This window comes from Salminus brasiliensis, chromosome 14 (genome assembly GCF_030463535.1).
Source record: "Salminus brasiliensis chromosome 14, fSalBra1.hap2, whole genome shotgun sequence".
Taxonomy (NCBI): Eukaryota; Metazoa; Chordata; class Actinopteri; order Characiformes; family Bryconidae; genus Salminus; species Salminus brasiliensis.
The window spans coordinates 23,868,303-24,012,481 of record NC_132891.1 but is presented as its reverse complement, the minus strand read 5'-3'; positions in this window follow the sequence as shown (position 1 = coordinate 24,012,481).

Genomic DNA, 144,179 nt, shown 5'->3' with positions numbered 1-144,179 from the left:
TGTTTGTCTTACAGGTTTTTCGGACAGCATGACTGCCTCCCTCCCTTCCTGATGGAGTATCTTGCCTGCAAGGGTCTGTGCATTTGCAACTGTGTGTGGCTCACTATTAATCTGTCTACAAGTGTGTAACAGGTCTATCATCATTCAGTTTCTATACATGTATTGACTTTGTTTGTTTGTCTTCCAGGTTTTTCGGACAGCATGACCGCCTCCCTCCCTTCCTGATGGAGGATCTATCCTTCAAGGGTCTGTGTATCTTCAACTGTGTGTGGCTTGCTATTAATCTGTCTGCAAGTGTGTAACAGGTAGGTCATCATTCAGTTTCTATACATGTATTGGCTTTCTTTGTTTGTCTTACAGGTTTTTCGGACAGCATGACCGCCTCCCTCCCTTCCTGATGGAGGATCTGTCCTTCAAGGGTCTGTGCATCTGAAACTGTGTGTGGCTTGCTATTAATCTGTCTGCAAGTGTGTAACAGGTTGGTGATCATTCAGTTTCTATACATGTATTGACTTTCTTTTTTGGGTTACAGGTTCTCAAGAAGTCCATCAACCTCTTCTTCTCCCTGAAGGTGTGTCCTCCTTACAAATATTTTCATCTGTAACTGTGTGTGGTTCGCTGTCCATCATTCTGCAACTCTGTAACAGGTAAGTGATCATTCAGTGTCTATACATGTATTGCCTTTTTGTTGTCTTACAGGCTTTCAGGACCAATGGCTCCCCCCTTTCCTGATGGTGCATACAGCCAACAAGTGTCTGTCCATTGCAACTGTGTGTGGCTCGCTTTCAATCTGTCTGCAAGTGTGTAACAGGTAGGTCATCATTCAGTTTCTATACATGTATTGACTTTCTTTGTTTGTCTTACAGGTTTTTCGGACAGCATGACTGCCTCCCTCCCTTCCTGATGGAGTATCTTGCCTGCAAGGGTCTGTGCATTTGCAACTGTGTGTGGCTCACTATTAATCTGTCTACAAGTGTGTAACAGGTCTATCATCATTCAGTTTCTATACATGTATTGACTTTGTTTGTTTGTCTTCCAGGTTTTTCAGACAGCATGACCGCCTCCATCCCTTCCTGATGGTTGATCTGTCCTTCAAGGGTCTGTACATCTGCAACTGTGTGTGAGTCATTACTATCTGTCTGCAAGTGTTTAACAGGTTGGTGATCATTCAATTTCTATGCATGTATTGACTTTCTTTTTTGTGTTACAGGTTTTCAAGAAGTCCATCAACCCCTTCTTCTCCCTGAAGGTGTATCCTTCTAACAAATACATTTTCATCTGCAACTGTGTGTGGTTTGATGTTCATCATTCTGCAACTCTGTAACAGGTAAGTGATCATTCAGTGTCTATGAATGTATTGCCTTTTTGTTGTCTTACAGGCTTTCAGGACCAATGGCTCCCCCCTTCCTGATGGTCCATACAGTCAACAAGGGTCTGTCCATTGCAACTGTTTGTAGCTCGCTATTAATCTGTCTGCAAGTGTGTAACAGGTAGGTCATCATTCAGTTTCTATACATGTATTGACTTTCTTTGTTTGTCTTCCAGGTTTTTCTGACAGCATGACTGCCTCCCTCCCTTCCTGATGGAGTATCTTTCCTGCAAGGGTCTGTGCATTTGCAACTGTGTGTGGCTCACTATTAATCTGTCTACAAGTGTGTAACAGGTCTATCATCATTCAGTTTCTATACATGTATTGACTTTGTTTGTTTCTCTTCCAGGTTTTTCGGACAGCATGACCGCCTCCCTCCCTTCCTGATGGAGGATCTGTCCTTCAAGGGTCTGTGTATCTGCAACTGTGTGTGGCTTGCTATTAATCTGTCTGCAAGTGTGTAACAGGTAGGTCATCATTCAGTTTCTATACATGTATTGGCTTTCTTTGTTTGTCTTACAGGTTTTTCGGACAGAATGACCGCCTCCCTCCCTTCCTGATGGAGGATCTGTCCTTCAAGGGTCTGTGCATCTGAAACTGTGTGTGGCTTGCTATTAATCTGTCTGCAAGTGTGTAACAGGTTGGTGATCATTCAGTTTCTATACATGTATTGACTTTCTTTTTTGGGTTACAGGTTCTCAAGAAGTCCATCAACCTCTTCTTCTCCCTGAAGGTGTATCCTTCTAACAAATATTTTCATCTGTAACTGTGTGGTTCGCTGTCCATCATTCTGCAACTCTGTAACAGGTAAGTGATCATTCAGTGTCTATACATGTATTGCCTTTTTGTTGTCTTACAGGCTTTCAGGACCAATGGCTCCCCCCTTTCCTGATGGTGCATACAGCCAACAACGGTCTGTCCATTGCAACTGTGTTTGAGTCGCTATTAATCTGTCTGCAAGTGTGTAACAGGTTGGTGATCATTCAATTTCTATACATGTATTGACTTTCTTTGTTTTTCTTACAGGTTTTTCGGACAGCATGACCGCCTCCATCCCTTCCTGATGGTTGATCTGTCCTTCAAGGGTCTGTGCATCTGAAACTGTGTGTGAGTCACTACTATCTGTCTGCAAGTGTGTAACAGGTTGGTGATCATTCAGTTTCTATACATGTATTGACTTTCTTTTTTGGGTTACAGGTTCTCAAGAAGTCCATCAACCTCTTCTTCTCCCTGAAGGTGTATCCTTCTGACAAATATTTTCATCTGTAACTGTGTGTGGTTCGCTGTCCATCATTCTGCAACTCGGTAACAGGTAAGTGATCATTCAGTGTCTATACATGTATTGCCTTTTTGTTGTCTTACAGGCTTTCAGGACCAATGGCTCCCCACTTCCTGATGGTGCATACAGCAAACAACGGTCTGTCCATCGCAAATATGTGTGAGTCGCTACTATCTGTCTGCAAGTGTGTAACAGGTTGGTGATCATTCAGTTTCTATACATGTATTGACTTTCTTTTTTGTGTTACAGTTTCTCAAGAAGTCCATCAACCTCTTCTTCTCCCTGAAGGTGTATCCTTCTAACAAATACATTTTCATCTGCAACTGTGTGTAGTTCGCTGTCCATCATTCTGCAACTCTGTTAAGGTAAGTGATCATTCAGTGTCTATACATGTATTGCCTTTTTGTTGTCTTACAGGTTTTCAGGTCCAAGGGCTTCCCCCTTCCTCATGGTCCATACAGTCAACAAGGATCTGTCCATAACAACTGTGTGTGGCTCGCTATTAATCTGTCTGCAAGTGTGTAACAGGTAGGTCATCATTCAGTTTCTATACATGTATTTACTTTCTTTGTTTGTCTTACAGGTTTTTCAGACAGCATGACCGCCTCCCTCCCTTCCTGATGGTGGATCTGTCCTTCATGGGTCTTTGCATCTGCAACTGTGTGTGGATTGCTATTAATCTGTCTGCAAGTCTGTAACAGGTTGGTGATCATTCAGTTTTTGTACGTGTATTGACTTTCTTTTTTGTGTTACAGATTCTCAAGAAGTTCATCAACCTCTTCTTCTCCCTGAAGGTGTATCCTTCTAACAAATATTTTCATCTGTAACTGTGTGTGGTTTGATGTTCATCATTTTGCAACTCTGTAACAGGTAAGTGATCATTCAGTGTCTATACATGTATTGCCTTTTTGTTGTCTTACAGGCTTTCAGGACCAATGGCTCCCCCCTTCCTGATGGTCCATACAGTAAACAAGAGTCTGTCCATCGCAACTGTGTGTGGCTCGCTATTAATCTGTCTGCAAGTGTGTAACAGGTAGGTCATCATTCAGTTTCTATACATGTATTGGCTTTCTTTGTTTGTCTTACAGGTTTTTCGGACAGCATGACCGCCTCCCTCCCTTCCTGATGGAGGATCTGTCCTTCAAGGGTCTGTGCATCTGAAACTGTGTGTGGCTTGCTATTAATCTGTCTGCAAGTGTGGAACAGGTTGGTGATTATTCAGTTTCTATACATGTATTGACTTTCTTTTTTGTGTTACGTATTATCAAGAAGTTCATCAACCTCTTGTTCTCCCTGAAGTTGTGTCCTTCTTACAAATATTTTCATCTGTAACTGTGTGGTTCGCTGTCCATCATTCTGCAACTCTGTAACAGGTAAATGATCATTCAGTGTCTATACATGTATTGCCTTTTTGTTGTCTTACAGGCTTTCAGGACCAATGGCTCCCCCCTTCCTGATGGTGCATACAGCCAACAACGGTCTGTCCATCGCAAATATGTGTGAGTCGCTACTATCTGTCTGCAAGTGTGTAACAGGTTGGTGATCATTCAGTTTCTATACATGTATTGACTTTCTTTTTTGTGTTACAGTTTCTCAAGAAGTCCATCAACCTCTTCTTCTCCCTGAAGGTGTATCCTTCTAACAAATACATTTTCATCTGCAACTGTGTGTAGTTCGCTGTCCATCATTCTGCAACTCTGTTAAGGTAAGTGATCATTCAGTGTCTATACATGTATTGCCTTTTTGTTGTCTTACAGGCTTTCAGGTCCAATGGCTTCCCCCTTCCTCATGGTCCATACAGTCAACAAGGATCTGTCCATAACAACTGTGTGTGGCTCGCTATTAATCTGTCTGCAAGTGTGTAACAGGTAGGTCATCATTCAGTTTCTATACATGTATTGACTTTCTTTCTTTGTCTAAAAGTTTTTCGGACAGCATGATCCCCTCCCTCCCTTCCTGATGGTGGATCTGTCCTTCATGGGTCTTTTCATCTGCAACTGTGTGTGGATTGCTATTAATCTGTCTGCAAGTCTGTAACAGGTTGGTGATCATTCAGTTTTTATACGTGTATTGACTTTCTTTTTTGTGTTACACATTCTCAAGAAGTTCATCAACCTCTTCTTCTCCCTGAAGGTGTATCCTTCTAACAAATATTTTAATCTGTAACTGGTTTGATGTTCATCATTCTGCAACTCTGTAACAGGTAAGTGATCATTCAGTGTCTATACATGTATTGCCTTTTTGTTGTCTTACAGGCTTTCAGGACCAATGGCTCCCCCCTTCCTGATGGTCCATACAGTCAACAAGGGTCTGTCCATTGCAACTGTTTGTGGCTCGCTATTAATCTGTCTGCAAGTGTGTAACAGGTAGGTCATCATTCAGTTTCTATACATGTATTGACTTTCTTTGTTTGTCTTCCAGGTTTTTCTGACAGCATGACTGCCTCCCTCCCTTCCTGATGGAGTATCTTTCCTGCAAGGGTCTGTGCATTTGCAACTGTGTGTGGCTCACTATTAATCTGTCTACAAGTGTGTAACAGGTCTATCATCATTCAGTTTCTATACATGTATTGACTTTGTTTGTTTCTCTTCCAGGTTTTTCGGACAGCATGACCGCCTCCCTCCCTTCCTGATGGAGGATCTGTACTTCAAGGGTCTGTGTATCTGCAACTGTGTGTGGCTTGCTATTAATCTGTCTGCAAGTGTGTAACAGGTAGGTCATCATTCAGTTTCTATACATGTATTGGCTTTCTTTGTTTGTCTTACAGGTTTTTCGGACAGAATGACCGCCTCCCTCCCTTCCTGATGGAGGATCTGTCCTTCAAGGGTCTGTGCATCTGAAACTGTGTGTGGCTTGCTATTAATCTGTCTGCAAGTGTGTAACAGGTTGGTGATCATTCAGTTTCTATACATGTATTGACTTTCTTTTTTGGGTTACAGGTTCTCAAGAAGTCCATCAACCTCTTCTTCTCCCTGAAGGTGTATCCTTCTAACAAATATTTTCATCTGTAACTGTGTGTGGTTCGCTGTCCATCATTCTGCAACTCTGTAACAGGTAAGTGATCATTCAGTGTCTATACATGTATTGCCTTTTTGTTGTCTTACAGGCTTTCAGGACCAATGGCTCCCCCCTTCCTGATGGTGCATACAGTCAACAAGTGTCTGTCCATTGCAATTGTGTGTGGCTCGCTTTCAATCTGTCTGCAAGTGTGTAACAGGTAGGTGATCATTCAGTGTCTATACATGTATTGCCTTTTTGTTGTCTTAAAGACTTTCAGGACCAGTGGCACTCCCCTTCCTGATGGTCCATACAGTCAACAAGTGTCTGTCCATTGCAACTGTGTGTGGCTCGCTTTCAATCTGTCTGCAAGTGTGTAACAGGTAGGTCATCATTCAGTTTCTATACATGTATTGACTTTCTTTGTTTGTCTTACAGGTTTTTCGGACAGCATGACTGCCTCCCTCCCTTCCTGATGGAGTATCTTGCCTGCAAGGGTCTGTGCATTTGCAACTGTGTGTGGCTCACTATTAATCTGTCTACAAGTGTGTAACAGGTCTATCATCATTCAGTTTCTATACATGTATTGACTTTGTTTGTTTGTCTTCCAGGTTTTTCAGACAGCATGACCGCCTCCCTCCCTTCCTGATGGTTGATCTGTCCTTCAAGGGTCTGTACATCTGCAACTGTGTGTGAGTCACTACTATCTGTCTGCAAGTGTTTAACAGGTTGGTGATCATTCAATTTCTATGCATGTATTGACTTTCTTTTTTGTGTTACAGGTTTTCAAGAAGTCCATCAACCCCTTCTTCTCCCTGAAGGTGTATCCTTCTAACAAATACATTTTCATCTGCAACTGTGTGTAGTTCGCTGTCCATCATTCTGCAACTCTGTAACAGGTAAGTGATCATTCAGTGTCTATACATGTATTGCCTTTTTGTTGTCTTACAGGCTTTCAGGTCCAATGGCTTCCCCCTTCCTCATGGTCCATACAGTCAACAAGGATCTGTCCATAACAACTGTGTGTGGCTCGCTATTAATCTGTCTGCAAGTGTGTAACAGGTAGGTCATCATTCAGTTTCTATACATGTATTGACTTTCTTTTTGTGTTACAGATTCTCAAGAAGTTCATCAATCTCTTCTTCTCCCTGAAGGTGTATCTTTCTAACAAATATTTTAATCTGTAACTGTGTGTGGTTTGATGTTCATCATTCTGCAACTCTGTAACAGGTAAGTGATCATTCAGTGTCTATGAATGTATTGCCTTTTTGTTGTCTTACAGGCTTTCAGGACCAATGGCTCCCCCCTTCCTGATGGTCCATACAGTCAACAAGGGTCTGTCCATTGCAACTGTTTGTAGCTCGCTATTAATCTGTCTGCAAGTGTGTAACAGGTAGGTCATCATTCAGTTTCTATACATGTATTGACTTTCTTTGTTTGTCTTCCAGGTTTTTCTGACAGCATGACTGCCTCCCTCCCTTCCTGATGGAGTATCTTGCCTGCAAGGGTCTGTGCATTTGCAACTGTGTGTGGCTCACTATTAATCTGTCTACAAGTGTGTAACAGGTCGATCATCATTCAGTTTCTATACGTGTATTGACTTTCTTATTTGTGTTACAGGTTCTCAAGAGGTCCATCAACCTCTTCTTCTGCCTGAAGGTGTATCCTTCTAACAAATACATTTTCATCTGCAACTGTGTGTGCTTCGCTGTCCATCATTCTGCAACTCTGCAACAGGTAAGTGATCATTCAGTGTCTATGAATGTTATTGCCTTTTTGTTGTCTTACAGGCTTTCAGGACCAATGGCTCCCCCCTTCCTGATGGTCCATACAGTCAACAAGGGTCTGTCCATTGCAACTGTTTGTAGCTCGCTATTAATCTGTCTGCAAGTGTGTAACAGGTAGGTCATCATTCAGTTTCTATACATGTATTGACTTTCTTTGTTTGTCTTCCAGGTTTTTCTGACAGCATGACTGCCTCCCTCCCTTCCTGATGGAGTATCTTGCCTGCAAGGGTCTGTGCATTTGCAACTGTGTGTGGCTCACTATTAATCTGTCTACAAGTGTGTAACAGGTCGATCATCATTCAGTTTCTATACGTGTATTGACTTTCTTATTTGTGTTACAGGTTCTCAAGAGGTCCATCAACCTCTTCTTCTGCCTGAAGGTGTATCCTTCTAACAAATACATTTTCATCTGCAACTGTGTGTGCTTCGCTGTCCATCATTCTGCAACTCTGCAACAGATAAGTGATCATTCAGTGTCTATACATGACTTTCTTTTTTGTGTTACAGATTCTTAAGTAGTTCATCAACTTCTTCTCCCTGAAGGGGTGTATCCTTTGTTTGTTTCTCTATTTGCAGTCCTTACAACTAACTTGCTCTTCTTATGGACATTGGGATAAACTTTACACACAGAAGACAAATGTATCCTGAATTGACTCTCAGCAACTCAAACCAGGGATTCTCATGGTTCAGACTTTCCTTTCACAAGCAAACACCCAGGATTATAAACTGTTATCAGAAAGAAGGATGTCTGAAATACAAACCACTTTGTGAGAGCTTGGCACAGCATTCACCTTACAATTTATTCATTTATTTATAAGTATTTATAGGAGACAGTCACACATGCCAGATTTAGTTCTTTTCAAAGGATACAAAAGTCTTCATATGAGATATAACTATTAACAGAATGTTTTTTTTAGTTGAAAATGCAATAATTTTGATGATTGCTTATGTGTATTGATTTATAACTATCATTATCATTGGGGCTGTTGTGCTGGTTCTTTAGGTCTCATTGGGCCTGTTGTGGTTGGAACTTTAAGCCACTTGCCTATTGTCTATTTTCTATATTGGCATAAAAAAAAAATCCTAAAACTTAGGCCTACTTGAAGCCATAGCTGACACTCGTGTGGCTCTAGTGTTGTGACTGTTTTTTTTCATGGTAATTCCTACTCCATCCACTATGTGGCAGTATATTGGAAGTAGGCCAGGTTACAAGCCAAAAGGGAGGGAACTATGAAGCAGCAAGGTGGTTTAGATGTGGCTCACTTCAGGCCTCACTGTAATGAAGATCCTTACTGGTGGAACTACAGGTTCTAACACTCACTGTAAGTTTGCTATCATTTAATTCTTTCTATATTCAGTCAAGCTTTGTGTATGTTTTTATTCATGAGGTTTTGTGCTGTTCTGCTTTTGCAGAAAGCTTCACTTTTGTCTTGTTTTCTGTTTGTTTGTTTCTCTATTTGCAGTCCTTACAACTCACTTGCTCTTCTTATGGACATTGGGATAAACTTTACACACAGAAGACAAATGTATCACTCCTGAATTGACTCTCAGCAACTCAAACCAGGGATTTCCATGGTTCAGACTTTCCTTTCACAAGGAAACATCCAGGATTATAAACTGTTATCAGAAAGAAAGATGTCTGAAATACAAACCACTTTGTGAGAGCTTTCCAACTCCTATGTTTTGGATTGGTTCTATGGACTTCAAGTAAGTACAGTTAATAAGAGGGTGAGTACAGACAAAATTTTACCCACCTTCAAGTACTAGTGAGCAGTCCACAAGAAATCTGCAGGCTCTCTTAAGTACTTTTTTTGTAAATTGTGATCTGGCTATTCTAAGGGTAGTAGTATATTTCAGATGTGTCTCTACACTACAGCTGATTTTGGATTTATATGCTTTATGGATGTTTAACTGGAACAATATTACATTAAAATGGTTAAAATAGGCATATTGTACGACAGTGTCACAGTAGTGATTTGTTCATTATGAAAATGCGCTACATTCATGTTTAGAACCTCTAAAGTGCACCAGTTAAAGTGATGAAATTGGGTATAATGTCCAGTCCTCTATCACAGAGAAAGGCTTCACCTCTGCTGCCTGGAATCTGTTGTGCTTTCCTGAAACATCGGGAAGGTGCTACACCAAGACCTTACCCAGTCACACCAGTCAGGTAAGTGATGATTTACTTTATTTAAATCTTTATTCAATCAAACAATTTTTAGTTGCTGGACCAGGAATAATGGAAAAATCAGCTGATCTCACATTAAGTCTAAATAAAAATAGTTTATTTCTACTGTCTTTTGGACCTAAAAGGAGAACTTCTGTTTTGTTACTGTTAAGAAGAAAGAAGTTATGTGACATCCAGAGTTTTATATCCTTTACACAGTCCATTACACACTCCATTTTCTTTAATCTAAATTTATCAACATGTTGGGCTGATATATAGAGCTGTGTGTCATCTGCAATGGCAATGTAAATTATTGCCATGTCTGCTTATAACTGTCCAGTGGTAACATGTATAATGTAAATAATAATCTTACTTTTGTGTAAATCGAAGATAAATCTTTTATCTTTATAAACTGATAGTGTTCAGTTAGATATGATTTGAATCACGGTAGGGCTGTTCCTGTGATTCCAACCATTTTCTCTAATCTTTCTAGTAGAATAGTGTGAACTATTGATTCAAAGGCTGCACTGCGGTCTGGTAGGGCTTTCTAATTATGCAATGTCTAATTTGTAAATATTTCCAGAAATCACCTTTTTCGTGTAGCATTTACTGTTGAACAAGTTTACAAAATTACATATATGTCCCCTCTTTATAGAGATCATTCATAGTGTGTATACCCTTGTCTACACCCTTTCCAAAACACTTTCTGCTTCCCAATCTTCACCTCTGGGTTGAATCAGAATGATGCATAATGTTGTTTGTAGTGGGAAATCCTGTGCAATTTATGAACTTTTGCCCAGACCTCTTGAGAGTGCATAGTGACTGGGTTTACTCCTTTGATGGCAGGGTTCGCTCTTATGGCCACCGCTAGGGGTTCCAGCGCAATTGTAAATAAGAGCAGTGGCATACAGCAACCCTAAAACATCAGTTTTGACAAATATTATTTTTATCCATTTAGCAAAACCAGAACATAAACCAAACCTCAACAGGTCAGAGTGTAAGGAGTCCCACTCGACCCTATCGAAGGCCTTCTGAGCATTAAGCGATACAGTGGCCACTGGCATTTCGCATTGACTAGGAGGCATTTAACCACGTTAGGTGCATGAGCCTTCTCAAATTATCAGTGGAAGACCTACCCTTTATAAAGCCTACTTGGTCTGAATGTATAATGTGTGGTAAGATTGTTTCCAATCTGAAGGTCAGTACCTTAGCCAGTATCTTACTATATACAATGATGAGGCTGATTGTTCTAAAGTTCAGATCCATATGATCTCTTCCTTTCTTAAGTATCAGAGTGAGGAGTGTTTTTAAAGAGATGTTGGAAGTGAAAAACCTCTTTAAAAAAGCCTCCTGAAACACATTTGTCAGTATTAGAGTAATTATATCTATATATTCTTAATAGTACTCCACCGGAAACCCATTCGTTCCTGATGATTTCCCTGTTTTCATGCCAGTTTTAACCTCTTCTTGGGTTATTGGTGCATCAAGAATAGATGCTTGATCTAAACAGTTTCTCATAGAATTCTTTAAAGACATCATTATTACCTTTAGAAATGATGTGGACAGAGCATTGTTCTTTTAACTGTCTGGCCAAAAGTCTACCAGTTTTTTTTCTCCTGACTCATAAAATTGAGTCTGAACATTTTTTATTATTATTATTATTAAAAATGTCCTGAATTCGAAACTTACATTTACAAATGTTTTTAAATAAGCTTTCAGAGTAATGTCTGGCCAAGTCTTTTCCCATGCTATTTAGTTCTGCTGCCAATGTTTTAATTTCTTTAATTGAGCTATTTTTCATATAACGTTCTAGGTGCATAATTCTAAATAGAATATAGCCAAAGAGGCCAACAAAAATCTTTTCTCCACAGCAGAGGAGAGAACATGAACAGAAAAATGTCTCCAGTAGCCAGCTGAGGATTCTCTTCTTGTTAAATTCATGTCCACAAAACTAACAACAAAGAGAAAAAAGGAAGAAAAAAAAAGAAGAGAACTTAACTTAGGTCAGTGGAATGTCTGAGACGTCTACTAGGTTATAGCCTAAACAGCTACACAAAGCTATCCAGACCGATCATACCTCTCAGTCTCCTTGTGCTAGTGGGTGTTTTATAGTTTATTCTCAATCAGTAACTTGCTTCTCGATGAACTTGACCGCCTCTGTTGTGACATCAAACTTTGTTTCTCCTCTTCCACGTAAACTGGAGCGCTGCAGGAAAGACTAAAGGAAACCTCACTTTCTTGTCACGCAGCAGCTGTTTCACCAATCAGAAAGTTTTCCTCCTCTCAAACAGCTTCTTCGACATGTATGGAAACAAGGAAATGTTGCTTCCACTCCACACTACAGCTCCTTTCTCCCTCACAGCTTTTAAGACATTATCTCTCGCGGTTGAACGCAGAGAGGATCAATCTCTGAGGCTGGTCATCATGCGGACGAGATCAGAGAGAGCAGTGTGCTCTTTCAATTTCGAATTTGTTGTTAATGTGCATGTGCAGGCCCTCTGACAGTATCTTTTCAATGCATACAATCAAGTTCCCCTTTTTTAATTCTTATTTATATAGTGTAAATTATTTATCTAAATTTTTGTAACTGAGTGTCCTGCTATCCCTTTCTGCTGCTACACTGTGAATTTCCCCACTGCGGGACTAATAAAGGACTATCTTATCTTATCTTATCTTATCTTCAATGCCCTCTTTTAAGCCCAACAATCTGACATTATTGTGGCGGCTCCTATTTTCCAGATCTTCCACACGGCTCTCTCAGAGTATCTATGTGCTTGCCATGCAGCTCATGGCCATTCACTTGTTGTTCAGTGGCGTCTTCCAAGTTGGAGATTGCCCTTCCTCCTCTGCTAGTCGCCCCTGTATGCCATTTTTCAGTTCTTCTGTAGTCTCCTTAATCATTGACACATCATAAGCAACTGTTTGTAGCGTCAAGCTCATTCTACTCACTTCGGCAAGGATGTGTTCCAAATTAGCATTCTGTCCCGTTTCGGGCTAGCATCACCTGGTTCGGTAGCAGCTGCCCCTTTCCTCATGAAGCTTTAAAATATTTTGAAGATGAAGACATGTTCTTATGGATGAACGGTTTCGAACAGTAGAAAGTTTGATAATGAAATACATAACAGACAAATAGCTGAAAAGGAGAAATATGCAGATTAGTTAGGATTTAGGTTAATGGGGCTTAGGACAACGTCTAACAAGCAGCCATACTGCTTGTCGATCTCACGTGACTCCCTCCTAGTCATTTCTTTTATATTCTTTAATATTAGCTTTGGCTTGTTTATCATAGTTTTAATCCTTGTGCTGTCTGCTATGTGTCTTACTTTACATTAATTTGCTTTACTAACTAACTTCTGTGTTTACTTTCGAGGAATATGGTGGCCATGGAGAGGTACTGGGAGCATCAGCGTGACCAGGGCCAGCCCAAGACATTATGGGGCCCTAAGCAGATTTTCATTTGGGGCCCCCATACCACTACCTTAGCACCAGATGCTTAATCATTCCGTATGCTGCACTGTGTGTGTATCGTACCCATTAGCATTATTTTTGTAATTAGCTTACATCGTACACAAAAATGTTCTAATTAATTTTCACTTTTAAATAGAGAGTGATGTATACATGTTCAGTATCATTAGCAGACAAGACTGCATTTACAGTAAACAAGTTAATGAGATTTTTCTTAATTTTTTCTTTAACAGATTTAGAAAAGTGTGAGAAAGGCACCTATTATTGACAGGTCCCCTAACTCTGACCACCTCTGCATATTGCGCAAATCCCCTTTCTCCCTCGGCCAGAAAAAAGAAAAACAAAAAAAGTGGAAGGCCTAAGGTGGGAGCTGATGTTTATTTATTTTTTTTCTTTGAGTGATTTGCTGAGAGAGATATTGTTCAATGCTGAAGCAACTGGGTCTTTATCAACTTTGTCTATGGCTCTGCATGCTCCAGCAGAGAGGGCAACTACTCCAAACGGTGTTCTCATTGTTGGAGATTTTATTGTAAGACCCTATTAAATATCAGGCCCATAGAGTAATGCTGCGGTACCTGTGGCCTGGAAGACCTCTATAACACTAAATTCCAGACACCGTTTAGAAGAAAACAGACGCCAGGATCGAGGAAGCAAGCCATTCAGCTGACTCTTTGTGCTCCACTGCTGACTGCAGGTTTGACGTTCTGTCCTCTACCACCGAGAAAGGCTACACCTGTGCTACCTGAGATCTGTCAGGTAAGTGATGATTTACTATATTCAAACCATATGTTCTTCCCTTTCTCTGCTTGTATTAAAAAAGTAATATTAGTATCACTTGCTCACATTTCAAACAAACCCTGCAGTATCGAGCATATATTGAGAACAGAAAACTGGTTTTAACAATCTTAAATTTAAATTTAGACTGTTAAATATACAACCTATTTGTGGAAGTTACTGGTACTGGTAAGAATTGATACGTAGGTTTCCTTTTTTTCCCCCTAAGTCAGGTATGCCGGGCAGATTCTCAACCCCAGATCCCTACTACCTTAACCAGTAATATTTTTATAATAAGATTTTAATAATAAAATAGAGAACATTTGACAACAAATCCAACACTCATTATTAAAGCAAACATGGTTGTCACCTGGTGTAGCTGATTTAGAACAGGAGTTAAAATATTAGTTGTAGAACAAAGGCTGGAAGTCTTTTACTCACTTCCACAGCCAGAACTAACAAAAAACTATTTCCTCAGTAAATTTTACAACCTGTACACTTGACCCGATTCCCTTCAAAAGACTGACAGAATTACTCCCAATTATAATCAGACCTCTTTTAACAATAGTAAATTCATCCCTTACCTAAGGCCATGTACCCAAATCCCTTTAATTTGCAGTTATACAACCTTTAATTAAGAAACTAAATCTTGGTCCTGGTGTACTGTCAATTACAGATCCATCTCAAGCCTGACATTTCTGTCCAAGATATTAGAAAATGCTGTGGCTCAACAACTCTGCTTATACCGGAGTAAAAATGAAATGTATGAGAAATTCCAATCTGGATTCAGACAGCCCAAGTGAAGATTACAAACGATCTCTTTCTTGCCTCTGATCAAGGCTACGTAGCCCTACTCGCCCTCAGTTTAGCCTTTGACAATATAGATAACACTATTCTCTTTGAAAGATTAGAGAACATAGTTGGAATCACAGAAACAGCCCTATTGTGGTTCAAATCATATCTAAACAAACCCTATCAGTCCGTATTTCTAAATTACACAGAAGTCCGATATGGAGCTCTATTTAAGGGCATCTATTATTTACATTATAGATGTTACCACAGGGCAGTTATAAGCAGACAGGATGTTAACTTACAGATGCAGATGACACTGCATTACTATATCACTGCACTATATATCAGCCAAACCTGATAGTAACTCTAGATTAAAGAAAATTGAGGACTGTGTGAAGGATGTACTCTGGATGCCACATGACTTCATTCTCCTTAACAGTAACAAAACAGAGGTTCTCTTTTTAGGTCCAAAAGACACTAGAAGTAAACTCAGACTAAATGTTAGACTTGGCTGTTTTTTTGCATTATTTCTGGTCCAGCAGCTACAAATCTTGGTGTCTTATTTGATTCAGATCTATCATTTGAGCAACATGTAGCTAAATAACTAGGACAGCCTACATTGCCAAACTAAGAAATTCCTTTTCTACAGGATGAAGAAAAGCTAATACACACTTAATCTCACGGTTAGATTATTGCAACACACTTTTATCAGGCTGTTCCAACAGGTACCTCAATAAACGTGGTCATGGTTCTTCTACTTCTTCGGAGCAGGACTTCTTTTGAAAGGAGACTCGTGACCACCGTCTTTCAGTTGTAACAATGAAACATTTTATTTATACAGGTAAGTGATCATTCAGTTTCTATACATGTATTGCCTTTTTGTTGTCTTACAGGCTTTCAGGACCAATGGCCCCCCCCCTTCCTGATGGTCCATACAGTCAACAAGGGTCTGTCCATTGCAACTGTGTGTGGCTCGCTATTAATCTGTCTGCAAGTGTGTAACAGGTAGGTCATCATTCAGTTTCTATACATGTATTGACTTTCTTTGTTTGTCTTACAGGTTTTTTGGACAGCATGACCGCCTCCCTCCCTTCCTGATGGTGGATCTGTCCTTCAAGGGTCTGTGCATCTGCAACTGTGTGTGAGTCGCTATCAATCTGTCTGCAAGTGTGTAACAGGTAAGTGATCATTCAGTGTCTATACATGTATTGCCTTTTTGTTATCTTTCAGGCTGTCAGGACTAATGGCTCACTCCTTCCTGATGGTGCATACAGCCAACAAGGGTCTGTCCATTGCAACTGTGTGTGTGGTTCGCTTCTATCTGTCAGCAAGTGTGTAACCGGTAGGTCATCATTCAGTTTATATACATGTATTGACTTTCTTTGTTTGTCTTACAGGTTTTTCGGACAGCATGACCGCCTCCCTCCCTTCCTGATGGTGGATCTGTCCTTCAAGGGTCTGTGCATCTGCAACTGTGTGTGAGTCGCTACTATCTGTCTGCAAGTGTGTAACAGGTTGGTGATCATTCAGTTTCTATACATGTATTGACTTTCTTTTTTGGGTTACAGGTTCTCAAGAAGTCCATCAACCTCTTCTTCTCCCTGAAGGTGTATCCTTCTAACAAATATTTTCATCTGTAACTGTGTGTGGTTCGCTGTCCATCATTCTGCAACTCTGTAACAGGTAAGTGATCATTCAGTGTCTATACATGTATTGCCTTTTTGTTGTCTTACAGGCTTTCAGAACCAATGGCTTCCCCCTTCCTCATGGTCCATACAGTCAACAAGGATCTGTCCATAACAACTGTGTGTGGCTCGCTATTAATCTGTCTGCAAGTGTGTAACAGGTAGGTCATCATTCAGTTTCTATACATGTATTGACTTTCTTTGTTTGTCTTCCAGGTTTTTCGGACAGCATGATCGCCTCCCTCCCTTCCTGATGGTGGATCTGTCCTTCATGGGTCTTTTCATCTGCAACTGTGTGTGGATTGCTATTAATCTGTCTGCAAGTCTGTAACAGGTTGGTGATCATTCAGTTTTTATACGTGTATTGACTTTCTTTGTTTGTCTTCCAGGTTTTTCGGACAGCATGACCGCCTCCCTCCCTTCCTGATGGAGGATCTATCCTTCAAGGGTCTGTGTATCTGCAACTGTGTGTGGCTTGCTATTAATCTGTCTGCAAGTGTGTAACAGGCTGGTGATCATTCAGTTTCTATACGTGTATTGACTTTCTTATTTGTGTTACAGGTTCTCAAGAGGTCCATCAACCTCTTCTTCTCCCTGAAGGTGTATCCTTCTAACAAATACATTTTCATCTGCAACTGTGTGTGGTTCGCTGTCCATCATTCTGCAACTCTGTAACAGATAAGTGATCATTCAGTGTCTATACATGTATTGCCTTTTTGTTGTCTTACAGGCTTTCAGGACCAATGGCTCCCCCCTTCCTGATGTTGCACACAGACAACAACGGTCTGTCCATTGCAACTTTGTGTGACTCGCTACTATCTGTCTGCAAGTGTGTAACAGGTTAGTGATCATTCAGTTTCTATACATGTATTGACTTTCTTTTTTGTGTTACAGTTTCTCAAGAAGTCCATCAACCTCCTCTTCTCCCTGAAGGTGTATCCTTCTAACAAATACATTTTCATCTGCAACTGTGTGTGGTTCGCTGTCCATCATTCTGCAACTCTGTTAAGGTAAGTGATCATTCAGTGTCTATACATGTATTGCCTTTTTGTTGTCTTACAGGCTTTCAGGTCCAATGGCTTCCCCCTTCCTCATGGTCCATACAGTCAACAAGGATCTGTCCATAACAACTGTGTGTGGCTCGCTATTAATCTGTCTGCAAGTGTGTAACAGGTAGGTCATCATTCTGTTTCTATACATGTATTGACTTTCTTTGTTTGTCTTCCAGGTTTTTCGGACAGCATGATCGCCTCCCTCCCTTCCTGATGGTGGATCTGTCCTTCATGGGTCTTTTCATCTGCAACTGTGTGTGGATTGCTATTAATCTGTCTGCAAGTCTGTAACAGGTTGGTGATCATTCAGTTTTTATACGTGTATTGACTTTCTTTGTTTGTCTTCCAGGTTTTTCGGACAGCATGACCGCCTCCCTCCCTTCCTGATGGAGGATCTATCCTTCAAGGGTCTGTGTATCTGCAACTGTGTGTGGCTTGCTATTAATCTGTCTGCAAGTGTGTAACAGGTTGGTGATCATTCAGTTTCTATACGTGTATTGACTTTCTTATTTGTGTTACAGGTTCTCAAGAGGTCCATCAACCTCTTCTTCTCCCTGAAGGTGTATCCTTCTAACAAATACATTTTCATCTGCAACTGTGTGTGGTTCGCTGTCCATCATTCTGCAACTCTGTAACAGATAAGTGATCATTCAGTGTCTATACATGTATTGCCTTTTTGTTGTCTTACAGGCTTTCAGGACCAATGGCTCCCCCCTTCCTGATGGTCCATACAGTAAACAAGGGTCTGTCCATAGCAACTGTGTGTGGCTCGCTATTAATCTGTCTGCAAGTGTGTAACAGGTTGGTGATCATTCAGTTTCTATACATGTATTGACTTTCTTTTTTGGGTTACAGGTTCTCAAGAAGTCCATCAACCTCTTCTTCTCCCTGAAGGTGTATCCTTCTAACAAATATTTTCATCTGTAACTGTGTGTGGTTCGCTGTCCATCATTCTGCAACTCTGTAACAGGTAAGTGATCATTCAGTGTCTATACATGTATTGCTTTTTTGTTGTCTTACAGGCTTTCAGAACCAATGGCTCCCACCTTCCTGATGTTGCACACAGACAACAATGGTCTGTCCATTGCAACTTTGTGTGACTCGCTACTATCTGTCTGCAAGTGTGTAACAGGTTAGTGATCATTCAGTTTCTATACATGTATTGACTTTCTTTTTTGTGTTACAGTTTCTCAAGAAGTCCATCAACCTCTTCTTCTCCCTGAAGGTGTATCCTTCTAACAAATGCATTTTCATCTGCAACTGTGTGTAGTTCGCTGTCCATCATTCTGCAACTCTGTAACAGGTAAGTGACTATTCAGTGTCTATACATGTATTGCCTTTTTGTTGTCTTACAGACTTTCAGGACCAGTGGCACTCCCCTTCCTGATGGTCCATACAGTCAACAAGGGTCTTTCCATTGCAACTGTGTGTGGCTCGCTATTAATCTGTCTGCAAGTGTGTAACCGGTAGGTCATCATTCAGTTTCTATACATGTATTGACTTTCTTTGTTTGTCTTACAGGTTTTTCGGACAGCATGACCGCCTCCCTCCCTTCCTGATGGTGGATCTGTCCTTCAAGGGTCTGTGCATCTGCAACTGTGTGTGAGTCGCTACTATCTGTCTGCAAGTGTGTAACAGGTTGGTGATCATTCAGTTTCTATACATGTATTGACTTTCTTTTTTGGGTTACAGGTTCTCAAGAAGTCCATCAACCTCTTCTTCTCCCTGAAGGTGTATCCTTCTAACAAATATTTTCATCTGTAACTGTGTGTGGTTCGCTGTCCATCATTCTGCAACTCTGTAACAGGTAAGTGATCATTCAGTGTCTATACATGTATTGCCTTTTTGTTGTCTTACAGGCTTTCAGAACCAATGGCTCCCACCTTCCTGATGTTGCACACAGACAACAATGGTCTGTCCATTGCAACTTTGTGTGACTCGCTACTATCTGTCTGCAAGTGTGTAACAGGTTAGTGATCATTCAGTTTCTATACATGTATTGACTTTCTTTTTTGTGTTACAGTTTCTCAAGAAGTCCATCAACCTCTTCTTCTCCCTGAAGGTGTATCCTTCTAACAAATACATTTTCATCTGCAACTGTGTGTGGTTCGCTGTCCATCATTCTGCAACTCTGTTAAGGTAAGTGATCATTCAGTGTCTATACATGTATTGCCTTTTTGTTGTCTTACAGGCTTTCAGGTCCAATGGCTTCCCCCTTCCTCATGGTCCATACAGTCAACAAGGATCTGTCCATAACAACTGTGTGTGGCTCGCTATTAATCTGTCTGCAAGTGTGTAACAGGTAGGTCATCATTCAGTTTCTAAACATGTATTGACTTTCTTTTTTGTGTCACAGGTTTTCAAGAAGTCCATCAACCCCTTCTTCTCCCTGAAGGTGTATCCTTCTAACAAATACATTTTCATCTGCAACTGTGTGTAGTTCGCTGTCCATCATTCTGCAACTCTGTAACAGGTAAGTGATCATTCAGTGTCTATACATGGATTGCCTTTTTGTTGTCTTACAGGCTTTCAGAACCAATGGCTCCCACCTTCCTGATGTTGCACACAGACAACAACGGTCTGTCCATTGCAACTTTGTGTGACTTGCCACGATCTGTCTGCAAGTGTGTAACAGGTTAGTGATCATTCAGTTTCTATACATGTATTGACTTTCTTTTTTGTGTTACAGTTTCTCAAGAAGTCCATCAACCTCTTCTTCTCCCTGAAGGTGTATCCTTCTAACAAATACATTTTCATCTGCAACTGTGTGTTGTTCGCTGTCCATCATTCTGCAACTCTGTAACAGGTAAGTGATCATTCAGTGTCTATACATGTATTGCCTTTTTGTTGTCTTACAGGCTTTCAGAACCAATGGCTCCCACCTTCCTGATGTTGCACACAGACAACAACGGTCTGTCCATTGCAACTTTGTGTGAGTCGCCACGATCTGTCTGCAAGTGTGTAACAGGTTAGTGATCATTCAGTTTCTATACATGTATTGACTTTCTTTTTTGTGTTACAGTTTCTCAAGAAGTCCATCAACCTCTTCTTTTCCCTGAAGGTGTATCCTTCTAACAAATACATTTTCATCTGCAACTGTGTGTGGTTCGCTGTCCATCATTCTGCAACTCTGTTAAGGTAAGTGATCATTCAGTGTCTATACATGTATTGCCTTTTTGTTGTCTTACAGGCTTTCAGGTCCAATGGCTTCCCCCTTCCTCATGGTCCATACAATCAACAAGGATCTGTCCATAACAACTGTGTGTGGCTCGCTATTAATCTGTCTGCAAGTGTGTAACAGGTAGGTCATCATTCAGTTTCTATACATGTATTGACTTTGTTTGTTTGTCTTCCAGGTTTTTCGGACAGCATGACCGCCTCCCTCCCTTCCTGATGGAGGATCTATCCTTCAAGGGTCTGTGTATCTGCAACTGTGTGTGGCTTGCTATTAATCTGTCTGCAAGTGTGTAACAGGTTGATGATCATTCAGTTTCTATACGTGTATTGACTTTCTTATTTGTGTTACAGGTTCTCAAGAGGTCCATCAACCTCTTCTTCTCCCTGAAGGTGTATCCTTCTAACAAATATTTTCATCTGTAACTTTGTGTGGCTCGCTCTCCATCATTCTGCAACTCTGTAACAGGTAAGTGATCATTCAGTGTCTATACATGTATTGCCTTTTTGTTGTCTTACAGGCTTTCAGGACCAATGGCTCCCCCCTTCCTGATGGTGCATACAGTCAACAAGTGTCTGTCCATTGCAACTGTGTGTGGCTCACTTTCAATCTGTCTGCAAGTGTGTAACAGGTAGGTGATCATTCAGTGTCTATACATGTATTGCCTTTTAGTTGTCTTACAGACTTTCAGAACCAGTGGCCCTCCCTTTCCTGATGGTCCATACAGTCAACAAGGGTCTGTCCATTGCAACTGTGTGTGGCTCGCTATTAATCTGTCTGCAAGTGTGTAACCGGTAGGTCATCATTCAGTTTCTATACATGTATTGACTTTCTTTGTTTGTCTTACAGGTTTTTTGGACAGCATGACCGCCTCCCTCCCTTCCTGATGGTGGATCTGTCCTTCAAGGGTCTGTGCATCTGCAACTGTGTGTGTCGCTACTATCTGTCTGCAAGTGTGTAACAGGTTGGTGATCATTCAATTTCTATACATGTATTGACTTTCTTTTTTGTGTTACAGGTTTTCAAGAAGTCCATCAACCTCTTCTTCTCCCTGAAGGTGTATCCTTCTAACAAATACATTTTCATCTGCAACTGTGTGTGGTTTGCTGTCCATCATTCTGCAACTCTGTAACAGGTAAGTGATCATTCAGTGTCTATACATGTATTGCCTTTTTGTTGTCTTACAGACTTTCAGGACCAGTGGCACTCCCCTTCCTGATGGTCCATACAGTCAACAAGGGTCTTTCCATTGCAACTGTGTGTGGCTCGCTATTAATCTGTCTGCAAGTGTGTAACCGGTAGGTCATCATTCAGTTTCTATACATGTATTGACTTTCTTTGTTTGTCTTACAGGTTTTTCGGACAGCATGACCGCCTCCCTCCCTTCCTGATGGTGGATCTGTCCTTCAAGGGTCTGTGCATCTGCAACTGTGTGTGAGTCGCTACTATCTGTCTGCAAGTGTGTAACAGGTTGGTGATCATTCAGTTTCTATACATGTATTGACTTTCTTTTTTGGGTTACAGGTTCTCAAGAAGTCCATCAACCTCTTCTTCTCCCTGAAGGTGTATCCTTCTAACAAATATTTTCATCTGTAACTGTGTGTGGTTCGCTGTCCATCATTCTGCAACTCTGTAACAGGTAAGTGATCATTCAGTGTCTATACATGTATTGCTTTTTTGTTGTCTTACAGGCTTTCAGGACCAATGGCTCCCCACTTCCTGATGTTGCATACAGCCAACAAGGTTCTGTCCATTGCAACTGTTTGTGGCTCGCTATTAGTCTGTCTGCAAGTGTGTAACTGGTAGGCTTTCATTCAGTTTCTATACATGTATTGACTTTCTTTGTTTGTCTTACAGGTTTTACGGACAGCATGACCGCCTCCCTCCCTTTCTGATGGAGGATCTGGCCTTCAAGGGTCTGTTCATCTGCACCTGTGTGTGGCTCGCTATTAATCTGTCTGCAAGTGTGTAACAGGTAGGTCATCATTCAGTGTCTATACATGTATTGACTTTCTTTGTTTGTATTACAGGTTTTACAGACAGCATGACCGCCTCCCTCCCTTCCTGATGAAGGATCTATCCTTCAAGAGTCTGTGCATCTGCAACTGTGTGTGGCTCGCTATTAATCTGTCTGCAAGTGTGTAACAGGTTGGTGATCATTCAGTTTCTATACATGTATTGACTTTCTTTTTTGTGTTACAGATTCTCAAAAAGTTCATCAACCTCTTCTTCTCCCTGAAGGTGTATCCTTCTAACAAATATTTTAATCTGTAACTGTGTGTGGTTTGATGTTCATCATTCTGCAACTCTGTCACAGGTAAGTGATCATTCAGTGTCTATACATGTATTGCCTTTTTGTTGTCTTACAGGCTTTCAGGACCAATGGCTCCCCCCTTCGTGATGGTCCATACATTCAACAAGGGCTCGCTATTAATCTGTCTGCAAGTGTGTAACAGGTAGGTGATCATTCAGTTTCTATACATGTATTGTCTTTCTTTGTTTGTCTTACAGGTTTTTCTGACAGCATGACCTCCTCCCTCCCTTCCTGATGGTGGATCTCTCCTTCAAGGGTCTGTGCATCTGCAACTGTGTGTGAGTCGCTACTATCTGTCTGCAAGTGTGTTTCAGGTTGGTGATCACTCAGTTTCTATACATGTTTTGCCTTTTTGTTGTCTTACAGGCTTTCAGGACCAGTGGCTCCCCCTTCCAGATGGTGCAAACAGCCAACAGGGGTCTGTCCATTGCAACTGTGTGTGGCTTGCTATTAATCTGTCTGCAAGTGTGTAACAGGTAGGTGATCATTCAGTTTCTGTACATGTATTGACTTTTTTTTTGTTACAGGTTCTCAAGAAGTCCATCAACCTCTTCTTTTCCCTGAAGGTTTATCCTTCTAACAAATATATTTTCATATGCAACTGTGTGTGGTTCGCTGTCCATCTTTCTGCAACTCTGAAACAGGCAAGTGATCATTCAGTTTCTATACATGTATTGACTTTTTGTTGTCTTACAGGCTTTTAGGACCAATGGCTCCCCCCTTCCTGATGCTGCATACCGCCAATAAGGGTCTGTGCATCTGCAACTGTATGTGTGGCTCGTTATCTATCTGTCTGCAAGTGTGTAACAGGTTGGTGATCATTCAGTTTCTCTACATGTATTGACTTTCTTTTTTTTGTCTTACAGGTTTTTCGGACCGCATGAACCAAGGGTCTGTGCATCTGCAACTGTGTGTGACTCGCTACTATCTGTCTGAAAGTGTGTAAAAGGTTGGTGATCATTCAGTTTCTATACATGTATTGACTTTTTGTTATCTTAAAGGCTTTCAGGACCAATGGCTCCCCCCTTCCTGATGGTGCATACAGCCAACAAGGGTCTGTCCATTGCAACTGTGTGTGTGGCTCGCTATCTATCTGTCTGCAAGTGTGTAACAGGTTGGTGATAATTCAGTTTCTTTACATGTATTGACTTTTTGTTGTCTTGCAGGCTTTCAGGACCAATGGCTCCCCCCTTCCTGATGGTCCATACAGCCAACAAGTGTCTGTCCATTGCAACTGTGTGACTCGCTACTCTCTGTCTGCAGGTGTGTAACAGGTTGGTGATCATTCAGTTTCTATACATGTTTTAACTTTCTTTTTTGTGTTACAGGTTCTGAAAAAGTCCATCAACATCTTTTTCTCCCTGAAGGTGTATCCTTCTAACAAATATATTTGCAAGTCTGTGTGATTCGTGATGTCCATCATTCTTCAACTCTGTAACAGGTAAGTGATCATTCAGTTCCCCTTCCTGATGGTGCATACAGCCAACAAGGGTCTGTCTATTGCAATTGTGTGTGTGGCTCGCTAATATCTGTCTGCAAGTGTGTAACAGGTAAGTGATCATTCAGTTTCTATACATGTATTGCCTTTTTGTTGTCTTATAGGCTTTCAGGACCAATGGCTCCCTCTCTTCTTAACTTCAAGTCAACTGTGTGTGGCTCGCTATCTATCTGTCTGCAAGTGTGTAAGAGGTAGGTGGTCATTCAGTTTCTATACATGTATTTTCTTTTTTTTGTTTTACATGTTCATGACCCCATGAGCCCCTCCCTCCCTGACCATGCATCCAGCCACCACAGTCTGTCCATCTGCAGTTGTCTTGCTCGCTGTCTATTGTTCTGCAACTGCGTTAGAGTTAAGTGATCTTTCAGTTTCAAAACCCGTATTGACTTTATTTGTTGTCTTACAGGTTCTGAGGATGTCATTATCCTCTCCCTCCCTGATGGTGCATCTGTCCATCAAGGGTCCATCCATCTTCACCTGTGTATGGCTCACTGTCTATCTGTGTGCAACTGTCTAACAGGTAGGTGATCCCCATCCTGATGGTAGATGTGGCCAACAAGGGTCTGTCCTTCTGCAACTGTTTGTTTTTTGCTTTATATCGGTCTGCTTCTGTGTAACACATAGGTGATCATAACGTTTCTATATATGTATTTTCATTTTTTTTGTGTTACAGGTTCATACCCAACCCCCCCCCCCCACGTAATGGTGGATCCCGGCAACAAGGTTCTGTCCATCTGAATCTTCTTTTTGTGCTTCTTGATTCAGACTGTTGTCAGTCCACCCACTGCTCCTGACTCAGTCCCAGTGATGAGCTCCACTGGTAGAGAGACCTCACTTCTGGTTCTGTGGTGGACCCTCTGCTCAGAACTCCATTAGGACATCTCCATCCCTACAGCCTGCAGCTAGGCCGAGAAATTAAGCAACGCCTGTGCGAGGAGTGCCGCTGTCCCGCTCGGAGTATGGAGGTCCAGATTGCAGAGGTCTTCAGCTCACCAACTGGGACAAGCTTCACCCCTCACTTTGAACTGGACACAAGCAGAGAGCCACTGCCTAAGCAGCCCAAGAGGAAAAGGAGGAGGCGAAGACACTGAGATCAGGAAAAGCAGCAAACATCACTTTTTTTAACTCCTTTTTTGTTGTGTACTTTTTTTCTCTCATAACTGATGTACTGTCATGAACTTTGGCACAGAAATGTGCAATTGTGAAATATAAGCTTAATAATAGAACTGTAAATTTTACATTAGGGTTCACACCTTAATCTATAAACCTAGCTCTTTATTACTGTTTTAACTTAATTTAATTATTTATTCTATTTATTGTTTCGTGTGTTTTTCTCTTTTAGTATAATACTTGTTAACGGTCTGTTTTTTTTTTTTGTTACATGTCATACTTGTGTTGCTCTCACCAAGTAAAATTGTAACATAGTTGGCGGAATAAAGACATTCTGAGATTTGGGGTTTACTGTGTAAAGTGGTCTGTTTTCATCTATTTCCAGAGGTAAAAAGTAACATTCCAACTTCTTTCATTACAGTAGTTTTAATAATGTATGAGGACATCACATATTTGGGTCTAGGTCATCTTCATTCATCTTTAATCAATTTCAAATGCATTAATAAAAGTCGATTAATCATCAGCTGCCAACAATGCCTCCCAAAACCTGTTAAATCTCTACTTTTCCAAACTGAGGATTAAATCTAATTAAATCTAAACTGGTTTATGCTGGTCTGGTTTGCTAGTGTATGCTATTTTTTTCTAGAAGGGCAGTTTCTCAAAGGTTTATAGTCTTTGTGATGCTCTTATACTGTAACACCTGCTGGTGCGAGGTGCGTTCCACTGATGTGTCTGTGTGCATTTTCACCACTTAAATAGTAAATAAGCCTGTTAAAGAATTGATTGTCCATAAAATACTCTTATGAATTATTCACACAGGATTATGAATTCTTTCTAGAAAACAAATACCAATACAAATACCAAATACAATAATAATTAATAAATACAATAAATGAAAGTCTAAATTAACTAAAATAATGACAGTCACTTGTTAGTGTTACCTTTATGGTAATAGAAGGGAAGTGGTATTTTGAGGAAACAATATTTTGTAGACAACAGTAAACAATTATTTAATATTTAAATGTATTTTTGGTATTATATTATAAATGGATTATTCTATTATATATTTTCATTATGTAATATAACATTATGATATTGTTTTTATAAGCACAGTCTATACTTACCTGAAATATCGAGAGTCTCTACACCCAACTGAATGACATGTGGAAGAAGCGCCATGTAGCGATTATTATACGTCAGTAACAACTTCCTCGTATAAAGACTTAGCGCTTCTAGGTGGAAGTAGGTCAGACGGGCCGGTGCCGCGACACCTCTATCCCCCCCCGACTGTCCCATTGGTTAAAATATTGCACATGATAAATTGCCCATCTTCACACAGCTGTCATACTTATATGCCAGATTAAAATTTATGGAAAGATATTAATTGATCTTTACTGAGATGTTTTTATCTGAATAAAGTTTTGCTTTTATCATTTATAAATTATATGGTCTATATGAAGCTGTTCAAAATTGTAATTTATAAATGATTCATCATTTTTATACAGATAACAGCTCTCACTGGAACACAGAACAGAACTCAACACACTTTTAATCAACAATTATAAGACTTCAGTGGTTTCAGTGGTTAAAAATGTTTGAATGTTTTACTGGTCTTTCAGGCAGGAATCATCTTTAATATTTAATTACTAAAGCAGAAGAAATCCTTACATTAATTAATAATAAGAAAATGTAATTGTAATTGTTTTGAACTCCAAAGCGTCTGAACAAAAGACATCTACAATACGAGAGGGTCTCTGGTAATTCTTGTTCCTCCAGCAGCAGCAGAGTCACTGGGTCAAACGAAACGAGCCTCTCATTTCTTTTATGATTGATACAGTCAGTTACAGATTCTGGCCGCTAGACGGCGACAAACCGCCAATTACACGGGTGTTACTCCAGTAAGGGCAGACATATGTTTGTCGTAGCGTCTCTGTTTCTGGTAAACGTGTTATTTATAACTGTATATTCAGTGCCAGCATTTAATCATTTATCTGTCGCCCTGGTGGTGTCCAGCACTTTTCTGATACAATCAACGAAAAAATCACCAATTTAATTTAATTTAATTTAAAAACATCTGTTAAAAGCCAGCACTGTTAATACATTTAAATTCATGTAAAATCATTGATTGAATAATTCAATATCAGTATAATTTAAAAATGTTAAAAATGATAAACACTGTGAGGGGAAAATACAGCGCTGATGTAATGTGGTTAAGTGACCAGCAGATGGCAAATATACCGTTTAATATCAGACTTAAACCTGTGTTAAAAGACCAGCAGCTGGAAAGCTCCAGTAGAAATCCTGATTTAATGATCATATAAATGATCAGGACAGACGAAGAGGCTCGTTAAGCAGGGTGACCAGACGCCCTCTTTTTACCGGACATGTTCTCTATTTGGGATGTGAAAAATGTGCGCGCATTTATTTCACATCTGTGTCTCTTTCTGCAGTCACTACTCAGTCTGTGTGCGGATTTATACACTGGAGTTTAATATTAGAGAACAACACACAATTTCCTAAATGTCGAGGTCACAATGTAGTCCTATGTGAATTTATCCTAACAGGAGTGAGCAGTATTTTAAACATATTTCATGAGTTGCATATATTCTAATGCACAGTATAAAAACATAAATGAGGTATTTGAAAAAAAACACTGATCAAAATTAGAGAACACTCTCAGACACCTGCAAATTGTTGGTGTTAATCTGGCATGTGGTGCTAATTTCCTTAATTATCTGACAAACCCTATTTAACTGGCAGCATAACTTTCCTGTTTTCACTGACTTTGCAAGATAGAAAGCCGTTCCAAAGTGACTGAAACCCTCCGTCAGCAGGTTGTCAAGATGAAGGCCAAAAGGGTGACCCTATCAGCCATAGCAAGAGAAGTTGGTCGTTCCAAGTGTGTGATTTCTAGAATACTGCATCTTTACAACAACACAAACTAATTCAAGCCCCCCAAGAAGGCTGGTCGTCCACGAAAGACAAATGCAAGAGAGGACAGGATAATGCGGAGAATCTCCATGGGCAATCGGTTCAGCACTGCAGCTGTAATTGCTCACCAGTTCAACGTTTACAAGCATTTGGACTGAAATCCCACTCTGCAGTAACCAAACCTCTCATTAGCAGAAAGAATCAAAAGGCTAGATTAACCTTTGCTGAGGAGCATGTTGTGTGGACAGAGGAAAAGTGTTCCAGAGTTCACTTTAGTGATGAAAGCAAGTTTATTTGGGTCTGATAGGAAACATTATGTTCGTTGACAAGCTGGGGAAAGACTGAACCCAAAGTGTGTAAAGAAGTCAGTGAAAGGTGGAGGAGGAAATGTCATGGGTTGGGGGATGTTTTCAGCAGCAGGAGTTGGGCCTCTCATACAGCTACATGGCAGAGAGAATGCAAGTGTGTATCAGAACCTTCTTCAACAACACGTGGTTCCTTCCTTGCATTTGTCACTCAATCAGCCAGCAATTTTCATCTACATCTACATGTACATGTACAGGGGTCTACAGCAACCATTGGTCAAACTGCTTCTCACCACAGTAGATGACACAAATGTAAATAAACACAAATGAGCTTGTCTGTATCTGAGTTTTTTATTTTATTTAGGAATTTGTTTATATATTTTACATTGACATGAATCTGAAAAACTTAAGTAAACGGTGGTAAAAGTAAAACTTTGTTTTTAATTATTTTACTTGACACTCAAGTTGGACTGAAAGGAGATGATTTGGCCCTGTAAGCAGAGTAAGGCTATTTATTAATTTGTTAAATGAGTAAATGTACGTGCTTTAATGTTCATAAACAAACTTGCTTAAGATATTAAACATTACATATTAATGTCCTTCTCTTACTAAAATGACAAGTTACATGTTTTTATAAAGCACATTTAAACACTGCTTAAGCGAATTACACAGATAATAAAAGTAACACAGACACACACACACACTTACACACTCTATCACTGTCATTGTCCAGTTAAGCAAAAAAAACAGCATATGCCGTGTTATACCGGTTCACATAGTGTGAGTGCACCGTTATGTTTCCTCACTTCAAAACAGAACTAACTGGGGTTATTGTAGTGACTGTGCTCCCACATTGGTGAGGATTTAAGCTGAACTTCTTTTCTGTGTCATTCATGTTTAATTTTTTGGAATATATTTACTTCTTGATGTTAAATTTATTTTAAAGATTACGTCTCTGCTCTAGCTCACTTTGTTCATCTCCCTCTTATTTATTAATTTTTTCCAGAGTAGACAAAGCGCCGCAGGTATTATAAGCGGATATGACCTAATATGACAAGGCGAGTAACACATACATCGCGCGACACAATGAATCCATAATGAAATTCGTTGCCAACACTTTTAATAATCGATTATTATCAATTTTATAGATTCGATGTAGCAGCTCTAATGCAGACATTTCCTCCAAGTCAGCCATTTTGTAGGTACTAGTGTCCTTCTGAAGCCGTACTGGCCTGCAGAGGAATGATTTCTTGAATTCTAAAACTAAAATACAAATGTTTAATTATTATTATTAATTATTTTGCACAGTTTAAATATTACTATTTTTTACATATAAATTTACCATTTCTGTACAAGATGTTAAGGTTGTATAGAGACCAAACCTTAATCCACTGCATTCAACCGATACTCACTTCGTAATCAATGCTAAACGAGTCTGCTTTCACTAAAGCTTTCTCTTCTTTTAAGCATATCATGAGTTTTAAATCTTCAAACAGTTTAGAACTAGAGCTCAAGCTGTACGCACCTCTCCTCAGCCGTGCCGCAGAAGACCAGTGTTCTGCCGATTTGTGCTACCCATCCAAATGTGATCTGCGCAAGCGCGGACCCACAACCCACCAACAAATGCTTTCATGTGTTTTTTATGATAAATCTGTTTTTCTCACGTGCAAAATACAATCTCAGCAGACATGTAGAAAGTACTAGAGACCCAGACTTGAGTAAAAGTACAAGTGCTCTTTTAAAAAAGTGACTTGAGTAGAAGCAGAAGTGTCTTTAAGCTCCAGACTTAAGTAACTACATGCAATACTTATGTACTTCCACTTAAGTACTGAAAGTAAAAGTACAGTTTTGTGTTCTGTAGTTCTTACAGAAAGCAGTCAAAAGTCTGAGTATCACTGTTTTTATTATTTCAAATGCTCAGACGTAAGGACTGTCACAGTTCCTCTGGCTGTAGTAGAAGGACAGAACTGTAGAAGACGGAGTTCATGAACACGAGTCTTCAGTTAACTCTCTAAACAAACTCGCCCAAAAGAGAGAAAGCTGAACAGAACTGACTGAACCTGCCACATACAAGAGTTTCATCTGTAAAAGCAGTGAGGAGAGCAGCTTAAAACCCTGAGCTTCACTCTCTGTAAACTAGACTACAGCTAAAAGATCTCTGGCCATTCGGCCACATACGAGTATTTGAAGGTGGGGAAGGTGGTGTTTCTTCTAGTGGTTCTTCCATCTCGGAATAAACTACAGAGCTCTAGCGTTAGTGTCCTCACTGCAGCTGCAGCACATAAACATCTAACAGAGTAAAAGTATTAAACTCATCCAAAATATGTAGTGAAGTAAAAGTGGAAGTAGGAGATAAAATAATCCTCCAGTAGATACAGATACAGTATTTTAGTACTTAAGTACAGTACTGAAGTAGTTCTACTTCATTACTATATATCTCTGAATCTGAGGATTTACTTGGGTGTTAATATATATAAATATATAAAATGATTTCTTATTACCTCTATTAGCTCATATTTACACTGACATGGTGATTTACACTCTCCTGCTGGGAGCGTTCTCTCATATAATGATTTTAGTCTATCATCATTTCCTACTTACTGGTGTATTTAGGCAGCTTTACCTGTAAATATACACTATGGTAACATTGACAGGAAACGTGATCCACGCACAAACCTGGTTAGTGCGAGAAACATGAGTGATGACATCAACTAATGCAGAGGCTTCCTCCAAGTACTTCAGCCGTCTAGTAGGTACTAGTTTCCTCCTGAGGCCGTACTGACCTGCAGAGGAACGATTCCTCAAATCCTGAAACTAAAATATGTATATTTAATAATAATGTACAGTTAAAAATATTAGACAAATTTATTAAAAATACACCTCAGAGGATAAATGTACCATCTCTATAGGAAATAAATCTTGCTGTTGTTAAAACAACCCTTGAGGAGCAGATCTGTGATACTCATCACACAGGTTCCTACAACAGCTTGCACTGCTAATGACAGAAAGAACAGAAAAACCAGAGGAAGCTGAAAGTGTGGAAGGCGATGCCAAGGTGTGACTACTTTTTTCAGATCCCCTGAGGTGGTGTACTGAAGCTAAATACCACACATTCAGTCACTGTCCAAATACTTATGACCCTGATTGTATTTAAATCAGCCCAACATTCTAAGCTCTAATGTTTATCTAATGTTGGTCTTGTCCATGGTTAGGTTTGGAGTCTGACTGTTTGAGGCTGTGGACAGGCTTCTTTTATACAGATAACAAGGTCAAACAGGTGGCATTAATACAGGTAACGAGTGGAGGACAGAAGAGCTTCCTAAAGAAGAAGTTACAGGCCTGTCAGAGGCAGAAATCTTGCTTGTTTGTGACCAAATACTTATTTTCCACCATAATTTACAAATAAATTCTTTCAAAATTCTACCATCTGATTTCCTGGATTTTTTTTTCCTCATTTTGTCTCACATAGTTGTAGTGTACCTATGATGAAAGATACACACCTCTCTTATCTTTCTAAGTAGGAGAACTTGCACAATCAGTGGCTGACTAAATACTTTTTGTCTCACTGTAAATGTTTATTAAATACAACAAATGAAAATCAAAATAAATGAACTAAAATAAAGAATGATGTTCACCTGTTAATGTTATTGTCATGGCGTGTACGGCCAGACCTGAAGGGATGAACACTCACAGAGATGGAAATCGAAGCAAGATACTTTATTAACCAAATACAAAACAACGGGATCCGAAAAGCAAAGTGCAGCAACATGGGCAAAACCATGAACAGAACCAAAACGCAAATCAGATGGCAAACAAAACAAACCTGGGACTGGGAGGAGCAGGGAGCTAAACGAGAGTGAAACGAGGGGGAGAACTAAAGGGGTATAAACACAAAGCCACAAGCCTCGCTTTGGCAGAGGGGGGAGATACAAAACTAAGGACAGAGCCGAGCTCTGTGTACAAACAAAGGTAGCGGGGGAACCAGCTGCCAGACCAGAAAGCAAGGCCAACCTAATCTGAACCTACTGCCTAGAACTTGGGTCACCATGGAACCTGAGCAGGAAGCGAACGTACCTGGCTTGCCTCTGAGTCGGACAGAGAATCTCTCCTAAACATGGGCCGCAAAACTAGAGCTGACCTGAACACGGCGGTAACGTGTGAGGAATCCCAGAGCATCACAGGGATTCCAGTAGAGTCAATTCACGGCAGTGAACAAAGGGAACTACGCTCCTTTAGTACTCCCAGTCCCAGGTGAAACACATGAACAATGAATCAACACAAATGAACAGAAACAAACAGGAAGTCCTTATTATTATTATTATTATTACTATTATTATTTAATATCTTTTAATTATAATAATATTATTTTTGAACGTCCAGTGAACAGTTTAAACTCACCCGGCATATCGAGAGTCTCTACACCCAACTGAATGACGTGTGGAAGAATCGCCATCTAGCGATCATTATATGTCAGTAACAGCTTCCTTGTATAAAGACTCGCTTCCCGGCGCTTCTAGTGACATTCAAGGTGAGATGGTAAATATTTGTTGTCATTCCTTGTGTAACATTTCCTATATTTAATTTAACATAAAATACGTCTCATAAAAGGGGTTAGGTTGGGTGGTGTGAGGAGTTTAATTGAACCCTACGCCACTGTTTCCTTAAACTAGAAGCTGAGTGAATATTTACTGCTGGAAGGTCTAATTTACACTGAAGAGTGATATCATTTCCCTTTATGCTTTAAAAATGAAATTCTTTAGAAATATTTATTCAGTCTTTATTACACACTGTGCTGTAATGGCTCCCGTGATCTTAAGACTCTCCACAGGGGGGCGCCATTAGCGCACAACTAGCTCTGTTTGAGTCGATTCTGCGCATGCGTGGACCAATCATTTTTACAGTTTTCATGTGTTTCATGTGTTTCATGATAATTCTGTTTTTCTCGTTGAAAAATTGAGAAAATAATGTAAATAGATACAGACACGTTTTTTTGGATAAAATAAACTTTATTAAGTCCAGAAGTTTATATATATATATATATATATATATATATATATATATATATATATTTTTTTTTTTTTTTTTTTTTAGATTATCTTACATATTTAAGCATTACGTTACACCTACCAGTCAATAAGGTGATTAGTTAGATTTACGGCTGACCTTGACCTAGATCTTCCTTTCTGGTCAAGCAGCCGCCATGAGCAGTGGTGTTCCCTGGAGGAGAAAGTGTAAAAAAGTTAGAAAGGTTGGATTTATGTGATAAAAGTCATTGTAATATCTAACTAAGCCTTCAGTTACTTAAAGCGCTGGGTCGTCAGACCTGAAGAGCACTCCGCTGGAGAAAGAGGAGCGTCATATGATATCATATATGATATCAGTTGGACATTAAAACGTTTATTTTTTTTCTTATTTGAGATTTTTTCAGCGTGTGTAGCCACAGGCAGGGTCGTGTGAGGCTGAAAAGTTAACCCCTTAAATGCCAGACAATGCATTAAGCTTCATATATTGTAAATAAGTTCATTTAATTGTTAAAGAAACTGTAAATACTGTGTATAAGTGCTGTTAAATTGTATATTTCTGTGGTTAAGTTGATGTTCATAGTCAGTTAAAACTTGAAATTAACTGAGATTTATGACCTATTATAGGTCAGGTTTTTTGCTAGTGTTCAGATTGGACCTTTCTACGCTGGATGGCGAGCCTCTCTGAACTGGGACCGGCTGTAAAGCAGTTCACACACCCTGAGGAAATCACTGACCTGAGAAGCATTATTTTCTTATGTTGGACTGAGTTTTCATCTGCAGCGCGGTAGGAGGAAATACTTAGCGTAGGTATCCCTTAATATCGGCCACTTGTGCACTTGCATCGGACATTTCAGCGAACATTAAATAAATGGATGCACTTTACTCACCTAAGTAAACGTTTTTGAGGAGAGCTATGTGTCTAGATTACTGTACAAAAGTCGCTTGATTTCGAAATAAAATATATTTACAACCAGAATCAGATTTTTTTAAGGCAAAACTTTATTAAAACAGTAAAACATAATTATGACATTAAATTCTAAACTTATTTATATATATATATATATATATATATATATATATATATATATATATATATATATATATATAGTATATCAACTAACACCACATACAAATCTTAGTGGAGAGTGCGAGTGAGTCAGACACACAGCAGTGCTGCTGGAGTTTTTAAACAGCTCAGTGTCACTGAGAATAGTCCACCAATCACAGATATCCAGCCAACAGCCTCCTGTGACCAACTATCACTCTTGGCTTACATTACAAATCGGACTTGCTCATGCTAGTTTCTTCACTACAACATCTGGAAATGATAGTCTTGTGGAGGTCCTGAATACTAAAGAAAAAGGTAAAGGTGTGCTGGCAAAGTACACAGGGAAAAAGATGGATTACAGTATGTAACTGTACAACAAGACCTATATGGTCAGTGGAACTGATCAAATGGAAAACGTGCAGAAACAATGGGGTTCTTTTATTGAACTGTCATGCTGGCTAAGCTAGACATGGACGGGTGAACACTCGCAGGGACGGTGCGATGCATGATAACGTTTTATTCAAATTAACAAGGGGAAAACACAAGAGTGCAACAATAACAGAGGGATAAACAAGACAAACGTGACAAACTAATGCGGGCAAAACCTGAAGGCCACCTGAGGCTGGTAGGCAGCCAGGGAGCAAAGCGAGGCTGGGCCACCCTAACGGAGGGAGGAAGCCAAATACAGGAACCCAAACCGCGCTCGTCAGGCGCTGATAAACTTACGTGACTAGAGTGCAAAGGAACCGGACGCCGAATCTCACTGGCGACCAACCAGTGAACCAGACAGCGAACTCCCTCTGAACGTGAAACAGCTCCGATAGAGCATACACTACCGAAACCCGTAGACTCTCCTAGAAGTCTCATGAACGTGAGGCCAACATAATGCTTGGCGTCGCAAGAGTAATTCTCGGCCCAGACCTTAGCGTTTGCTCCCCTTTTGTACCCCAGCTCTCAGGTGACCCAAATCAGAACATGATAACAGGAATCGGGTGTCAACGTAAAAGTCCTTGAACATGAAGCCTGTGGTCTGCGGCTCGGGACCGCCCTCGGGATGGGTACGGCGACGCGGACCTGACATGAACATGCTCACTAGAGTATAAACACAGTATAAAGATTATGTAAGGGTTTAAGTGTACGATGTGGAAGGGGCACTTTGCTCCATGTAAAAATGTATTTGAACTGTATTTGAATTACCTAAATTACCTACAACTTAATGTTATTGTCACAGATTTCACATTTAAAAATTAATTCCACAAGTTCGTGATGTCTGGGAGGCAACCTGAACATGGCTACTTACCAGTTACTCAATATAGATCCCCCCTTTTCTGTTGCATGCCCAAGAATAGGCCTTCAATCACATGTTGCAACCCCACTGGATCATCTGATCTGGGGTCATGTGGAGCTGTAAAGAATATTTGTCAGGTTAAGGTGGTTGACATTAAAAGTAAATCTAAATGGAAATAATGCCATGAAATAAATACCACTGAAATGCTTCACTCGGTAGGGGTCATATCAGTGTCTGTAAAAAACATACAAAGCATGACATCCTGCCCTTCTATTACACAGAAATGAGGACAAATTTAGTTCAAGTGAGAGCTGTCTTATGTTCAAACTGGGGCCAGGTTCTGTGCAGTAACTGCATCCATACGTTTGCATCCATGAATTGAAAGTCCTTCATAGTGCTCATGTCGGTCATTTTTATACAAATAACACGTATGTGACAGAAGAGATTCAAAATAATCTTATTAGTTTAAATTAAAACCTATGTCTAGCTTAGACAAGCCACTGACCATTGTAATAAATCGAATAAAATAGGACTATAATAAATGTAAAACAGAAGAGGCGAGCTAGATGATGGGGGCTGTTAATGTTTTAATAGAACTAATTACACTCATTTATCCAGACATTACATGCTGCAAAATGCATTTTACATGAGATACCCACACATTGCTGGACTCCCTGACAGATATCTCCATTATGCGCACATGCACTCAGTCTCTAATGTTGTTAGAAACAACTGTGTGGCTGTCTGCTTGGCCATGTGTGTGCAATTCAGTGGCTGTCTGTCTATCGATTGCAACTCTGGCAGTCTTTCTGACTATACATCTGCAACCATGTTTGACTGTGTGTATGTCCCTCTGCAACGCTGTCCATCAACAACACACTCTGGATGTCTGTCCATCTACACCTCTCTATGGCTGTCTATAAATCTGCAATTAATTCTGTTTGGACTCTGGTCCAACTGTTAAACATGTTAAACTCACTATCCGTCTGCAACTGTATGGCTGTATCCATCTGCAACTGTGCTTTGCTGGCTGCAATGATTGATGTCTTTCTGACTATGCGTCTGCATCTCTGTGGCTGCAATGCTGTCTGTCTGTTTTGTCTGCAACTCTGACTGTCTGCAACTTAGTCTTTAAATCTGCAGCTCTGTGGTTGTTTTTCTGTCCATCTGCAACTCGTTTTTTTTTTTTTTTTTTTTTTTTTTATCCACCTAAAAGTCTGTAGCTTGCTGTCTGTCCACTTGCAGCTCTGGCTGGTTGTGATGTGGTAATGTGGCTTCAAACAGATGCGAAGGACGCTTCACCACAAGGACATAGCTGAATACTTCCAGGTAAGTTCCAGTGATATTGAATTTATCAAACAAGTCAAAAGAAAGTGTATATACAAAGCTGTCCATCTGCTGCTGTGTCACTGACACGCAATTACAGTATTTTTAATGTCAAAGTATTTTTAAAATTAAAATAATATTTAAAGGATATGTATTATATTTGTAAGGTTTTATGACCTCAAGATTGGATTAATGTAATGCTGCTCTGGTAGGAAGTTATATACAAATCATTAAATAAGCTCAGGGTCATTAAATAAGTTCAGAATGCAGCGGCTTGGCTACTCACTAGAGCTTGAAATTGTGACCACATCTGTCTATTTTCTCACCCCTGCACTGGATTCCAGTTAAATTCCATGTTGATCATAAAATACTCCTTCTGACTTGAGTCTCTCGATTGTTTGTCCCCACAGCATCTTGGAGAAGTTCTTATACCCTACAACCGGTAACGTACATATCAGTTTCCCACTTCAGATGAAGCAACTCTGGGGGAGGAGCCTCCAACTCTGGAATAAACGTCCTGTTGCTGTTCTGGACACACTTTTAGTATTCTAATCATGCTGCTGTAGCCTGTTTTCATACTAACACTGTTCTGTACTGCTCTGATTACAGGTTCTGATTATTATTGTCTTTCTAATCTACGTTTACAGGTTGTACATTAGTCTACTCGTACTCCTAAATCCCTTTCTTAATTTTCTTTTTTCTTCGCTCTCCCCATGTGCTGAGCTGTTTGGTGCTGATGTTAGTCCATTCTGGGTCAGCCTTTTCACACTGTAAACCCCCCCTATTTGGCTGCGCTCCTCCTAATCCCCCTCTCTCCCTCTCTCTATCCACTGATATGCTGTCCTGCTCTGCATTTTCATATTGAGTTATTCTCGCCTCACTGCATAGCTGTGCACATGACTGTTTACCTACACACACTTTCACATTGCTCTCACATTTTCATCATTTATGGCTTGATGTCATGCAATGGCTTGGTTCCTCTCAGGGTTTTTCTCTTCAACTTGTGTACATATGAGATTTTACATTATTATTTATATATATATATTTTTAATTACCACAAATGTCTAAAACCCTGCTTTCACTTTGTCATTGTGTAGAGTTGTGTAGAACTTAGTCTATTGTAGAATAAGTCTGTAAGAATCAATAATCAGTGTATTCTGTACAGTTCTCTTACTTCAAATGACCTGAGTGGCACTGCCATTGTTAGGATTATAAGGTGCATGTGATCAGATGATATGACCATCTGAAGAGTCAATGGCAACGGCTGGTAAACAGTCATCCTGACTCCATCCTACGTTGACAACACAGCCTAAGGTGTGAGCCTAGCGCCGCGATGACGCTGACACACCACACTTTGAAACTTTGAGCTCTGAAGGGCAAAGACTGTGACAGGAGAATTCCTGACTCAGCACCCTGTGAACAACCGCATTGGACTGATTGTACTGCTCGCTTCCCGCCACCTACAAGATCTGACCCAGGACACTTTGTTTCAGTTGTGGTGGAACAGAAATGGACTTGTAGGTTGGGAATGCACCCAGAACAGGATTGAACTCTGGACTATTTAGAACACTTTCTGAGTAAAATGGCTCAGAACATTGTGCACCCTTGACCTCCTTTCAGGCCCCCCTGGAATCTGGAATCTGGTTCCACACAAGGACAATGCACCACCTAATGTTTAGTTAGTCAATCATACCGATGTCTCTTGTGAGTTTATGTGTTCAAAACAAAGTGTTTCAAGTGTTTCAGTTCAACTGGCTGAGCTGTTCTCATGTTCAAGACTCTTACCAACACTACTTTAGGAAATGAATGGATGTGGTTGTCCTATGTAGCTTTTACAGCCACAGTGCTTCAGGACTGAAATAAGGGGTGAGGACACCAGTCTTACAGGATGATAGAAATCCATGTTTGGTAAATGGAAAATGTTTATGGACTCTGTGTTGATCATATGGATTGCAGTGCTTGTGTTTGGTGGCTGCTGTATTATCCTGTGCATTCGAGGCCTTATTCTCTGAGTGGTAGATATGTCTGTTTCTTTAAAAATGTGTTTTGGCCACAATTCTGTCTCTACTGTAATGACCTTGATGAATTCTACCCGTGTCATTTGTACAGTAAGTCCTGTAGAAAAAGAGGCCTGAGCTTAGGGAAGGACATTTTTATTGTATCCAATCCTTTGAGTATGTTTATGTAGTCAGGAATTTCCCTGTACACCAAGACCTTGTTTTATCTAAGATGTTTTAAATTGGCTTGAAACCTTTTTGTTGTTGTTGTTGTTGTTGTTGTTCCAGCTTTCCATGATCTGACTCCCACCTTGCGTATTGGATCTCCTAACACCTTGCCCCCCCCCTTTCTGTTTTCTCTCTCTCTCTCTCTCTCTTTCTCTACCATATATTGAGATGCCCAGTTCCAGCCGTTCCATCCTTGTACCACCAGACCTGGCTCTCTACTACCCTACTGTCCACTGTCCTGATCTGGAGCCTCGTGTTGATTCATCCTCACCTCACTGCATGACCATGCATACCTGTCTGAACTTCAACATTTCCCTCACGTTTTCATCTTTTATGGCTTAACGGCGCATTTCCATATTCTCTTAATTCAGTATTGATTTATTGTTTTTATTCCTGGGTTTTATTCTAGGTATTTAAACCAGATCTCTGTAAAGCTGCTTTGTGACTACACTCGTTGTGAAAAGTGTTTTATAAATAAACTTGAAATACTTTTTAAAGGCTTTTTTTCCTTTTATCAATTTAGTTTTTGCCTGTTTCAAGATTACTCTCTTTTCCTATTATTTATTACTTGTTTACACTGAGTGATTACGCCAACTGCTTGTACTTTCCTGCTTTAGAGAAGCTGGGGCTGTCAAAGCTTGTTTATCATATATACTCTTCTATATTCTGAAAGCAGTGTGTGCAGTCTTTAACCCCTTATTTTCCACTTATAATATTAATGATAATACATTTAACATTTGATGTTACTTTACTTTAAATAATTCTTTGTGTGTTATTATAGTAGTCTAGTGGTTATAGATTTAGTCTCTTTGTATGTCAGGCTATGTAGAAGTCATAAAAAATATTCAACCCTAACCGTTCACTTATGCTTATAGAGGTGTCTGACAGAATACTCACAACAGGAAGATCTTACTCGGTCTAAGCGGCCAGAGCTTTTTTCACAGCATATTGATGAATGAATCTTGATTATGAATTACTTCAGTTGACCATATATTAGTTAATTAATTCAGAGTGGGAGTGAAAGGGGAACACACATTTACTTACACTGCTATGGTAAATTTATCTTCACCCCTTATCTCGTGTTTGTTATATCCTCTCTAATCTTCTCATCCTGAACTGAATTTAGAGCATCTATTAACCGATTTTGGAAAACCTTAAAGTAAGCTATGAAATACTTGTAAATTGACTCCAAGGTCGAAGGTGGAATGAGAAGAACCAGATCTCAAAACAAAAAATATGTGAAAAAACTGGATGTAGTTCAGTTCATGACAGTCATGAAAAGGGAGAATGTCTGTAAACAGAAGAATTGATAAATCTGTAGACTCCTCACTTGAAGTGTATGTGTAAATGCACTGGAACTAAATAAACAAACTGTAGCTGGTCTCTGTGGCCTAGACCTTGCAAAGGCTCATGGGAGGGTGCAGGCAGATTGTCTCTCCAAGTCAAGTGAGGTGAGGGTTCCGGACACCAGGAGATAAGAACTAATACTGCATTTTAAAACTGCCGTTATATTTAATATATGCCGGAGTTGATCGTTTAGACACTACAGTCTATAAGACGTCTAAATTAAACAGCCCATAATGTTGCATATTAATGGTCTTCAAATGCTGCGATGGAGTTTCAGTTCATAGTTTCTAAAATAGTTTCTTTTTTTTGTCATTTATCATATTTCAGATCAAATTCTATATCTTTGTCTTTTTCCACATGTTGTCCACATCTGTCTTTTTCTGGTATTTTCCTTCATGTTAATGAAGTTTTAATAATGTTTTAGGAAGTCAGTGTGTTTTATCTCCTTATCCTTTGATCTGGATCTGGATTCTCGTTGGGAAATGAGGACTGTTTACACTCATTATGGAACTTGTAAAGGTGAAGGTCACTTTAGGTCAGTCTGAAACCACGTTTTTTCCAGGCCTCCTCATACTGTGGTTATTAGCACAACAAAACGGAGACAGTTCAGGGTAAAGAGACATAAGTAGACAATTCAGTCCAGTTTTACAGAGATTACACAGATTCAGGATGAAGAGCGACACAGCAGCGCCACCTACAGGTCAGATATCATATCTGCAGCAGCAGCTCCAGTCATAGACTGAGAAGAAGAAGCCAACGATCATTTCCTCACTTATTAACGAGGCTAATTGTCTCATCTTAAGGCATTTTACCACATTTAAATATGTAAATATTACAATTGTTATTATTATTAATAAATATTGACAACTACAATAATCATTTCCGTTATGTATTACAGATGTGATTTATTTTTATGATATAGTTGTTTTCAAAAATAATATAACAATAATAATAATAAATAATTGATTAGTTCCTGTCATGCCTGGTCAGACATGGCAGTGAACACAAGGAAACACTTGCAGGGATGGACGATGTAAGACTTTAATGTAAACAAAGCAAAGCACAACCGGGGGTACAGCAATCAGTCGGGGGCCTGACAGTTACAATTATTACACTGTATTTATATCATTTATTTTACTATTAATAATAACGGTTATGTTTACAGTTTTACATATTTGAATATATTTATATTGCCATTATTGTTAATTAAGAATGAACAACAGTAATAATAATGATGTCCTTTATTCATTACTTGAAAGTCCTTGAACTGGTCCTTGGGGAATAACAAAATTCTGATGGAGCTGGTTAACTACGGTAACTAAGGGGCGGGGCAGGTCAACTGTGACATCACTAGGTTCCAGTACTGTTTTCAGTGTGGAGAGCGAGAGAAACAGACGTCACCTCATTAGTTAGACTGGAAATGGAGGAGAAGAAGGTGAAAGATGTGAGTGGAGCTCAGAGCTCATAAACACAACACTACTGATCAACATGTGTAATTAAGATCATCGTTAAGCTAATTATAATATACAGTGTTTACCATCAGTACATTTATTCATCATTAACTAGATAGTGATTGTGGCTCAGTAATGTTGCTGTACTATGTGTTTGTTGCTAAGGTGTTGCTATGTCATATAGTTGGTACATTAGCCCATTCAAGACTAATAGGTCTGTATCCACAAACTTTTGTCCAATTGATGCTTGGTCCAGAAGCTCCTCCATGCACAGACAGGACTGGAGAGCAGTGGAGATAAAGGGCACTTTAGATAATTAGGGCACTAATTAGTAAATGAGAGGAGCAGCAGTTTCTAGTTTCTAGGTCTTGTTCTGAACAGTGATGATGGTTAGATGTAGATCTGGACCGGCTTGTTTGCTACTTAACACACAACCCATGTGTTGGTAGAGTAACGCTGTAGATGCTGTGTATTAAATGGACTGTGTGAACTGTTCCCACAGCTCGTTCAGAAAACACCAGGGTCGACCTGTCCGACCCTTACACTGTAAGGTAACGTCAAAAATGATAAACTTAAAAAATCAAGTGCACCAAACGTATTTAAGTGTGTTGAGGAAAATATGATTTTTAAATTCTCAGTAATCAAGTAATAGTTTACTTAGTTTCAAATTTATAATCGTTTCCAGTAATCTACAGTGTCAAGAAAAACTATCTGAACTGAATTTGATGGTGTTCTGCATTAATTTCAAGTGAAGTCAAACGTATTGACAAATATAATGTGCCTAAAATAATAACATAAAAAACATGATCTTGCAGGTCTTTATTGAACACACTCATTCAACATTTAAAGTGGTAGTGGGAAAGTAAGTAAACCCTTGGAATTAATAGCTAGTTGAAATAGCTGTTGTGGAGTGTCAGAGAGCTCTTTCACAAACTTCAGCCATGCAGCAATGTTCTTTTTAGTAAGCAGTGGCTTCCTTCGTGGTGTCCTGCCATAGACACCCTGCTTGTTCGAGGTTTTACAGACTGTGGACTCATGAACACAGATGTTAGTCTGTACCAATAATGCCTTCAAATCTTGGGTTCTCACTCAGGGTTGTTTCTTTACCTCATTGATGAGTCTCCGTTGTGCTCTTGGGGTCATTTTGACTGGGCGCCCACTTCTTGGCAGAGTAGCCACAGTTCCAAATTGTCTCCATTTGTAGATTGTTTGCCTCACTGTAGACTGGAGGATTTCTAAAGTCTTTGAAATCACTTTGTAACCCTTTCCAGCTTTATGTAAATCAACAATTCCTCTGAAAAGCTCTTTTTGGCGAGGCATACACAGTCTCACATACATATTCTTCTTGTGCAGAGCAAACTCAAAATGTATGAGTGGGTTTTATCAGTCAGAGCAGAAAACCATAACATTTCAAAGAATTCACATACTTTTCTAGCTACTGTAATTTCACACAGATTTCAGAATTCAAGTTCACTGAACTCATTTAATTGTGTTACAGAAAACATTTTACTGTACTATAATATCTGTTGATTGAAGTTGACTTTACTTATTATTTTAATAATATAAACTCAGGCCAGTTAAACATTTTAATTCTTATGCTGCAGCAAATCATGTTTTTAATCCTAAATATTTAAAACTGACGATACACACACACACACACACACACATACACAACCAAATGCTATATAAAATAATCCAATGAATTAACCTTTGCACTATTGATAAGTATATTGTGGCAGATCCTCAAACATGTGGATATGACTTTACAAAATGAAAAAAGTACATGAAGCCACACTGAACACTACATTAAGATTGTGATACTGCTTCCTGCATTGTGATACTGCATTCCTGCATTTTATTTAGAACAGGCAGGCATGACTACCTGCACATCAAGTAAATGAGGTAGAATAACTAAAATTATAATCTGTGAATGGTCTACCAGCAGTGGTAAAAATCCCAGTCCCAGGAAATTCTCTGACAGGGACCGCCAGCATTTATCACAACTTGTGACTGAAAATCACTTCGCTTCCAGGCAAGAATTGCTTCTTAAAGTCAACGCAGCCCCTTTAAAACCCACTTCTGGAAGAACACTCTGAAGGGACCTTTGCTCACTTGTGCTCAGCAATGGTGAGAATTTCCTGTTGACTGGGATTTAACCACTGCTGGTAGACTCATACGACCATCCGCTTTCATACACCTGCAAATTTTACTTTATCTACTGCACAATAACAGATGTAAGAACTCATGCCTCATTACATCCCTCATTACACCCAAGGTAATTCGTAGAGGAATAGCGTGTAAAACTAGTGCCACAGCACCATTTAAGCTGAAGTAGAAAACAGAACAGTGTTTTAAAAGACAAAGAAGCAGCTGGACATTCATCAGTAGCTGTGATAAAGAACATGAATGACTGCATAATTAAAATAAGTCAAATATTGAAATTTATCAAGCAGGTCCTCAGGAGAGTATTTGCATGCACCTCTCTTAAGAATATGCATGACGGCAGCCTCACTCGCTATCAAAGCCCAAAGAACTACTTGTTTACAGCAAGCAGGTACAGCATATTGTCTGCAAATGCTTGCCTTCTCACCCTGTACAGTTTAAGCAGTTTTGGTGCCTACATGTCCAATAGACAATAAATCTGCCTCTTCAGCTTGACTGCTGCTATCCTTTCAAACTCAGTGCATATCTAAAGAGAGACACAAAAAAGGAGAACAGAAAGAGAGACACATTAAATCCTGTTAGTAAGAATGACCAACTCCCGTATCACTCACCTCAACTCACACCAAGTAACAATACGATTTGAAATAACACCCCAGAATAAAGTGGCAACTGTGATAAAAGCAAAGCCAGGCCACTACTAGCTTATGTTATTTAGCTGGCTACTTTGCCCCTTGTGGCCACTACAGTAAAAATAATTAATATTAAATTAACAAAACACCACGTCACATTCACATCAAATAATTTATGACATTTCGATACTTACTTCTGTCTTGAGCTAAACAATCCAAACGACATCTCCGGTTCAAATTCAAACCAGGGCAAACAAAACCGTCCTTCACTTGTTCTAATAAAACTTTGTATATTACTAGAATGCAAAATAAACAGCAATACATTAAAAAAAAAAACACTATATAAGTATAAGTATAAAGTAAGTATAAATAACAATTATTTTTTTGCAAACACAAATAAAGTAAAAGAAACTGTGTATAATATTAGAATGCAAAACTTTTAGAATAACAGCAAATCAAGTAAAAACATTGGATGTTATTAGAATGCAAAACAAACACAAATACAGTAAAAACAGTGTAAAATATATGAATGCAAAATAAACACAAATACAGTAAAAAGCCACTCTATTAGAATAACTGTAAAGACAAATACAGTAAAAACACTATATTATTAAAATGCATTAAAATGAGTGTACTATTAAACTGCAAAATAACAAAACATTGAAAAAATGCTGTATTAGAACAATTAAAACCACTCTTTTTTGCTGAATGTATAACGCAGGCAGGAAACTGTAGAGGACTATTATAAACGGCTCCTAAGAGTGAGGCCTTGTAAAATTCTGTAAAATTAATTTACCTTCTCAATTAAAAAGTAACTGATAAGTTCTGCTAGTGACTAAACCTTATTTTACTGAACAAGCTAGTATGTTTTAACCAACTGACCCCACTAATAACTTCTGAAAAAACTGATAACTTTAGTAACTTTAACAGAAATTCTAACAGGAAAGAAAAATGAGATCTAGCTCAAACTGAGCCAACGTTCACTAAGTGCTTGTTCACTTGATGAACACTTCAATTGTGCAAACTCAAAAAGTCTGCTGTAATTTAAAGATTAGCCATTCTTTATTCAGCTATTACATTCTGGGTGGCCGTTAAAACAAAATACAATCAACTAATCAATCAACCAATCAACCTTTATTTCCACTCAGAAAATACAGTTTTTACAATAGATGAGGATTGAAAGAGAAAAATCTATTTTACATTTACATTTACATTTACATTTACGGCATTTAGCAGACGCTCTTATCCAGAGCGACTTACAAAAAGCTTTGCTATTTACCCAAGAAAACCTTAGCTAGTTAGAATAGGCTAATAATTCAAAAGATACCTCCAAGCTTAGACATTACTAAACAATACAATAAGGTGACCATAGAACTATTTGTCCAAGTACTCTCTGAAGAGGTGGGTCTTCAGTCCGCGTTTGAAGACAGCGAGCGACTCGGCCGTTCGGACACCCAGGGGCAGCTCGTTCCACCACTTTGGTGCCAGGACAGAAAAAAGCCTGGACGCTTGTCTTCCGCGGATTTTGAGGGATGGCGGGTCAAGCCGAGCCGTACTTGAAGCTCGAAGGGCTCTTGGTGCGGATCGGCTTTTGACCATTGCCATCAGATACGGAGGGGCTGGTCCGTTCTTGGCTTTGTAGGCCAGAGTCAGTGTTTTAAATCTGATGCGGGCAGCTACAGGAAGCCAGTGGAGAGAACACAGAGTTCGGAATTCCGGGTTCCGAGTTCAGAATTTCGGGTTCCAAGTTCTGAATTCCAAATTCCGAATTCCGAGTTCCAAATTTCAAATTCTAAGTTCCGGGTTCCAAATTCCGAGTTCCAAGTTGCAAATTCCGAGTTGCAAATTCCGAGTTGCAAATTCCGAGTTCTAAATTCCGAGTTCTAAATCCTGTATCATAAACAGCTCTTTGTCGTCAGGTCAGGTACCATCGGCCTTCAAGTCTGCCAGAGTCGTGCCCATCTTAAAGAAACCAACTCTAGACAGCTTGGACATCGGCAACTACAGACCTATCTCTCTTCTCTCTTTTCTCTCAAAGATTCTCGAACGTTCCGTCTACAACCAACAGTCTCTCTTTCTCACTCTGAACAATCTTCAGGACCCTAACCAGTCTGGCTTCAAAGCTGCACACTCTACTGAAACTGCTCTCATTGCAGTTACAGAGAAGCTCCATGCAGCTAAAGCTACCAGACTGTCCTCGGTTCTGATCCTTCTTGACCTCTCCGCAGCTTTTGACACAGTGGACCACAAGATCCTCCTGTCTATCCTTGCTGGTCTTGGAATTACCGGCTCTGCATGGCAATGGTTTGCATCATACCTGCAGGGACGCTCATACCAGGTAACATGGCAGGGCGACACGTCCGCTCCTTGTAAATAAAAAAACAAAGACACAAAATATCAGTCCCAACGATAAAAAGAGAATTACTCAAATCTCTCCACCAATATTACACCAACTACACTTCTGTGATCAACCATAATAAAATCGTTCTTAAACAAACTTACATAACTGTTCTCCTCAACATCCCTCAGGAAAGAGCTCTTCACCATTAAAGCTTTGGTAACTTGGACATACTCTGCATTGGTGGGATAGCTGCACATCAAGAGCAACAAAATGAATCAAATGTATCCAGTAATTCTGTTCATCTAATGGGGGGCATTTCACAAAGCAGGATTCCTCTGATTAGCGAGAAAATTTAAGCCCAGAGTCAAGCCTATCCAATACGTAAAGAGCTGAGGCACATTTTGTAAGCAGGTTCAGTTCCTAATCAACATCTGGCTCTAGGAAGTGGCCACTGCATCATCTGAAAATGCCATCCACTGCCACGTACCATATTACGAATGGCACCTGCCAATGAAAGACAGATGCGCTACGTTAAAAAAGGCACTTTAGCAGAGTTGCTTACTTTTTTTTTAGTTTTTACTTTTGGGGTTCTATTGAGCTGTTCTCCAGAAAGAAGCTGGAGTCTTGCCTCAGCACTGTGAATGACACTTTGGGTCTGTTTACTCCTGCCATAAAGAGCTGTAAATCCCAGAAACATCAAACAAGTTACAGCAGCTTCAAGAAAAATGACATTCACTGGCCTGATGGTGGCGTTACAGGAAAGCATTAAGCGTTTTTATTCAATAGCATCTGGTCTGTAGCATCTGTGTCCTACACACAAAATTCTTTTTTTTTGGTAATTTCTTGATCCTTCCTACTTCAAGAATTTTTTTTTACCAATCCTCACATATCTGGTAGCAAAATACCTGCAATATTTATAATTAATAATAATTAGAATGAATAATGTCAACTTGTACCTTTTGAACACTTAAGCCCATTTTAACAAAATCTTTTCAGCACATTATTTTGAGGGGGTATGTCAAGTTTGGTGGACATTTGTCACAAGAAAGCGAGGTCAATAGTACATAACTCTTAGAAACCATTCATCCAGTCAACCTACAATTTTACATGCTGCATCTTTAGCCTATTCTATAATAGTCTGACCAGAGGACTTGATATGTCAATTATTGTGGTTGGTATTAGCCAATCACATTCAAGCATACATTTGACATGCTAAACATTCACCAATCAGGGTGCAACTTATGGGGATTTATCAATGTAGGCATATTCTGTAAACCAGTGAAGTTGCCAGAAATGCCTTACAATAATGCTGTCATATGCTGTTTCCTATATGTTACATTTACAGACACACCAACCTTTTTCAGTTCCGATACCAATACATAAATGTATTGATCGATACACAGTACCGATCCGATACCATTGTTAAATAAATAAACCGTATACCTCACCATGTGGGAGAGATTTAAAGCATCAGGATTGATGTAAACATTATCTCACTAACTTAATAACTAAAATAGTTATAAATGTATTAAATTGCTATTTATTTGTCACTAAAATAAGAAACAATTGTGCAGGACCTAGGCACAGCATTCACCTTACAATGTGTTCATTTATTTATAAGTATTTATAGGAGACAGTCACACATGTCAGATTTAGTTCTTTTCAAAGGATACAAAAGTCTTCATATGAGATATGACTATTAACAGAATGTTTTTTTTAGTTAATAATTGCAATAATTTTGATGATTGGTTATGTGTATTGATTTGTAACTATCATTATCATTGGGCCTGTTGTGCTGGTTCTTTAGGTCTCATTGGGCCTGTCGTGGTTGGAACTTTAAGCCACTTGCCTATTGTCTATTTTCTATATTGGCATAAAGAAAATCCTAAAACTTAGGCCTACTTGAAGCCATAGCTGACACTCCTGTGACTCCAGTGTTGTGACTGTTTTTTTTCATGGTAATTCCTACTCCATCCACTATGTGGCAGTATATTGGAAGTAGACCAGGTTACAAGCCAAAAGGGAGGGAACTATGAAGCAGCAAGGTGGTTTAGATGTGGCTCACTTCAGGCCTCACTGTAATGAAGATCCTCCTGGTGGAACTACAGGTTCTAACACTCACTGTAAGTTTGCTATCATTTAATCCTTTCTATATTCAGTCAAGCTTTTTGTATGTTTTATTCATGAGGTTTTGTGCTGTTCTGCTTTTGCAGAAAGCTTCACTTTTGTCTTGTTTTCTATTTGTTTGTTTCTCTATTTGCAGTTCTTAAAACTAACTTGCTCTTCTTATGGACATTGGGATAAACTTTACACACAGAAGACAAATGTATCACTCCTGAATTGACTCTCAGCAACTCAAACCAGGGATTTCCATGGTTCAGATTTTCTTTTCACAAGGAAACATCCAGGATTATAAACTGTTATCAGAGAGAAAGATGTCTGAAATGCAAACCAATTTGGGAGAGCCTGGCACAGCATTCACCTTACAATTTATTCATTTATTTATAAGTATTTATAGGAGACAGTCACACATGCCAGATTTAGTTCTTTTCAAATTATACAAAAGTCTTCATATGAGATATGACTGTCAACAGAATGTTTTTTTTTTTAGTTGAAAATGTAATAATTTTGATGATTGGTTATGTGTATTGATTTGTAACTATCATTATCATTGGGCCTGTTGTGCTGGTTCTTTAGGTCTCATTGGGCCTGTTGTGGTTGGAACTTTAAGCCACTTGCCTATTGTCTATTTTCTATATTTGCATAAAAAATCCTAAAACTTAGGCCTACTTGAAGCCATAGCTGACACTCGTGTGACTCCAGTGTTGTGACTGTTTTTTTTCATGGTAATTCCTACTCCATCCACTATGTGGCAGTATATTGGAAGTAGGCCAGGTTACAAGCCAAAAGGGAGGGAACTGAAGCAGCAAGGTGGTTTAGATGTGGCTCCCTTCAGGTCTCACTGTAATGAAGATCCTTACTGGTGGAACTATAGGTTCTAACACTCACTGCAAGTTTGCTATCATTTAATTCTTTCTATATTCAGTCAAGCTTTGTGTATGTTTTTATTCATGAGGTTTTGTGCTGTTCTGCTTTTGCAGAAAGCTTCACTTTTGTCTTCTTTTCTGTTTGTTTGTTTCTCTATTTGCAGTCCTTACAACTAACTTGCTCTTCTTATGGACATTGGGATAAACTTTACACACAGAAGACAAATGTATCACTCCTGAATTGACTCTCAGCAACTCAAACCAGGGATTTCCATGGTTCAGACATTCCTTTCACAAGGAAACATCCAGGATTATAAACTGTTATCAGAAAGAAGGATGTCTGAAATACAAACCACTTTGTGAGAGCTTTCCAACTCCTATGTTTTGGATTGGTTCTATGGACTTCAAGTAAGTACCGTTAATAAGAGGGTGAGTACAGACAAAATTTCACCCACCTTCAAGCACTAGTGAGCAGTCCACAAGAAATCTGCAGGCTCTCTTAAGTACTTTTTTTGTAAATTGTGATCTGGCTATTCTAAGGGTAGTAGTATATTTCAGATGTGTCTCTACACTACAGCTGATTTTGGATTTATATGCTTTATGGATGTTTAACTGGAACAATATTACATTAAAAATGGTTAAAATAGGCATATTGTACGACAGTGTCACAGTAGTGATTTATTCATTATGAAAATGCACTACATGCATGTTTAGAACCTCTAAAGTGTTAAAGTGATTTTCATTTCTTCTCTGTTCTTTAGTAGGTTTGTTTGTCTTTATAAGTAATACCAGCAGCTCTTTATCTCTGAGAGTTTTTGGTTTCTGCACATTTATTTTTGTCTTTTACCATCAACAGCACCTGTTGCAGGAATTCTGGCTATTCTGATTAAATATCCTTGTCAAAATGGAAAGACTGGAAATGTTGAGGAAATCTAGTGAGTGTAGTTTCTCTGTTCTCCATCGTGGTTTTTTGTTGTTTTTTTTTAAGTCATGTTTGAGGTTTTAGGACATTGTCTGTGAGTGAGAGGAGGGGCAAAGTGAATATCTAATGATCCAATATCAAACTAAGTTGACTGAGCTTTCCAAACTCAAGGTTCTCAAACTCAAATGTGCTTGGATGTACAAACAAGTGACTGTGTGTTTTTTTTAGTTCATTAGTAAGACAGCCCGATTCATTTCTGTGAAGTTTAATTTACTAGTGTTTGCAAATGTAGCTTCTCTTAGTCTGAGAAATATGTGGAAATAGTACCACCAGTTAAAGTGATGAAATTGGGTATGACGTCCGGTCCTCTATCACAGAGAAAGGCTTCACCTCTGCTGCCTGGAATCTGTTGTGCTCTCCGGAAACATCAAGAAGGTGCTACACCAAGACCTTACCCAGTCACACCAGTCAGGTAAGTGATGATTTACTTTATTCAAATCTTTATACAGTCAAACAATTTTTAGTTGCTGGACCAGGAATAATGGAAAAATCAGCTGATCTAACATTAAGTCTAAATAAAAATAGTTTATTTCTAGTGTCTTTTGGACCTAAAAGGAGAACTTCTGTTTTGTTACTGTTAAGAAGAAAGAAGTTATGTGACATCCAGAGTTTTATATCCTTTACACAGTCCTCCATTTTCTTTAATCTAAAGTTATCAACATGTTGAGCTGATATATAGAGCTGTGTGTCATCTGCAATGGCAATGGAAATTATAACTGCCCAGTGGTAACATGTATAATGTAAATAATAGCAGTCCTAAAATAGAGTATTGTGGAACTCCATATCTTACTTGTGTAATTTGATGATAAATCTTTTATCTTTATAAACTGATAGTGTTCAGTTAGATATGATTTGAACCACGGTGGGGCTGTTCCTGTGATTCCAACCATTTTCTCTAATCTTTCTAGTAGAATAGTGTGAACTATTGTATCAAAGGCTGCACTGCGGTCTAGTAGGGCTTTCTAATTATGCAATGTCTAATTTTTAAATATTTCCAGAAATCACCTTTTTCGTCTAGCATTTACTGTTGAACAAGTTTACAAAATTACATAAATGTCCCCTCTTTATAGAGATCATTCACAGTGTGTATACCCTTGTCTACACCCTTTCCAAAAAACTTTCTGCTTCCCAATCTTCACCTCTGGGTTGAACCAGAATGATGCATAATGTTGTTTGTAGTGGGAAATCCTGTGCAATTTATGAACCTTTGCCCAGACCTCTTGAGAGTGCGTAGTGACTGGGTTTACTCCTTTGATGGCAGGATTCGCTCTTATGGCCACCGCTAGGGGTTCCAGCGCAATTATAAATAAGAGCAGTGGCATACAGCAACCCTAAAGCATCAGTTTTGACATATTATTTTTTTCCCTTTAGCAAAACCAGAACCAAAACCAAACCTCAACAGGTCCGAGTGTAAGGAGTCCCACTCGACCCTGTCGAAGGCCTTCTGAGCATCAAGCGATACAGTGGCCACTGGCATTTCGCATTGACTAGGAGGCATTTAACCACATTAGGTGCATGAGCCTTCTCAAATTATCAGTGGAAGACCTACCCTTTATAAAGCCTACTTGGTCTGAATGTATAATGTGTGGTAAGATTGTTTCCAATCTGAAGGTCAGTACCTTACTATATACAATGATGAGGCTGATTGGTCTAAAGTTAGCCGGATCCATATGATCTGTTCCTTTATTAAGTATCAGAGTGTTTTTTAAGAGATGTTGGAAGTGAAAATATTCTTTATAGTACTCCACCGGAAACCCATTCGTTCCTGATGATTTCCCTGTTTTCATGCCAGTTTTAACCTCTTCTTGGGTTTTTGGTGCATCAAGAATAGATGCTTGATCTAAACAGGTTCTCATAGAATTCTTTAAAGACATCATTATTACCTTTAGAAATGATGTGGACAGAGCATTGTTCTTTTAACTGTCTGGCCAAAAGTCTACCAGTTTTTTCTCCTGACTCATAAAATTTTGTCTGAATGTTTTTTTTGTTTTTTTTATTGAAAATGTCCTAAATTCAAAACTTACATTTACAAATGTTTTTAAATAAGCTTTCAGAGTAATGTCTGGCCAACTCTTTTTCCATGCTATTTAGTTCTGCTGTCAATGTTTTAATTCTCTAATTGAGCTATTTTTCCCTTTTCTGTGCAATCCTTTTACCCAAATGTACGCTTCAGATGCCTCCAAAACCATTGCTACGCTGTCTGTGCTACCCAAATTAAAACAATGATGGGTCCTCTGTAAGCTCTTTCGAAAATAACTCATCCTGTAGTAGAGATGTGTTCATTCTCCATCTACCTCTTCTAAGCCTGTCTGAATGTATATTCACACAAAGCTCAACAGGTGCATTCTAGGTGCATAATTCTAAATAGAACCAACATAGCCAAACAGGCCAACAAGTATCTTTTCTCCACAGCAGAGGAGAGAACATGAACAGAAAAATGTCTCCAGTAGCCAGCTGAGGATTCTCTTCTTGTTAAATTCATGTCTACAAAACTAACAACAAAGAGAAAAAAGGAAGAAAAAAAAAAAAGAGAACTTCACTTAGGTCAGTGGAATGTCTGAGACGTCTACTAGGTTATAGCCTAAACAGCTCCACAAAGCTATCCAGATCAATCATACTTCTCAGTCTCCTTGTGCTAGTGGATGTTTTATAGTTTATTCTCCATCAGTAACTTGCTTCTCGATGAACTTGACAGCTTCTGTTGTGACGTCAAACTTTGTTTCTCCTCTTCCACGCAAACTGGAGCGCTGCAGGAAAGACTAAAGGAAACCTCACTTTTTTTATGTCACGCAGCAGCTGTTTCACCAATCAGAAAGTTTTCCTCCTCTCAAACAGCTTCTTTGACATGTAAGGAAACAAGGAAATGTTGCTTCCACTCCACACTACACCTCCTTTCTCTCTCGCAGCTTTTAAGACATTATCTCTCGCGGTTGAACGCAGAGAGGATCAATCTCTGAGGCTGTCTTCATGTGGACGAGATCAGGGAGAGCAGTGTGCTCTTTTAATTTTCGAATTTGTTGTTAATGTGCATGTGCAGGCCCTCTGACAGTATCTTTTCAATGCATACAATCAAGTTCTCCCCTTCAATGCCCTCTTTTAAGCCCAACGATCTGACATTATTGTGGCGGCTCCTATTTTCCAGATCTTCCACACGGCTCTCCAGAGTATCTATGCGCTTGCCATGCAGCTCATGGCCATTCACCATTTGTTGAGTGGCGTCTTCCAAGCTGGAGATTGCCCTTCCTCCTCTGCTAGTCGCCCCTGCATGCCGTTTTTCAGTTCTTCTGTAGTCTCCTTAATCATTGACACATCATAAGCAACTGTTTGCAGCGTCAAGCTCATTCCACTCACTTCGGCAAGGATGTGTTCCAAATTAGCATTCTGTCCCGTTTCGGGCTAGCATCACCTGGTTTGGTAGCAGCTGCCCCTTCCCTCATGAAGGCTTAAAATATTTTGAAGATGAAGACATGTTCTTATGGATGAACGGTTTCGAACGGTAGAAAGTTTGATAATGAAATACGTAACAGACAAATAGCTGAAAAGGAGAAATATGCAGATTAGTTGGGATTTAAGTTAATGGGGCTTAGGACAATGTCTAACTCCCTCCTAGTCATTTCTTTTATATTCTTTAATATTAGCTTTGGCTTGTTTATCATAGTTTTAATCCTTGTGCTGTCTGCTATGTGTCTTACTTTACATTAATTTGCTTTAGTAACTAACTTCTGTGTTTACTTTTGAGGAATATGGTGGCCATGAAGAGGCACTGGGAGCATCAGCGTGACCAGGGCCAGCCCAAGACTTTATGGGGCCCTAAGCAGATTTTCATTTGGAGCCCCCATACCACTACCTTAGCACCAGATGCTTCATCATTCCGTATGCTGCACTGTGTGTGTATCGTACCCATTAGCATTATTTGTAATTAGCTTACATCGTACACAAAAATGTTCTAAATAATTTTCACTTTAAATACAGAGTGATGTATACATGTTCAGTAACATTAGCAGACAAGTCACTGCATTTACAGTAAACAAGTTAATGAGATTTTTCTTAATTTTTTCTTCAACAGATGTAGAAAAGTGTGAGAAAGGCACCTATTATTGACAGGTCCCCTAACTCTGACCATCTCTGCATATTGCGCAATTCCCTTTCTCCCTGGGCCAGAAAAAAGAAAAACAAAAAGAAAGTTGAAGGCCTAAGGTGGGAGCTGATGTTTATTTATTTTTTTCTTTGAGCGATTTGCTGAGAGAGATATTGTTCAATGCTGAAGCAACTGGGTCTTTATCAACTTTGTCTATGGCTCTGCATGCTCCAGCAGAGAGGGCAACTACTCCAGACGGTGTTTCTCATTGTTGGAGATTTTATTGTAAGACCCTATTAAATATCGGGCTCAAAGAGTAATGCTGTGGTACCTGTGGCCTGGAAGACCTCTAGTACACTAAATTCCAGACACCGTTTGGAAGAAAACAGACGCCAGGATCGAGGAAGCAAGTCATTCAGCTGACTCTTCGCGCTCCACTGCTGACTGCAGGTTTGACGTTCTGTCCTCTACCACCGAGAAAGGCTACACCTGTGCTGCCTGAGATCTGTCAGGTAAGTGATGATTTACTATATTCAAACCATTTGTTCTTCCCTTTCTCTGCTTGTATTAAAAAAGTAATATTAGTATCACTTGCTTACATTTCAAACAAACCTTGCAGTATCGAGCATATACTGAGAACAGAAAATTGGTTTTAACAATCTTAGGGAAAAAAAAGGAAACCTACGTATCAATTCTTACCAGTACTAGTAACTTCCACAAATAAATTTAAATTTAGACTGTTAAATATACAACCTAAGTCAGGTATGCCGGGCAGATTCTCAACCCCAGATCCCTACTACCTTAACCAGTAATATTTTTATAATAAAATTTTAATAATAAAATAAAAAAAACATTTGACAACAAATCCAACACTCCTTATTAAAGCAAACAATGCTGTCACCTGGTGTAGCTGATTTAGAACATGAGTTAAAATATTAGTTGTAGAACAAAGGCTGGAAGTCTTCTACTCACTTCCACAGCCAGAACTAACAAAAAACTATTTCCTCAGTAAATGTTACAACCTGTACACTCGACCCGATTCCCTTTCAAATACTGACAGAATTACTCCCAATTGTAATCAGACCTCTTTTAACAATAGTAAATTCATCCCTTACCTAAGGCCATGTACCCAAATGTACCTTTATTTTGCAGTTGTAAAACCTTTAATTAAGAAACTAAATGAATCATCATTAGCCCCCACCATTACTTACATGGTCTACGTGCTGCAGACACAGCTGGACCCCTTAACATCTCTTTTACGTTATGTTTGTTCAGTTCATGTACAGTTTCTCACATTCCTCACATTCCCACTCTCCTTTCCAAGTCTACCCCATGGGCCTCACTATATTCAGTTTCTATACATGTATTGACTTTCTTTTTTGTGTTACAGGATCTCAGGAACCCCATCAACCCAACAATTGTATTTTCATCGGCAACTGTGTGGCTCAATGTCTGAACTGTGTGTTCTGCAACTCTGTAACATGTAAGTGATCCTTCAGTTTCCATAGATGTATTGACTTTCTTTGTCTTACAGGCTTTCTGGAGCCCATGACCCCACCCCCCTCCTCCATCCTAATGGTGGATCCAGCCAAGAAGGGTCTATGTATCTGCAACTGTGTGTGACTCGCTATCTGTCTGCAACTCTGTAACAGGTAAGTGATCATTTAGTTTCTATACATGTATTGACTTTTTGTTGTCTTACAGACTTTCAGGACCAATGGCTCCCCCCTTCATGATGGTGCATACAGCCAACAAGGGTCTGTCCATTGCAACTGTGTGTGTGGCTTGCTATCTGTCTGTCTGCAAGTGTGTAACAGGTTGGTGATCATTCAGTTTCTTTACATGTATTGACTTTCTTTTTTTTTTTTGTCTTACAGGTTTTTCGGACCGCATGAACCAAGGGTCTTTCCATTGCAACTATGTGTGTGGCCAGCTATCTTTCTGTCTGCAAGTGTGTAACAGGTTGGTCATCATTCAGTTTCTATACATGTATTGACTTTCTTTTTTGTGTTACAGATTCTCAAGAAGTCCATCAACCTCTTCTTCTCCCTGAAGGTGTATCCTTTTAACAAATATATTTGCAACTGTGTGTGGTTCGCTGTCCATCATTCTGCAACTCTGTAACAGGTAAGTGATCATTCAGTTTCAATGCATGTATTGACTTTTTGTTGTCTTACAGGCTTTCAGGACTAATGGCTCCCCCCTTCCTGATGGTGCATGCCGCCAACATGGGTCTGTGCATCTGCAACTGTGTGTGACTCGCTACTATCTGTCTGGGAGTGTGTAACAGGTAGGTGATCATTCAGTTTCTCTACATGTACTGACTTTCTTTTTTGTGTTGCAGGTTCTGAAGAAGTCCATTAACCTCTTCTTTTCCCTGAAGATGTATCCTTCTAACAAATATATTTGCAACTGTGTGTGGTTCGCTGTCCATCATTCTGCAACTCTGTAACAGGTAAGTCATCATTCAGTTTCTATACATGTATTGACTTTCTTTTTTTTGTCTTACAGGTTTTTCAAGCCGCATGAACCAAGGGTCTGTGCATCTGCAACTGTGTGTGACTCGCTACTATCTGTCTGCTAATGTGTAAAAGGTTGGTGATCTTTCACTTTCTATACATGTATTGCCTTTTTGTTGTCTTACAGGCTTTCAGGACCAATGGCTCCCCCCTTCCTGATAGTTGCAGATGCACAGACCCATGTTGGCGGTATGCACCGTGTGTGACTCGCTATCTATCTGTCTGCAAGTGTGTAACAGGTAAGTGTTCATTCAGTTTCTCTACATGTATTGACTTTCTTTTTTTTTTGTCTTACAGGTTTTTCGGACCGCATGAACCAAGGGTCTGTGCATCTGCAACTGTGTGTGACTCGCTACTATCTGTCTGCGAGTGTGTAACGGGTAGGTGATCATTCAGTTTCTATACATGTATTGACTTTCTTTTTTGTTTTACAGGTTCTCAAGAAGTCCATCATCCTCTTCTTCTCCCTGAAGGTGTATCCTTCTAACAAATATATTTGCAACTGTGTGGTTCGCTGTCCATCATTCTGCAACTCTGTAACAGGTAAGTCATCATTCAGTTTCTATACATGTATTGCCTTTTTGTTGTCTTACAGGCTTTCAGGACTAATGGCTCCCCCCCTCCCTGATGGTGCATACAGCCATCAAGGGTCTGCCCATTGCAACTGTGTGTTTGGCTCGCTATCTATATGTCTGCAAGTGTGTAACAGGTTGGTGATCATTCAGTTTCTATACATGTATTGACTTTCTTTTTTGTGTTACAGGTTCTGAAGAAGTCCATCAACCTCTTCTTCTCCCTGAACGTGTATCCTTCTAACAAATGTTTTCATCTGTAACTGTGTGTGGTTCGCTGTCCATCATTCTGCAACTCTGTAACAGGTAAGTGATCATTCAGTGTCTATACATGTATTGCCTTTTTGTTGTCTTACAGGCTTTCAAGACCAATGGCTCCCCCCTTCCTGATGGTCCATTGCAACTGTGTGTGACTCGCTATCAGTCTGTCTGCAAGTGTGTAACAGGTAGGGGATCATTCAGTTTCTAAACATGTATTGCCTTTTTGTTGTCTTACAGGCATTCAGGACCAATGGCTCCCCCCTTCCTGATGGTGCATACAGCCAACAAGGGTCTGTGCATCTGCAACTGTGTGTGACTCGCTAGCAATCTGTCTGCAAGTGTGTAACAGGTTGGTGATCATTCAGTTTCTATACATGTATTGACTATCTTTTTTGTGTTACAGGTCCTCAAGAAGTCCATCAACCTCTTCTTCTCCCTGAAGGTGTATCCTTCTAACAAATATTTTCATCTGTATCTGTGTGTGGTTCGCTGTCCATCATTCTGCAACTCTGTAACAGGTAAGTGATCATTCAGTGTCTATACATGTTTTGCCTTTTTGTTGTCTTACAGGCTTTCAGGACCAATGGCTTCCACCTTCCGGATGGTGCATACAGTCAACAAGTGTCTGTCCATTGCAACTGTGTGTGGCTCGCTATCACTGTCTGCAAGTGTTTAACAGGTAGGTGTTCATTCAGTTTCTATAAATGTATTGACTTTTTTTTTGTGTTACAGGTTCTGAAGAAGTCCATCAACCTCTTCTTCTCCCTGAAGGTGTATCCTTCTAACAAAAACATTTTCATATGCAACTGTGTGTGGTTCGCTGTCCATCATTCTGCAACTCTGTAACAGGTAAGTGATCATTCAGTGTCTATACATGTATTGCCTTTTTGTTGTCTTACAGACTTTCAGGACCAGTGGCCCTCCCCTTCCTGATGGTCCATTCAGTCAACAAGGGTCTGTCCATTGCAACTGTTTGTGGCTTGCTATTAATCTGTCTGCAAGTGTGTAACAGGTAGGTCATCATTCAGTTTCTATACATGTATTGACTTTCTTTGTTTGTCTTACAGGTTTTACGGACAGCATGACCGCCTCCCTCCCTTCCTGATCGAGGATCTGTCCTTCAAGGGTCTGTGCATCTGCAACTGTGTGTGGCTCGCTATTAATCTGTCTGCAAGTGTGTAACAGGTTGGTGATCATTCAGTTTCTATACATGTATTGACTTTCTTTTTTGTGTTACAGATTCTCAAGAAGTTCATCAACCTCTTCTTCTCCCTGAAGGTGTATCCTCCAAATATTTTAATCTGTAACTGTGTGAGGTTTGATGTTCATCATTCTGCAACTCTGTAACAGGTAAGTGATCGTTCAGTGTCTATACATGTATTGCCTTTTTGTTGTCTTACAGGCTTTCAGAACCAACTGCTCCCACCTTCCTGATGTTGCACACAGACAACAACGGTCTGTCCATTGCAACTGTTTGTGGCTTGCTATTAATCTGTCTGAGAGTGTGTAACAGGTAGGTCATCATTCAGTTTCTATTCATGTATTGACTTTCTTTGTTTGTCTTACAGGGTTTTCGGACAGCATGACCGCCTCCCTCCCTTCCTGATGGAGGATCTGTCCTTCGAGGGTCTGTGCATATGCAACTGTTTGTGGTTCGCTATTAATCTGTCTGCAAGTGTGTAACAGGTAGGTCATTATTCAGTTTCTATACATGTATTGACTTTCTTTGTTTGTCTTACAGGTTTTACGGACAGCATGACCGCCTCCCTCCCTTCCTGATGGAGGATCTGTCCTTCAAGGGTCTGTGCATCTGCAACTGTGTGTGGCTCGCTATTAATCTGTCTGCAAGTGTGTAACAGGTAGGTCATCATTCAGTTTCTATACATGTATTGACTTTCTTTTTTGTATTACACATTCTCAAGAAGTTCATCAACCTCTTGTTCTCCCTGAAGTTGTGTCCTTCTTACAGATATTTTCATCTGTAACTGTGTGTGGTTCGCTGTCCATCATTCTGCAATTCTGTAACAGGTAAGTGATCATTCAGTGTCTATACATGTATTGCCTTTTTGTTGTCTTACAGGCTTTCAGGACCAATGGCTCCCCACTTCCTGATGTTGCATACAGCCAACAAGGGACTGTCCATTGCAACTGTATGTGACTCGCTACTATCTGTCTGCAAGTGTGTAACAGAAGTCATCAATCAGTTTCTGTACATGTATTGACATTCTTTGTTTGTCTTACAGGTTTTTCAGACAGCATGACTGCCTCCCTCTGTTGCTGATGTTGGATCTGTCCTTCAAGGGTCTGTGCATCTTCAACTATGTGTGAGTCGCTACTATCTGTCTGCAAGTGTGTAACAGGTTGGTGAGCATTCAGTTCCTTTACATGTATTGACTTTCTTTTTTGTGTTACAGGTTCTCAAGAAGTCCATTAACCTCTTCTTCTCCCTGAAGGTGTATCCTTCTAACAAATATTTTCATCTGCAACTGTGTGTGGTTCGCTGTCCATCATTCTACAACTCTGTAACAGGTAAGTGATCATTCAGTGTCTATACATATATTGCCTTTTTGATGTCTTACAGGCTTTCAGGAAAAATGGCTCCCCACTTCCTGATGGTCCATACAGTCAACGAGGTTCTGTCCATTGCAACTGTGTGTGGCCCGCTATTATTCTGTCTGCAAGTGTGTAACAGGTAGGTCATCATTCAGTTTCTATACATGTATTGACTTTCTTTTTTTGTCTTACAGGTTTTTCGGACAACATGACCGCCTCCCTCCGTTCCTGATTTTGGATCTGTCCTTCAAGGGTCTGTGCATCTTCAACTATGTGTGAGTCGCTACTATCTGTCTGCAAGTGTGTAACAGGTTGGTGAGCATTCAGTTTCTATACATGTATTGACTTTCTTTTTTCTGTTACAGGTTCTCAAGAAGTCCATCAACCTCTTCTTCTCCCTGAAGGTGTATCCTTCTAACAAATATTCTTATCTGTAACTGTCTGTGGTTCGCTAACCATCAATCTGCAACTCTGTAACAGGTAAGTGATCATTCAGTGTCTATACATGTATTGCCTTTTTGTTGTCTTACAGGCTTTCAGAACCAACGGCTCCCACCTTCCTGATGTTGCACACAGACAACAACGGTCTGTTCATTGCAACTGTTTGTGGCTTGCTATTAATCTGTCTGCAAGTGTGTAACAGGTAGGTCATCATTCAGTTTCTATACATGTATTGACTTTCTTTGTTTGTCTTACAGGTTTTTCGGACAGCATGACCGCCTCCCTCCCTTCCTGATGGAGGATCTGTCCTTCGAGGGTCTGTGCATCTGCAACTGTTTGTGGTTCGCTATTAATCTGTCTGCAAGTGTGTAACAGATAGGTCATTATTCAGTTTCTATACATGTATTGACTTTATTTGTTTGTCTTACAGGTTTTACGGACAGCATGACCGCCTCCCTCCCTTCCTGATGGAGGATCTGTCCTTCAAGGGTCTGTGCATCTGCAACTGTGTGTGGTTCGCTATTAATCTGTCTGCAAGTGTGTAACAGGTAGGTCATCATTCAGTTTCTATACATGTATTGACTTTCTTTTTTGTGATACACATTCTCAAGAAGTTCATCAACCTCTTGTTCTCCCTGAAGTTGTATCCTTCTAACAAATATTTTCATCTGTAACTGTGTGTGGTTCGCTGTCCATCATTCTGCAACTCTGTAACAGGTAAGTGATCATTCAGTGTCTATACATGTATTGCCTTTTTGTTGTCTTACAGGCTTTCAGGACCAATGGCTCCCCACTACCTGATGTTGCATACAGCCAACAAGGGACTGTCCATTGCAACTGTGTGTGACTCGCTACTATCTGTCTGCAAGTGTGTAACAGATAAGTCATCATTCAGTTTCTATACATGTATTGACTTTCTTTGTTTGTCTTACAGATTTTACAGACAGCATGATCGCCTCCCTCCCTTCCTGATGGAGGATCTGTCCTTCAAGGGTCTGTGCATCTGCAACTGTGTGTGGCTCGCTATTAATCTGTCTGCAAGTGTGTAACAGGTTGGTGATCATTCAGTTTCTATACATGTATTGACTTTCTTTTTTGTGTTACAAATTCTCAAGAAGTTCATTAACCTCTTCTTCTCCGTGAAGGTGTATCCTACAAATATTTTAATCTGTAACTGTGTGAGGTTTGATGTTCATCATTCTGCAACTCTGTAACAGGTAAGTGATCATTCAGTTTCTATACATGTATTGACTTTTTTTGTGTTACAGGTTCTCAAGAAGTTCATCAACCTTTTGTTCTCCCTGAAGGTGTATCCTTCTAACAAATATTGTCACCTGTAACTATGTGTGATTCGCTGTCCATCATTCTGCAACTCTTTAACAAGTAAGTGATAATTCAGTGTCTATACACATATTGCCTTTTTGTTGTCTTACAGGCTTTCAGGACCAATGGCTCCCCACTTCCTGATGTTGCATACAGCCAACAAGGGACTGTCCATTGCAACTGTGTGTGACTCGCTACTATCTGTCTGCAAGTGTGTAACAGATAATTCATCATTCAGTTTCTGTACATGTATTGACATTCTTTGTTTGTCTTACAGGTTTTTCAGACAGCATGACTGCCTCCCTTTTTTCCTGATGTTGGATCTGTCCTTCAAGGGTCTGTGCATCTTCAACTATGTGTGAGTCGCTACTATCTGTCTGCAAGTGTGTAACAGGTTGGTGATCATTCAGTTTCTATACATGTATTGACTTTCTTTTTTGTGTTACAGAGTCTCAAGAAGTTCATTAACCTCTTCTTCTCCGTGAAGGTGTATCCTACAAATATTTTAATCTGTAACTGTGTGAGGTTTGATGTTCATCATTCTGCAACTCTGTAACAGGTAAGTGATTGTTCAGTGTCTATACATGTATTGCCTTTTTGTTGTCTTACAGGCTTTCAGGACCAGTGGCCCTCCCCTTCCTGATGGTCCATACAGTCAACAAGGGTCTGTCCATTGCAACTGTGTGTGGCTCGCTATTAATCTGTCTGCAAGTGTGTAACAGGTAGGTCATCATTCAGTTTCTATACATGTATTGACTTTCTTTGTTTGTCTTACAGGTTTTTCAGACAGCCTGTCCACCTCCCTCCCTTCCTGATGGTGGATCTGTCCTTCTAGGGTCTGTGCATCTGCAACTGTGTGTGAGTTGCTACTATCTGTCTGCAAGTATGTAACAGGTTGGTGATCATTCAGTTTCTATACATGTATTGGCTTTCTTTTTTCTGTTACAGGTTCTCAAGAAGTCAATCAACCTCTTCTTCTCCCTGAAGGTGTATCCTTCTAACAAATATTCTCATCTGTAACTGTCTGTGGTTCGCTAACCATCATTCTGCAACTCTGTAACAGGTAAGTGATCATTTAGTGTCTATACACATATTGCCTTTTTGATGTCTTACAGGCTTTCAGAACCAACGGCTCCCACCTTCCTCATGTTGCACACAGAAGACAACAGTCTGTCCATTGCAACTGTTTGTGGCTTGCTATTAATCTGTCTGCAAGTGTGTAACAGGTAGGTCATCATTCAGTTTCTATACATGTATTGACTTTCTTTGTTTGTCTTACAGGTTTTACGGACAGCATGACCGCCTCCCTCCCTTCCTGATGGAGGATTTGTCCTTCAAGGGTCTGTGCATCTGCAACTGTGTGTTGCTCGCTATTAATCTGTCTGCAAGTGTGTAACAGGTAGGTCATCATTCAGTTTCTATACATGTATTGACTTTCTTTGTCTGTCTTACAGGTTTTACGGACAGCATGACCGCCTCCCTCCCTTCCTGATGGAGGATCTGTCCTTCAAGGGTCTGTGCATCTGCAACTGTGTGTGGCTCGCTATTAATCTTTCTGCAAGTGTGTAACAGGTAGGTCATCATTCAGTTTCTATACATGTATTGACTTTTTTTTTTGTTACACGTTCTCAAGAAGTTCATCAACCTCTTGTTCTCCCTGAAGTTGTATCCTTCTAACAAATATTTTCATCTGTAACTGTGTGTGGTTCGCTGTCCATCATTCTGCAACTCTGTAACAGGTAAGTGATCATTCAGTGTCTATACATGTATTGCCTTTTTGTTGATTTACAGGCTTTCAGGACCAATGGCTCCCCACTTCCTGATGTTGCATACAGCCAACAAGGGACTGTCCATTGCAACTGTGTGTGACTCGCTACTATCTGTCTGCAAGTGTGTAACAGATAATTCATCATTCAGTTTCTGTACATGTATTGACATTCTTTGTTTGTCTTACAGGTTTTTCAGACAGCATGACTGCCTCCCTCTGTTCCTGATGTTGGATCTGTCCTTCAAGGGTCTGTGCATCTTCAACTATGTGTGAGTCGCTACTATCTGTCTGCAAAAGTGTAACAGGTTGGTGAGCATTCAGTTTCTATACATGTATTGACTTTCTTTTTTGTGTTACAGATTCTCAAGAAGTTCATTAACCTCTTCTTCTCCCTGAAGGTGTATCCTCCAAATATTTTAATCTGTAACTGTGTGAGGTTTGATGTTCATCATTCTGCAACTCTGTAACAGGTAAGTGATTGTTCAGTGTCTATACATGTATTGCCTTTTTGTTGTCTTACAGACTTTCAGGACCAGTGGCCCTCCCCTTCTTGATGGTCCATACAGTCAACAAGGGTCTGCCCATTGCAACTGTGTTTGGCTCGCTATTAATCTGTCTGCAAGTATGTAACAGGTAGGTCATCATTCAGTTTCTATACATGTATTGACTTTCTTTGTTTGTCTTACAGGTTTTACGGACAGCATGACCGCCTCCCTCCCTTCCTAATGGAGGATCTGTCCTTCAAGGGTCTGTGCATCTGCAACTGTGTGTGGCTCGCTATTAATCTGTCTGCAAATGTGTAACAGGTAGGTCATCATTCAGTTTCTATACATGTATTGACTTTCTTTTTTGTATTACACATTCTCAAGAAGTTCATCAACCTCTTGTTCTCCCTGAAGTTGTGTTCATCTTACAGATATTTTCATCTGTAACTGTGTGTGGTTCGCTGTCCATCATTCTGCAATTCTGTAACAGGTAAGTGATCATTCAGTGTCTATACATGTATTGCCTTTTTGTTGTCTTACAGGCTTTCAGGACCAATGGCTCCCCACTTCCTGATGTTGCATACAGCCAACAAGGGACTGTCCATTGCAACTGTATGTGACTCGCTACTATCTGTCTGCAAGTGTGTAACAGAAGTCATCAATCAGTTTCTGTACATGTATTGACATTCTTTGTTTGTCTTACAGGTTTTTCAGACAGCATGACTGCCTCCCTCTGTTCCTGATGTTGGATCTGTCCTTCAAGGGTCTGTGCATCTTCAACTATGTGTGAGTCGCTACTATCTGTCTGCAAGTGTGTAACAGGTTGGTGAGCATTCAGTTTCTATACATGTATTGACTTTCTTTTTTGTGTTACAGGTTCTCAAGAAGTCTATTAACCTCTTCTTCTCCCTGAAGGTGTATCCTTTTAACAAATATTTTCATCTGCAACTGTGTGTGGTTCGCTGTCCATCATTCTACAACTCTGTAACAGGTAAGTGATCATTCAGTGTCTATACATATATTGCCTTTTTGATGTCTTACAAGCTTTTAGGAAAAATGGCTCCCCCCTTCCTGATGGTCCATACAGTCAACAAGGTTCTGTCCATTGCAACTGTGTGTGGCCCGCTATTAATCTGTCTGCAAGTGTGTAACAGGTAGGTCATCATTCAGTTTCTATACATGTATTGACTTTCTTTTTTTGTCTTACAGGTTTTTCGGACAGCATGACCGCCTCCCTCCGTTCCTGATGTTGGATCTGTCCTTCAAAGGTCTGTGCATCTTCAACTATGTGTGAGTCGCTACTATCTGTCTTCAAGTGTGTAACAGGTTGGTGAGCATTCAGTTTCTATACATGTATTGACTTTCTTTTTTCTGTTACAGGTTCTCAAGAAGTCCATCAACCTCTTCTTCTCCCTGAAGGTGTATCCTTCTAACAAATATTCTTATCTGTAACTGTCTGTGGTTCGCTAACCATCAATCTGCAACTCTGTAACAGGTAAGTGATCATTCAGTGTCTATACATGTATTGCCTTTTTGTTGTCTTACAGGCTTTCAGAACCAACGGCTCCCACCTTCCTGATGTTGCACACAGACAACAACGGTCTGTCCATTGCAACTGTTTGTGGCTTGCTATTAATCTGTCTGCAAGTGTGTAACAGGTAGGTCATCATTCAGTTTCTATACATGTATTGACTTTCTTTGTTTGTCTTACAGGTTTTACAGACAGCATGATCGCCTCCCTCCCTTCCTGATGGAGGATCTGTCCTTCAAGGGTCTGTGCATCTGCAACTGTGTGTGGCTCGCTATTAATCTGTCTGCAAGTGTGTAACAGGTTGGTGATCATTCAGTTTCTATACATGTATTGACTTTCTTTTTTGTGTTACAGATTCTCAAGAAGTTCATCAACCTCTTCTTCTCCGTGAAGGTGTATCCTACAAATCATTTAATCTGTAACTGTGTGAGGTTTGATGTTCATCATTCTGCAACTCTGTAACAGGTAAGTGATTGTTCAGTGTCTATACATGTATTGCCTTTTTGTTGTCTTACAGACTTTCAGGACCAGTGGCCCTCCCCTTCCTGATGGTCCATACAGTCAACAAGGGTCTGTCCATTGCAACTGTGTGTGGCTCACTATTAATCTGTCTGCAAGTGTGTAACAGGTAGGTCATCATTCAGTTTCTATATATGTATTGACTTTCTTTGTTTGTCTTACAGGTTTTTCAGACAGCCTGACCACCTCCCTCCCTTCCTGATGGTGGATCTGTCCTTCTAGGGTCTGTGCATCTGCAACTGTGTGTGAGTTGCTACTATCTGTCTGCAAGTGTGTAACAGGTTGGTGATCATTCAGTTTCTATACATGTATTGAATTTCTTTTTTCTGTTACAGGTTCTCAAGATGTCCATCAACCTCTTCTTCTCCCTGAAGGTGTATCCTTCTAACAAATATTCTCATCTGTAACTGTCTGTGGTTCGCTAACCATTATTCTGCAACTCTGTAACAGGTAAGTGATCATTCAGTGTCTATACACATATTGCCTTTTTGATGTCTTACAGGCTTTCAGGACCAATGGCTCCTCCCTTCCTGATGGTCCATACAGTCAACAAGGTTCTGTCCATTGCAACTGTGTGTGGCTCGCTATTAATCTGTCTGCAAGTGTGTAACAGGTAGGTCATCATTCAGTTTCTATACATGTATTGACTTTCTTTGTTTGTCTTACAGGTTTTACGGACAGCATGACCGCCTCCCTCCCTTCCTGATCGAGGATCTGTCCTTCAAGGGTCTGTGCATCTGCAACTGTGTGTGGCTCGCTATTAATCTGTCTGCAAGTGTGTAACAGGTTGGTGATCATTCAGTTTCTATACATGTATTGACTTTCTTTTTTGTGTTACAGATTCTCAAGAAGTTCATTAACCTCTTCTTCTCCGTGAAGGTGTATCCTACAAATATTTTAATCTGTAACTGTGTGAGGTTTGATGTTCATCATTCTGCAACTCTGTAACAGGTAAGTGATTGTTCAGTGTCTATACATGTATTGCCTTTTTGTTGTCTTACAGACTTTCAGGACCAGTGGCCCTCCACTTCCTGATGGTCCATACAGTCAACAAGGGTCTGTCCATTGCAACTGTGTGTGGCTCGCTATTAATCTGTCTGCAAGTGTGTAACAGGTAGGTCATCATTCAGTTTCTATACATGTATTGACTTTCTTTGTTTGTCTTACAGGTTTTTCAGACAGCCTGACCACCTCCCTCCCTTCCTGATGGTGGATCTGTCCTTCTAGGGTCTGTGCATCTGCAACTGTGTGTGAGTTGCTACTATCTGTCTGCAAGTGTGTAACAGGTTGGTGATCATTCAGTTTCTATACATGTATTGAATTTCTTTTTTCTGTTACAGGTTCTCAAGAAGTCCATCAACCTCTTCTTCTCCTTGAAGGTGTATCCTTCTAACAAATATTCTCATCTGTAACTGTCTGTGGTTCGCTAACCATTATTCTGCAACTCTGTAACAGGTAAGTGATCATTCAGTGTCTATACACATATTGCCTTTTTGATGTCTTACAGGCTTTCAGGACCAATGGCTCCCCCCTTCCTGATGGTCCATACAGTCAACAAGGTTCTGTCCATTGCAACTGTGTGTGGCTCGCTATTAATCTGTCTGCAAGTGTGTAACAGGTAGGTCATCATTCAGTTTCTATACATGTATTGACTTTCTTTGTTTGTCTTACAGGTTTTACGGACAGCATGACCGCCTCCCTCCCTTCCTGATGGAGGATCTGTCCTTCGAGGGTCTATGCATCTGCAACTGTTTGTGGTTCGTTATTAATCTGTCTGCAAGTGTGTAACAGGTTGGTGATCATTCAGTTTCTATACATGTATTGACTTTCTTTTTTGTGTTACAGATTCTCAAGAAGTTCATCAACCTCTTCTTCTCCGTGAAGGTGTATCCTCCAAATATTTTAAACTGTAACTGTGTGAGGTTTGATGTTCATCATTCTGCAACTCTGTAACAGGTAAGTGATCGTTCAGTATCTATACATGTATTGCCTTTTTGTTGTCTTACAGGCTTTCAGAACCAACGGCTCCCACCTTCCTGATGTTGCACACAGACAACAACGGTCTGTCCATTGCAACTGTTTGTGGCTTGCTATTAATCTGTCTGCAAGTGTGTAACAGGTAGGTCATCATTCAGTTTCTATTCATGTATTGACTTTCTTTGTTTCTCTTACGGGTTTTTCGGACAGCATGACCGCCTCCCTCCCTTCCTGATGGAGGATCTGTCCTTCGAGGGTCTGTGCATATGCAACTGTTTGTGGTTCGATATTAATCTGTCTGCAAGTGTGTAACAGGTAGGTCATCATTCAGTTTCTATACATGTATTGACTTTCTTTGTTTGTCTTACAGGTTTTACGGACAGCATGACCGCCTCCCTCCCTTCCTGATGGAGGATCTGTCCTTCAAGGGTCTGTGCATCTGCAACTGTGTGTGGCTCGCTATTAATCTGTCTGCAAGTGTGTAACAGGTAGGTCATCATTCAGTTTCTATACATGTATTGACTTTCTTTGTTTGTCTTACAGGTTTTACGGACAGCATGATCGCCTCCCTCCCTTCCTGATGGAGGATCTGTCCTTCAAGGGTCTTTGCATCTGCAACTGTGTGTGGCTCGCTATTAATCTGTCTGCAAGTGTGTAACAGGTTGGTGATCATTCAGTTTCTATACATGTATTGACTTTCTTTTTTGTGTTACAGATTCTCAAGAAGTTCATCAACCTCTTCTTCTCCGTGAAGGTGTATCCTCCAAATATTTTAAACTGTAACTGTGTGAGGTTTGATGTTCATCATTCTGCAACTCTGTAACAGGTAAGTGATCGTTCAGTATCTATACATGTATTGCCTTTTTGTTGTCTTACAGGCTTTCAGAACCAACGGCTCCCACCTTCCTGATGTTGCACACAGACAACAATGGTCTGTCCATTGCAACTGTTTGTGGCTTGCTATTAATCTGTCTGCAAGTGTGTAATAGGTAGGTCATCATTCAGTTTCTATTCATGTATTGACTTTCTTTGTTTCTCTTACGGGTTTTTCGGACAGCATGACCGCCTCCCTCCCTTCCTGATGGAGGATCTGTCCTTCGAGGGTCTGTGCATATGCAACTGTTTGTGGTTCGATATTAATCTGTCTGCAAGTGTGTAACAGGTAGGTCATCATTCAGTTTCTATACATGTATTGACTTTCTTTGTTTGTCTTACAGGTTTTACGGACAGCATGACCGCCTCCCTCCCTTCCTGATGGAGGATCTGTCCTTCAAGGGTCTGTGCATCTGCAACTGTGTGTGGCTCGCTATTAATCTGTCTGCAAGTGTGTAACAGGTAGGTCATCATTCAGTTTCTATACATGTATTGACTTTCTTTGTTTGTCTTACAGGTTTTACGGACAGCATGATCGCCTCCCTCCCTTCCTGATGGAGGATCTGTCCTTCAAGGGTCTGTGCATCTGCAACTGTGTGTGGCTCGCTATTAATCTGTCTGCAAGTGTGTAACAGGTTGGTGATCATTCAGTTTCTATACATGTATTGACTTTCTTTTTTGTGTTACAGATTCTCAAGAAGTTCATTAACCTCTTCTTCTCCGTGAAGGTGTATCCTACAAATATTTTAATCTGTAACTGTGTGAGGTTTGATGTTCATCATTCTGCAACTCTGTAACAGGTAAGTGATTGTTCAGTGTCTATACATGTATTGCCTTTTTGTTGTCTTACAGACTTTCAGGACCAGTGGCCCTCCCCTTCCTGATGGTCCATACAGTCAACAAGGGTCTGTCCATTGCAACTGTGTGTGGCTCGCTATTAATCTGTCTGCAAGTGTGTAACAGGTAGGTCATCATTCAGTTTCTATACATGTATTGACTTTCTTTGTTTGTCTTACAGGTTTTTCAGACAGCCTGACCACCTCCCTCCCTTCCTGATGGTGGATCTGTCCTTCTAGGGTCTGTGCATCTGCAACTGTGTGTGAGTTGCTACTATCTGTCTGCAAGTGTGTAACAGGTTGGTGATCATTTAGTTTCTATACATGTATTGAATTTCTTTTTTCTGTTACAGGTTCTCAAGAAGTCCATCAACCTCTTCTTCTCCCTGAAGGTGTATCCTTCTAACAAATATTCTCATCTGTAACTGTCTGTGGTTCGCTAACCATTATTCTGCAACTCTGTAACAGGTAAGTGATCATTCAGTGTCTATACACATATTGCCTTTTTGATGTCTTACAGGCTTTCAGGACCAATGGCTCCCCCCTTCCTGATGGTCCATACAGTCAACAAGGTTCTGTCCATTGCAACTGTGTGTGGCTCGCTATTAATCTGTCTGCAAGTGTGTAACAGGTAGGTCATCATTCAGTTTCTATACATGTATTGACTTTCTTTGTTTGTCTTACAGGTTTTACGGACAGCATGACCGCCTCCCTCCCTTCCTGATGGAGGATCTGTCCTTCGAGGGTCTATGCATCTGCAACTGTTTGTGGTTCGTTATTAATCTGTCTGCAAATGTGTAACAGGTAGGTCATCATTCAGTTTCTATACATGTATTGACTTTCTTTGTTTGTCTTACAGGTTTTACGGACAGCATGACCGCCTCCCTCGCTTCCTGATCGAGGATCTGTCCTTCAAGGGTCTGTGCATCTGCAACTGTGTGTGGCTCGCTATTAATCTGTCTGCAAGTGTGTAACAGGTTGGTGATCATTCAGTTTCTATACATGTATTGACTTTCTTTTTTGTGTTACAGATTCTCAAGAAGTTCATTAACCTCTTCTTCTCCGTGAAGGTGTATCCTACAAATATTTTAATCTGTAACTGTGTGAGGTTTGATGTTCATCATTCTGCAACTCTGTAACAGGTAAGTGATCATTCAGTTTCTCTACATGTATTGACTTTTTGTTATCTTACAGGCTTTCAGGACCAATGGCTCCCTACTTCCTGATGGTGCATACAGTCAACAAGGGTCTGTCCATTGCAACTGTGTGTTTGGCTCGCTATCTACCTTTCTGCAAGTGTGTAGCAGGTTGGTGATCATTCAGTTTCTCTGCATGTATTGACTTTCTTTTTTTTGTCTTACTGGTTTTTCGGACCGCACGAACCAAGGGTCTGTGCATCTGCAACTGTGTGTGACTCGCTACTATCTGTCTGCGAGTGTGTAACAGGTAGGTGATCATTCATTTTCTATACATGTATTGACTTTTTTTTTGTGTTACAGGTTGTCAAGAAGTCCATCAACCTCTTCTTCTCCCTGAAGGTGTATCCTTCTAACAAATATATTTGCAACTGTGTGTGGTTCGCTGTCCATCATTCTGCAACTCTGTAACAGGTAGGTGATCATTCAGTTTCTATACATGTATTGACTTTCTTTGTTTGTCTTACAGGTTTTACGAACAGCATGACCGCCTCCCTCCCTTCCTGATGGAGGATTTGTCCTTCAAGGGTCTGTGCATCTGCAACTGTGTGTTGCTCGCTATTAATCTGTCTGCAAGTGTGTAACAGGTAGGTCATCATTCAGTTTCTATACATGTATTGACTTTCTTTGTTTGTCTTACAGGTTTTACGGACAGCATGACCGCCTCCCTCGCTTCCTGATCGAGGATCTGTCCTTCAAGGGTCTGTGCATCTGCAACTGTGTGTGGCTCGCTATTAATCTGTCTGCAAGTGTGTAACAGGTTGGTGATCATTCAGTTTCTATACATGTATTGACTTTCTTTTTTGTGTTACAGATTCTCAAGAAGTTCATTAACCTCTTCTTCTCCGTGAAGGTGTATCCTACAAATATTTTAATCTGTAACTGTGTGAGGTTTGATGTTCATCATTCTGCAACTCTGTAACAGGTAAGTGATCATTCAGTTTCTCTACATGTATTGACTTTTTGTTATCTTACAGGCTTTCAGGACCAATGGCTCCCTACTTCCTGATGGTGCATACAGTCAACAAGGGTCTGTCCATTGCAACTGTGTGTTTGGCTCGCTATCTACCTTTCTGCAAGTGTGTAACAGGTTGGTGATCATTCAGTTTCTCTGCATGTATTGACTTTCTTTTTTTTGTCTTACTGGTTTTTCGGACCGCACGAACCAAGGGTCTGTGCATCTGCAACTGTGTGTGACTCGCTACTATCTGTCTGCGAGTGTGTAACAGGTAGGTGATCATTCATTTTCTATACATGTATTGACTTTTTTTTTGTGTTACAGGTTGTCAAGAAGTCCATCAACCTCTTCTTCTCCCTGAAGGTGTATCCTTCTAACAAATATATTTGCAACTGTGTGTGGTTCGCTGTCCATCATTCTGCAACTCTGTAACAGGTAGGTGATCATTCAGTTTCTATACATGTATTGACTTTCTTTGTTTGTCTTACAGGTTTTACGAACAGCATGACCGCCTCCCTCCCTTCCTGATGGAGGATTTGTCCTTCAAGGGTCTGTGCATCTGCAACTGTGTGTTGCTCGCTATTAATCTGTCTGCAAGTGTGTAACAGGTAGGTCATCATTCAGTTTCTATACATGTATTGACTTTCTTTGTTTGTCTTACAGGTTTTACGGACAGCATGACCGCCTCCCTCCCTTCCTGATGGAGGATCTGTCCTTCAAGGGTCTGTGCATCTGCAACTGTGTGTGGCTCGCTATTAATCTGTCTGCAAGTGTGTAACAGGTAGGTCATCATTCAGTTTCTATACATGTATTGACTTTCTTTTTTGTCATACACATTCTCAAGAAGTTCATCAACCTCTTGTTCTCCCTGAAGTTGTGTCCTTCTTACAGATATTTTCATCTGTAACTGTGTGTGGTTCGCTGTCCATCATTCTGCAACTCTGTAACAGGTAAGTGATCATTCAGTGTCTATACATGTATTGCCTTTTTGTTGTCTTACAGGCTTTCAGGACCAATGGCTCCCCACTTCCTGATGTTGCGTACAGCCAACAAGAGACTGTCCATTTCAACTGTGTGTGACTCGCTACTATCTGTCTGCAAGTGTGTAACAGATAAGTCATCATTCAGTTTCTGCACATGTATTGACATTCTTTGTTTGTCTTACAGGTTTTTCAGACAGCATGACTGCCTCCCTCCGTTCCTGATGTTGGATCTGTCCTTCAAGGGTCTGTGCATCTTCAACTATGTGTGAGTCGCTACTATCTGTCTGCAAGTGTGTAACAGGTTGGTGAGCATTCAGTTTCTATACATGTATTGACTTTCTTTTTTGTGTTACAGGTTCTCAAGAAGTCCATTAACCTCTTCTTCTCCCTGAAGGTGTATCCTTCTAACAAATATTTTCATCTGCAACTGTGTGTGGTTCGCTGTCCATCATTCTGCAACTCTGTAACAGGTAAGTGATCATTCAGTGTCTATACATGTATTGCCTTTTTGTTGTCTTACAGGCTTTCAGGACCAATGGCTCCCCACTTCCTGATGTTGCATACAGCCAACAAGGGACTGTCCATTGCAACTGTGTGTGACTCGCTACTATCTGTCTGCAAGTGTGTAACAGATAAGTCATCATTCAGTTTCTGTACATGTATTGACATTCTTTGTTTGTCTTACAGGTTTTTCAGACAGCATGACTGCCTCCCTCCGTTCCTGATGTTGGATCTGTCCTTCAAGGGTCTGTGCATCTTCAACTATGTGTGAGTCGCTACTATCTGTCTGCAAGTGTGTAACAGGTTGCTGAGCATTCAGTTTCTATACATGTATTGACTTTCTTTTTTGTGTTAAAGGCTCTCAAGAAGTCCATTAACCTCTTCTTCTCCCTGAAGGTGTATCCTTCTAACAAATATTTTCATCTGCAACTGTGTGTGGTTCGCTGTCCATCATTCTGCAACTCTTTAACACGTAAGTGATTGTTCAGTGTCTATACATGTATTGCCTTTTTGTTGTCTTACAGGTTTTACGGACAGCATGATCGCCTCCCTCCCTTCCTGATGGAGGATCTGTCCTTCAAGGGTCTGTGCATCTGCAACTGTGTGTGGCTCGCTATTAATCTGTCTGCAAGTGTGTAACAGGTAGGTCATCATTCAGTTTCTATACATGTATTGACTTTCTTTTTTGTCATACACATTCTCAAGAAGTTCATCAACCTCTTGTTCTCCCTGAAGTTGTGTCCTTCTTACAGATATTTTCATCTGTAACTGTGTGTGGTTCGCTGTCCATCATTCTGCAACTCTGTAACAGGTAAGTGATCATTCAGTGTCTATACATGTATTGCCTTTTTGTTGTCTTACAGGCTTTCAGGACCAATGGCTCCCCACTTCCTGATGTTGCATACAGCCAACAAGACACTGTCCATTTCAACTGTGTGTGACTCGCTACTATCTGTCTGCAAGTGTGTAACAGATAAGTCATCATTCAGTTTCTGCACATGTATTGACATTCTTTGTTTGTCTTACAGGTTTTTCAGACAGCATGACTGCCTCCCTCCGTTCCTGATGTTGGATCTGTCCTTCAAGGGTCTGTGCATCTTCAACTATGTGTGAGTCGCTACTATCTGTCTGCAAGTGTGTAACAGGTTGGTGAGCATTCAGTTTCTATACATGTATTGACTTTCTTTTTTGTGTTACAGGTTCTCAAGAAGTCCATTAACCTCTTCTTCTCCCTGAAGGTGTATCCTTCTAACAAATATTTTCATCTGCAACTGTGTGTGGTTCGCTGTCCATCATTCTGCAACTCTGTAACAGGTAAGTGATCATTCAGTGTCTATACATGTATTGCCTTTTTGTTGTCTTACAGGCTTTCAGGACCAATGGCTCCCCACTTCCTGATGTTGCATACAGCCAACAAGGGACTGTCCATTGCAACTGTGTGTGACTCGCTACTATCTGTCTGCAAGTGTGTAACAGATAAGTCATCATTCAGTTTCTGTACATGTATTGACATTCTTTGTTTGTCTTACAGGTTTTTCAGACAGCATGACTGCCTCCCTCCGTTCCTGATGTTGGATCTGTCCTTCAAGGGTCTGTGCATCTTCAACTATGTGTGAGTCGCTACTATCTGTCTGCAAGTGTGTAACAGGTTGCTGAGCATTCAGTTTCTATACATGTATTGACTTTCTTTTTTGTGTTAAAGGCTCTCAAGAAGTCCATTAACCTCTTCTTCTCCCTGAAGGTGTATCCTTCTAACAAATATTTTCATCTGCAACTGTGTGTGGTTCGCTGTCCATCATTCTGCAACTCTTTAACACGTAAGTGATTGTTCAGTGTCTATACATGTATTGCCTTTTTGTTGTCTTACAGGTTTTACGGACAGCATGATCGCCTCCCTCCCTTCCTGATGGAGGATCTGTCCTTCAAGGGTCTGTGCATCTGCAACTGTGTGTGGCTCGCTATTAATCTGTCTGCAAGTGTGTAACAGGTTGTTGATCATTCAGTTTCTATACATATATTGACTTTCTTTTTTGTGTTACAGATTCTCAAGAAGTTCATTAACCTCTTCTTCTCCCTGAAGGTGTATCCTACAAATATTTTAATCTGTAACTGTGTGAGGTTTGAAGTTCATCATTCTGCAACTCTGTAACAGGTAAGTGATTGTTCAGTGTCTAAACATGTATTGCCTTTTTGTTGTCTTACAGACTTTCAGGACCAGTGGCCCTCCCCTTCCTGATGGTCCATACAGTCAACAAGGGTCTGTCCATTGCAACTGTGTGTGGCTCGCTATTAATCTGTCTGCAAGTGTGTAACAGGTAGGTCATTATTCAGTTTCTATACATGTATTGACTTTCTTTGTTTGTCTTACAGGTTTTTCAGACAGCATGACCGCCTCCCTCCCTTCCTGATGGTGGATCTGTCCTTCTAGGGTCTGTGCATCTGCAATTGTGTGAGTCGCTACTATCTGTCTGCAAGTGTGTAACAGGTAGGGGATCATTAAGTTTCTAAACATGTATTGACTTTCTTTTTTGTGTTATAGATTCTCAAGAAGTCCATTAACCTCTTGTTCTCCCTGAAGTTGTGTCCTTCTTGCAGATATTTTCATCTGTAACTGTGTGTGGTTCGCTGTCCATCATTCTGCATCTCTGTAACAGGTAAGTGATCATTCAGTGTCTATACATGTATTGCCTTTTTGTTGTCTTACAGGCTTTCAGGACCAATGGCTCCCCACTTCCTGATGTTGCATACAGCCAACAAGGGACTGTCCATTGCAACTGTGTGTGACTCGCTACTATCTGTCTGCAAGTGTGTAACAGATAAGTCATCATTCAGTTTCTTTACATGTATTGACATTCTTTGTTTGTCTTACAGGTTTTTCAGACAGCATGACTGCCTCCCTCCGTTCCTGATGTTGGATCTGTCCTTCAAGGTTCTGTGCATCTTCATCTATGTGTGAGTCGCTACTATCTGTCTGCAAGTGTGTAACAGATTGGTGAGCATTCAGTTTCTATACATGTATTGACTTTCTTTTTTGTGTTACAGGTTCTCAAGAAGTCCATTAACCTCTTCTTCTCCCTGAAGGTGTATCCTTCTAACAAATATTTTCATCTGCAACTGTGTGTGGTTCGCTGTCCATCATTCTGCAACTCTGTAACAGGTAAGTGATCATTCAGTGTCTATACATATATTGCCTTTTTGATGTCTTACAGACTTTCAAGACCAATGGCTCCCCCCTTCCTGATGGTCCATACAGTCAACAAGGTTCTGTCCATTGCAACTGTGTGTGGCTCGCTATTAATCTGTCTGCAAGTGTGTAACAGGTAGGTCATCATTCAGTTTCTATACATTTATTGACTTTCTTTGTTTGTCTTACAGGTTTTTCAGACAGCCTGACCACCTCCCTCCCTTCCTGATGGTGGATCTGTCCTTCTAGGGTCTGTGCATCTGCAACTGTGTGTGAGTTGCTACTATCTGTCTGCAAGTGTGTAACAGGTTGGTGATTATTCAGTTTCTATACATGTATTGACTTTCTATTTTTCTGTTACAGGTTCTCAAGAAGTCCATCAACCTTCTTCTCCCTGAAGGTGTATCCTTCTAACAAATATTCTCATCTGTAACTGTCTGTGGTTCACTAACCATCATTCTGCAACTCTGTAACAGGTAAGTGATCATTCAGTGTCTATACATGTATTGACTTTCTTTTTTGTGTTACAGGTTCTCAAGAAGTCCATTAACCTCTTCTTCTTCCTGAAGGTGTATCCTTCTAACAAATATTTTCATCTGCAACTGTGTGTGGTTCGCTGTCCATCATTCTGCAACTCTGTAACAGGTAAGTGATCATTCAGTTTCTATACATATATTGCCTTTTTAATGTCTTACAGGCTTTCAGGACCAATGGCTCCCCCCTTCCTGATGGTCCATACAGTCAATAAGGGTCTGTCCATTGCAACTGTGTGTGGCTCGCTATTAATCTGTCTGCAAGTGTGTAACAGGTAGGTCATCATTCAGTTTCTATACATGTATTGACTTTCTTTCTTTGTCTTACAGGTTTTACGGACAGCATGACCGCCTCCCTCCTTTCCTGATGGAGGATTTGTCCTTCAAGGGTCTGTGCATCTGCAACTGTGTGTGGCTCGTTATTAATCTGTCTGCAAGTGTGTAACAGGAAGGTCATAATTCAGTTTCTATACATGTATTGACTTTCTTTGTTTGTCTTACAGGTTTTACGGACAGCATGACCGCCTCCCTCCCTTCCTGATAGAGGATCTGTCCTTCGAGGGTCTGTGCATCTGCAACTGTTTGTGGATCGCTATTAATCTGTCTGCAAGTGTGTAACAGGTTGGTGATCATTCAGTTTCTATACATGTATTGACTTTCTTTTTTCTGGTACAGGTTCTCAAGAAGTCCATCAACCTCTTCTTCTCCCTGAAGGTGTATCCTTCTAACAAATATTCTCATCTGTAACTTTCTGTGGTTCGCTAACCATCATTCTGCAACTCTGTAACAGGTAAGTGATCATTCAGTGTCTATACATGTATTGCCTTTTTGTTGTCTTACAGGCTTTCAGAACCAACAGCTCCCACCTTCCTCATGTTGCACACAGACAACAACGGTCTGTCCATTGCAACTATTTGTGGCTTGCTATTAATCTGTCTGCAAGTGTGTAACAGGTAGGTCATCATTCAGTTTCTATACATGTATTGACTTTCTTTGTTTGTCTTACAGGTTTTACGGACAGCATGACCGCCTCCCTCCCTTCCTGATGGAGGATTTGTCCTTCAAGGGTCTGTGCATCTGCAGCTGTGTGTTGCTCGCTATTAATCTGTTTGCAATTGTGTAACAGGTAGGTCATCATTCAGTTTCTATACATGTATTGACTTTCTTTGTTTGTCTTACAGGTTTTACGGACAGCATGACCGCCTCCCTCCCTTCCTGATGGAGGATCTGTCCTTCGAGGGTCTATGCATCTGAAACTGTTTGTGGTTCGCTATTAATCTGTCTGCAAGTGTGTAACAGGTAGGTCATCATTCAGTTTCTATACATGTATTGACTTTCTTTCTTTGTCTTACAGGTTTTACGGACAGCATGACTGCCTCCCTCCGTTCCTGATGTTGGATCTGTCCTTCAAGGGTCTGTGCATCTTCAACTATGTGTGAGTCGCTACTATCTGTCTGCAAGTGTGTAATAGGTTGCTGAGCATTCAGTTTCTATACATGTATTGACTTTCTTTTTTGTGTTACAGGTTCTCAAGAAGTCCATTAACCTCTTCTTCTCCCTGAAGGTGTATCCTCCTAACAAATATTTTCATCTGCAACTGTGTGTGGTTCGCTGTCCATCATTCTGCAACTCTGTAACAGGTAAGTGATTGTTCAGTGTCTATACATGTATTGCCTTTTTGTTGTCTTACAGGCTTTCAGGACCAATGGCTCCCCCCTTCCTGATGGTCCATACAGTCAACAAGGTTCTGTCCATTGCAACTGTTTGTGGTTCGCTATTAATCTGTCTGCAAGTGTGTAACAGTTAAGTCATCATTCAGTTTCTATACATGTATTGACTTTCTTTGTTTGTCTTACAGGTTTTACGGACAGCATGACCGCCTCCCTCCCCTCCTGATGGAGGATCTGTCCTTCAAGGGTCTGTGCATCTGCAACTGTGTGTGGCTCGCTATTAATCTGTCTGCAAGTGTGTAACAGGTAGGTCATCATTCAGTTTCTATACATGTATTGACTTTCTTTGTTTGTCTTACAGGTTTTACGGACAGCATGATCGCCTCCCTCCCTTCCTGATGGAGGATCTGTCCTTCAAGGGTCTGTGCATCTGCAACTGTGTGTGGCTCGTTATTAATCTGTCTGCAAGTGTGTAACAGGTTGTTGATCATTCAGTTTCTATACATATATTGACTTTCTTTTTTGTGTCACAGATTCTCAAGAAGTTCATTAACCTCTTCTTCTCCCTGAAGGTGTATCCTACAAATATTTTAATCTGTAACTGTGTGAGGTTCGATGTTCATCATTCTGCAACTCTGTAACAGGTAAGTGATTGTTCAGTGTCTATACATGTATTGCCTTTTTGTTGTCTTACAGACTTTCAGGACCAGTGGCCCTCCACTTCCTGATGGTCCATACAGTCAACAAGGGTCTGTCCATTGCAACTGTGTGTGGCTCGCTATTAATCTGTCTGCAAGTGTGTAACAGGTAGGTCATTATTCAGTTTCTATACATGTATTGACTTTCTGTTTGTCTTACAGGTTTTTCAGAGAGCATGACGGCCTCCCTCCCTTCCTGATGGTGGATCTGTCCTTCTAGGGTCTGCGCATCTGCAATTGTGTGTGAGTCGCTACTATCTGTCTGCAAGTGTGTAACAGGTAGGGGATCATTAAGTTTCTAAACATGTATTGACTTTCTTTTTTGTGTTACAGATTCTCAAGGAGTTCATCAACCTCTTGTTCTCCCTGAAGTTGTGTCCTTCTTGCAGATATTTTCATCTGTAACTGTGTGTGGTTCGCTGTCCATCATTCTGCATCTCTGTAACAGGTAAGTGATCATTCAGTGTCTATATATGTATTGCCTTTTTTTTGTCTTACAGGCTTTCAGGACCAATGGCTCCCCACTTCCTGATGTTGCATACAGCCAACAAGGGACTGTCCATTGCAACTGTGTGTGACTCGCTACTATCTGTCTGCAAGTGTGTAACAGATAAGTCATTATTCAGTTTCTGTACATGTATTGACATTCTTTGTTTGTCTTACAGGTTTTTCAGACAGCATGACTGCCTCCCTCCCTTCCTGATGGTGGATCTGTCCTTCTAGGGTCTGTGCATCTGCAACTGTGTGTGAGTTGCTACTATCTGTCTGCAAGTGTGTAACAGGTTCGTGATCATTCAGATTCTATACATGTATTGACTTTTTTCTGTTACAGGTTCTCAAGAAGTCCATCAACCACTTCTTCTCCCTGAAGGTGTATCCTTCTAACAAATATTCTCATCTGTAACTGTCTGTGGTTCGCTAACCATCATTCTGCAACTCTGCAACAGGTAAGTGATCATTCAGTGTCTATACATTTATTGCCTTTTTGTTGTCTTACAGGCTTTCAGAACCAACGGCTCCCACCTTCCTGATGTTGCACACAGACAACAACGGTCTGTCCATTGCAACTGTTTGTGGCTTGCTATTAATCTGTCTGCAAGTGTGTAACAGGTAGGTCATCATTCAGTTTCTATACATGTATTGACTTTCTTTCTTTGTCTTACAGGTTTTACGGACAGCATGACCGCCTCCTTCCCTTCCTGATGGAGGATTTGTCCTTCAAGGGTCTGTACATCTGCAACTGTGTGTGGCTCGTTATTAATCTGTTTGCAATTGTGTAACAGGTAGGTCATCATTCAGTTTCTATACATGTATTGACTTTCTTTCTTTGTCTTACAGGTTATACGGACAGCATGACTGCCTCCCTCCCTTCCTGATGGAGGATCTGTCCTTCGAGGGTCTATGCATCTGCAACTGTTTGTGGTTCGTTATTAATCTGTCTGCAAGTGTGTAACAGGTAGGTCATCATTCAGTTTCTATACATGTATTGACTTTCTTTGTTTGTCTTACAGGTTTTACGGACAGCATGATCGCCTCCCTCCCTTCCTGATGGAGGATCTGTCCTTCAAGGGTCTGTGCATCTGCAACTGTGTGTGGCTCGTTATTAATCTGTCTGCAAGTGTGTAACAGGTTGTTGATCATTCAGTTTCTATACATATATTGACTTTCTTTTTTGTGTCACAGATTCTCAAGAAGTTCATTAACCTCTTCTTCTCCCTGAAGGTGTATCCTACAAATATTTTAATCTGTAACTGTGTGAGGTTCGATGTTCATCATTCTGCAACTCTGTAACAGGTAAGTGATTGTTCAGTGTCTATACATGTATTGCCTTTTTGTTGTCTTACAGACTTTCAGGACCAGTGGCCCTCCACTTCCTGATGGTCCATACAGTCAACAAGGGTCTGTCCATTGCAACTGTGTGTGGCTCGCTATTAATCTGTCTGCAAGTGTGTAACAGGTAGGTCATTATTCAGTTTCTATACATGTATTGACTTTCTGTTTGTCTTACAGGTTTTTCAGACAGCATGACGGCCTCCCTCCCTTCCTGATGGTGGATCTGTCCTTCTAGGGTCTGCGCATCTGCAATTGTGTGTGAGTTGCTACTATCTGTCTGCAAGTGTGTAACAGGTAGGGGATCATTAAGTTTCTAAACATGTATTGACTTTCTTTTTTGTGTTACAGATTCTCAAGGAGTTCATCAACCTCTTGTTCTCCCTGAAGTTGTGTCCTTCTTGCAGATATTTTCATCTGTAACTGTGTGTGGTTCGCTGTCCATCATTCTGCATCTCTGTAACAGGTAAGTGATCATTCAGTGTCTATATATGTATTGCCTTTTTTTTGTCTTACAGGCTTTCAGGACCAATGGCTCCCCACTTCCTGATGTTGCATACAGCCAACAAGGGACTGTCCATTGCAACTGTGTGTGACTCGCTACTATCTGTCTGCAAGTGTGTAACAGATAAGTCATTATTCAGTTTCTGTACATGTATTGACATTCTTTGTTTGTCTTACAGGTTTTTCAGACAGCATGACTGCCTCCCTCCCTTCCTGATGGTGGATCTGTCCTTCTAGGGTCTGTGCATCTGCAACTGTGTGTGAGTTGCTACTATCTGTCTGCAAGTGTGTAACAGGTTCGTGATCATTCAGATTCTATACATGTATTGACTTTTTTCTGTTACAGGTTCTCAAGAAGTCCATCAACCACTTCTTCTCCCTGAAGGTGTATCCTTCTAACAAATATTCTCATCTGTAACTGTCTGTGGTTCGCTAACCATCATTCTGCAACTCTGCAACAGGTAAGTGATCATTCAGTGTCTATACATTTATTGCCTTTTTGTTGTCTTACAGGCTTTCAGAACCAACGGCTCCCACCTTCCTGATGTTGCACACAGACAACAACGGTCTGTCCATTGCAACTGTTTGTGGCTTGCTATTAATCTGTCTGCAAGTGTGTAACAGGTAGGTCATCATTCAGTTTCTATACATGTATTGACTTTCTTTCTTTGTCTTACAGGTTTTACGGACAGCATGACCGCCTCCTTCCCTTCCTGATGGAGGATTTGTCCTTCAAGGGTCTGTACATCTGCAACTGTGTGTGGCTCGTTATTAATCTGTCTGCAAGTGTGTAACAGGAAGGTCATCATTCAGTTTCTATACATGTATTGACTTTCTTTGTTTGTCTTACAGGTTTTACGGACAGCATGACCGCCTCCCTCCCTTCCTGATGGAGGATCTGTCCTTCGAGGGTCTGTGCATCTGCAACTGTTTGTGGATCGCTATTAATCTGTCTGCAAGTTTGTAACAGGTTGGTGATCATTCAGTTTCTATACATGTATTGACTTTCTTTGTTTGTCTTACAGGTTTTTCGGAAAGCATGACCGCCTCCCTCCCTTCCTGATGGAGGATCTGTCCTTCAAGAGTCTGTGCATCTGCAACTGTGTGTGAGTTGCTACTATCTGTCTGCAAGTGTGTAACAGGTTGGTGATCATTCAGTTTCTATACATGTATTGACTTTTTTTTTTCTGTTACAGGTTCTCAAGAAGTCCATCAACCATCTTCTCCTTGAAGGTGTATCCTTCTAACAAATATTCTCATCTGTAACTGTCTGTGGTTCGCTAACCATCATTCTGCAACTCTGTAACAGGTAAGTGATCATTCAGTGTCTATACATGTATTGCCTTTTTGTTGTCTTACAGGCTTTCAGAACCAACGGCTCCCACCTTCCTCATGTTGCTCACAGACAACAACGGTCTGTCCATTGCAACTATTTGTGGCTTGCTATTAATCTGTCTGCAAGTGTGTAACAGGTAGGTCATCATTCAGTTTCTATACATGTATTGACTTTCTTTGTTTGTCTTACAGGTTTTACGGACAGCATGACCGCCTCCCTCCCTTCCTGATGGAGGATTTGTCCTTCAAGGGTCTGTGCATCTGCAGCTGTGTGTTGCTCGCTATTAATCTGTTTGCAATTGTGTAACAGGTAGGTCATCATTCAGTTTCTATACATGTATTGACTTTCTTTCTTTGTCTTACAGGTTATACGGACAGCATGACTGCCTCCCTCCCTTCCTGATGGAGGATCTGTCCTTCTAGGGTCTATGCATCTGCAACTGTTTGTGGTTCGTTATTAATCTGTCTGCAAATGTGTAACAGGTAGGTCATCATTTAGTTTCTATACATGTATTGACTTTCTTTGTTTGTCTTACAGGTTTTACGGACAGCATGATCGCCTCCCTCCCTTCCTGATGGAGGATTTGTCCTTCAAGGGTCTGTGCATCTGCAACTGTGTGTGGCTCGCTATTAATCTGTCTGCAAGTGTGTAACAGGTTGGTGATCATTCAGTTTCTATACATGTATTGACTTTCTTTTTTGTGTTACAGATTCTCAAGAAGTTCATCAACCTCTTCTTCTCCCTGAAGGTGTATCCTCCAAATATTTTAATCTGTAACTGTGTGAGGTTTGATGTTCATCATTCTGCAACTCTGTAACAGGTAAGTGATCGTTCAGTGTCTATACATGTATTGCCTTTTTGTTGTCTTACAGGCTTTCAGAACCAACGGCTCCCACCTTCCTGATGTTGCACACAGACAACAACGGTCTGTCCATTGCAACTGTTTGTGGCTCGCTATTAATCTGTCTGCAAGTGTGTAACAGGTAGGTCATCATTCAGTTTCTATACATGTATTGACTTTCTTTTTTGTGTTACACATTCTCAAGAAGTTCATCAACCTCTTGTTCTCCCTGAAGTTGTGTCCTTCTTGCAGATATTTTCATCTGTAACTGTGTGTGGTTCGCTGTCCATCATTCTGCAACTCTGTAACAGGTAAGTGATCATTCAGTGTCTATACATGTATTGCCTTTTTGTTGTCTTACAGGCTTTCAGGACCAATGGCTCCCCACTTCCTGATGTTGCATACAGCCAACAAGGGACTGTCCATTGCAACTGTGTGTGACTCGCTACTATCTGTCTGCAAGTGTGTAACAGATGTCATCATTCAGTTTCTGTACATGTATTGACATTCTTTGTTTGTCTTACAGGTTTTTCAGACAGCATGACTGCCTCCCTCCGTTCCTGATGTTGGATCTGTCCTTCAAGGGTCTGTGCATCTTCAACTATGTGTGAGTCGCTACTATCTGTATGCAAGTGTGTAACAGGTTGGTGAGCATTCAGTTTCTATACATGTATTGACTTTCTTTTTTGTGTTACAGGTTCTCAAGAAGTCCATTAACCTCTTCTTCTCCCTGAAGGTGATCCTTCTAACAAATATTTTCATCTGCAACTGTGTGTGGTTCGCTGTCCATCATTCTGCAACTCTGTAACAGGTAAGTGATCATTCAGTGTCTATACATATATTGCCTTTTTGATGTCTTACAGGCTTTCAGGACCAATGGCTCCCCCCTTCCTGATGGTCCATACAGTCAACAAGGTTCTGTCCATTGCAACTGTTTGTGGTTCGCTATTAATCTGTCTGCAAGTGTGTAACTGGTAAGTCATCATTCACTTTCTATACATGTATTGACTTTCTTTGTTTGTCTTACAGGTTTTATGGACAGCATGACCGCCTCCCTCCCTTCCTGATGGAGGATCTGTCCTTCAAGGGTCTGTGCATCTGCAATTGTTTGTGGCTCACTTTTAATCTGTCTGCAAGTGTGTAACAGGTAGGTCATCATTCAGTTTCTATACATGTATTGACTTTCTTTTTTGTGTTACACATTCTCAAGAAGTTCATCAACCTCTTGTTCTCCCTGAAGTTGTGTCCTTCTTACAGATATTTTCATCTGTAACTGTGTGTGGTTCGCTGTCCATCATTCTGCAACTCTGTAACAGGTAAGTGATCATTCAGTGTCTATACATGTATTGCCTTTTTGTTGTCTTACAGGCTTTCAGGACCAATGGCTCCCCACTTCCTGATGTTGCATACAGCCAACAAGGGACTGTCTATTGCAACTGTGTGTGACTCGCTACTATCTGTCTGCAAGTGTGTAACAGATGTCATCATTCAGTTTCTATACATGTATTGACTTTCTTTGTTTGTCTTACAGGTTTTACGGAAAGCATGACCGCCTCCCTCCCTTCCTGATGGCGGATCTGTCCTTCAAGAGTCTGTGCATCTGCAACTGTGTGTGAGTTGCTACTATCTGTCTGCAAATGTGTAACAGGTTGGTGATCATTCAGTTTCTATACATGTATTGACTTTCTTTTTTCTGTTACAGGTTCTCAAGAAGTCCATCAACCTTCTTCTCCCTGAAGGTGTATCCTTCTAACAAATATTCTCATCTGTAACTGTCTGTGGTTCGCTAACCATCATTCTGCAACTCTGTAACAGATAAGTGATCATTCAGTGTCTATACATGTATTGCCTTTTTGTTGTCTTACAGGCTTTCAGAACCAACGGCTCCCACCTTCCTCATGTTGCACACAAAAGACAACAGTCTGTCTATTGCAACTATTTGTGGTTCGCTATTAATCTGTCTGCAAGTGTGTAACAGGTAAGTCATCATTCAGTTTCTATACATGTATTGACTTTCTTTGTTTGTCTTACAGGTTTTACGGACAGCATGACCGCCTCCCTCCCTTCCTGATGGAGGATCTGTCCTTCAAGGGTCTGTGCATCTGCAACTGTGTGTGGCTCGCTATTAATCTGTCTGCAAGTGTGTAACAGGTAGGTCATCATTCAGTTTCTATACATGTATTGACTTTCTTTGTTTGTCTTACAGGTTTTACGGACAGCATGATCGCCTCCCTCCCTTCCTGATGGAGGATCTGTCCTTCAAGGGTCTGTGCATCTGCAACTGTGTGTGGCTCGCTATTAATCTGTCTGCAAGTGTGTAACAGGTTGTTGATCATTCAGTTTCTATACATATATTGACTTTCTTTTTTGTGTTACAGATTCTCAAGAAGTTCATTAACCTCTTCTTCTCCCTGAAGGTGTATCCTATAAATATTTTAATCTGTAACTGTGTGAGGTTTGATGTTCATCATTCTGCAACTCTGTAACAGGTAAGTGATTGTTCAGTGTCTATACATGTATTGCCTTTTTGTTGTCTTACAGACTTTCAGGACCAGTGGCCCTCCCCTTCCTGATGGTCCATACAGTCAACAAGGGTCTGTCCATTGCAACTGTGTGTGGCTCGCTATTAATCTGTCTGCAAGTGTGTAACAGGTAGGTCATTATTCAGTTTCTATACATGTATTGACTTTCTTTGTTTGTCTTACAGGTTTTTCAGACAGCATGACCGCCTCCCTCCCTTCCTGATGGTGGATCTGTCCTTCCAGGGTCTGTGCATCTGCAACTGTGTGTGAGTCGCTACTATCTGTCTGCAAGTGTGTAACAGGTTGGTGATCATTCAGTTTCTATACGTGTATTGACTTTCTTTGTTTGTCTTACAGGTTTTACGGACAGCATGACCGCCTCCCTCCCTTCCTGATGGAGGATCTGTCCTTCAAGGGTCTGTGCAGCTGCAACTGTGTGTGGTTCGCTATTAATCTGTCTGCAAGTGAGTAACAGGTTGGTGATCATTCAGTTTCTATACATGTATTGACTTTCTTTGTTTGTCTTACAGGTTTTACGGACAGCATGACCGCCTCCCTCCCTTCCTGATGGAGGATCTGTCCTTCAAGAGTCTGTGCATCTGCAACTGTGTGTGGCTCGCTATTAATCTGTCTGCAAGTGTGTAACAGGTAGGTCATCATTCAGTTTCTATACATGTATTGACTTTCTTTTTTGTGTTACTGATTCTCAAGAAGTTCATTAACCTCTTCTTCTCCCTGAAGGTGTATCCTATAAATATTTTAATCTGTAACTGTGTGAGGTTTGATGTTCATCATTCTGCAACTCTGTAACAGGTAAGTGATTGTTCAGTGTCTATACATGTATTGCCTTTTTGTTGTCTTACAGACTTTCAGGACCAGTGGCCCTCCCCTTCCTGATGGTCCATACAGTCAACAAGGGTCTGTGCATCTGCAACTGTGTGTGAGTCGCTACTATCTGTCTGCAAGTGTGTAACAGGTAGGGGATCATTAAGTTTCTAAACATGTATTGACTTTCTTTTTTGTGTTACAGATTCTCAAGAAGTTCATCAACCTCTTGTTCTCCCTGAAGTTGTGTCCTTCTTGCAGATATTTTCATCTGTAACTGTGTGTGGTTCGCTGTCCATCATTCTGCATCTCTGTAACAGGTAAGTGATCATTCAGTGTCTATACATGTATTTCCTTTTTGATGTCTTACAGGCTTTCAGGACCAATGGCTCCCCACTTCCTGATGTTGCATCCAGCCAACAAGGGACTGTCCATTGCAACTGTGTGTGACTCGCTACTATCTGTCTGCAAGTGTGTAACAGATAAGTCATCATTCAGTTTCTGTACATGTATTGACATTCTTTGTTTGTCTTACAGGTTTTTCAGACAGCATGACTGCCTCCCTCCGTTCCTGATGTTGGATCTGTCCTTCAAGGTTCTGTGCATCTTCATCTATGTGTGAGTCGCTACTATCTGTCTGCAAGTGTGTAACAGATTGGTGAGCATTCAGTTTCTATACATGTATTGACTTTCTTTTTTGTGTTACAGGTTCTCAAGAAGTCCATTAACCTCTTCTTCTCCCTGAAGGTGTATCCTTCTAACAAATATTTTCATCTGCAACTGTGTGTGGTTCGCTGTCCATCATTCTGCAACTCTGTAACAGGTAAGTGATCATTCAGTGTCTATACATATATTGCCTTTTTGATGTCTTACAGGCTTTCAGGACCAATGGCTCCCCCCTTCCTGATGGTCCATACAGTCAACAAGGTTCTGTCCATTGCAACTGTGTGTGGCTCGCTATTAATCTGTCTGCAAGTGTGTAACAGGTAGGTCATCATTCAGTTTCTATACATTTATTGACTTTCTTTGTTTGTCTTACAGGTTTTTCGGAAAGCATGACCGCCTCCCTCCCTTCCTGATGGAGGATCTGTCCTTCAAGAGTCTGTGCATCTGCAACTGTGTGTGGTTCGCTATTAATCTGTCTGCAAGTGTGTAACAGGTAAGTCATCATTCAGTTTCTATACATGTATTGACTTTCTTTGTTTGTCTTACAGGTTTTTCGGACAGCATGACCGCCTCCCTCCCTTCCTGATGGTGGATCTGTCCTTCCAGGGTCTGTGCATCTGCAACTGTGTGTGAGTCGCTACTATCTGTCTGCAAGTGTGTAACAGGTAGGGGATCATTAAGTTTCTAAACATGTATTGACTTTCTTTTTTGTGTTACAGATTCTCAAGAAGTTCATCAACCTCTTGTTCTCCCTGAAGTTGTGTCCTTCTTGCAGATATTTTCATCTGTAACTGTGTGTGGTTCGCTGTCCATCATTCTGCATCTCTGTAACAGGTAAGTGATCATTCAGTGTCTATACATGTATTGCCTTTTTGATGTCTTACAGGCTTTCAGGACCAATGGCTCCCCACTTCCTGATGTTGCATCCAGCCAACAAGGGACTGTCCATTGCAACTGTGTGTGACTCGCTACTATCTGTCTGCAAGTGTGTAACAGATAAGTCATCATTCAGTTTCTGTACATGTATTGACATTCTTTGTTTGTCTTACAGGTTTTTCAGACAGCATGACTGCCTCCCTCCGTTCCTGATGTTGGATCTGTCCTTCAAGGGTCTGTGCATCTTCAACTATGTGTGAGTCGCTACTATCTGTCTGCAAGTGTGTAACAGGTTGGTGAGCATTCAGTTTCTATACATGTATTGACTTTCTTTGTTTGTCTTACAGGTTTTATGGACAGCATGACCGCCTCCCTCCCTTCCTGATCGAGGATCTGTCCTTCAAGGGTCTGTGCATCTGCAACTGTGTGTGGCTCGCTATTAATCTGTCTGCAAGTGTGTAACAGGTAGGTCATCATTCAGTTTCTATACATGTATTGACTTTCTTTGTTTGTCTTACAGGTTTTACGGACAGCATGACCGCCTCCCTCCCTTCCTGATGGAGGATCTGTCCTTCGAGGGTCTGTGCATCTGCAACTGTTTGTGGTTCGCTATTAATCTGTCTGCAAGTGTGTAACAGGTAAGTCATCATTCAGTTTCTATACATGTATTGACTTTCTTTGTTTGTCTTACAGGTTTTACGGACAGCATGACCGCCTCCCTCCCTTCCTGATGGAGGATCTGTCCTTCAAGGGTCTGTGCATCTGCAGCTGTGTGTGGCTCGCTATTAATCTGTCTGCAAGTGTGTAACAGGTAGGTGATCATTCAGTTTCTATACATGTATTGCCTTTTTGTTGTCTTACAGGCTTTCAGGACCAATGGCTCCCACCTTCCTGATGGTGCATACAGTCAACAAGTCTCTGTCCATTGCAACTGTGTGTGGCTCGCTATCAATCTGTCTGCAAGTGTGTAACAGGTAGGTGATCATTCAGTTTCTATACATGTATTGCCTTTTTGTTGTTTTACAGGCTTTCAAGACCAATGGCTCCCCCCTTCCTGATAGTGCATTCGCTGTCCATCATTCTGCAACTCTGTAACAGGTAAGTGATCATTCAGTGTCTATACATGTATTGCCTTTTTGTTGTCTTACAGGCTTTCAGAACCAATGGCTCCCACCTTCCTGATGGTGCATACAGTCAAAAAGTGTCTGTCCATTGCAACTGTGTGTGGCTCGCTATCAATCTTTCTGCAAGTGTGTAACAGGTTGGTGATCATTCAGTTTCTATACATGTATTGACTTTCTTTTTTGTGTTACAGGTTCTGAAGAAGTCCATCAACCTCTTCTTCTCCCTGAAGGTGTATCCTTCTAACAAATACATTTTCATCTGCAACTGTGTATGGTTCGCTGTCCACCATTCTGCAACTCTGTAACAGGTAAGTGATCATTCAGTGTCTATACATTTATTGCCTTTTTGTTGTCTTATAGGCTTTCAGAACCAACGGCTCCCACCTTCCTGATGTTGCACACAGACAACAACGGTCTGTCCATTGCAACTGTTTGTGGCTTGCTATTAATCTGTCTGCAAGTGTGTAACAGGTAGGTCATCATTCAGTTTCTATACATGTATTGACTTTCTTTGTTTGTCTTACAGGTTTTTTGGACAGCATGACCGCCTCCCTCCCTTCCTGATGGAGGATCTGTCCTTCGAGGGTTTGTGCATCTGCAACTGTTTGTGGTTCGCTATTAATCTGTCTGCAAGTGTGTAACAGGTAGGTCATCATTCAGTTTCTGTACATGTATTGACATTCTTGGTTTGTCTTACAGGTTTTTCAGACAGCATGACTGCCTCCATCCGTTCCTGATGTTGGATCTGTCCTTCAAGGGTCTGTGCATCTTCAACTATGTGTGAGTCGCTACTATCTGTCTGCAAGTGTGTAACAGGTTGGTGAGCATTCAGTTTCTATACATGTATTGACTTTCTTTTTTGTGTTACAGGTTCTCAAGAAGTCCATTAACCTCTTCTTCTCCCTGAAGGTGTATCCTTCTAACAAATATTTTCATCTGCAACTGTGTGTGGTTCGCTGTCCATCATTCTGCAACTCTGTAACAGGTAAGTGATCATTCAGTGTCTATACATATATTGCCTTTTTGATGTCTTAAAGGCTTTCAGGACCAATGGCTCCCCCCTTCCTGATGGTCCATACAGTCAACAAGGTTCTGTCCATTGCAACTGTTTGTGTTTCGCTATTAATCTGTCTGCAAGTGTGTAACAGGTAAGTCATCATTCAGTTTCTATACATGTATTGACTTTCTTTGTTTGTCTTACAGGTTTTATGGACAGCATAACCGCCTCCCTCCCTTCCTGATGGAGGATCTGTCCTTCAAGGGTCTGTGCATCTGCAACTGTGTGTGAGTCGCTACTATCTGTCTGTAAGTGTGTAACAGGTAGGGGATCATTAAGTTTCTAAACATGTATTGACTTTCTTTTTTGTGTTTCAGATTCTCAAGAAGTTCATCAACCTCTTGTTCTCCCTGAAGTTGTTTCCTTCTTGCAGATATTTTCATCTGTAACTGTGTGTGGTTCGCTGTCCATCATTCTGCATCTCTGTAACAGGTAAGTGATCATTCAGTGTCTATACATGTATTGCCTTTTTGTTGTCTTACAGGCTTTCAGGACCAATGGCTCCCCACTTCCTGATGTTGCATACAGCCAACAAGGGACTGTCCATTGCAACTGTGTGTGGCTCGCTATCAATCTGTATGCAAGTGTGTAACAGGTAGGTGATCATTCAGTTTCTATACATGTATTGCCTTTTTGTTATCTTTCAGGCTTTTAAGACCAAAGACTCCCCCCTTCCTGATGGTGCATTCGCTGTCCATCATTCTGCAACTCTGTAACAGGTAAGTGATCATTCAGTGTCTATACATGTATTGCCTTTTTGTTGTCTTACAGGCTTTCAGGACCAATGGCTCCCACCTTCCTGATGGTGCATACAGTCAAAAAGTGTCTGTCCATTGCAACTGTGTGTGGCTCACTATCAATCTGTCTGCAAGTGTGTAAACGGTAGGTGATCATTCAGTTTCTATACATGTATTGCCTTTTTGTTGTCTTTCAGGCTTTTAAGACCAAAGGCTCCCCCCTTCCTGATGGTGCATTCAGCCAACAAGTGTCTGTCCATTGCAACTGTGTGTGGCTCGCTATCAATCTTTCTGCAAGTGTGTAACAGGTTGGTGATTATTCAGTTTCTATACATGTATTGACTTTCTTTTTTGTGTTACAGGTTCTGAAGAAGTCCATCAACCTCTTCTTCTCCCTGAAGGTGTATCCTTCTAACAAATACATTTTCATCTGCAACTGTGTATGGTTCGCTGTCCATTATTCTGCAACTCTGTAACAGGTAAGTGATCATTCAGTCTATATACATGTATTGCCCTTTTGTTGTCTTACAGGCTTTCAAGACCAATGGCTCCCCCCTTCCTGATGGTCCATTGCAACTGTGTGTGACTCGCTATCAATCTGTCTGCAAGTGTGTAACAGGTAGGTGATCATTCAGTTTCTATACATGTATTGACATTCTTTGTTTCTCTTACAGGTTTTTCGGACAGCATGACCGCCTCCCTCCCTTCCTGATGGAGGATCTGTCCTTCAAGAGTCTGTGCATCTGCAACTGTGTGTGAGTTGCTACTATCTGTCCGCAAGTGTGTAACAGGTTGGTGATCATTCAGTTTCTATACATGTATTGACTTTCTTTTTTCTGTTACAGGTTCTCAAGAAGTTCATCAACCTCTTGTTCTCCCTGAAGTTGTGTCGTTCTAACAAATATTTTCATCTGTAACTGTATGTGGTTCGCTGTCCATCATTCTGCAACTCTGTAACAGGTAAGTGATCATTCAGTGTCTATACATATATTGCCTTTTTATTGTCTTACAGCCTTTCAGGACCAATGGCTCCCCCCTTCCTGATGGTCCATATAGTCAACAAGGGTCTGTCCATTGCAACTGTGTGTGGCTCGCTATTAATCTGTCTGCAAGTGTGTAACAGGTAGGTGATCATTCAGTTTCTATACATGTATTGCCTTTTTATTGTGTTACAGGTTTTCAAGACCAATAGCTCCCCCCTTCCTGATGGTCCATATAGTCAACAAGGGTCTGTCCATTGCAACTGTGTGTGGCTCGCTATTGATCTGTCTGCAAGTGTGTAACAGGTAGGTCATCATTCAGTTTCTATACATGTATTGACTTTCTTTGTTTGCCTTACAGGTTTTTCGGACAGCATGACCGCCTCCCTCCCTTCCTATTGGTGGATCTGTCCTTCAAGGGTCTGTGCATCTGCAACTGTGTGTGAGTCGCTACTGTCTTTCTGCAAGTGTGTAACAGGTAGGTTATCATTCAGTTTCTATACATGTATTGACTTTATTTTTTGTGTTACAGGTTTTTAAGAAGTTCATCAACCTCTTGTTCTCCCTGAAGGTGTATCCTTCTGACAAATATTCTCATCTGTAACTGTCTGTGGTTCGCTGACCATCATTCTGCAACTCTGTAACAGGTAAGTGATCATTCAGTGTTTATACATGTATTGCCTTTTTGTTGTCTTAGAGGCTTTTAGAACCAACGGCTCCCACCTTCTTGATGTTGCACACAGACAACAACGGTCTGTCCATTGCAACTGTTTGTGGCTCGCTATTAATCTTTCTGCAAGTGTGTAACAGGTAGGTCATCATTCAGTTTCTATACATGTATTGACTTTTTTTGTTTGTCTTACAGGTTTTACGGACAGCATGACCGCCTCCCTCCCTTCCTGATGGAGGATCTGTCCTTCAAGGGTCTGTGCATCTGCAACTGTGTGTGGCTCGCTATTAATCTGTCTGCAAGTGTGTAACAGGTTGGTGAGCATTCAGTTTCTATACATGTATTGACTTTCTTTTTTGTGTTACAGGTTCTCAAGAAGTCCATTAACCTCTTCTTCTCCCTGAAGGTGATCCTTCTAACAAATATTTTCATCTGCAACTGTGTGTGGTTCGCTGTCCATCATTCTGCAACTCTGTAACAGGTAAGTGATCATTCAGTGTCTATACATATATTGCCTTTTTGATGTCTTACAGGCTTTCAGGACCAATGGCTCCCCCCTTCCTGATGGTCCATACAGTCAACAAGGTTCTGTCCATTGCAACTGTTTGTGGTTCGCTATTAATCTGTCTGCAAGTGTGTAACTGGTAAGTCATCATTCACTTTCTATACATGTATTGACTTTCTTTGTTTGTCTTACAGGTTTTATGGACAGCATGACCGCCTCCCTCCCTTCCTGATGGAGGATCTGTCCTTCAAGGGTCTGTGCATCTGCAATTGTTTGTGGCTCACTTTTAATCTGTCTGCAAGTGTGTAACAGGTAGGTCATCATTCAGTTTCTATACATGTATTGACTTTCTTTTTTGTGTTACACATTCTCAAGAAGTTCATCAACCTCTTGTTCTCCCTGAAGTTGTGTCCTTCTTACAGATATTTTCATCTGTAACTGTGTGTGGTTCGCTGTCCATCATTCTGCAACTCTGTAACAGGTAAGTGATCATTCAGTGTCTATACATGTATTGCCTTTTTGTTGTCTTACAGGCTTTCAGGACCAATGGCTCCCCACTTCCTGATGTTGCATACAGCCAACAAGGGACTGTCTATTGCAACTGTGTGTGACTCGCTACTATCTGTCTGCAAGTGTGTAACAGATGTCATCATTCAGTTTCTATACATGTATTGACTTTCTTTGTTTGTCTTACAGGTTTTACGGAAAGCATGACCGCCTCCCTCCCTTCCTGATGGCGGATCTGTCCTTCAAGAGTCTGTGCATCTGCAACTGTGTGTGAGTTGCTACTATCTGTCTGCAAATGTGTAACAGGTTGGTGATCATTCAGTTTCTATACATGTATTGACTTTCTTTTTTCTGTTACAGGTTCTCAAGAAGTCCATCAACCTTCTTCTCCCTGAAGGTGTATCCTTCTAACAAATATTCTCATCTGTAACTGTCTGTGGTTCGCTAACCATCATTCTGCAACTCTGTAACAGATAAGTGATCATTCAGTGTCTATACATGTATTGCCTTTTTGTTGTCTTACAGGCTTTCAGAACCAACGGCTCCCACCTTCCTCATGTTGCACACAGAAGACAACAGTCTGTCTATTGCAACTATTTGTGGTTCGCTATTAATCTGTCTGCAAGTGTGTAACAGGTAAGTCATCATTCAGTTTCTATACATGTATTGACTTTCTTTGTTTGTCTTACAGGTTTTACGGACAGCATGACCGCCTCCCTCCCTTCCTGATGGAGGATCTGTCCTTCAAGGGTCTGTGCATCTGCAACTGTGTGTGGCTCGCTATTAATCTGTCTGCAAGTGTGTAACAGGTAGGTCATCATTCAGTTTCTATACATGTATTGACTTTCTTTGTTTGTCTTACAGGTTTTACGGACAGCATGATCGCCTCCCTCCCTTCCTGATGGAGGATCTGTCCTTCAAGGGTCTGTGCATCTGCAACTGTGTGTGGCTCGCTATTAATCTGTCTGCAAGTGTGTAACAGGTTGTTGATCATTCAGTTTCTATACATATATTGACTTTCTTTTTTGTGTTACAGATTCTCAAGAAGTTCATTAACCTCTTCTTCTCCCTGAAGGTGTATCCTATAAATATTTTAATCTGTAACTGTGTGAGGTTTGATGTTCATCATTCTGCAACTCTGTAACAGGTAAGTGATTGTTCAGTGTCTATACATGTATTGCCTTTTTGTTGTCTTACAGACTTTCAGGACCAGTGGCCCTCCCCTTCCTGATGGTCCATACAGTCAACAAGGGTCTGTCCATTGCAACTGTGTGTGGCTCGCTATTAATCTGTCTGCAAGTGTGTAACAGGTAGGTCATTATTCAGTTTCTATACATGTATTGACTTTCTTTGTTTGTCTTACAGGTTTTTCAGACAGCATGACCGCCTCCCTCCCTTCCTGATGGTGGATCTGTCCTTCCAGGGTCTGTGCATCTGCAACTGTGTGTGAGTCGCTACTATCTGTCTGCAAGTGTGTAACAGGTTGGTGATCATTCAGTTTCTATACGTGTATTGACTTTCTTTGTTTGTCTTACAGGTTTTACGGACAGCATGACCGCCTCCCTCCCTTCCTGATGGAGGATCTGTCCTTCAAGGGTCTGTGCAGCTGCAACTGTGTGTGGTTCGCTATTAATCTGTCTGCAAGTGAGTAACAGGTTGGTGATCATTCAGTTTCTATACATGTATTGACTTTCTTTGTTTGTCTTACAGGTTTTACGGACAGCATGACCGCCTCCCTCCCTTCCTGATGGAGGATCTGTCCTTCAAGGGTCTGTGCATCTGCAACTGTGTGTGGCTCGCTATTAATCTGTCTGCAAGTGTGTAACAGGTAGGTCATCATTCAGTTTCTATACATGTATTGACTTTCTTTTTTGTGTTACTGATTCTCAAGAAGTTCATTAACCTCTTCTTCTCCCTGAAGGTGTATCCTATAAATATTTTAATCTGTAACTGTGTGAGGTTTGATGTTCATCATTCTGCAACTCTGTAACAGGTAAGTGATTGTTCAGTGTCTATACATGTATTGCCTTTTTGTTGTCTTACAGACTTTCAGGACCAGTGGCCCTCCCCTTCCTGATGGTCCATACAGTCAACAAGGGTCTGTGCATCTGCAACTGTGTGTGAGTCGCTACTATCTGTCTGCAAGTGTGTAACAGGTAGGGGATCATTAAGTTTCTAAACATGTATTGACTTTCTTTTTTGTGTTACAGATTCTCAAGAAGTTCATCAACCTCTTGTTCTCCCTGAAGTTGTGTCCTTCTTGCAGATATTTTCATCTGTAACTGTGTGTGGTTCGCTGTCCATCATTCTGCATCTCTGTAACAGGTAAGTGATCATTCAGTGTCTATACATGTATTTCCTTTTTGATGTCTTACAGGCTTTCAGGACCAATGGCTCCCCACTTCCTGATGTTGCATCCAGCCAACAAGGGACTGTCCATTGCAACTGTGTGTGACTCGCTACTATCTGTCTGCAAGTGTGTAACAGATAAGTCATCATTCAGTTTCTGTACATGTATTGACATTCTTTGTTTGTCTTACAGGTTTTTCAGACAGCATGACTGCCTCCCTCCGTTCCTGATGTTGGATCTGTCCTTCAAGGTTCTGTGCATCTTCATCTATGTGTGAGTCGCTACTATCTGTCTGCAAGTGTGTAACAGATTGGTGAGCATTCAGTTTCTATACATGTATTAACTTTCTTTTTTGTGTTACAGGTTCTCAAGAAGTCCATTAACCTCTTCTTCTCCCTGAAGGTGTATCCTTCTAACAAATATTTTCATCTGCAACTGTGTGTGGTTCGCTGTCCATCATTCTGCAACTCTGTAACAGGTAAGTGATCATTCAGTGTCTATACATATATTGCCTTTTTGATGTCTTACAGGCTTTCAGGACCAATGGCTCCCCCCTTCCTGATGGTCCATACAGTCAACAAGGTTCTGTCCATTGCAACTGTGTGTGGCTCGCTATTAATCTGTCTGCAAGTGTGTAACACGTAGGTCATCATTCAGTTTCTATACATTTATTGACTTTCTTTGTTTGTCTTACAGGTTTTTCGGAAAGCATGACCGCCTCCCTCCCTTCCTGATGGAGGATCTGTCCTTCAAGAGTCTGTGCATCTGCAACTGTGTGTGGTTCGCTATTAATCTGTCTGCAAGTGTGTAACAGGTAAGTCATCATTCAGTTTCTATACATGTATTGACTTTCTTTGTTTGTCTTACAGGTTTTTCGGACAGCATGACCGCCTCCCTCCCTTCCTGATGGTGGATCTGTCCTTCCAGGGTCTGTGCATCTGCAACTGTGTGTGAGTCGCTACTATCTGTCTGCAAGTGTGTAACAGGTAGGGGATCATTAAGTTTCTAAACATGTATTGACTTTCCTTTTTGTGTTACAGATTCTCAAGAAGTTCATCAACCTCTTGTTCTCCCTGAAGTTGTGTCCTTCTTGCAGATATTTTCATCTGTAACTGTGTGTGGTTCGCTGTCCATCATTCTGCATCTCTGTAACAGGTAAGTGATCATTCAGTGTCTATACATGTATTGCCTTTTTGATGTCTTACAGGCTTTCAGGACCAATGGCTCCCCACTTCCTGATGTTGCATCCAGCCAACAAGGGACTGTCCATTGCAACTGTGTGTGACTCGCTACTATCTGTCTGCAAGTGTGTAACAGATAAGTCATCATTCAGTTTCTGTACATGTATTGACATTCTTTGTTTGTCTTACAGGTTTTTCAGACAGCATGACTGCCTCCCTCCGTTCCTGATGTTGGATCTGTCCTTCAAGGGTCTGTGCATCTTCAACTATGTGTGAGTCGCTACTATCTGTCTGCAAGTGTGTAACAGGTTGGTGAGCATTCAGTTTCTATACATGTATTGACTTTCTTTGTTTGTCTTACAGGTTTTATGGACAGCATGACCGCCTCCCTCCCTTCCTGATCGAGGATCTGTCCTTCAAGGGTCTGTGCATCTGCAACTGTGTGTGGCTCGCTATTAATCTGTCTGCAAGTGTGTAACAGGTTGGTGATCATTCAGTTTCTATACATGTATTGACTTTCTTTTTTGTGTTACAGATTCTCAAGAAGTTCATTAACCTCTTCTTCTCCGTGAAGGTGTATCCTACAAATATTTTAATCTGTAACTGTGTGAGGTTTGATGTTCATCATTCTGCAACTCTGTAACAGGTAAGTGATTGTTCAGTGTCTATACATGTATTGCCTTTTTGTTGTCTTACAGACTTTCAGGACCAGTGGCCCTCCACTTCCTGATGGTCCATACAGTCAACAAGGGTCTGTCCATTGCAACTGTGTGTGGCTCGCTATTAATCTGTCTGCAAGTGTGTAACAGGTAGGTCATCATTCAGTTTCTATACATGTATTGACTTTCTTTGTTTGTCTTACAGGTTTTTCAGACAGCCTGACCACCTCCCTCCCTTCCTGATTTTGGATCTGTCCTTCTAGGGTCTGTGCATCTGCAACTGTGTGTGAGTTGCTACTATCTGTCTGCAAGTGTGTAACAGGTTGGTGATCATTCAGTTTCTATACATGTATTGAATTTCTTTTTTCTGTTACAGGTTCTCAAGAAGTCCATCAACCTCTTCTTCTCCCTGAAGGTGTATCCTTCTAACAAATATTCTCATCTGTAACTGTCTGTGGTTCGCTAACCATTATTCTGCAACTCTGTAAAAGGTAAGTGATCATTCAGTGTCTATACACATATTGCCTTTTTGATGTCTTACAGGCTTTCAGGACCAATGGCTCCCCCCTTCCTGATGGTCCATACAGTCAACAAGGTTCTGTCCATTGCAACTGTGTGTGGCTCGCTATTAATCTGTCTGCAAGTGTGTAACAGGTAGGTCATCATTCAGTTTCTATACATGTATTGACTTTCTTTGTTTGTCTTACAGGTTTTACGGACAGCATGACCGCCTCCCTCCCTTCCTGATGGAGGATCTGTCCTTCGAGGGTCTATGCATCTGCAACTGTTTGTGGTTCGTTATTAATCTGTCTGCAAATGTGTAACAGGTAGGTCATCATTCAGTTTCTATACATGTATTGACTTTCTTTGTTTGTCTTACAGGTTTTTCGGACAGCATGACCGCCTCCCTCCCTTCCTGATGGTGGATCTGTCCTTCCAGGGTCTGTGCATCTGCAACTGTGTGTGAGTCGCTACTATCTGTCTGCAAGTGTGTAACAGGTAGGGGATCATTAAGTTTCTAAACATGTATTGACTTTCTTTTTTGTGTTACAGATTCTCAAGAAGTTCATCAACCTCTTGTTCTCCCTGAAGTTTTGTCCTTCTTGCAGATATTTTCATCTATAACTGTGTGTGGTTCGCTGTCCATCATTCTGCATCTCTGTAACAGGTAAGTGATCATTCAGTGTCTATACATATATTGCCTTTTTGTTGTCTTACAGGCTTTCAGGACCAATGGCTCCCCACTTCCTGATGTTGCATCTAGCCAACAAGGGACTGTCCATTGCAACTGTGTGTGACTCGCTACTATCTGTCTGCAAGTGTGTAACAGATAAGTCATCATTCAGTTTCTGTACATGTATTGACATTCTTTGTTTGTCTTACAGGTTTTTCAGACAGCATGACTGCCTCCCTCCGTTCCTGATGTTGGATCTGTCCTTCAAGGGTCTGTGCATCTTCAACTATGTGTGAGTCGCTACTATCTGTCTGCAAGTGTGTAACAGGTTGGTGAGCATTCAGTTTCTATACATGTATTGACTTTCTTTTTTGTGTTACAGGTTCTCAAGAAGTCCATTAACCTCTTCTTCTCCCTGAAGGTGTATCCTTCTAACAAATATTTTCATCTGCAACTGTGTGTGGTTCGCTGTCCATCATTCTGCAACTCTGTAACAGGTAAGTGATCATTCAGTGTCTATACATATATTGCCTTTTTGATGTCTTACAGGCTTTCAGGACCAATGGCTCCCCCCTTCCTGATGGTCCATACAGTCAACAAGGTTCTGTCCATTGCAACTGTTTGTGGCTTGCTATTAATCTGTCTGCAAGTGTGTAACAGGTAGGTCATCATTCAGTTTCTATACATGTATTGACTTTCTTTGTTTGTCTTACAGGTTTTACGGACAGCATGACCGCCTCCCTCCCTTCCTGATGGAGGATCTGTCCTTCGAGGGTCTGTGCATCTGCAACTGTTTGTGGTTCGCTATTAATCTGTCTGCAAGTGTGTAACAGGTAAGTCATCATTCAGTTTCTATACATGTATTGACTTTCTTTGTTTGTCTTACAGGTTTTACGGACAGCATGACCGCCTCCCTCCCTTCCTGATGGAGGATCTGTCCTTCAAGGGTCTGTGCATCTGCAACTGTGTGTGGCTCGCTATTAATCTGTCTGCAAGTGTGTAACAGGTAGGTGATCATTCAGTTTCTATACATGTATTGCCTTTTTGTTGTCTTACAGGCTTTCAGGACCAATGGCTCCCACCTTCCTGATGGTGCATACAGTCAACAAGTCTCTGTCCATTGCAACTGTGTGTGGCTCGCTATCAATCTGTCTGCAAGTGTGTAACAGGTAGGTGATCATTCAGTTTCTATACATGTATTGCCTTTTTGTTGTTTTACAGGCTTTCAAGACCAATGGCTCCCCCCTTCCTGATAGTGCATTCGCTGTCCATCATTCTGCAACTCTGTAACAGGTAAGTGATCATTCAGTGTCTATACATGTATTGCCTTTTTGTTGTCTTACAGGCTTTCAGAACCAATGGCTCCCACCTTCCTGATGGTGCATACAGTCAAAAAGTGTCTGTCCATTGCAACTGTGTGTGGCTCGCTATCAATCTTTCTGCAAGTGTGTAACAGGTTGGTGATCATTCAGTTTCTATACATGTATTGACTTTCTTTTTTGTGTTACAGGTTCTGAAGAAGTCCATCAACCTCTTCTTCTCCCTGAAGGTGTATCCTTCTAACAAATACATTTTCATCTGCAACTGTGTATGGTTCGCTGTCCACCATTCTGCAACTCTGTAACAGGTAAGTGATCATTCAGTGTCTATACATTTATTGCCTTTTTGTTGTCTTATAGGCTTTCAGAACCAACGGCTCCCACCTTCCTGATGTTGCACACAGACAACAACGGTCTGTCCATTGCAACTGTTTGTGGCTTGCTATTAATCTGTCTGCAAGTGTGTAACAGGTAGGTCATCATTCAGTTTCTATACATGTATTGACTTTCTTTGTTTGTCTTACAGGTTTTTTGGACAGCATGACCGCCTCCCTCCCTTCCTGATGGAGGATCTGTCCTTCGAGGGTTTGTGCATCTGCAACTGTTTGTGGTTCGCTATTAATCTGTCTGCAAGTGTGTAACAGGTAGGTCATCATTCAGTTTCTGTACATGTATTGACATTCTTGGTTTGTCTTACAGGTTTTTCAGACAGCATGACTGCCTCCATCCGTTCCTGATGTTGGATCTGTCCTTCAAGGGTCTGTGCATCTTCAACTATGTGTGAGTCGCTACTATCTGTCTGCAAGTGTGTAACAGGTTGGTGAGCATTCAGTTTCTATACATGTATTGACTTTCTTTTTTGTGTTACAGGTTCTCAAGAAGTCCATTAACCTCTTCTTCTCCCTGAAGGTGTATCCTTCTAACAAATATTTTCATCTGCAACTGTGTGTGGTTCGCTGTCCATCATTCTGCAACTCTGTAACAGGTAAGTGATCATTCAGTGTCTATACATATATTGCCTTTTTGATGTCTTAAAGGCTTTCAGGACCAATGGCTCCCCCCTTCCTGATGGTCCATACAGTCAACAAGGTTCTGTCCATTGCAACTGTTTGTGTTTCGCTATTAATCTGTCTGCAAGTGTGTAACAGGTAAGTCATCATTCAGTTTCTATACATGTATTGACTTTCTTTGTTTGTCTTACAGGTTTTATGGACAGCATAATCGCCTCCCTCCCTTCCTGATGGAGGATCTGTCCTTCAAGGGTCTGTGCATCTGCAACTGTGTGTGAGTCGCTACTATCTGTCTGTAAGTGTGTAACAGGTAGGGGATCATTAAGTTTCTAAACATGTATTGACTTTCTTTTTTGTGTTACAGATTCTCAAGAAGTTCATCAACCTCTTGTTCTCCCTGAAGTTGTTTCCTTCTTGCAGATATTTTCATCTGTAACTGTGTGTGGTTCGCTGTCCATCATTCTGCATCTCTGTAACAGGTAAGTGATCATTCAGTGTCTATACATGTATTGCCTTTTTGTTGTCTTACAGGCTTTCAGGACCAATGGCTCCCCACTTCCTGATGTTGCATACAGCCAACAAGGGACTGTCCATTGCAACTGTGTGTGGCTCGCTATCAATCTGTATGCAAGTGTGTAACAGGTAGGTGATCATTCAGTTTCTATACATGTATTGCCTTTTTGTTATCTTTCAGGCTTTTAAGACCAAAGACTCCCCCCTTCCTGATGGTGCATTCGCTGTCCATCATTCTGCAACTCTGTAACAGGTAAGTGATCATTCAGTGTCTATACATGTATTGCCTTTTTGTTGTCTTACAGGCTTTCAGGACCAATGGCTCCCACCTTCCTGATGGTGCATACAGTCAAAAAGTGTCTGTCCATTGCAACTGTGTGTGGCTCACTATCAATCTGTCTGCAAGTGTGTAAACGGTAGGTGATCATTCAGTTTCTATACATGTATTGCCTTTTTGTTGTCTTTCAGGCTTTTAAGACCAAAGGCTCCCCCCTTCCTGATGGTGCATTCAGCCAACAAGTGTCTGTCCATTGCAACTGTGTGTGGCTCGCTATCAATCTTTCTGCAAGTGTGTAACAGGTTGGTGATTATTCAGTTTCTATACATGTATTGACTTTCTTTTTTGTGTTACAGGTTCTGAAGAAGTCCATCAACCTCTTCTTCTCCCTGAAGGTGTATCCTTCTAACAAATACATTTTCATCTGCAACTGTGTATGGTTCGCTGTCCATCATTCTGCAACTCTGTAACAGGTAAGTGATCATTCAGTCTATATACATGTATTGCCCTTTTGTTGTCTTACAGGCTTTCAAGACCAATGGCTCCCCCCTTCCTGATGGTCCATTGCAACTGTGTGTGACTCGCTATCAATCTGTCTGCAAGTGTGTAACAGGTAGGTGATCATTCAGTTTCTATACATGTATTGACATTCTTTGTTTCTCTTACAGGTTTTTCGGACAGCATGACCGCCTCCCTCCCTTCCTGATGGAGGATCTGTCCTTCAAGAGTCTGTGCATCTGCAACTGTGTGTGAGTTGCTACTATCTGTCCGCAAGTGTGTAACAGGTTGGTGATCATTCAGTTTCTATACATGTATTGACTTTCTTTTTTCTGTTACAGGTTCTCAAGAAGTTCATCAACCTCTTGTTCTCCCTGAAGTTGTGTCGTTCTGACAAATATTTTCATCTGTAACTGTATGTGGTTCGCTGTCCATCATTCTGCAACTCTGTAACAGGTAAGTGATCATTCAGTGTCTATACATATATTGCCTTTTTATTGTCTTACAGCCTTTCAGGACCAATGGCTCCCCCCTTCCTGATGGTCCATATAGTCAACAAGGGTCTGTCCATTGCAACTGTGTGTGGCTCGCTATTAATCTGTCTGCAAGTGTGTAACAGGTAGGTCATCATTCAGTTTCTATTCATGTATTGACTTTCTTTGTTTCTCTTACGGGTTTTTCGGACAGCATGACCGCCTCCCTCCCTTCCTGATGGAGGATCTGTCCTTCGAGGGTCTGTGCATATGCAACTGTTTGTGGTTCGATATTAATCTGTCTGCAAGTGTGTAACAGGTAGGTCATCATTCAGTTTCTATACATGTATTGACTTTCTTTGTTTGTCTTACAGGTTTTACGGACAGCATGACCGCCTCCCTCCCTTCCTGATGGAGGATCTGTCCTTCAAGGGTCTGTGCATCTGCAACTGTGTGTGGCTCGCTATTAATCTGTCTGCAAGTGTGTAACAGGTAGGTCATCATTCAGTTTCTATACATGTATTGACTTTCTTTGTTTGTCTTACAGGTTTTACGGACAGCATGATCGCCTCCCTCCCTTCCTGATGGAGGATCTGTCCTTCAAGGGTCTTTGCATCTGCAACTGTGTGTGGCTCGCTATTAATCTGTCTGCAAGTGTGTAACAGGTTGGTGATCATTCAGTTTCTATACATGTATTGACTTTCTTTTTTGTGTTACAGATTCTCAAGAAGTTCATCAACCTCTTCTTCTCCGTGAAGGTGTATCCTCCAAATATTTTAAACTGTAACTGTGTGAGGTTTGATGTTCATCATTCTGCAACTCTGTAACAGGTAAGTGATCGTTCAGTATCTATACATGTATTGCCTTTTTGTTGTCTTACAGGCTTTCAGAACCAACGGCTCCCACCTTCCTGATGTTGCACACAGACAACAATGGTCTGTCCATTGCAACTGTTTGTGGCTTGCTATTAATCTGTCTGCAAGTGTGTAACAGGTAGGTCATCATTCAGTTTCTATTCATGTATTGACTTTCTTTGTTTCTCTTACGGGTTTTTCGGACAGCATGACCGCCTCCCTCCCTTCCTGATGGAGGATCTGTCCTTCGAGGGTCTGTGCATATGCAACTGTTTGTGGTTCGATATTAATCTGTCTGCAAGTGTGTAACAGGTAGGTCATCATTCAGTTTCTATACATGTATTGACTTTCTTTGTTTGTCTTACAGGTTTTACGGACAGCATGACCGCCTCCCTCCCTTCCTGATGGAGGATCTGTCCTTCAAGGGTCTGTGCATCTGCAACTGTGTGTGGCTCGCTATTAATCTGTCTGCAAGTGTGTAACAGGTAGGTCATCATTCAGTTTCTATACATGTATTGACTTTCTTTGTTTGTCTTACAGGTTTTACGGACAGCATGATCGCCTCCCTCCCTTCCTGATGGAGGATCTGTCCTTCAAGGGTCTGTGCATCTGCAACTGTGTGTGGCTCGCTATTAATCTGTCTGCAAGTGTGTAACAGGTTGGTGATCATTCAGTTTCTATACATGTATTGACTTTCTTTTTTGTGTTACAGATTCTCAAGAAGTTCATTAACCTCTTCTTCTCCGTGAAGGTGTATCCTACAAATATTTTAATCTGTAACTGTGTGAGGTTTGATGTTCATCATTCTGCAACTCTGTAACAGGTAAGTGATTGTTCAGTGTCTATACATGTATTGCCTTTTTGTTGTCTTACAGACTTTCAGGACCAGTGGCCCTCCCCTTCCTGATGGTCCATACAGTCAACAAGGGTCTGTCCATTGCAACTGTGTGTGGCTCGCTATTAATCTGTCTGCAAGTGTGTAACAGGTAGGTCATCATTCAGTTTCTATACATGTATTGACTTTCTTTGTTTGTCTTACAGGTTTTTCAGACAGCCTGACCACCTCCCTCCCTTCCTGATGGTGGATCTGTCCTTCTAGGGTCTGTGCATCTGCAACTGTGTGTGAGTTGCTACTATCTGTCTGCAAGTGTGTAACAGGTTGGTGATCATTTAGTTTCTATACATGTATTGAATTTCTTTTTTCTGTTACAGGTTCTCAAGAAGTCCATCAACCTCTTCTTCTCCCTGAAGGTGTATCCTTCTAACAAATATTCTCATCTGTAACTGTCTGTGGTTCGCTAACCATTATTCTGCAACTCTGTAACAGGTAAGTGATCATTCAGTGTCTATACACATATTGCCTTTTTGATGTCTTACAGGCTTTCAGGACCAATGGCTCCCCCCTTCCTGATGGTCCATACAGTCAACAAGGTTCTGTCCATTGCAACTGTGTGTGGCTCGCTATTAATCTGTCTGCAAGTGTGTAACAGGTAGGTCATCATTCAGTTTCTATACATGTATTGACTTTCTTTGTTTGTCTTACAGGTTTTACGGACAGCATGACCGCCTCCCTCCCTTCCTGATGGAGGATCTGTCCTTCGAGGGTCTATGCATCTGCAACTGTTTGTGGTTCGTTATTAATCTGTCTGCAAATGTGTAACAGGTAGGTCATCATTCAGTTTCTATACATGTATTGACTTTCTTTGTTTGTCTTACAGGTTTTACGGACAGCATGACCGCCTCCCTCGCTTCCTGATCGAGGATCTGTCCTTCAAGGGTCTGTGCATCTGCAACTGTGTGTGGCTCGCTATTAATCTGTCTGCAAGTGTGTAACAGGTTGGTGATCATTCAGTTTCTATACATGTATTGACTTTCTTTTTTGTGTTACAGATTCTCAAGAAGTTCATTAACCTCTTCTTCTCCGTGAAGGTGTATCCTACAAATATTTTAATCTGTAACTGTGTGAGGTTTGATGTTCATCATTCTGCAACTCTGTAACAGGTAAGTGATCATTCAGTTTCTCTACATGTATTGACTTTTTGTTATCTTACAGGCTTTCAGGACCAATGGCTCCCTACTTCCTGATGGTGCATACAGTCAACAAGGGTCTGTCCATTGCAACTGTGTGTTTGGCTCGCTATCTACCTTTCTGCAAGTGTGTAGCAGGTTGGTGATCATTCAGTTTCTCTGCATGTATTGACTTTCTTTTTTTTGTCTTACTGGTTTTTCGGACCGCACGAACCAAGGGTCTGTGCATCTGCAACTGTGTGTGACTCGCTACTATCTGTCTGCGAGTGTGTAACAGGTAGGTGATCATTCATTTTCTATACATGTATTGACTTTTTTTTTGTGTTACAGGTTGTCAAGAAGTCCATCAACCTCTTCTTCTCCCTGAAGGTGTATCCTTCTAACAAATATATTTGCAACTGTGTGTGGTTCGCTGTCCATCATTCTGCAACTCTGTAACAGGTAGGTGATCATTCAGTTTCTATACATGTATTGACTTTCTTTGTTTGTCTTACAGGTTTTACGAACAGCATGACCGCCTCCCTCCCTTCCTGATGGAGGATTTGTCCTTCAAGGGTCTGTGCATCTGCAACTGTGTGTTGCTCGCTATTAATCTGTCTGCAAGTGTGTAACAGGTAGGTCATCATTCAGTTTCTATACATGTATTGACTTTCTTTGTTTGTCTTACAGGTTTTACGGACAGCATGACCGCCTCCCTCGCTTCCTGATCGAGGATCTGTCCTTCAAGGGTCTGTGCATCTGCAACTGTGTGTGGCTCGCTATTAATCTGTCTGCAAGTGTGTAACAGGTTGGTGATCATTCAGTTTCTATACATGTATTGACTTTCTTTTTTGTGTTACAGATTCTCAAGAAGTTCATTAACCTCTTCTTCTCCGTGAAGGTGTATCCTACAAATATTTTAATCTGTAACTGTGTGAGGTTTGATGTTCATCATTCTGCAACTCTGTAACAGGTAAGTGATCATTCAGTTTCTCTACATGTATTGACTTTTTGTTATCTTACAGGCTTTCAGGACCAATGGCTCCCTACTTCCTGATGGTGCATACAGTCAACAAGGGTCTGTCCATTGCAACTGTGTGTTTGGCTCGCTATCTACCTTTCTGCAAGTGTGTAACAGGTTGGTGATCATTCAGTTTCTCTGCATGTATTGACTTTCTTTTTTTTGTCTTACTGGTTTTTCGGACCGCACGAACCAAGGGTCTGTGCATCTGCAACTGTGTGTGACTCGCTACTATCTGTCTGCGAGTGTGTAACAGGTAGGTGATCATTCATTTTCTATACATGTATTGACTTTTTTTTTGTGTTACAGGTTGTCAAGAAGTCCATCAACCTCTTCTTCTCCCTGAAGGTGTATCCTTCTAACAAATATATTTGCAACTGTGTGTGGTTCGCTGTCCATCATTCTGCAACTCTGTAACAGGTAGGTGATCATTCAGTTTCTATACATGTATTGACTTTCTTTGTTTGTCTTACAGGTTTTACGAACAGCATGACCGCCTCCCTCCCTTCCTGATGGAGGATTTGTCCTTCAAGGGTCTGTGCATCTGCAACTGTGTGTTGCTCGCTATTAATCTGTCTGCAAGTGTGTAACAGGTAGGTCATCATTCAGTTTCTATACATGTATTGACTTTCTTTGTTTGTCTTACAGGTTTTACGGACAGCATGACCGCCTCCCTCCCTTCCTGATGGAGGATCTGTCCTTCAAGGGTCTGTGCATCTGCAACTGTGTGTGGCTCGCTATTAATCTGTCTGCAAGTGTGTAACAGGTAGGTCATCATTCAGTTTCTATACATGTATTGACTTTCTTTTTTGTCATACACATTCTCAAGAAGTTCATCAACCTCTTGTTCTCCCTGAAGTTGTGTCCTTCTTACAGATATTTTCATCTGTAACTGTGTGTGGTTCGCTGTCCATCATTCTGCAACTCTGTAACAGGTAAGTGATCATTCAGTGTCTATACATGTATTGCCTTTTTGTTGTCTTACAGGCTTTCAGGACCAATGGCTCCCCACTTCCTGATGTTGCATACAGCCAACAAGACACTGTCCATTTCAACTGTGTGTGACTCGCTACTATCTGTCTGCAAGTGTGTAACAGATAAGTCATCATTCAGTTTCTGCACATGTATTGACATTCTTTGTTTGTCTTACAGGTTTTTCAGACAGCATGACTGCCTCCCTCCGTTCCTGATGTTGGATCTGTCCTTCAAGGGTCTGTGCATCTTCAACTATGTGTGAGTCGCTACTATCTGTCTGCAAGTGTGTAACAGGTTGCTGAGCATTCAGTTTCTATACATGTATTGACTTTCTTTTTTGTGTTAAAGGCTCTCAAGAAGTCCATTAACCTCTTCTTCTCCCTGAAGGTGTATCCTTCTAACAAATATTTTCATCTGCAACTGTGTGTGGTTCGCTGTCCATCATTCTGCAACTCTTTAACACGTAAGTGATTGTTCAGTGTCTATACATGTATTGCCTTTTTGTTGTCTTACAGGTTTTACGGACAGCATGATCGCCTCCCTCCCTTCCTGATGGAGGATCTGTCCTTCAAGGGTCTGTGCATCTGCAACTGTGTGTGGCTCGCTATTAATCTGTCTGCAAGTGTGTAACAGGTTGTTGATCATTCAGTTTCTATACATATATTGACTTTCTTTTTTGTGTTACAGATTCTCAAGAAGTTCATTAACCTCTTCTTCTCCCTGAAGGTGTATCCTACAAATATTTTAATCTGTAACTGTGTGAGGTTTGAAGTTCATCATTCTGCAACTCTGTAACAGGTAAGTGATTGTTCAGTGTCTAAACATGTATTGCCTTTTTGTTGTCTTACAGACTTTCAGGACCAGTGGCCCTCCCCTTCCTGATGGTCCATACAGTCAACAAGGGTCTGTCCATTGCAACTGTGTGTGGCTCGCTATTAATCTGTCTGCAAGTGTGTAACAGGTAGGTCATTATTCAGTTTCTATACATGTATTGACTTTCTTTGTTTGTCTTACAGGTTTTTCAGACAGCATGACCGCCTCCCTCCCTTCCTGATGGTGGATCTGTCCTTCTAGGGTCTGTGCATCTGCAATTGTGTGAGTCGCTACTATCTGTCTGCAAGTGTGTAACAGGTAGGGGATCATTAAGTTTCTAAACATGTATTGACTTTCTTTTTTGTGTTATAGATTCTCAAGAAGTCCATTAACCTCTTGTTCTCCCTGAAGTTGTGTCCTTCTTGCAGATATTTTCATCTGTAACTGTGTGTGGTTCGCTGTCCATCATTCTGCATCTCTGTAACAGGTAAGTGATCATTCAGTGTCTATACATGTATTGCCTTTTTGTTGTCTTACAGGCTTTCAGGACCAATGGCTCCCCACTTCCTGATGTTGCATACAGCCAACAAGGGACTGTCCATTGCAACTGTGTGTGACTCGCTACTATCTGTCTGCAAGTGTGTAACAGATAAGTCATCATTCAGTTTCTTTACATGTATTGACATTCTTTGTTTGTCTTACAGGTTTTTCAGACAGCATGACTGCCTCCCTCCGTTCCTGATGTTGGATCTGTCCTTCAAGGTTCTGTGCATCTTCATCTATGTGTGAGTCGCTACTATCTGTCTGCAAGTGTGTAACAGATTGGTGAGCATTCAGTTTCTATACATGTATTGACTTTCTTTTTTGTGTTACAGGTTCTCAAGAAGTCCATTAACCTCTTCTTCTCCCTGAAGGTGTATCCTTCTAACAAATATTTTCATCTGCAACTGTGTGTGGTTCGCTGTCCATCATTCTGCAACTCTGTAACAGGTAAGTGATCATTCAGTGTCTATACATATATTGCCTTTTTGATGTCTTACAGACTTTCAAGACCAATGGCTCCCCCCTTCCTGATGGTCCATACAGTCAACAAGGTTCTGTCCATTGCAACTGTGTGTGGCTCGCTATTAATCTGTCTGCAAGTGTGTAAAAGGTAGGTCATCATTCAGTTTCTATACATTTATTGACTTTCTTTGTTTGTCTTACAGGTTTTTCAGACAGCCTGACCACCTCCCTCCCTTCCTGATGGTGGATCTGTCCTTCTAGGGTCTGTGCATCTGCAACTGTGTGTGAGTTGCTACTATCTGTCTGCAAGTGTGTAACAGGTTGGTGATTATTCAGTTTCTATACATGTATTGACTTTCTATTTTTCTGTTACAGGTTCTCAAGAAGTCCATCAACCTTCTTCTCCCTGAAGGTGTATCCTTCTAACAAATATTCTCATCTGTAACTGTCTGTGGTTCACTAACCATCATTCTGCAACTCTGTAACAGGTAAGTGATCATTCAGTGTCTATACATGTATTGCCTTTTTGTTGTCTTACAGGCTTTCAGGACCAATGGCTCCCACCTTCCTGATGGTGCATACAGTCAAAAAGTGTCTGTCCATTGCAACTGTGTGTGGCTCGCTATCAATCTGTCTGCAAGTGTGTAACAGGTAGGTGATCATTCAGTGTCTATACATGTATTGACTTTCTTTTTTGTGTTACAGGTTCTCAAGAAGTCCATTAACCTCTTCTTCTTCCTGAAGGTGTATCCTTCTAACAAATATTTTCATCTGCAACTGTGTGTGGTTCGCTGTCCATCATTCTGCAACTCTGTAACAGGTAAGTGATCATTCAGTTTCTATACATATATTGCCTTTTTAATGTCTTACAGGCTTTCAGGACCAATGGCTCCCCCCTTCCTGATGGTCCATACAGTCAATAAGGGTCTGTCCATTGCAACTGTGTGTGGCTCGCTATTAATCTGTCTGCAAGTGTGTAACAGGTAGGTCATCATTCAGTTTCTATACATGTATTGACTTTCTTTCTTTGTCTTACAGGTTTTACGGACAGCATGACCGCCTCCCTCCTTTCCTGATGGAGGATTTGTCCTTCAAGGGTCTGTGCATCTGCAACTGTGTGTGGCTCGTTATTAATCTGTCTGCAAGTGTGTAACAGGAAGGTCATAATTCAGTTTCTATACATGTATTGACTTTCTTTGTTTGTCTTACAGGTTTTACGGACAGCATGACCGCCTCCCTCCCTTCCTGATAGAGGATCTGTCCTTCGAGGGTCTGTGCATCTGCAACTGTTTGTGGATCGCTATTAATCTGTCTGCAAGTGTGTAACAGGTTGGTGATCATTCAGTTTCTATACATGTATTGACTTTCTTTTTTCTGGTACAGGTTCTCAAGAAGTCCATCAACCTCTTCTTCTCCCTGAAGGTGTATCCTTCTAACAAATATTCTCATCTGTAACTGTCTGTGGTTCGCTAACCATCATTCTGCAACTCTGTAACAGGTAAGTGATCATTCAGTGTCTATACATGTATTGCCTTTTTGTTGTCTTACAGGCTTTCAGAACCAACAGCTCCCACCTTCCTCATGTTGCACACAGACAACAACGGTCTGTCCATTGCAACTATTTGTGGCTTGCTATTAATCTGTCTGCAAGTGTGTAACAGGTAGGTCATCATTCAGTTTCTATACATGTATTGACTTTCTTTGTTTGTCTTACAGGTTTTACGGACAGCATGACCGCCTCCCTCCCTTCCTGATGGAGGATTTGTCCTTCAAGGGTCTGTGCATCTGCAGCTGTGTGTTGCTCGCTATTAATCTGTTTGCAATTGTGTAACAGGTAGGTCATCATTCAGTTTCTATACATGTATTGACTTTCTTTGTTTGTCTTACAGGTTTTACGGACAGCATGACCGCCTCCCTCCCTTCCTGATGGAGGATCTGTCCTTCGAGGGTCTATGCATCTGAAACTGTTTGTGGTTCGCTATTAATCTGTCTGCAAGTGTGTAACAGGTAGGTCATCATTCAGTTTCTATACATGTATTGACTTTCTTTCTTTGTCTTACAGGTTTTACGGACAGCATGACTGCCTCCCTCCGTTCCTGATGTTGGATCTGTCCTTCAAGGGTCTGTGCATCTTCAACTATGTGTGAGTCGCTACTATCTGTCTGCAAGTGTGTAATAGGTTGCTGAGCATTCAGTTTCTATACATGTATTGACTTTCTTTTTTGTGTTACAGGTTCTCAAGAAGTCCATTAACCTCTTCTTCTCCCTGAAGGTGTATCCTCCTAACAAATATTTTCATCTGCAACTGTGTGTGGTTCGCTGTCCATCATTCTGCAACTCTGTAACAGGTAAGTGATTGTTCAGTGTCTATACATGTATTGCCTTTTTGTTGTCTTACAGGCTTTCAGGACCAATGGCTCCCCCCTTCCTGATGGTCCATACAGTCAACAAGGTTCTGTCCATTGCAACTGTTTGTGGTTCGCTATTAATCTGTCTGCAAGTGTGTAACAGTTAAGTCATCATTCAGTTTCTATACATGTATTGACTTTCTTTGTTTGTCTTACAGGTTTTACGGACAGCATGACCGCCTCCCTCCCCTCCTGATGGAGGATCTGTCCTTCAAGGGTCTGTGCATCTGCAACTGTGTGTGGCTCGCTATTAATCTGTCTGCAAGTGTGTAACAGGTAGGTCATCATTCAGTTTCTATACATGTATTGACTTTCTTTGTTTGTCTTACAGGTTTTACGGACAGCATGATCGCCTCCCTCCCTTCCTGATGGAGGATCTGTCCTTCAAGGGTCTGTGCATCTGCAACTGTGTGTGGCTCGTTATTAATCTGTCTGCAAGTGTGTAACAGGTTGTTGATCATTCAGTTTCTATACATATATTGACTTTCTTTTTTGTGTCACAGATTCTCAAGAAGTTCATTAACCTCTTCTTCTCCCTGAAGGTGTATCCTACAAATATTTTAATCTGTAACTGTGTGAGGTTCGATGTTCATCATTCTGCAACTCTGTAACAGGTAAGTGATTGTTCAGTGTCTATACATGTATTGCCTTTTTGTTGTCTTACAGACTTTCAGGACCAGTGGCCCTCCACTTCCTGATGGTCCATACAGTCAACAAGGGTCTGTCCATTGCAACTGTGTGTGGCTCGCTATTAATCTGTCTGCAAGTGTGTAACAGGTAGGTCATTATTCAGTTTCTATACATGTATTGACTTTCTGTTTGTCTTACAGGTTTTTCAGAGAGCATGACGGCCTCCCTCCCTTCCTGATGGTGGATCTGTCCTTCTAGGGTCTGCGCATCTGCAATTGTGTGTGAGTCGCTACTATCTGTCTGCAAGTGTGTAACAGGTAGGGGATCATTAAGTTTCTAAACATGTATTGACTTTCTTTTTTGTGTTACAGATTCTCAAGGAGTTCATCAACCTCTTGTTCTCCCTGAAGTTGTGTCCTTCTTGCAGATATTTTCATCTGTAACTGTGTGTGGTTCGCTGTCCATCATTCTGCATCTCTGTAACAGGTAAGTGATCATTCAGTGTCTATATATGTATTGCCTTTTTTTTGTCTTACAGGCTTTCAGGACCAATGGCTCCCCACTTCCTGATGTTGCATACAGCCAACAAGGGACTGTCCATTGCAACTGTGTGTGACTCGCTACTATCTGTCTGCAAGTGTGTAACAGATAAGTCATTATTCAGTTTCTGTACATGTATTGACATTCTTTGTTTGTCTTACAGGTTTTTCAGACAGCATGACTGCCTCCCTCCCTTCCTGATGGTGGATCTGTCCTTCTAGGGTCTGTGCATCTGCAACTGTGTGTGAGTTGCTACTATCTGTCTGCAAGTGTGTAACAGGTTCGTGATCATTCAGATTCTATACATGTATTGACTTTTTTCTGTTACAGGTTCTCAAGAAGTCCATCAACCACTTCTTCTCCCTGAAGGTGTATCCTTCTAACAAATATTCTCATCTGTAACTGTCTGTGGTTCGCTAACCATCATTCTGCAACTCTGCAACAGGTAAGTGATCATTCAGTGTCTATACATTTATTGCCTTTTTGTTGTCTTACAGGCTTTCAGAACCAACGGCTCCCACCTTCCTGATGTTGCACACAGACAACAACGGTCTGTCCATTGCAACTGTTTGTGGCTTGCTATTAATCTGTCTGCAAGTGTGTAACAGGTAGGTCATCATTCAGTTTCTATACATGTATTGACTTTCTTTCTTTGTCTTACAGGTTTTACGGACAGCATGACCGCCTCCTTCCCTTCCTGATGGAGGATTTGTCCTTCAAGGGTCTGTACATCTGCAACTGTGTGTGGCTCGTTATTAATCTGTTTGCAATTGTGTAACAGGTAGGTCATCATTCAGTTTCTATACATGTATTGACTTTCTTTCTTTGTCTTACAGGTTATACGGACAGCATGACTGCCTCCCTCCCTTCCTGATGGAGGATCTGTCCTTCGAGGGTCTATGCATCTGCAACTGTTTGTGGTTCGTTATTAATCTGTCTGCAAGTGTGTAACAGGTAGGTCATCATTCAGTTTCTATACATGTATTGACTTTCTTTGTTTGTCTTACAGGTTTTACGGACAGCATGATCGCCTCCCTCCCTTCCTGATGGAGGATCTGTCCTTCAAGGGTCTGTGCATCTGCAACTGTGTGTGGCTCGTTATTAATCTGTCTGCAAGTGTGTAACAGGTTGTTGATCATTCAGTTTCTATACATATATTGACTTTCTTTTTTGTGTCACAGATTCTCAAGAAGTTCATTAACCTCTTCTTCTCCCTGAAGGTGTATCCTACAAATATTTTAATCTGTAACTGTGTGAGGTTCGATGTTCATCATTCTGCAACTCTGTAACAGGTAAGTGATTGTTCAGTGTCTATACATGTATTGCCTTTTTGTTGTCTTACAGACTTTCAGGACCAGTGGCCCTCCACTTCCTGATGGTCCATACAGTCAACAAGGGTCTGTCCATTGCAACTGTTTGTGGCTCGCTATTAATCTGTCTGCAAGTGTGTAACAGGTAGGTCATCATTCAGTTTCTATACATGTATTGACTTTCTTTTTTGTGTTACACATTCTCAAGAAGTTCATCAACCTCTTGTTCTCCCTGAAGTTGTGTCCTTCTTGCAGATATTTTCATCTGTAACTGTGTGTGGTTCGCTGTCCATCATTCTGCAACTCTGTAACAGGTAAGTGATCATTCAGTGTCTATACATGTATTGCCTTTTTGTTGTCTTACAGGCTTTCAGGACCAATGGCTCCCCACTTCCTGATGTTGCATACAGCCAACAAGGGACTGTCCATTGCAACTGTGTGTGACTCGCTACTATCTGTCTGCAAGTGTGTAACAGATGTCATCATTCAGTTTCTGTACATGTATTGACATTCTTTGTTTGTCTTACAGGTTTTTCAGACAGCATGACTGCCTCCCTCCGTTCCTGATGTTGGATCTGTCCTTCAAGGGTCTGTGCATCTTCAACTATGTGTGAGTCGCTACTATCTGTCTGCAAGTGTGTAACAGGTTGGTGAGCATTCAGTTTCTATACATGTATTGACTTTCTTTTTTGTGTTACAGGTTCTCAAGAAGTCCATTAACCTCTTCTTCTCCCTGAAGGTGATCCTTCTAACAAATATTTTCATCTGCAACTGTGTGTGGTTCGCTGTCCATCATTCTGCAACTCTGTAACAGGTAAGTGATCATTCAGTGTCTATACATATATTGCCTTTTTGATGTCTTACAGGCTTTCAGGACCAATGGCTCCCCCCTTCCTGATGGTCCATACAGTCAACAAGGTTCTGTCCATTGCAACTGTTTGTGGTTCGCTATTAATCTGTCTGCAAGTGTGTAACTGGTAAGTCATCATTCACTTTCTATACATGTATTGACTTTCTTTGTTTGTCTTACAGGTTTTATGGACAGCATGACCGCCTCCCTCCCTTCCTGATGGAGGATCTGTCCTTCAAGGGTCTGTGCATCTGCAATTGTTTGTGGCTCACTTTTAATCTGTCTGCAAGTGTGTAACAGGTAGGTCATCATTCAGTTTCTATACATGTATTGACTTTCTTTTTTGTGTTACACATTCTCAAGAAGTTCATCAACCTCTTGTTCTCCCTGAAGTTGTGTCCTTCTTACAGATATTTTCATCTGTAACTGTGTGTGGTTCGCTGTCCATCATTCTGCAACTCTGTAACAGGTAAGTGATCATTCAGTGTCTATACATGTATTGCCTTTTTGTTGTCTTACAGGCTTTCAGGACCAATGGCTCCCCACTTCCTGATGTTGCATACAGCCAACAAGGGACTGTCTATTGCAACTGTGTGTGACTCGCTACTATCTGTCTGCAAGTGTGTAACAGATGTCATCATTCAGTTTCTATACATGTATTGACTTTCTTTGTTTGTCTTACAGGTTTTACGGAAAGCATGACCGCCTCCCTCCCTTCCTGATGGCGGATCTGTCCTTCAAGAGTCTGTGCATCTGCAACTGTGTGTGAGTTGCTACTATCTGTCTGCAAATGTGTAACAGGTTGGTGATCATTCAGTTTCTATACATGTATTGACTTTCTTTTTTCTGTTACAGGTTCTCAAGAAGTCCATCAACCTTCTTCTCCCTGAAGGTGTATCCTTCTAACAAATATTCTCATCTGTAACTGTCTGTGGTTCGCTAACCATCATTCTGCAACTCTGTAACAGATAAGTGATCATTCAGTGTCTATACATGTATTGCCTTTTTGTTGTCTTACAGGCTTTCAGAACCAACGGCTCCCACCTTCCTCATGTTGCACACAGAAGACAACAGTCTGTCTATTGCAACTATTTGTGGTTCGCTATTAATCTGTCTGCAAGTGTGTAACAGGTAAGTCATCATTCAGTTTCTATACATGTATTGACTTTCTTTGTTTGTCTTACAGGTTTTACGGACAGCATGACCGCCTCCCTCCCTTCCTGATGGAGGATCTGTCCTTCAAGGGTCTGTGCATCTGCAACTGTGTGTGGCTCGCTATTAATCTGTCTGCAAGTGTGTAACAGGTAGGTCATCATTCAGTTTCTATACATGTATTGACTTTCTTTGTTTGTCTTACAGGTTTTACGGACAGCATGATCGCCTCCCTCCCTTCCTGATGGAGGATCTGTCCTTCAAGGGTCTGTGCATCTGCAACTGTGTGTGGCTCGCTATTAATCTGTCTGCAAGTGTGTAACAGGTTGTTGATCATTCAGTTTCTATACATATATTGACTTTCTTTTTTGTGTTACAGATTCTCAAGAAGTTCATTAACCTCTTCTTCTCCCTGAAGGTGTATCCTATAAATATTTTAATCTGTAACTGTGTGAGGTTTGATGTTCATCATTCTGCAACTCTGTAACAGGTAAGTGATTGTTCAGTGTCTATACATGTATTGCCTTTTTGTTGTCTTACAGACTTTCAGGACCAGTGGCCCTCCCCTTCCTGATGGTCCATACAGTCAACAAGGGTCTGTCCATTGCAACTGTGTGTGGCTCGCTATTAATCTGTCTGCAAGTGTGTAACAGGTAGGTCATTATTCAGTTTCTATACATGTATTGACTTTCTTTGTTTGTCTTACAGGTTTTTCAGACAGCATGACCGCCTCCCTCCCTTCCTGATGGTGGATCTGTCCTTCCAGGGTCTGTGCATCTGCAACTGTGTGTGAGTCGCTACTATCTGTCTGCAAGTGTGTAACAGGTTGGTGATCATTCAGTTTCTATACGTGTATTGACTTTCTTTGTTTGTCTTACAGGTTTTACGGACAGCATGACCGCCTCCCTCCCTTCCTGATGGAGGATCTGTCCTTCAAGGGTCTGTGCAGCTGCAACTGTGTGTGGTTCGCTATTAATCTGTCTGCAAGTGAGTAACAGGTTGGTGATCATTCAGTTTCTATACATGTATTGACTTTCTTTGTTTGTCTTACAGGTTTTACGGACAGCATGACCGCCTCCCTCCCTTCCTGATGGAGGATCTGTCCTTCAAGAGTCTGTGCATCTGCAACTGTGTGTGGCTCGCTATTAATCTGTCTGCAAGTGTGTAACAGGTAGGTCATCATTCAGTTTCTATACATGTATTGACTTTCTTTTTTGTGTTACTGATTCTCAAGAAGTTCATTAACCTCTTCTTCTCCCTGAAGGTGTATCCTATAAATATTTTAATCTGTAACTGTGTGAGGTTTGATGTTCATCATTCTGCAACTCTGTAACAGGTAAGTGATTGTTCAGTGTCTATACATGTATTGCCTTTTTGTTGTCTTACAGACTTTCAGGACCAGTGGCCCTCCCCTTCCTGATGGTCCATACAGTCAACAAGGGTCTGTGCATCTGCAACTGTGTGTGAGTCGCTACTATCTGTCTGCAAGTGTGTAACAGGTAGGGGATCATTAAGTTTCTAAACATGTATTGACTTTCTTTTTTGTGTTACAGATTCTCAAGAAGTTCATCAACCTCTTGTTCTCCCTGAAGTTGTGTCCTTCTTGCAGATATTTTCATCTGTAACTGTGTGTGGTTCGCTGTCCATCATTCTGCATCTCTGTAACAGGTAAGTGATCATTCAGTGTCTATACATGTATTTCCTTTTTGATGTCTTACAGGCTTTCAGGACCAATGGCTCCCCACTTCCTGATGTTGCATCCAGCCAACAAGGGACTGTCCATTGCAACTGTGTGTGACTCGCTACTATCTGTCTGCAAGTGTGTAACAGATAAGTCATCATTCAGTTTCTGTACATGTATTGACATTCTTTGTTTGTCTTACAGGTTTTTCAGACAGCATGACTGCCTCCCTCCGTTCCTGATGTTGGATCTGTCCTTCAAGGTTCTGTGCATCTTCATCTATGTGTGAGTCGCTACTATCTGTCTGCAAGTGTGTAACAGATTGGTGAGCATTCAGTTTCTATACATGTATTGACTTTCTTTTTTGTGTTACAGGTTCTCAAGAAGTCCATTAACCTCTTCTTCTCCCTGAAGGTGTATCCTTCTAACAAATATTTTCATCTGCAACTGTGTGTGGTTCGCTGTCCATCATTCTGCAACTCTGTAACAGGTAAGTGATCATTCAGTGTCTATACATATATTGCCTTTTTGATGTCTTACAGGCTTTCAGGACCAATGGCTCCCCCCTTCCTGATGGTCCATACAGTCAACAAGGTTCTGTCCATTGCAACTGTGTGTGGCTCGCTATTAATCTGTCTGCAAGTGTGTAACAGGTAGGTCATCATTCAGTTTCTATACATTTATTGACTTTCTTTGTTTGTCTTACAGGTTTTTCGGAAAGCATGACCGCCTCCCTCCCTTCCTGATGGAGGATCTGTCCTTCAAGAGTCTGTGCATCTGCAACTGTGTGTGGTTCGCTATTAATCTGTCTGCAAGTGTGTAACAGGTAAGTCATCATTCAGTTTCTATACATGTATTGACTTTCTTTGTTTGTCTTACAGGTTTTTCGGACAGCATGACCGCCTCCCTCCCTTCCTGATGGTGGATCTGTCCTTCCAGGGTCTGTGCATCTGCAACTGTGTGTGAGTCGCTACTATCTGTCTGCAAGTGTGTAACAGGTAGGGGATCATTAAGTTTCTAAACATGTATTGACTTTCTTTTTTGTGTTACAGATTCTCAAGAAGTTCATCAACCTCTTGTTCTCCCTGAAGTTGTGTCCTTCTTGCAGATATTTTCATCTGTAACTGTGTGTGGTTCGCTGTCCATCATTCTGCATCTCTGTAACAGGTAAGTGATCATTCAGTGTCTATACATGTATTTCCTTTTTGATGTCTTACAGGCTTTCAGGACCAATGGCTCCCCACTTCCTGATGTTGCATCCAGCCAACAAGGGACTGTCCATTGCAACTGTGTGTGACTCGCTACTATCTGTCTGCAAGTGTGTAACAGATAAGTCATCATTCAGTTTCTGTACATGTATTGACATTCTTTGTTTGTCTTACAGGTTTTTCAGACAGCATGACTGCCTCCCTCCGTTCCTGATGTTGGATCTGTCCTTCAAGGGTCTGTGCATCTTCAACTATGTGTGAGTCGCTACTATCTGTCTGCAAGTGTGTAACAGGTTGGTGAGCATTCAGTTTCTATACATGTATTGACTTTCTTTGTTTGTCTTACAGGTTTTATGGACAGCATGACCGCCTCCCTCCCTTCCTGATCGAGGATCTGTCCTTCAAGGGTCTGTGCATCTGCAACTGTGTGTGGCTCGCTATTAATCTGTCTGCAAGTGTGTAACAGGTAGGTCATCATTCAGTTTCTATACATGTATTGACTTTCTTTGTTTGTCTTACAGGTTTTACGGACAGCATGACCGCCTCCCTCCCTTCCTGATGGAGGATCTGTCCTTCGAGGGTCTGTGCATCTGCAACTGTTTGTGGTTCGCTATTAATCTGTCTGCAAGTGTGTAACAGGTAAGTCATCATTCAGTTTCTATACATGTATTGACTTTCTTTGTTTGTCTTACAGGTTTTACGGACAGCATGACCGCCTCCCTCCCTTCCTGATGGAGGATCTGTCCTTCAAGGGTCTGTGCATCTGCAACTGTGTGTGGCTCGCTATTAATCTGTCTGCAAGTGTGTAACAGGTAGGTGATCATTCAGTTTCTATACATGTATTGCCTTTTTGTTGTCTTACAGGCTTTCAGGACCAATGGCTCCCACCTTCCTGATGGTGCATACAGTCAACAAGTCTCTGTCCATTGCAACTGTGTGTGGCTCGCTATCAATCTGTCTGCAAGTGTGTAACAGGTAGGTGATCATTCAGTTTCTATACATGTATTGCCTTTTTGTTGTTTTACAGGCTTTCAAGACCAATGGCTCCCCCCTTCCTGATAGTGCATTCGCTGTCCATCATTCTGCAACTCTGTAACAGGTAAGTGATCATTCAGTGTCTATACATGTATTGCCTTTTTGTTGTCTTACAGGCTTTCAGAACCAATGGCTCCCACCTTCCTGATGGTGCATACAGTCAAAAAGTGTCTGTCCATTGCAACTGTGTGTGGCTCGCTATCAATCTTTCTGCAAGTGTGTAACAGGTTGGTGATCATTCAGTTTCTATACATGTATTGACTTTCTTTTTTGTGTTACAGGTTCTGAAGAAGTCCATCAACCTCTTCTTCTCCCTGAAGGTGTATCCTTCTAACAAATACATTTTCATCTGCAACTGTGTATGGTTCGCTGTCCACCATTCTGCAACTCTGTAACAGGTAAGTGATCATTCAGTGTCTATACATTTATTGCCTTTTTGTTGTCTTATAGGCTTTCAGAACCAACGGCTCCCACCTTCCTGATGTTGCACACAGACAACAACGGTCTGTCCATTGCAACTGTTTGTGGCTTGCTATTAATCTGTCTGCAAGTGTGTAACAGGTAGGTCATCATTCAGTTTCTATACATGTATTGACTTTCTTTGTTTGTCTTACAGGTTTTTTGGACAGCATGACCGCCTCCCTCCCTTCCTGATGGAGGATCTGTCCTTCGAGGGTTTGTGCATCTGCAACTGTTTGTGGTTCGCTATTAATCTGTCTGCAAGTGTGTAACAGGTAGGTCATCATTCAGTTTCTGTACATGTATTGACATTCTTGGTTTGTCTTACAGGTTTTTCAGACAGCATGACTGCCTCCATCCGTTCCTGATGTTGGATCTGTCCTTCAAGGGTCTGTGCATCTTCAACTATGTGTGAGTCGCTACTATCTGTCTGCAAGTGTGTAACAGGTTGGTGAGCATTCAGTTTCTATACATGTATTGACTTTCTTTTTTGTGTTACAGGTTCTCAAGAAGTCCATTAACCTCTTCTTCTCCCTGAAGGTGTATCCTTCTAACAAATATTTTCATCTGCAACTGTGTGTGGTTCGCTGTCCATCATTCTGCAACTCTGTAACAGGTAAGTGATCATTCAGTGTCTATACATATATTGCCTTTTTGATGTCTTAAAGGCTTTCAGGACCAATGGCTCCCCCCTTCCTGATGGTCCATACAGTCAACAAGGTTCTGTCCATTGCAACTGTTTGTGTTTCGCTATTAATCTGTCTGCAAGTGTGTAACAGGTAAGTCATCATTCAGTTTCTATACATGTATTGACTTTCTTTGTTTGTCTTACAGGTTTTATGGACAGCATAACCGCCTCCCTCCCTTCCTGATGGAGGATCTGTCCTTCAAGGGTCTGTGCATCTGCAACTGTGTGTGAGTCGCTACTATCTGTCTGTAAGTGTGTAACAGGTAGGGGATCATTAAGTTTCTAAACATGTATTGACTTTCTTTTTTGTGTTTCAGATTCTCAAGAAGTTCATCAACCTCTTGTTCTCCCTGAAGTTGTTTCCTTCTTGCAGATATTTTCATCTGTAACTGTGTGTGGTTCGCTGTCCATCATTCTGCATCTCTGTAACAGGTAAGTGATCATTCAGTGTCTATACATGTATTGCCTTTTTGTTGTCTTACAGGCTTTCAGGACCAATGGCTCCCCACTTCCTGATGTTGCATACAGCCAACAAGGGACTGTCCATTGCAACTGTGTGTGGCTCGCTATCAATCTGTATGCAAGTGTGTAACAGGTAGGTGATCATTCAGTTTCTATACATGTATTGCCTTTTTGTTATCTTTCAGGCTTTTAAGACCAAAGACTCCCCCCTTCCTGATGGTGCATTCGCTGTCCATCATTCTGCAACTCTGTAACAGGTAAGTGATCATTCAGTGTCTATACATGTATTGCCTTTTTGTTGTCTTACAGGCTTTCAGGACCAATGGCTCCCACCTTCCTGATGGTGCATACAGTCAAAAAGTGTCTGTCCATTGCAACTGTGTGTGGCTCACTATCAATCTGTCTGCAAGTGTGTAAACGGTAGGTGATCATTCAGTTTCTATACATGTATTGCCTTTTTGTTGTCTTTCAGGCTTTTAAGACCAAAGGCTCCCCCCTTCCTGATGGTGCATTCAGCCAACAAGTGTCTGTCCATTGCAACTGTGTGTGGCTCGCTATCAATCTTTCTGCAAGTGTGTAACAGGTTGGTGATTATTCAGTTTCTATACATGTATTGACTTTCTTTTTTGTGTTACAGGTTCTGAAGAAGTCCATCAACCTCTTCTTCTCCCTGAAGGTGTATCCTTCTAACAAATACATTTTCATCTGCAACTGTGTATGGTTCGCTGTCCATTATTCTGCAACTCTGTAACAGGTAAGTGATCATTCAGTCTATATACATGTATTGCCCTTTTGTTGTCTTACAGGCTTTCAAGACCAATGGCTCCCCCCTTCCTGATGGTCCATTGCAACTGTGTGTGACTCGCTATCAATCTGTCTGCAAGTGTGTAACAGGTAGGTGATCATTCAGTTTCTATACATGTATTGACATTCTTTGTTTCTCTTACAGGTTTTTCGGACAGCATGACCGCCTCCCTCCCTTCCTGATGGAGGATCTGTCCTTCAAGAGTCTGTGCATCTGCAACTGTGTGTGAGTTGCTACTATCTGTCCGCAAGTGTGTAACAGGTTGGTGATCATTCAGTTTCTATACATGTATTGACTTTCTTTTTTCTGTTACAGGTTCTCAAGAAGTTCATCAACCTCTTGTTCTCCCTGAAGTTGTGTCGTTCTAACAAATATTTTCATCTGTAACTGTATGTGGTTCGCTGTCCATCATTCTGCAACTCTGTAACAGGTAAGTGATCATTCAGTGTCTATACATATATTGCCTTTTTATTGTCTTACAGCCTTTCAGGACCAATGGCTCCCCCCTTCCTGATGGTCCATATAGTCAACAAGGGTCTGTCCATTGCAACTGTGTGTGGCTCGCTATTAATCTGTCTGCAAGTGTGTAACAGGTAGGTGATCATTCAGTTTCTATACATGTATTGCCTTTTTATTGTGTTACAGGTTTTCAAGACCAATAGCTCCCCCCTTCCTGATGGTCCATATAGTCAACAAGGGTCTGTCCATTGCAACTGTGTGTGGCTCGCTATTGATCTGTCTGCAAGTGTGTAACAGGTAGGTCATCATTCAGTTTCTATACATGTATTGACTTTCTTTGTTTGCCTTACAGGTTTTTCGGACAGCATGACCGCCTCCCTCCCTTCCTATTGGTGGATCTGTCCTTCAAGGGTCTGTGCATCTGCAACTGTGTGTGAGTCGCTACTGTCTTTCTGCAAGTGTGTAACAGGTAGGTTATCATTCAGTTTCTATACATGTATTGACTTTATTTTTTGTGTTACAGGTTTTTAAGAAGTTCATCAACCTCTTGTTCTCCCTGAAGGTGTATCCTTCTGACAAATATTCTCATCTGTAACTGTCTGTGGTTCGCTGACCATCATTCTGCAACTCTGTAACAGGTAAGTGATCATTCAGTGTCTATACATGTATTGCCTTTTTGTTGTCTTAGAGGCTTTTAGAACCAACGGCTCCCACCTTCTTGATGTTGCACACAGACAACAACGGTCTGTCCATTGCAACTGTTTGTGGCTCGCTATTAATCTTTCTGCAAGTGTGTAACAGGTAGGTCATCATTCAGTTTCTATACATGTATTGACTTTTTTTGTTTGTCTTACAGGTTTTACGGACAGCATGACCGCCTCCCTCCCTTCCTGATGGAGGATCTGTCCTTCAAGGGTCTGTGCATCTGCAACTGTGTGTGGCTCGCTATTAATCTGTCTGCAAGTGTGTAACAGGTTGGTGAGCATTCAGTTTCTATACATGTATTGACTTTCTTTTTTGTGTTACAGATTCTCAAGAAGTCCATTAACCTCTTCTTCTCCCTGAAGGTGATCCTTCTAACAAATATTTTCATCTGCAACTGTGTGTGGTTCGCTGTCCATCATTCTGCAACTCTGTAACAGGTAAGTGATCATTCAGTGTCTATACATATATTGCCTTTTTGATGTCTTACAGGCTTTCAGGACCAATGGCTCCCCCCTTCCTGATGGTCCATACAGTCAACAAGGTTCTGTCCATTGCAACTGTTTGTGGTTCGCTATTAATCTGTCTGCAAGTGTGTAACTGGTAAGTCATCATTCACTTTCTATACATGTATTGACTTTCTTTGTTTGTCTTACAGGTTTTATGGACAGCATGACCGCCTCCCTCCCTTCCTGATGGAGGATCTGTCCTTCAAGGGTCTGTGCATCTGCAATTGTTTGTGGCTCACTTTTAATCTGTCTGCAAGTGTGTAACAGGTAGGTCATCATTCAGTTTCTATACATGTATTGACTTTCTTTTTTGTGTTACACATTCTCAAGAAGTTCATCAACCTCTTGTTCTCCCTGAAGTTGTGTCCTTCTTACAGATATTTTCATCTGTAACTGTGTGTGGTTCGCTGTCCATCATTCTGCAACTCTGTAACAGGTAAGTGATCATTCAGTGTCTATACATGTATTGCCTTTTTGTTGTCTTACAGGCTTTCAGGACCAATGGCTCCCCACTTCCTGATGTTGCATACAGCCAACAAGGGACTGTCTATTGCAACTGTGTGTGACTCGCTACTATCTGTCTGCAAGTGTGTAACAGATGTCATCATTCAGTTTCTATACATGTATTGACTTTCTTTGTTTGTCTTACAGGTTTTACGGAAAGCATGACCGCCTCCCTCCCTTCCTGATGGCGGATCTGTCCTTCAAGAGTCTGTGCATCTGCAACTGTGTGTGAGTTGCTACTATCTGTCTGCAAATGTGTAACAGGTTGGTGATCATTCAGTTTCTATACATGTATTGACTTTCTTTTTTCTGTTACAGGTTCTCAAGAAGTCCATCAACCTTCTTCTCCCTGAAGGTGTATCCTTCTAACAAATATTCTCATCTGTAACTGTCTGTGGTTCGCTAACCATCATTCTGCAACTCTGTAACAGATAAGTGATCATTCAGTGTCTATACATGTATTGCCTTTTTGTTGTCTTACAGGCTTTCAGAACCAACGGCTCCCACCTTCCTCATGTTGCACACAGAAGACAACAGTCTGTCTATTGCAACTATTTGTGGTTCGCTATTAATCTGTCTGCAAGTGTGTAACAGGTAAGTCATCATTCAGTTTCTATACATGTATTGACTTTCTTTGTTTGTCTTACAGGTTTTACGGACAGCATGACCGCCTCCCTCCCTTCCTGATGGAGGATCTGTCCTTCAAGGGTCTGTGCATCTGCAACTGTGTGTGGCTCGCTATTAATCTGTCTGCAAGTGTGTAACAGGTAGGTCATCATTCAGTTTCTATACATGTATTGACTTTCTTTGTTTGTCTTACAGGTTTTACGGACAGCATGATCGCCTCCCTCCCTTCCTGATGGAGGATCTGTCCTTCAAGGGTCTGTGCATCTGCAACTGTGTGTGGCTCGCTATTAATCTGTCTGCAAGTGTGTAACAGGTTGTTGATCATTCAGTTTCTATACATATATTGACTTTCTTTTTTGTGTTACAGATTCTCAAGAAGTTCATTAACCTCTTCTTCTCCCTGAAGGTGTATCCTATAAATATTTTAATCTGTAACTGTGTGAGGTTTGATGTTCATCATTCTGCAACTCTGTAACAGGTAAGTGATTGTTCAGTGTCTATACATGTATTGCCTTTTTGTTGTCTTACAGACTTTCAGGACCAGTGGCCCTCCCCTTCCTGATGGTCCATACAGTCAACAAGGGTCTGTCCATTGCAACTGTGTGTGGCTCGCTATTAATCTGTCTGCAAGTGTGTAACAGGTAGGTCATTATTCAGTTTCTATACATGTATTGACTTTCTTTGTTTGTCTTACAGGTTTTTCAGACAGCATGACCGCCTCCCTCCCTTCCTGATGGTGGATCTGTCCTTCCAGGGTCTGTGCATCTGCAACTGTGTGTGAGTCGCTACTATCTGTCTGCAAGTGTGTAACAGGTTGGTGATCATTCAGTTTCTATACGTGTATTGACTTTCTTTGTTTGTCTTACAGGTTTTACGGACAGCATGACCGCCTCCCTCCCTTCCTGATGGAGGATCTGTCCTTCAAGGGTCTGTGCAGCTGCAACTGTGTGTGGTTCGCTATTAATCTGTCTGCAAGTGAGTAACAGGTTGGTGATCATTCAGTTTCTATACATGTATTGACTTTCTTTGTTTGTCTTACAGGTTTTACGGACAGCATGACCGCCTCCCTCCCTTCCTGATGGAGGATCTGTCCTTCAAGGGTCTGTGCATCTGCAACTGTGTGTGGCTCGCTATTAATCTGTCTGCAAGTGTGTAACAGGTAGGTCATCATTCAGTTTCTATACATGTATTGACTTTCTTTTTTGTGTTACTGATTCTCAAGAAGTTCATTAACCTCTTCTTCTCCCTGAAGGTGTATCCTATAAATATTTTAATCTGTAACTGTGTGAGGTTTGATGTTCATCATTCTGCAACTCTGTAACAGGTAAGTGATTGTTCAGTGTCTATACATGTATTGCCTTTTTGTTGTCTTACAGACTTTCAGGACCAGTGGCCCTCCCCTTCCTGATGGTCCATACAGTCAACAAGGGTCTGTGCATCTGCAACTGTGTGTGAGTCGCTACTATCTGTCTGCAAGTGTGTAACAGGTAGGGGATCATTAAGTTTCTAAACATGTATTGACTTTCTTTTTTGTGTTACAGATTCTCAAGAAGTTCATCAACCTCTTGTTCTCCCTGAAGTTGTGTCCTTCTTGCAGATATTTTCATCTGTAACTGTGTGTGGTTCGCTGTCCATCATTCTGCATCTCTGTAACAGGTAAGTGATCATTCAGTGTCTATACATGTATTTCCTTTTTGATGTCTTACAGGCTTTCAGGACCAATGGCTCCCCACTTCCTGATGTTGCATCCAGCCAACAAGGGACTGTCCATTGCAACTGTGTGTGACTCGCTACTATCTGTCTGCAAGTGTGTAACAGATAAGTCATCATTCAGTTTCTGTACATGTATTGACATTCTTTGTTTGTCTTACAGGTTTTTCAGACAGCATGACTGCCTCCCTCCGTTCCTGATGTTGGATCTGTCCTTCAAGGTTCTGTGCATCTTCATCTATGTGTGAGTCGCTACTATCTGTCTGCAAGTGTGTAACAGATTGGTGAGCATTCAGTTTCTATACATGTATTGACTTTCTTTTTTGTGTTACAGGTTCTCAAGAAGTCCATTAACCTCTTCTTCTCCCTGAAGGTGTATCCTTCTAACAAATATTTTCATCTGCAACTGTGTGTGGTTCGCTGTCCATCATTCTGCAACTCTGTAACAGGTAAGTGATCATTCAGTGTCTATACATATATTGCCTTTTTGATGTCTTACAGGCTTTCAGGACCAATGGCTCCCCCCTTCCTGATGGTCCATACAGTCAACAAGGTTCTGTCCATTGCAACTGTGTGTGGCTCGCTATTAATCTGTCTGCAAGTGTGTAACAGGTAGGTCATCATTCAGTTTCTATACATTTATTGACTTTCTTTGTTTGTCTTACAGGTTTTTCGGAAAGCATGACCGCCTCCCTCCCTTCCTGATGGAGGATCTGTCCTTCAAGAGTCTGTGCATCTGCAACTGTGTGTGGTTCGCTATTAATCTGTCTGCAAGTGTGTAACAGGTAAGTCATCATTCAGTTTCTATACATGTATTGACTTTCTTTGTTTGTCTTACAGGTTTTTCGGACAGCATGACCGCCTCCCTCCCTTCCTGATGGTGGATCTGTCCTTCCAGGGTCTGTGCATCTGCAACTGTGTGTGAGTCGCTACTATCTGTCTGCAAGTGTGTAACAGGTAGGGGATCATTAAGTTTCTAAACATGTATTGACTTTCCTTTTTGTGTTACAGATTCTCAAGAAGTTCATCAACCTCTTGTTCTCCCTGAAGTTGTGTCCTTCTTGCAGATATTTTCATCTGTAACTGTGTGTGGTTCGCTGTCCATCATTCTGCATCTCTGTAACAGGTAAGTGATCATTCAGTGTCTATACATGTATTGCCTTTTTGATGTCTTACAGGCTTTCAGGACCAATGGCTCCCCACTTCCTGATGTTGCATCCAGCCAACAAGGGACTGTCCATTGCAACTGTGTGTGACTCGCTACTATCTGTCTGCAAGTGTGTAACAGATAAGTCATCATTCAGTTTCTGTACATGTATTGACATTCTTTGTTTGTCTTACAGGTTTTTCAGACAGCATGACTGCCTCCCTCCGTTCCTGATGTTGGATCTGTCCTTCAAGGGTCTGTGCATCTTCAACTATGTGTGAGTCGCTACTATCTGTCTGCAAGTGTGTAACAGGTTGGTGAGCATTCAGTTTCTATACATGTATTGACTTTCTTTGTTTGTCTTACAGGTTTTATGGACAGCATGACCGCCTCCCTCCCTTCCTGATCGAGGATCTGTCCTTCAAGGGTCTGTGCATCTGCAACTGTGTGTGGCTCGCTATTAATCTGTCTGCAAGTGTGTAACAGGTTGGTGATCATTCAGTTTCTATACATGTATTGACTTTCTTTTTTGTGTTACAGATTCTCAAGAAGTTCATTAACCTCTTCTTCTCCGTGAAGGTGTATCCTACAAATATTTTAATCTGTAACTGTGTGAGGTTTGATGTTCATCATTCTGCAACTCTGTAACAGGTAAGTGATTGTTCAGTGTCTATACATGTATTGCCTTTTTGTTGTCTTACAGACTTTCAGGACCAGTGGCCCTCCACTTCCTGATGGTCCATACAGTCAACAAGGGTCTGTCCATTGCAACTGTGTGTGGCTCGCTATTAATCTGTCTGCAAGTGTGTAACAGGTAGGTCATCATTCAGTTTCTATACATGTATTGACTTTCTTTGTTTGTCTTACAGGTTTTTCAGACAGCCTGACCACCTCCCTCCCTTCCTGATTTTGGATCTGTCCTTCTAGGGTCTGTGCATCTGCAACTGTGTGTGAGTTGCTACTATCTGTCTGCAAGTGTGTAACAGGTTGGTGATCATTCAGTTTCTATACATGTATTGAATTTCTTTTTTCTGTTACAGGTTCTCAAGAAGTCCATCAACCTCTTCTTCTCCCTGAAGGTGTATCCTTCTAACAAATATTCTCATCTGTAACTGTCTGTGGTTCGCTAACCATTATTCTGCAACTCTGTAAAAGGTAAGTGATCATTCAGTGTCTATACACATATTGCCTTTTTGATGTCTTACAGGCTTTCAGGACCAATGGCTCCCCCCTTCCTGATGGTCCATACAGTCAACAAGGTTCTGTCCATTGCAACTGTGTGTGGCTCGCTATTAATCTGTCTGCAAGTGTGTAACAGGTAGGTCATCATTCAGTTTCTATACATGTATTGACTTTCTTTGTTTGTCTTACAGGTTTTACGGACAGCATGACCGCCTCCCTCCCTTCCTGATGGAGGATCTGTCCTTCGAGGGTCTATGCATCTGCAACTGTTTGTGGTTCGTTATTAATCTGTCTGCAAATGTGTAACAGGTAGGTCATCATTCAGTTTCTATACATGTATTGACTTTCTTTGTTTGTCTTACAGGTTTTTCGGACAGCATGACCGCCTCCCTCCCTTCCTGATGGTGGATCTGTCCTTCCAGGGTCTGTGCATCTGCAACTGTGTGTGAGTCGCTACTATCTGTCTGCAAGTGTGTAACAGGTAGGGGATCATTAAGTTTCTAAACATGTATTGACTTTCTTTTTTGTGTTACAGATTCTCAAGAAGTTCATCAACCTCTTGTTCTCCCTGAAGTTGTGTCCTTCTTGCAGATATTTTCATCTATAACTGTGTGTGGTTCGCTGTCCATCATTCTGCATCTCTGTAACAGGTAAGTGATCATTCAGTGTCTATACATATATTGCCTTTTTGTTGTCTTACAGGCTTTCAGGACCAATGGCTCCCCACTTCCTGATGTTGCATCTAGCCAACAAGGGACTGTCCATTGCAACTGTGTGTGACTCGCTACTATCTGTCTGCAAGTGTGTAACAGATAAGTCATCATTCAGTTTCTGTACATGTATTGACATTCTTTGTTTGTCTTACAGGTTTTTCAGACAGCATGACTGCCTCCCTCCGTTCCTGATGTTGGATCTGTCCTTCAAGGGTCTGTGCATCTTCAACTATGTGTGAGTCGCTACTATCTGTCTGCAAGTGTGTAACAGGTTGGTGAGCATTCAGTTTCTATACATGTATTGACTTTCTTTTTTGTGTTACAGGTTCTCAAGAAGTCCATTAACCTCTTCTTCTCCCTGAAGGTGTATCCTTCTAACAAATATTTTCATCTGCAACTGTGTGTGGTTCGCTGTCCATCATTCTGCAACTCTGTAACAGGTAAGTGATCATTCAGTGTCTATACATATATTGCCTTTTTGATGTCTTACAGGCTTTCAGGACCAATGGCTCCCCCCTTCCTGATGGTCCATACAGTCAACAAGGTTCTGTCCATTGCAACTGTTTGTGGCTTGCTATTAATCTGTCTGCAAGTGTGTAACAGGTAGGTCATCATTCAGTTTCTATACATGTATTGACTTTCTTTGTTTGTCTTACAGGTTTTACGGACAGCATGACCGCCTCCCTCCCTTCCTGATGGAGGATCTGTCCTTCGAGGGTCTGTGCATCTGCAACTGTTTGTGGTTCGCTATTAATCTGTCTGCAAGTGTGTAACAGGTAAGTCATCATTCAGTTTCTATACATGTATTGACTTTCTTTGTTTGTCTTACAGGTTTTACGGACAGCATGACCGCCTCCCTCCCTTCCTGATGGAGGATCTGTCCTTCAAGGGTCTGTGCATCTGCAACTGTGTGTGGCTCGCTATTAATCTGTCTGCAAGTGTGTAACAGGTAGGTGATCATTCAGTTTCTATACATGTATTGCCTTTTTGTTGTCTTACAGGCTTTCAGGACCAATGGCTCCCACCTTCCTGATGGTGCATAAAGTCAACAAGTCTCTGTCCATTGCAACTGTGTGTGGCTCGCTATCAATCTGTCTGCAAGTGTGTAACAGGTAGGTGATCATTCAGTTTCTATACATGTATTGCCTTTTTGTTGTCTTACAGGCTTTCAAGACCAATGGCTCCCCCCTTCCTGATAGTGCATTCGCTGTCCATCATTCTGCAACTCTGTAACAGGTAAGTGATCATTCAGTGTCTATACATGTATTGCCTTTTTGTTGTCTTACAGGCTTTCAGAACCAATGGCTCCCACCTTCCTGATGGTGCATACAGTCAAAAAGTGTCTGTCCATTGCAACTGTGTGTGGCTCGCTATCAATCTTTCTGCAAGTGTGTAACAGGTTGGTGATCATTCAGTTTCTATACATGTATTGACTTTCTTTTTTGTGTTACAGGTTCTGAAGAAGTCCATCAACCTCTTCTTCTCCCTGAAGGTGTATCCTTCTAACAAATACATTTTCATCTGCAACTGTGTATGGTTCGCTGTCCACCATTCTGCAACTCTGTAACAGGTAAGTGATCATTCAGTGTCTATACATTTATTGCCTTTTTGTTGTCTTATAGGCTTTCAGAACCAACGGCTCCCACCTTCCTGATGTTGCACACAGACAACAATGGTCTGTCCATTGCAACTGTTTGTGGCTTGCTATTAATCTGTCTGCAAGTGTGTAACAGGTAGGTCATCATTCAGTTTCTATACATGTATTGACTTTCTTTGTTTGTCTTACAGGTTTTTTGGACAGCATGACCGCCTCCCTCCCTTCCTGATGGAGGATCTGTCCTTCGAGGGTTTGTGCATCTGCAACTGTTTGTGGTTCGCTATTAATCTGTCTGCAAGTGTGTAACAGGTTGGTGAGCATTCAGTTTCTAAACATGTATTGACTTTCTTTTTTGTGTTACAGGTTCTCAAGAAGTCCATCAACCTCTTCTTCTCCCTGAAGGAGTATCCTTCTAACAAATATTTTCATCTGCAACTGTGTGTGGTTCGCTGTCCATCATTCTGCAACTCTGTAACAGGTAAGTGATCATTCAGTGTCTATACATATATTGCCTTTTTGATGTCTTACAGGCTTTCAGGACCAATGGCTCCCCCCTTCCTGATGGTCCATACAGTCAACAAGGTTCTGTCCATTGCAACTGTTTGTGGTTCGCTATTAATCTGTCTGCAAGTGTGTAACAGGTAAGTCATCATTCAGTTTCTATACATGTATTGACTTTCTTTGTTTGTCTTACAGGTTTTATGGACAGCATAACCGCCTCCCTCCCTTCCTGATGGAGGATCTGTCCTTCAAGGGTCTGTGCATCTGCAACTGTGTGTGAGTCGCTACTATCTGTCTGTAAGTGTGTAACAGGTAGGGGATCATTAAGTTTCTAAACATGTATTGACTTTCTTTTTTGTGTTACAGATTCTCAAGAAGTTCATCAACCTCTTGTTCTCCCTGAAGTTGTTTCCTTCTTGCAGATATTTTCATCTGTAACTGTGTGTGGTTCGCTGTCCATCATTCTGCATCTCTGTAACAGGTAAGTGATCATTCAGTGTCTATACATGTATTGCCTTTTTGTTGTCTTACAGGCTTTCAGGACCAATGGCTCCCCACTTCCTGATGTTGCATACAGCCAACAAGGGACTGTCCATTGCAACTGTGTGTGGCTCGCTATCAATCTGTATGCAAGTGTGTAACAGGTATGTGATCATTCAGTTTCTATACATGTATTGCCTTTTTGTTGTCTTTCAGGCTTTTAAGACCAAAGACTCCCCCCTTCCTGATGGTGCATTCGCTGTCCATCATTCTGCAACTCTGTAACAGGTAAGTGATCATTCAGTGTCTATACATGTATTGCCTTTTTGTTGTCTTACAGGCTTTCAGGACCAATGGCTCCCACCTTCCTGATGGTGCATACAGTCAAAAAGTGTCTGTCCATTGCAACTGTGTGTGGCTCACTATCAATCTGTCTGCAAGTGTGTAAACGGTAGGTGATCATTCAGTTTCTATACATGTATTGCCTTTTTGTTGTCTTTCAGGCTTTTAAGACCAAAGGCTCCCCCCTTCCTGATGGTGCATTCAGCCAACAAGTGTCTGTCCATTGCAACTGTGTGTGGCTCGCTATCAATCTTTCTGCAAGTGTGTAACAGGTTGGTGATTATTCAGTTTCTATACATGTATTGACTTTCTTTTTTGTGTTACAGGTTCTGAAGAAGTCCATCAACCTCTTCTTCTCCCTGAAGGTGTATCCTTCTAACAAATACATTTTCATCTGCAACTGTGTATGGTTCGCTGTCCATCATTCTGCAACTCTGTAACAGGTAAGTGATCATTCAGTCTATATACATGTATTGCCCTTTTGTTGTCTTACAGGCTTTCAAGACCAATGGCTCCCCCCTTCCTGATGGTCCATTGCAACTGTGTGTGACTCGCTATCAATCTGTCTGCAAGTGTGTAACAGGTAGGTGATCATTCAGTTTCTATACATGTATTGACATTCTTTGTTTCTCTTACAGGTTTTTCGGACAGCATGACCGCCTCCCTCCCTTCCTGATGGAGGATCTGTCCTTCAAGAGTCTGTGCATCTGCAACTGTGTGTGAGTTGCTACTATCTGTCCGCAAGTGTGTAAGAGGTTGGTGATCATTCAGTTTCTATACATGTATTGACTTTCTTTTTTCTGTTACAGGTTCTCAAGAAGTTCATCAACCTCTTGTTCTCCCTGAAGTTGTGTCGTTCTAACAAATATTTTCATCTGTAACTGTATGTGGTTCGCTGTCCATCATTCTGCAACTCTGTAACAGGTAAGTGATCATTCAGTGTCTATACATATATTGCCTTTTTATTGTCTTACAGCCTTTCAGGACCAATGGCTCCCCCCTTCCTGATGGTCCATATAGTCAACAAGGGTCTGTCCATTGCAACTGTGTGTGGCTCGCTATTAATCTGTCTGCAAGTGTGTAACAGGTAGGTGATCATTCAGTTTCTATACATGTATTGCCTTTTTATTGTGTTACAGGTTTTCAAGACCAATAGCTCCCCCCTTCCTGATGGTCCATATAGTCAACAAGGGTCTGTCCATTGCAACTGTGTGTGGCTCGCTATTGATCTGTCTGCAAGTGTGTAACAGGTAGGTCATCATTCAGTTTCTATACATGTATTGACTTTCTTTGTTTGCCTTACAGGTTTTTCGGACAGCATGACCGCCTCCCTCCCTTCCTATTGGTGGATCTGTCCTTCAAGGGTCTGTGCATCTGCAACTGTGTGTGAGTCGCTACTGTCTGTCTGCAAGTGTGTAACAGGTAGGTTATCATTCAGTTTCTATACATGTATTGACTTTATTTTTTGTGTTACAGGTTTTTAAGAAGTTCATCAACCTCTTGTTCTCCCTGAAGGTGTATCCTTCTAACAAATATTCTCATCTGTAACTGTCTGTGGTTCGCTGACCATCATTCTGCAACTCTGTAACAGGTAAGTGATCATTCAGTGTCTATACATGTATTGCCTTTTTGTTGTCTTAGAGGCTTTTAGAACCAACGGCTCCCACCTTCTTGATGTTGCACACAGACAACAACGGTCTGTCCATTGCAACTGTTTGTGGCTCGCTATTAATCTTTCTGCAAGTGTGTAACAGGTAGGTCATCATTCAGTTTCTATACATGTATTGACTTTTTTTGTTTGTCTTACAGGTTTTACGGACAGCATGACCGCCTCCCTCCCTTCCTGATGGAGGATCTGTCCTTCAAGGGTCTGTGCATCTGCAACTGTGTGTGGCTCACTATTAATCTGTCTGCAAGTGTGTAACAGGTTGGTGATCATTCAGTTTCTATACATGTATTGACTTTCTTTTTTGTGTTACAGATTCTCAAGAAGTTCATTAACCTCTTCTTCTCCGTGAAGGTGTATCCTACAAATATTTTAATCTGTAACTGTGTGAGGTTTGATGTTCATCATTCTGCAACTCTGTAACAGGTAAGTGATCATTCAGTCTATATACATGTATTGCCTTTTTGTTGTCTTACAGACTTTCAGGACCAGTGGCCCTCCCCTTCCTGATGGTCCATACAGTCAACAAGGGTCTGTCCATTGCAACTGTGTGTGGCTCGCTATTAATCTGTCTGCAAGTGTGTAACAGGTAGGTCATCATTCAGTTTCTATACATGTATTGACTTTCTTTGTTTGTCTTACAGGTTTTTCAGACAGCCTGACCACCTCCCTCCCTTCCTGATGGTGGATCTGTCCTTCTAGGGTCTGTGCATCTGCAACTGTGTGTGAGTTGCTACTATCTGTCTGCAAGTGTGTAACAGGTTGGTGATCATTCATTTTCTATACATGTATTGACTTTCTTTTTTCTGTTACAGGTTCTCAAGAAGTCCATCAACCTCTTCTTCTCCCTGAAGGTGTATCCTTCTAACAAATATTCTCATCTGTAACTGTCTGTGGTTCGCTAACCATCATTCTGCAACTCTGTAACAGGTAAGTGATCATTCAGTGTCTATACACATATTGCCTTTTTGATGTCTTACAGGCTTTCAGGACCAATGGCTCCCCCCTTCCTGATGGTCCATACAGTCAACAAGGTTCTGTCCATTGCAACTGTGTGTGGCTCGCTATTAATCTGTCTGCAAGTGTGTAACAGGTAGGTCATCATTCAGTTTCTATACATTTATTGACTTTCTTTGTTTGTCTTACAGGTTTTTCGGAAAGCATGACCGCCTCCCTCCCTTCCTGATGGAGGATCTGTCCTTCAAGAGTCTGTGCATCTGCAACTGTGTGTGAGTTGCTACTATCTGTCTGCAAGTGTGTAACAGGTTGGTGATCATTCAGTTTCTATACATGTATTGACTTTCTTTTTTCTGTTACAGGTTCTCAAGAAGTCCATCAACCTTCTTCTCCCTGAAGGTGTATCCTTCTAACAAATATTCTCATCTGTAACTGTCTGTGGTTCGCTAACCATCATTCTGCAACTCTGTAACAGGTAAGTGATCATTCAGTGTCTATACATGTATTGCCTTTTTGTTGTCTTACAGGCTTTCAGAACCAACGGCTCCCACCTTCCTCATGTTGCACACAGAAGACAACAGTCTGTCTATTGCAACTATTTGTGGCTTGCTATTAATCTGTCTGCAAGTGTGTAACAGGTAGGTCATCATTCAGTTTCTATACATGTATTGACTTTCTTTGTTTGTCTTACAGGTTTTACGGAGAGCATTACCGCCTCCCTCCCTTCCTGATGGAGGATTTGTCCTTCAAGGGTCTGTGCATCTGCAACTGTGTGTTGCTCGCTATTAATCTGTCTGCAAGTGTGTAACAGGTAGGTCATCATTCAGTTTCTATACATGTATTGACTTTCTTTGTTTGTCTTACAGGTTTTACGGACAGCATGACCGCCTCCCTCCCTTCCTGATGGAGGATCTGTCCTTCAAGGGTCTGTGCATCTGCAACTGTGTGTGGCTCGCTATTAATCTGTCTGCAAGTGTGTAACAGGTAGGTCATCATTCAGTTTCTATACATGTATTGACTTTTTTTTTTGTTACAGGTTCTCAAGAAGTTCATCAACCTCTTGTTCTCCCTGAAGTTGTATCCTTCTAACAAATATTTTCATCTGTAACTGTGTGTGGTTCGCTGTCCATCATTCTGCAACTCTGTAACAGGTAAGTGATCATTCAGTGTCTCTATACATGTATTGCCTTTTTCTTGTCTTACAGGCTTTCAGGACCAATGGCTCCCCACTTCCTGATGTTGCATACAGCCAACAAGGGACTGTCCATTGCAACTGTGTGTGACTCGCTACTATCTGTCTGCAAGTGTGTAACAGATAAGTCATCATTCAGTTTCTGTACATGTATTGACATTCTTTGTTTGTCTTACAGGTTTTTCAGACAGCATGACTGCCTCCCTCCGTTCCTGATGTTGGATCTGTCCTTCAAGGGTCTGTGCATCTTCAACTATGTGTGAGTCGCTACTATCTGTCTGCAAGTGTGTAACAGGTTGGTGATCATTCAGTTTCTATACATGTATTGACTTTCTTTTTTCTGTTACAGGTTCTCAAGAAGTCCATCAACCTTCTTCTCCCTGAAGGTGTATCCTTCTAACAAATATTCTCATCTGTAACTGTCTGTGGTTCGCTAACCATCATTCTGCAACTCTGTAACAGGTAAGTGATCATTCAGTGTCTATACATGTATTGCCTTTTTGTTGTCTTACAGGCTTTCAGAACCAACGGCTCCCACCTTCCTCATGTTGCACACAGACAACAACGGTCTGTCCATTGCAACTATTTGTGGCTTGCTATTAATCTGTCTGCAAGTGTGTAACAGGTAGGTCATCATTCAGTTTCTATACATGTATTGACTTTCTTTGTTTGTCTTACAGGTTTTACGGACAGCATGACCGCCTCCCTCCCTTCCTGATGGAGGATTTGTCCTTCAAGGGTCTGTGCATCTGCAGCTGTGTGTTGCTCGCTATTAATCTGTTTGCAATTGTGTAACAGGTAGGTCATCATTCAGTTTCTATACATGTATTGACTTTCTTTGTTTGTCTTACAGGTTTTTCAGACAGCATGACTGCCTCCCTCCGTTCCTGATGGTGGATCTGTCCTTCAAGGGTCTGTACATCTGCAACTGTTTGTGGATCGCTATTAATCTGTCTGCAAGTTTGTAACAGGTTGGTGATCATTCAGTTTCTATACATGTATTGACTTTCTTTGTTTGTCTTACAGGTTTTACGGACAGCATGACCGCCTCCCTCCCTTCCTGATGGAGGATCTGTTCTTCGAGGGTCTGTGCATCTGCAACTGTGTGTGAGTTGCTACTATCTGTCTGCAAGTGTGTAACAGGTTGGTGATCATTCAGTTTCTATACATGTATTGACTTTTTTTTTTCTGTTACAGGTTCTCAAGAAGTCCATCAACCATCTTCTCCCTGAAGGTGTATCCTTCTAACAAATATTCTCATCTGTAACTGTCTGTGGTTCGCTAACCATCATTCTGCAACTCTGTAACAGGTAAGTGATCATTCAGTGTCTATACATGTATTGCCTTTTTGTTGTCTTACAGGCTTTCAGAACCAATGGCTCCCACCTTCCTCATGTTGCACACAGACAACAACGGTCTGTCCATTGCAACTGTTTGTGGCTTGCTATTAATCTGTCTGCAAGTGTGTAACAGGTAGGTCATCATTCAGTTTCTATACATGTATTGACTTTCTTACTTTGTCTTATAGGTTTTACGGACAGCATGACCGCCTCCCTCCCTTCCTGATGGAGGATTTGTCCTTCAAGGGTCTGTGCATCTGCAACTGTGTGTGGCTCGTTATTAATCTGTCTGCAAGTGTGTAACAGGAAGGTCATCATTCAGTTTCTATACATGTATTGAGTTTCTTTGTTTGTCTTACAGGTTTTACGGACAGCATGACCGCCTCCCTCCCTTCCTGATGGAGGATCTGTCCTTCGAGGGTCTGTGCATCTGCAACTGTTTGTGGTTCGCTATTAATCTGTCTGCAAGTGTGTAACACGTAGGTCATCATTCAGTTTCTATACATGTATTGACTTTCTTTGTTTGTCTTACAGGTTTTACGGACCGCATGACCGCCTCCCTCCCTTCCTGATGGAGGATTTGTCCTTCAAGGGTCTGTGCATCTGCAGCTGTGTGTTGCTCGCTATTAATCTGTTTGCAATTGTGTAACAGGTAGGTCATCATTCAGTTTCTATACATGTATTGACTTTCTTTGTTTGTCTTACAGGTTTTACGGACAGCATGACCGCCTCCCTCCCTTCCTGATGGAGGATCTGTCCTTCGAGGGTCTATGCATCTGCAAATGTTTGTGGTTCGCTATTAATCTGTCTGCAAGTGTGTAACAGGTAGGTCATCATTTAGTTTCTATACATGTATTGACTTTCTTTGTTTGTCTTACAGGTTTTACGGACAGCATGATCGCCTCCCTCCCTTCCTGATGGAGGATCTGTCCTTCAAGGGTCTGTGCATCTGCAACTGTGTGTGGCTCGCTATTAATCTGTCTGCAAGTGTGTAACAGGTTGGTGATCATTCAGTTTCTATACATGTATTGACTTTCTTTTTTGTGTTACAGATTCTCAAGAAGTTCATCAACCTCTTCTTCTCCCTGAAGGTGTATCCTCCAAATATTTTAATCTGTAACTGTGTGAGGTTTGATGTTCATCATTCTGCAACTCTGTAACAGGTAAGTGATCGTTCAGTGTCTGTACATGTATTGCCTTTTTGTTGTCTTACAGGCTTTCAGAACCAACGGCTCCCACCTTCTTGATGTTGCACACAGACAACAACGGTCTGTCCATTGCAACTGTTTGTGGCTTGCTATTAATCTGGCTGCAAGTGTGTAACAGGTAGGTCATCATTTTGTTTCTATACATGTATTGACTTTCTTTGTTTGTCTTACAGGTTTTACGGACAGCATGATCGCCTCCCTACCTTCCTGATGGAGGATCTGTCCTTCAAGGGTCTGTGCATCTGCAACTGTGTGTGGCTCGCTATTAATCTGTCTGCAAGTGTGTAACAGGTTGGTGATCATTCAGTTTCTATACATGTATTGACTTTCTTTTTTGTGTTACAGATTCTCAAGAAGTTCATTAACCTCTTCTTCTCCCTGAAGGTGTATCCTATAAATATTTTAATCTGTAACTGTGTGAGGTTTGATGTTCATCATTCTGCAACTCTGTAACAGGTAAGTGATTGTTCAGTGTCTATACATGTATTGCCTTTTTGTTGTCTTACAGACTTTCAGGACCAGTGGCCCTCCCCTTCCTGATGGTCCATACAGTCAACAAGGGTCTGTCCATTGCAACTGTGTGTGGCTCGCTATTAATCTGTCTGCAAGTGTGTAACAGGTAGGTCATTATTCAGTTTCTATACATGTATTGACTTTCTTTGTTTGTCTTACAGGTTTTTCAGACAGCATGACCGCCTCCCTCCCTTCCTGATGGAGGATCTGTCCTTCAAGGGTCTGTGCAGCTGCAACTGTGTGTGGCTCGCTATTAATCTGTCTGCAAGTGTGTAACAGGTAGGTCATCATTCAGTTTCTATACATGTATTGACTTTCTTTGTTTGTCTTACAGGTTTTACGGACAGCATGACCGCCTCCCTCCCTTCCTGATGGAGGATCTGTCCTTCAAGGGTCTGTGCATCTGCAACTGTGTGTGGCTAGCTATTAATCTGTCTGCAAGTGTGTAACAGGTAGGTCATCATTCAGTTTCTATACATGTATTGACTTTCTTTTTTGTGTTACACATTCTCAAGAAGTTCATCAACCTCTTGTTCTCCCTGAAGTTGTGTCCTTCTTACAGATATTTTCATCTGTAACTGTGTGTGGTTAGCTGTCCATCATTCTGCAACTCTGTAACAGGTAAGTGATCATTCAGTGTCTATACATGTATTGCCTTTTTGATGTCTTACAGGCTTTCAGGACCAGTGGCCCTCCCCTTCCTGATGGTCCATACAGTCAACAAGGGTCTGTCCATTGCAACTGTGAGTGGCTCGCTATTAATCTGTCTGCAAGTGTGTAACAGGTAGGTCATTATTCAGTTTCTATACATGTATTGACTTTCTTTGTTTGTCTTACAGGTTTTTCAGACAGCATGACCGCCTCCCTCGCTTCCTGATGGAGGATCTGTCCTTCAAGGGTCTGTGCATCTGCAACTGTGTGTGGCTCGCTATTAATCTGTCTGCAAGTGTGTAACAGGTAGGTGATCATTCAGTTTCTATACATGTATTGCCTTTTTGTTGTCTTACAGGCTTTCAGGACCAATGGCTCCCACCTTCCTGATGGTGCATACAGTCAACAAGTCTCTGTCCAGTGCAACTGTGTGTGGCTCGCTATCAATCTGTCTGCAAGTGTGTAACAGGTAGGTGATCATTCAGTTTCTATACATGTATTGCCTTTTTGTTGTCTTACAGGCTTTCAAGACCAATGGCTCCCCCCTTCCTGATGGTGCATTCGCTGTCCATCATTCTGCAACTCTGTAACAGGTAAGTAATCATTCAGTGTCTATACATGTATTGCCTTTCTTTTTTGTGTTACAGGTTCTGAAGAAGTCCATCAACCTCTTCTTCTCCCTGAAGGTGTATCCTTCTAACAAATACATTTTCATCTGCAACTGTGTATGGTTCGCTGTCCATCATTCTGCAACTCTGTAACAGGTAAGTGATCATTCAGTCTATATACATGTATTGCCTTTTTGTTGTCTTACAGGCTTTCAAGACCAATGGCTCCCCCTTTCCTGATGGTCCATTGCAACTGTGTGTGAC